Source organism: Mercenaria mercenaria, chromosome 17 (assembly GCF_021730395.1).
Source record: "Mercenaria mercenaria strain notata chromosome 17, MADL_Memer_1, whole genome shotgun sequence".
Taxonomy (NCBI): Eukaryota; Metazoa; Mollusca; class Bivalvia; order Venerida; family Veneridae; genus Mercenaria; species Mercenaria mercenaria.
This window is the reverse complement of record NC_069377.1, coordinates 26819290-26957887: the sequence shown is the minus strand read 5'-3', so window position 1 is coordinate 26957887 and position 138598 is coordinate 26819290. Positions and strand designations below refer to the sequence as shown.

General features: G+C 35.6%; 3 protein-coding genes across 3 annotated transcripts; all 3 read right to left on the bottom strand.

The window, feature by feature from the left end:
• Positions 1-3463: 3463 nt before the first annotated feature.
• LOC123535886 (uncharacterized) lies at positions 3464-5185 on the bottom strand. Its single transcript, XM_045318643.1, has one exon. It carries the CDS (start codon positions 5183-5185, stop codon positions 3464-3466), a length of 1722 nt encoding a protein of 573 aa, XP_045174578.1.
• Positions 5186-20994: 15809 nt separating this feature from the next.
• Positions 20995-22578, bottom strand: LOC123535887 (E3 ubiquitin-protein ligase TRIM71-like). Its single transcript, XM_045318645.2, has 2 exons — positions 21690-22578; positions 20995-21482 (listed from the first exon to the last, which is right to left on the bottom strand). Exons 1-2 carry the CDS (start codon positions 22576-22578, stop codon positions 20995-20997), a joined length of 1377 nt encoding a protein of 458 aa, XP_045174580.2.
• A 2970-nt stretch (positions 22579-25548) lies between these two features.
• LOC123535889 (doublecortin domain-containing protein 1-like) lies at positions 25549-127722 on the bottom strand. The gene is made up of 40 exons (XM_053527725.1): positions 127626-127722; positions 88576-89277; positions 87693-87729; positions 86717-86817; positions 86256-86338; positions 84992-85942; positions 84360-84555; positions 82239-82421; positions 80842-80897; positions 72468-72561; positions 70628-70794; positions 69682-69777; positions 68652-68834; positions 66164-66259; positions 64152-64320; positions 61190-61307; positions 57613-57754; positions 56962-57069; positions 56461-56646; positions 55981-56129; positions 53027-53150; positions 52124-52211; positions 51587-51672; positions 50930-51097; positions 50028-50274; positions 49338-49488; positions 46971-47156; positions 46301-46492; positions 43473-43767; positions 42709-42862; positions 41577-41836; positions 39618-39786; positions 39112-39204; positions 38659-38802; positions 38272-38373; positions 37856-37992; positions 37525-37617; positions 36804-36953; positions 35956-36141; positions 25549-28423 (listed from the first exon to the last, which is right to left on the bottom strand). The coding sequence occupies exons 1-40, from the start codon at positions 127720-127722 to the stop codon at positions 28325-28327; spliced, it is 7038 nt and encodes a 2345-aa protein (XP_053383700.1). The 3' UTR covers positions 25549-28324.
• Between the last annotated feature and the right edge of the window lie 10876 nt (positions 127723-138598).

The window sequence follows — 138598 nt, the reverse complement described above, 5'->3', positions numbered from 1 at the left end:
AATATTTGTCGAAAATAGAAAAATATCGAGCATATTGAGAAAAGTTAAGTCGAAAAGTGAAAAACATTGAGCATATCGAGAAAAGTGAAGTCGAAAAGAGAAAAACATCGAGCATATCGCGAAAGGTTAAGTTGCATTACCTCTATACTTTTAATCTTTGTCAATAAATTTTATTGACATGTGTAAAACATCTTATCTAGGCGAGTAAAGACAAGTCGACTTAGCACAAAACATGTCACCAACTGTAGGCCCTAATAAGCTTCCGTAAATATCTTATCAGTACTGCGCAAAGAGTTTTTCCGCGATATAATTATGTAAAACTTCTCGACAATAATAAGACGAAAAATAAAAAAGTTTCTTTCTTTGTACGAAGATTTATGTCAAGTTGCTTAAAAAATCCAAGCAAAAGCTAGAATTTCAACGCGACAAAACCATATTTTTTTAGGAATCTCGCCTTCATTTTCTACACATGAGGAAACATTTTCTCACAACTAAAGACCCTTCTACGCTTCCGTATGAAATACATTGTATCTAGAAAATATGATTTGCTCAGAAATGTTTTCAGAGAAAGAAACACAAGTTTTTCGGAAAGTTTACAGTATTTTCGTGATAGCTACCTAGCTATCTCGTGGCAGAAGTATGTCACCATACATGTTTGATGAAAGAAAAATATTTTCAGTCAAACATGCAAACTACAAAATCAGCTAAAAATGAGACCCAAAATTGTAGTGGTGGTGTATGATCTAAGTTTCCATGACATATTCTGTCATGTTATTATTTCATTATGAAAATGCTACCTACATGTCAAGCATAAATCTGTCTAGTGATTTTAGCAAAAAGAAAAGGAAAAAAAGTAAGGAAAGTAGCTCTACAGAGCAAACAATCTGTGGACTATTTGAATCCGCCATTGTGCGACTACCATTTTTTTTTCGCGCCATTTTTCTATTTAGTGTCTGTATGCCTCTAAGGGCCGTTATAAGGATTACGAGAGAACAAGAACATGACATCCTTGACATGACAGTAAAATGTCAGTCCTGAAAAATATCTCTAAATATTTTTAATAAATTATTTTCATTGGTCTGCTCTCGTCATCCAAGAAATTGACTAGAAAAATGTAACATTTTCCAAGATTTCTCTATTTAATACTACAAATTGTCATGTCCTCCTCAAACTTTACAAAAATGTTAAGAAATCTATTTACAACATATTGAAGATGTAAAATCTGTATTTAAGAGCATGTATTTGTTTTTTACAACAATTTTGTTCCGGGTTGGGAAAAATATGAAATATGTTTTTGCATATCGCTTTATCAATACCTTCCCGATTCACTTGAAACTTACACTAAAGTTGCGTAATAAGATACTCTCTAATCTACTCTGTACTCTAAGCGACTTTCTTTTAAACAATGCAAAACAGTGAATTCATAAAAATCACTAAAAGCAAACCATTTCTTTGCCAAAACTCAGGAACAGAACACTGTTAATTTAAAAGATAAAAACGGGACATACATAATGCAGGGGTCGTTAGGGTCTTCCTCCATAAACAACAGTAGGAAAGTCAGAGTATGACAAATAATTGAGCCGCGCCATGAGAAAACCAACATAGTGGGTTTGCGACCAGCATGGATCCAGACCAGCCTGTGCATCCGCGCAGTCTGGTCAGGCTCCATGCTGTTCGCTTTTAAAGCCTATTGGATTTGGAGAAACTGTTAGCGAATAGCACGGATCCTGACCAGACTGTGCGGATGCACAGGCTGGTCTGGATCCATGCTGGTCGCAAACCCACTATGTTGGTTTTCTCATGGCACGGCTCAATTGTGTCGGTGTGACGTTTAACCCAATTAGACCTTACATACTCAGGAGTTTAAATTTGCTGATAGCTTATGTTATGACCATTTTACATATATCAAGGTAATCAGAAAGATAAAAAGATAAAATGAAAAGATGTTATAATCATAATATGTTTTAATTACATAAATGTATAATACATCTTTACATATAACTCTCAAGAGACAGAAATTAATATATAGGGAATATTTGACATTGTTTGTTTCGATTTAAGATTGATTTGTTTTCACAGAATGAACATTAGATGCAATATTTTCGCTTGTGGTACAGCCATGCGTGAACATTTGAACTTGCATTCACTATTGAAAGACAATTTACTGTTTCAAATGGTGGGAGTTTCATTTTCACTAAAACATGAACTATAGACCTTAATTGTTCAGAATGTTTGAAATGTTTGCGCTCATTTGACAAGCTGTAGCTATCATTAAAGTAATTATGATTTCTGTTCAAATGTTGCTTCTTGTTATATCTATAAACACAGTGGACCCGTAATGACAATCAGTATATTCCGTTCGAATATGTTTTCTCCAGTGAAATATCGGCAGTCGCTATTTGTTATGAAAAAAAACACAACACTTTCTGTAATGACAGAAGGGTGCCAAAATAGCACACGATGATATGTGAGCAAACAGAAACTGTCGATTGTCGTTACGGATCCACATTCTTACTAAATGCGCTCAACTTAATTATACTCGTCGTTTCTATAGGTAGCAAACGAAACTGACAAAACAATGCAGTTTAAGTATATCAAATTTCACACAGAAATTACATCATCTGGTGGTACATATTGATCACTGTCATCACAAATACCACATGATGATTAAATAAAAATCTCATGGCTGTAACAAAGAAGCATTTTATCACTTACTTCACATAATTATTATATCTAGTAGATTTTTCCAGGTCTATACTTTATGCCATCTGCTCAGTAAATGGGCCAAATGTGTTAGCACAAAGTCAAAAAACAAGGTTAAAGATTTTTAATCAGTTCAGCTTTTTTCTCATAAAATTGTTTCTGTAGCTATAGTTTTTAAGGTGTGAAAATTTAAAACAATATTGAAACATTTCATCACTACAAGAGCTTCAAGAACTTTGCCTCAAAAATATATATAAAATGAGTTTTTATTTTACCTGTCCAGGTGATGGATGGAAAACAATTTAGCCATACTCAGTATGATACTGTACTTTTTAATATCAGACCTTTTTGGATAACAAACTTGTGAAAATGAAGTTACCCCGGGCGCCCTAAAACACAAAGTACTTTAACCAAAATCCTGTATCCGCCCCTGAAAAACGATTATTTCTTAAATAGATACAACATAAATGGTGGATGTAATAAAAAAACCCTAGAAATGCAGATCATAATCTAATAATATTATTAATAATTCAGTTAGAGTTAAACGTACTGCTTCAAGTTTCATCTATCAGTCTTCTTGTTTATTGTGTAAGCAGATGAACAGAATTTTTTTTCTAATTATTTGGGATTAAATGTCTAGATTTATTACATCCATTTCTTTAACATGGTTTCAACATATAAAGAATGCATATGAAACAATAGCACAATATTGTACTTTTGCATCATCCACATATACATGTATGCTGAGTCATGAAACTCATTATTTTGCACTCAACACATTCATCCGATTAGAACAACATCCGACATAGACCTCATGTTGATCACGATTATAGCACATAGACTGCGGGGACGACAAATTATCTATCATTGTGTGGCATTGCTTCAGATCACTCGAGATACGACGTATGCTGTGATTTCCCAAACCGGGACACACAAACAAGGATCCATCGTCTAGCATCATCATTCCCCGTGGCTTTTTAAAATCTTTCTTTTTGTATTCCGCAGATATATCACCTTGCAATGTTATACTGACGATACTGTTGCTACCCTCGTCACTGATGAAGATATGTCTCAGATCCTTACTTAGCAGTAAGTAGTGTGGGTTATCAAATCTCTTATTATCTAGTAAAATTGTGTTCTGGACGTTACCTTGTATATCTATAATAAATACACACTTCGAATCACTGCAAACTATATAGAGATGACCTTTATGATAAGCTATACCTCTACATTCTCCTTTAACTGGAAATTTGCGGACACTTGACAGTTTACCAGCTGTTGTCAGTATAAGGATCTCTTTCTTGTCTGGCAATGTCACAGCAATATGGTCTTGCGGTACTACTGCAATGTCCCATGGTTTTGAAGAAAGTGTTGTCTCTTCTATTACAGCTTTATTTTTCATGTCAACAACTTTCAGTTTCTCATTAAGAAAGTCAGCAGCCACAACTTTGTTAGAGGACAGAATAACACATCCTGCGATCAAGCAGCCAAATATCGGATCTGATTTTGTATTCATATTGATGTTTTCTTTGTGGGTTAATTTGTTAATTGGTTTCATCCTCTTTGAAGCTACCACGGAAGAAGAGTGAGTGAGCTGTCCAAATGCATTTTGTCTTGAAAGCATGTTTCTCAGGTCTTGGTTTTGCTCAAATATGTATTGCATGTTTGTCTTTTCTAAACATATGTCTGCCTCCTTTAATTCGTCTGTCTTACATTTGGATTTAGCTTGTTTCATTGTAATGTAAAGTTGTCCATTCTGCTGTGAGGCTTTGTAATCTTGTAGTCTTGACTGTAATTGTTTGATATCCGAAGAAGTAGTTGAACACGTTTCAAGCACCTTCTTTACCGTTATTTTATCTATGGAGATCTTTTTGTCAGCTGTTGTCTTGATTTGCTTTTGTAGCTGATCTAGGCGATCATTTATCTCTTTGCGAAACATTGTAATTTCTTTGAGCAGATTATCATGGCAGTAATCTAATTCTTTTTCTCTAAGTGAGGCCTGCTTTATAATATTATCAGCCTCATTCACTTTCTGATCAAGTTCCCTTAGTAACTCTCCGTACTCTGCACTGTCCCCAATACCTGCACATTTATCAGGTATATAGTCAATGTTACATGCTCTGTGATTCAGGACAATACAATCGTTGCAGCCGAGAGCTTCGTGTTTTGGGCAGAAAAATTTAATCACTTCCTTTTTGTGCACCTGACACTTCTCATTGCATTCGTCTGACTCATTCTTGATAATAGCATGTTTATCCATATTATCTGTGTTTACCAACTGATGATGTTTTGAGGCCTTCGTTCTTCGATGATAAGCAAAGCAGTTCTTACACAGGTATTCTTGACAGTCCACACAAAATCCATGAGCTTCTATTTGCTGACCAATCGCCAAACATGGTTCACATCTATGGTCAAAGTCCTCTGCTGAACCTTTGGATATGGAACCTTGAAAATCAGCAACCTTAATATCCGATACTGCCATATTTAGAGGATATTTTAAGGTCAAACTTTGAACTAGTGTTGAATTTCAGATTGATAAAATGTCTCTGTTAATTTTGCTCAAATAATTGTTACTAAGTAGTCCACAACACGACAAATAACTTCCCGTTGAAAGAAACACCGAAGATAAATGTGTGTAAAATGAAAAGACATTTAGAACAAGAAGGTCATGATGACCCTGGATCGCCCACCTGAGTCATATGAGCTCCATGTTTCAAATGTCAAACTGATGCTAAAAAAGTCAGTAGGTCACATTTATGGTCAATGAAATTCAGTTTTACGATCTGTGTGCAAACCTGTGTATGTCATTTAAATTTAAAAAACAAGAAAGTAGGTTAGCAGGTCAAGATCACAGTCAATCGACATCATATTACTTGGGATCATGAGGTAATTATAATTAATCAGACTTGGAAATAGGATCTGATAATTACTTAAGTATTTTTTCCTATATAACTAATATAATAACTAAATGACCCCGGGGCGGGGCCTCTTTTATCCCCAGGGGCATAATTTGAACAATTTTGGTAGAGTACTACTAGGCCATGCATTATACCAAATATCAAAAGCCTAGCTCGTGTGGTTTTAGACAAGAAGATTTTTAAAGTTTTTTTTTTCCTATATAAGTCTATATAATACTTGGGACCCTAAGGCAGGGCCTGTTTTCACCCAAGGGATACATTTTGAACACTTTTGGTTGAGAACCATAAGACAATGCTACAAACCAAGTATCAAAGGCTTAAGTCTTTTGGTTTCAGACAAGAAGATTTTTAACACTTGTTCCCAATATAAGTCTATGTAAAACTTGGGACCCCCGGGGCGGGGCCATATTTGATCCTAGGGGGATAATTTGAACAATCTTGGTAGAGGACCACAAGAAGATGCTACACACCAAATATCAAAGCCCTAGGCCATGTGGTTTTGTTCAAGAAGATTTGCAATGTTTCCCCTGTATATAAGTCTATATATAAACCATATGACCCACAGGCGGGGCCATATATGACCCTAGGGGGATAATTTGAACAATCTTGGTAGAGGACCACTAGATGATGCTACAACCAGATATGAAAGCCCTATACCCTGTGGTTTGGACAAAAAGATTTTTTAAAGTTTTTCCTTTCGGTAGCCATGGCAACCAGAGTTCTGCATGGAATTCAATTCTTTGAACAATTTTGAAAGGGGGGTACCCAAGGATCATTCCTGTGAAGTTTGTTGTAATTCTGCCCAGTGGTTTTCAAGAAGAAGATTTTTTTAGAAAATGTTGACGGACACACGACGGACGACGGACATTGAGCGGTCACAAAAGCTCACCATGAGCCTTTGGCTCAGATGAGCTAGAAATAAACAATATGTGTAGTTACGGTGAATCTTAAACTAATTTTACTTCCTTTTCAAGAACGAGTCTATAAATATCATGTCCCAAATAACTTTATTGATACAGTAGTCAAGAGCAAATATAACACATGTCTACCGAAAATAAACTTTAATAAGGTATCTCCCCTCTGCATTTTGTTGCATTCATCAGTCGGAAAAAACATCAAATTTCATTTTATTACTCTGAAAGTTTTAAATCCAGCATCATAGCGGCCCGACAGACTAGAGTATTTATTGTGACTTTGCAACACAACCTGTGAGAGTAGACTTACTACACAGAAATTAAAAAGAAAACAACAGCTATTGTCCAATTTGTGGTTAATTTATGCTCAATGAAATATATGAAACAAAATTTTTAAATATATCGGAAGGGCCTGGCGTCATGTTGGACTCGTGTATTTATCGTAAAGCAATGATTTAGAAAATGCGAATTGTTTAGAAAAAACTGAACTGTGATAACAAACGTTTTATCTCAGTAAAGCACAAAAAAATGAATGGTAATTGATAACTTAACTTGAGGATACAAAATGTAATTTGATCGCCATTTAGAGCAAAAAAAAGTTCATCATCCGGCCAAACAAAGCAAGATAAGAGACATATGTACAAATGCAATAAATACTAATTAATAGGTTATTATGTTTCAAGGTAGTGAACCTGCAACTACATCCAAATGATATTTCGGCATTTTCCGTTTTTTTACGGAAAATGCACTTGGAGTATTGTTTAGGTAGAATGTCCGCAGAATGTCAAACTACTTAAGAGAAAACATAATCACACGGGAATTGAGGGGCCACTACCTTAAACATGTAAGTCACATCCAACTGGAAAATAAAAAGAGCGTAAATATAAAAATATGAAATGCTTAAGAAAGATGTGTATTCAGTATCTAGATCTAGCAACCAATTTGGTTACATTGATAAATCGTGCAATCTTAGCTACTAATGACCTTTTTCAAAACAAAATATATATCAGAAACATACATGCAATATACATAATTTATTTCATTATGCTAAATGCCAAATTCAAAACTCAAAAGACCCTCTATGTCAGATATGAATGAAATATCAAAACGCGCTTATCATATTTTATGTAAATGGATTATTATAGCCACTCAGTCTGGGTGACAAGCCAGCCAGAAAATTTAACCGGGTAACCAGCTAGATCCTGGAAAAGAAGTAAGCCAACCAGAAGAAAATCTAGCGCATTTTCTACAGAAAATGCAATTTTTACTAAAGAAAAATTAAGATATTACGCGCGGCATTACACTTTTACTTTTTGCCAATGGTTTTACCGCACAGCACAAGAGACAACATGACCAACGAGTGACATCCTCCATTACTCTACGGATGACCGTAATAAAAATAAAAGACTTGCAACGAGCCATGAATCAAGGCAAAGCACTGTCGAGGTAGAGAGGCAATAACAAGTGGCATTACACTTTTACTATCTCGCAAACGGCACAGTACACAACAGACTATCATTAGATACAAGTGGTATCCTCCATTCATCTGCGGGTGACCGGAACAATAATGAACAATTTATTTATTTATCACACACACAATAATGAACAATATAAAACGAGTTACAGACCAATGCAACTGTAGCGAGGCAGTGGCAAGAATCAGCAAGGCTATATGCAACATCAGCAAAGCTATGTATAACTGACGCAAAGCTATTTGTAACTGACGCAAAGCTATGTATAACTGACGCAAAACTGTGTTTAACTGACGCAAAGCAATGTTTAACTGACGCGAAGCTATGTATAACTGACACAAAGCAATGATTAATTGACGCAAAGCGATGTGAAACTGACGCAAAGCAATGATAAATTGATGCAAAGCAATGATTAATTAACGCAAAGCTATGTGTAACTGGTGCAAATCTATGAGTAACTGATCCAAAGTTATTTGTAACTGACACAAAGCAATGTTTAACTGACGCAAAGCTATGTGTAACTGATGCAAAGCTATGTGTAACTCTTTGGTATGTGGATTTTTATTCTCGTATAGCGACCGTTTAGTCCTCTCATACTTTGACTCGGTGTTGTCATTTAATATCAACCCATTCAATGTTCTGTGATTACAGAGTTCTGTTTGAACCTGCGTTGGTGTGTGTGGGTGTGGGGGGGGGGGGGGGGGGGGTGTTTGTGGGTGGTTGAGGTGAGGGTGCGAAAGGTGTTGCTCTTTCATTACCTCTGCAAGTAATGAACATAAGGAATTAACAAAAGGGCAAAGATCCAGTAAGAATCTCCAAGAACGTAGCTTTCTCGGAACGAAACCCAACACAGCAAGTATATGGATGTATAAATGAGTGAAACTTATACGAATGTACATAATGTACAACAATTTGACAATGTAACATGGTGATCACCGTGTTTGAACAGTCAGTGACGTCAGTGACAAACAACATTTGCAGTTTGAACTAGTTTATAGTGCGCACCAAACCTTATTCTTTAACTTGACCACTTTCCAAAGTCGTAGAACTTGATGATTTATCCCCATCAGGTGATTCCCTTACAAACAAAAACGCAAATACGTCCGTGTTTAAGTACTCATTGGCGTAGGAGCAATCTCAGTTGGCCAGTGGCGGACTGGTCCGCCTAACCCACCTCTATTTTGGACAATAAAAAGTTCTTCCTCTTATTTGCAATAGACAAGTATCAAAAACTTATCGGTACATCTAAATGCTCTTTTAAATTGGCATCTTTTTCCTTTACCTACTATTATTTCTGAGAGTTTTCTTATCAAAACTTCGGGGCCAAAGCATAATTATGCAGTCCCCTTCCCACACTCTTAAAATTGCGGGAACCCAGCCCCATATTCCCCTGCTCCTAGGTCTGTGATAATCATCAAGAATCATACATGCATATACTCAGTGCGATTTCACCGTTAAAATTCCATTATGAAAACAACAAGATTTAATTCATTTAAGTTTTATTCTAGTCATATTTTATTTTCTACATTTCATAACAAAAACATCTATCACAAGTGACCTTAGACAGTCTATCACAACCCATTCTAACACAAGCATGAAACATGTGACAACCGGAAAAAATAAAGTTTCAAAAAATGTTTCCTAACTTCTAAAATGATGTGCTCAAAACAACAAAACCAAACTATTAGAATAAAAGCTAAAGCTAAACCTTAGAACTTGAGTTTTTCCAGGATACATACCAAACAAGAGCTCGTCGAACACGAAATGCCCTCCTTGATGCATTCAGTAATTGCACAAGGAACAGACATTATTTGCTCAATGTAAACAAAATTTCTACTGTTCTGGTTCAATGTGACATTGACCTTTGACCTATTGACCTCAAAATCAACAGGGGTCATCTGCTGGTCATGATCAACCTTCCTATTAAGTTTAGTGAGCCTAGGCCCAAGCGTTCTCAAGGTATCGTCCAGAAAGGGTTTAACTGTTCCGGGTCAATGTGACCTTGACCTGTAGCCTACAGACCTCAAAATCTATTGGGGTCATCTACAGGTCATGACCAACCTCCCTATCATGTTTCATGATCCTGTCTGGATGTCTGGAAACGGTTTAAATGTTCCGGGTCACTGTAACCTTGACCTTTGACCTACTGACCTTAAAATCAATAGGGGTCATCTGCTGGTCATGATGAACCTCTCTATCATCTTTCATGACCTTTGGCCCAACCGTTCTCAAGTTATCATCCAGAAACCGTTTAACTGTTCCTGACCAATCTGACCTTGAACTTTGACCAAATGACCTCAAAATCAATAGAGGTCATCTGCTGGTCATGATCAATCTCCCTATCAATTTTCCTGATCCTAGGCCCAAGCGTTCTTGAGTTATCGCCGGGAAACCGTTTTACTGTTCCTGATCACTGTGACCTTGACCTTTGACCTACTGACCTCAAAATCAATAGGGTCATCTGCTGGTCATGACCAACCTCCCTATCAACTTTCACGATCCTAGGCCCAAGCAATCTTGAGTTATCATCCGGAAACCATTTAACTGTTCCGGGTCACTGTGACCTTGAACTTTGACATACTGAACTCAAAATCAATAGGAGTCATCTGCTGGTCATGATCAACCTCCCTATCAACTTTCATGATCCTAGGCCCAAACGTTCTTGAATTATCATCCGGAAACCGTTTAACTGTTCAGGGTCACTGTGACCTTGATCTTTGACATACAGATCTCAAAATCAATAGGGGTGATCTGCAGGTGATGACCAACCTTCCTACCAACATTGATGATCCTAGGCCCAAGTGTTCTTGAGTTATCATCCGGAAACGGATTAGTCTACATGCAGACCGACCGACAGACAGACCGACAGACATCTGCAAAACAATATACCCCTCCTTCGAAGGGGAACATAATAAATGTCAAGACTTTTATTTATTTAATATTAGATCTATATAAAGTCCAAGAAATCCTGCCGGAAGGAATGGTACACTGAATCACAAAGTGCACTTTCAATGGGCAACATTTGTCACGATGAGTCATACTAAGGGCTGAGCATGGAACTATATTGTAATTGTACACATAAATAAAGACCAAGATATAAGCTCAGCCCTCGAAAATTTGTGAACATAGTTATATTAAACTGTTTGCATTTGCACAGATAAGCTTACTATTTGACAACTGGAAAAAAAAATAGAAATGTTTCCTTAATTTTAAACGACATAATTATAGGTCAAACAGGGACTTTCAAACTTCTGAAGGTAGAGGAAAAGTTGCTCCTTTGTGCATTATTTCAGTCATAGGCATGGAAAATAGACAAATATAGAATAAACTGCACAAAAGCATATTTAAGCAACAAAGATAGAATAAATATATTTCTCAAATAAATGTACATGGTGGACGGAATGTTACAATTTCATAATGACACATGTAAATGTATGAGACAGATTTGTTTAAGTGTACAAAGAAATAGTTCAAAATGTATAATGTGAGCGGAGGGCCAAAAAAACCTGTAAATATAGCATAAATTCATGGAATGTAAAGAAATTCCCGGTAAATGAGATTTATAAAGATGAATTTGACTAACATTTAGACTAATGCAAAATAATTAAAAAATGCTTCTGTAAATGATGTAGTTTCACACCACATGTTGGCCTATCATAAATATATATAAATAAACTGCTCAAAATGTAAAAACAATACACAAACTTAAATACTATCACATATAATAATAAGTAATTCATAAAAGTTCATAAGACAGAATATTCAAAAACAGATAGTAGACACCTGTTTATGACTTACATATACATGTACTTTAAAAAGATGAAAATGCACTGACAGCTTTTTTCACAACAAAGCCCTTTTAGCCCTTTGTGTGTATTCAGATCATCAGTGAAACATACGACTGTCACTTTTTTTGCTGTCGTTTCGTTTATAAAAAGGTAAAGGTAAAGGTCTGGTTTATTACAGTGTCACCCCTATTGAAAGAGCCAGCCAATTTGGCTTATGAGACACCTTTATTGTGCATACCAATTACCTCCCAACTCCTACCATTATGCCAGGCGCCAGGCGGATAAAAGTCGGTAACAATTCATATACCTAGCTCGCGGCTTACGAACCGGCCATTTCGGAACGAGTCTCATGACAAACATCCCCAGGACGAACGCTCCCCATGGGGCTCGAACCTTCGACCTCCCGATCCCGAGGCGGACGCCTTTTAACCACAAGGCCACGGTGACCGGTTATATTTATAACCGTTTCACGTGTTTGCAGGGTAGTAATTCAAATACACATACTGATAAAAAGAAAGGCAACAAAAATCAGTAATGACGCAAAGGAATAAATTTAAGTCCTTGACAAAATAAAAACTGAGTCGCACATTTATCATAAAGTTTCCCCGTTTCCCCTTTATTCATGCATGCAATTTTATGACTTGCAAATGAAACTATCTGTCGAACTGCGATTTGTTGCTATTCTTACATGCAATTAGTATCATTAATTATGTTCGTTTAATTTTGAAGATAGGATGACCTTGTACTAGAGATTTTCAGCTTACTTCGACGCGTACTGCGGACCACGGACTACGGACTTACTATAGGGGTTTTCTCAAACTGTGTAAGAGGAAGTTATGCATAACTGAACAGTTGCATATTTAGCATCCGGTTCTAATGCCGTAATAATGTTTTCATTTAAAATATCTGAGAAAAGACAGCTATAAGATTTATCAATATCCGTTTTATTGTATATGAATTACCAATATATTTTCTTAACAGTGTGGGGGCATTTTTAAAATTGTTCACGCTTTTACCTTTTATATCGCTTTTTGATTAATGTATATATTCAAATCTTTCGACTACCGTATTTATGAACAAGATCTGTATCGCAAACTTCTTTTTTATTTGAAGTGCTACAACTTATTTATATGCTTGCTGTCAATTTCGTGAGGTTTTAGCTAGTATTCGCTAGCAGTGAAAACGGCTGTTGATTCAACGATCAACATACCCTATAAACCAGAATTTGAACCAATGACCTGGTGAGGAGAAAGACACTCTTCCCCTGCGCCGCAAGAGGTTCACAGACCCTTACGGTAGGGGATCACAACAACATTTTTGGTATCAAAAATGTATATAGTGTATATGGAGCATGAGCTTTCGTATTATAGCACGCGCGACGCTGAAATGCTATTGTACGACGCACAATTTTAAATATGCACAGTACGATGCGTGACATTGTAATGCATCGCGGTAAAAATATGCCGCGCGTGGTATTATATATTCTCAACTATTTCAAACCCTACAAATTCAAATTAATACGATACTGAATTCATTCAGTATTCCCGGTCACCCTACCATGATATTCATGATGGCTACATCATGAATTTTTAAACCAATATAGACCTTGAGTTTTCGTGAGTTTAAATCTTTGTTCAAGTTCCCTGGAGACAAGTATCTACACATACCCCTTTTTTGCATGTGTTCGACTAAAAAGGCTTTGTAAATAATGATAAAAGGCTAGTCTCGACTTCAAAGCTTGTTGTATCAAATGACCACACAGAATTGCTCAAATGGCGTCATAGGAGTTGACGAATTCAAAAATATAATCTCGTTGACAATTCTATGCATTTACTGGCCATAAAACATTTTTGGAATATGATCGGAATTTTGACCTTTGACGCTTCACAGGCCCTTTCTTCACAAAACAATTTTCGGTCTCAGCTGGGTTTTAGATTGAAATGATGACAGCTAGTTTTGATGGTACTTAAAGATTAAATTCCAGTCGAGACAGACAATCCATACTGAATAGTCACTTGAAAATAGTCATGAATTTAAATCTTAAATTTTAACATGCAATATTGATATCAAAGACAATGTTTCATTATCAAACTCAACTGAGACCCAAAATGTTTTGAAAACAGAAGCCCAGGAATTCAGTCTTGGCGTGATCTCAGTAATCAAGATCGAGCCTGTCTTGATCATTTTTCAAAATCTGATATCAGATTATATTAATATGAAGTGGATATTCTTATTTTTTAATTTTCAAACATGTTGATACATAACTAATTCAGGATGTTGCCGCTAAATTATGGTAATATATCGGATCTCGTTTCGACAGGGATGAAAGATGAATGTATGAGAACTTCCCGTATGTTTTGACAAAGTGTTGAACTAAATCATTTAAGATATTTCATTAAACTTCTCATGATTTTATGTAACATTCTACAGTTATCAAAATTAATGACAAACAATGACTTTTTCAGTACAGAAGTCTACGAGAACACGGTATTTATACTATGCAACAAAAATTAAACGGACGTTTGTTTTATTCAAAATGTATCAATTTTTTTCACAATAATATTTTTACTGACTTTCCTATGTTGTTGCTAGGAAATACAAGTCTAGGAACCGTATGGACGGACACAAATTAAACCCAAACTGTTGTTTTTTTATAGGAATCGCCGTTATCTTCAAATTCATGTTTCAAGTTGACTTTTTTAATTCATGAACATATTAAGGTGAAGTATTATCGTTGCACTGGGGATTCGAAGTCGTTAGCGTCGCGCAGAAGAAATGTCTCAATATCAAAACAAAATGTTAAAGCATACGGATATTTGAAGAACATACTAAAGGCAAGTAAAATGCGACAGAGTATTAAGCTGAATCTAGAGGCATCCTAGATGTAGACATTTATGTAGCCGACTCGTTTAAATGTGACATGAACTAAAAATAATAGAGTATGACATCTGAAAATTGCGATTACATGTGTTAAATGTAGCCTGTTCACTATTCATATATTTTCAAACGTATGTATTGTATTAGCAGATAATTATACCACAATACACTAATTCCTACAATGAAGGCAAAAGTAACTACACATATAGGTAAAAGAAACATATATACTATAAGTATCTTTTTTCTTGCGAACCTTTAAATATCTTAGAAAATCCCTATTGTAAGTACGCAGTCCGCTGTCCGCAGTCCGCGTCGAAGTAAGTTGAAAATCTCTACTTGCGGGACCCTACTTATCTACTTGACTGATGACCTAGATACACACAAAGGGCCTTGATATATATAGATAAGATGTAATGCGCTCCAGATTAGATGTCGTGCGTACGAGATAAGATGTCGAACGATCGAAATAAGATGTCGAGCGCTCGAGATAAGATGTCGTGCGCACGAGAGCAGATGTCAAGCGCTCGAGATAAGATATCATGCGCACGAGATAAGATGTCGAACGATCGAAATAAGATGTCGTGCGCACGAGATAAGATGGCGTGCGTTCAAGATAAGATGTCGTGCGTAAGAATTTAATCTTAGAAAAAATAAATGCATGTCCTAAACATACCACCGTACATTTATTAGTCAAGGTGTGTAAATCTGCCAAAATGTCGGCGTACTTGGCTATAATGATAATGTATTATTTCAATCATTCCTCACCGCTATGTTGGTTTGAAACCTCGCTTGGAGTGTATAATTCTTTCATGTGAGGAAGCCATCCAGTTGGCTTCTACCTTGAAGGCCACCATGAGTAAATTAATGCACGGAGGGGCACCCGTAAAAAAGTTGAAAAGCTGCAAAATGACATATGATTTTTATGTGTGATATTAGACCGAACAGTCTAGCGGCGGTTATTGTGTCGTTCACTTAACATTTGGGTCATGGGTTTGAGCGCAACTGGCTTCATGAACACAGCTCAACTGCGGTGCAGGCACACGTAAAATGTAAAATCCGGCATTCACAAATGAAAGATATTTCAGTGCTACTAATGATAAGAGTTTTATTAACAGTGAATAACATGATATTAAGACATTTATTATACAGGATGTTTGAGATGTTGAGCTCATTTTACAAGTAGCTATGAAATAAACGAATTATGATTTTTGTTCAAATGTTGTTTCTTGTCATAACTATTAACACAGTGGGCCGGTATTGTCCGCTCAAATACCTGTTCTCCTGATGCAATTTGGGCATTTCTCTGTGATGTCCGAAGGATGCCGAAATAGCATACATGTACTATGATATGTAAACAAATGGAAACTGCCGATTGTCATTACAGGTCCACTGTCTTAAATAGCTCAATTAGGCATTATATTAATACGTTATAATACACCAATATACTCAAAGAATGTGAAGGTAGTAACGGAAATTAATAAAAATGATGCAATTTCTGTATATCAAATCCCATGCAGAGATTTCCACCCCCTCTCACTCCCCCTAGCGGTACATATTAATCACTTTCATCATGATGAAAAACACATGGCTGTTACAAAGAAATTCAAATATTTCCTAGTTGATATAATTTATTATATCCAATTATATCCAATACTTTTTTTCCATGCCAATACATTATGCTATCTGCTCAGTTAATTAGCCAAATGTGTTAGAATCAAAGTTGAAAAATAAAGTTCAAAATTGCTAACCTGTTCAAATTTTTTCTCATTAAGTTGTTTCTGACGTTGTTATTGTTTTAAAGATGTGAAAATTATACCTTCAAGAAATTTGCAAAAAAAAGAAATATGATTAAAATTTTCGATTTACCTATCCAAGTGATGGAAGTAAATATGTCTATACGTTATCTTTGAACTTACAATTAATATTATTAGACCTATTTTGATAACGAACTTTTTGAAATGAATACACAATGACATAAGTTAATATTAAATGTTGGAAGAAAATGCATGCCTGCTTTCATTTGTATAACTCATTTATAAATCACTTACACAAGTCTTATGTACGTACGTGACAGACCGACGGACGTGTGCAAAGCAAGATGCCCCAGCTTTTTCAAAGGGGTGAGGGAGTACACGGGCCATCTACACTCTAAGCCTAATCATCTTATCAACTTCGAAGGGTTTGGGACAATTAAGTCTCTAGTTATTGAGCGGCAACAGTTTTCAACTTTCAGGCCCCGAGACTTTTACCTTTAACCTACTGATCCCAAAAACAGTCAGTGCCATCTACTTCAAAAGACTAATCATGCTCTACTGGATCAAGCTGTTATAAAGTTATTAAGCGGACAGGCCCCTGTGACTCTGGCCTTTGACGTACTGACCCAAAACACAATAGGTGTCAATTAAGTTTGAAGGTTCTCGATCATGTGGTTCTCAAGTTATTAAGTTATCAACTTTCAGGCCCATGTGGCCTTGACCTTTGACCTATGAACCGCCATTAAAATAGAGGTCATCTACTTTTCATAAGCCCAGTTTGAATGTTATAAGTTAATTGATTTCCAAGTTACGGCGCGGAAACCGTTCGCGCTGCCTGCAGTTAGCTATATCGGCCGTGTAATGAAGTATTTCGACCCCCATAGAATAATTACCCCCCGGTCATTATTCTATAGAAAAAGTGACCCCCCCGGTCATAGTATTATGACCTCCAGATCATAGTACTATGACTCCCCCACGTGAAGTAAACTGAACCTCACGAAGAATATTGACTCCCATGAAAAAACGACCCCCGGTCATTTGGTCAAATTTAGTGATAACTCATGTATCTAAGGCCTAATTGCTGCATTTTATGCCCCCACTCGGGGGAGGGGGCATATAGATTTGCCCTTGTTCGTCCGTCCGTCCGTCCTTCCGTTTGACCATTAGCCCCAGATACCATCACTTGACACAGAAATCAGAGCATTCCGCAACGGGAAAAGGGATTCTATTTCTAGACGCTGTATCTTGGTGTATACATTTTTTTCAGGAAAATAACAATTCACAATACGTTCACAAAACACACCAGTGTCAAAAATCCCTGCAAACTTCGGCATGAAGTTATTCTTCAGAAGAAAACTGCACAAGAAACTGCTAGCATAGAACTTAGTATTAATAGAAGTTGCAATACTTAGCAGTGGCAGTAAAGTACGGTAGCGGCAACAATAGAAAGTAGTAGTAGTCGTAGTAGTAGTAGTAGTAGTAGTGGCAGTGGCAGTGGTAGTGGCAGTAGCAGCAGAGGAATAAGTGACAGCAACAACAGCAGCTGGAGAAGAAGAGGTAGATGTACAAGACGTATTAGTGGAAGCAGGTATAGTAGTATCAGTAGTAGCAGTTGTAGTAGTAGTAGTAGAAGTAGTAGTAGTAGTAGAAGAAGAAGAATAAGTACATTTAGTAATAGCAATAGAAGTAGCGGCACCAGTAGTAGTAGTACAATCAAAATGTTAACTATTGGCGATGGAGGGTATTAGAGTTGTAGATCTAGTAAAATTGTCCGCTAGGTTTGGTGGGGATCACTTTTTAATAGATATTACCGTCGAAAGTCTTTTTAGGAGCCGGTGTTTTACACGGAAAGAGTAACTTTTTTAAATAGAATAATGTCGAAGGGAGTCATCTTTAGGGAGTCATTATTTTACTTGGAGGGGTCAGTTTTTTCTATAGAATAATGACTGGGGGTCGTTATTCTATAGAGTTTTCAAAGGGAGTCAGTTTTTTTTATAAGGGGAGTCAATATTTTACAGGAAAGGAGTCAAATTTTCTATAGAATAATGACCGGACGGTCGTTATTCTATGGGGGTCGAAATACTTCATTACACCCGGCCGAGTTGACCGACATATGCAAAGCAATACGGCCCGCTCCTTTAAAAGACTGGAGGTGAGGGGATAGTAAATAACTTAATTTATTGATGTATATGTTTCGCATAACTGATAGCATTGAGAGGGGATTACTGTACGAGGGGACGGACGTAAAATATAATATATATATTTGTTTTTTCAAGCTATATATAATGAGACAAGTTCTTCAGCCAGTTTCAAATGGATCTGTCTCCTTTTACTTTGTAACAACTATGTAATATAATGTCAGTTGCATTAGGGATTTAATGTATACTTTTATAAGGGGACATACTTAATTCTAATTTTGTGCAATCTTGCAAAATTAGTTATTAACTACTATAATACTGTAATATTGATAAGAAGTCAAAGGTATAGACGATGAAAACGGATAGTAAATTCATACAAAAGTTAGTATCTCGTATAAACATATTTACAATATATGCAATTATGCGAAATTCCGAAGATAATTCTTATTTTGAAAGGGATGATAATGACCGTTCAGTTCAAGCAAAATCGAAACAAAAGCAAGGCATAAATAGGGTAATTTACGGTGTTCCGTTTGGACAATCGTGACTTTTTATTTAATACTAAATCGCGATGCACGGTGGTACGATGACGAAAACGCGATGGCACGATGATGAAACAACGATGGTACGATGATGAAATCGCGATGGTGCGATGGTACGATGGTGAAATGTTGATGTAATATAGCGTTTTCATCATCGTACCATCGCGTTTTCACTATCGTATCATTGTACCATCGCGTTTTCACCATCGTACCATTGCGTTTTCACCTTCATGCCATCGCGCTTTCATCATCGTACCAACAATTTTCACCATCGTACCATCGCGTTATCACCATCGTACCATCGCATTTTCACCATCGTACCATCGTCTTCCGATGGTCATGCGCAGTGGTACAGTATATGTGTCAGTAAAATACAGGCTTGATATAATCTCATTTTCACATTGCACTATGTACCTTCTACATCCTAACAAGAATAAGCTGAGTTTGAATAATATCATGTGACTATTACACCCAGCTTTTTATTTACTTTCATGCATACATAAAATACAAAGGACGTGGCCTTGAAGATTTTAGAGTTTTAATGAAATTTTGCAAAACAGTAGAATTTAAATGGTAAATTTCTTCTCACAAAATACATTCTGATACATTCATCTATTGTTGACAAAAATACAAGTGCACAGGACCACGCATTTCTAACCGGAAGGCGATGGTACGATGGTGAAAACGCGATGGTACGATGGTGAAAACGCGATGGTACGATGGTGAAACCACGATGGTACGATGATGATAACGCGATGGCACAATGGTGAAAACGCGATAGTACGATCGGACGATGATGAAAACGCGATGGCACGATGGTGCGATGGTGAAAACGCGATGGTACGATGATGAGAACGCGATCTAATGTTAAATATGATATCTAAACAACTGAAACATAAAATAATTAAAGAATTGTCTTAAAATCAACTTGAAATACATACTCAGTATATCTCTTTAATTATGCGCAAATATCTAAAAGAAAAAGCACACGAACCTATACCTTCTATTTCAATATACTAAAGGCCATGTGTTCATTTTTGACCGCGCGAAATTTCATTAACATCGGCATTGTATTCATAAATAATAGAAAGTGCTTGATCCGCAAAAATGATTCAATGTAAAAAGCTTGGCTTTGTGAAAAGGGAATTCAAACAAAGGGTGGTCCCGGGGCGCAGCTTGCGTTCGTCTCTAAACTTCCGGCGAGATACACTTTCGATAGCCTAATATTGAGACATCAGTGTCATTCAAACTGATTTTTCCACAAATGTTAGATATGACATTGTGTAAAATATTCATGCTAAAACTATGTCATATCTACATCAGACTGACTGCACTATTTGAGGTGTATATTACAAAACATTTCTGAGGCGTACATCCTCGGGACCCCTAAAAATTCCAGTTCCCCACACTCTGATCCAAAACTGTGGAACCACCCCTGAAAAGGTTTCTTTTTAACATATGCACAACAAGAATGGTGGATATAATACAACAGGTTAGAAATGCAGATCAGAATCTGATAATATTACTATGTATCAATATCTCAGTCAGGGTTAAACTGCTTAAATATCGTTTATCATTTTTTTTTGTATCACTAGCGTATATGCATATAAAAAGAACTTTTGTAATTTATACGGCTGATATTAAATGATTAGATCTATTACATCCATTTCTGTAACATCGTTTCGGCATATAAAGAATGCATATGAAAAATGACACAATATTGTACTTTTGCATGGACAAAATGTTTGCAGTGTCATAAAACTTATTATTTTGCACTCAACACAATCATCTTATCACCCGAACATCCGACATAGACTTCATGTTCTTCGCGATTATAGCAAATTGACCCTGGGGATGACAGAGCATCTATCATTGTGTGACCTTGCTTCTAATCAGCCGAGATACGATGTATGCCGCCAACGCAACACACCAGCAAGGATCCATGGTCTAGCATCATCATTCCCAATGGACAGTCAAAGTTTTTGTTTTTGTACTCAGCAGATATATCACCTTGCAATGTTATACTGAAGACACTGTGGCCATACCAGTTATTGATGCAGATATGTCTCAGATCCTTACTCAGCAGTAAGTAGCTTGGATGGTCAAATCTCTTATTATCCAGTAAAATTGTGTTCTGGACTTTACCTTGTGTATCGGTAATAAATACACACTTCGGATTTATGCAAACTGTATAGAGATGACCTCGATGATAGGCTATACCTCTACAGTCTCCTGCAACTGGAAACTTGCGAACAGTTGAGAGTTTACCTGCTGTTGTCATTATAAGGATCTCTTTCTTGTCTGACATTGTCACAGCAATTTTGTCCTGAGGCATTACTGCTATGTCCCATGGTTTTAAAGAAAGTGTTGTCTCTTCTATTACAGTTTTACTTTTTATATCAAAAACTTTCAGTTTCTTATTGTAAAAGTCAGCCGCCACAAGTTTGTTGGAGGACAGGACAACACATGCTGTGATCCAGCATTCTAGCCGATCTAATTTCGTCTTTATATTTATGTTTTCTTTGTGGGTTAATTTGTCGAGAGGCTTCCTGACCTTTGAAGTTACAAGAGAGGACGAAAGACTGAGCTTTCCAAATGCATCTTGTCTTGAAAGAATGTTTTCCAGGTCTTGGTTTTGCTCAAATGTGTATTGCATGTTTGTCATTTCTAAACTTCTGTCTGCCTCTTTAATTTCCTCTGACTTTAGTTTGGATTTAGCTTGTTTCATTGTAATGTAAAGTTGTCCATTCTGCTGTGAGGTTTTGTAATCTTGTAGTCTTGACTGTAGTTGTTTGATATCTGAAGAAATGTTTGTACATTGTTCAAGCACCTTGTTTACTGTTTGTTTATCTGTGGACTTCTTTTTGTCAGCATCTATCTGGATTTGCTTTTGTAGTTGATCTAAGCGATCATTTATCTCTTTCCGAAACATTGTAATTTCTTTGAGTAGCTTATCGCAGCAATAATCTAATTCTTTTTCTCTATTTGAAGCCTGCTTTATAATATTATCAGCTCCATTTATCTTTTGATCAAGTTCCCTTAGTAACTCTCTGAATTCTGCACTGTCCCCAATACCTGCACATTTTTCAGGTATATAGTCAATGTCACATGCTCTGTGATTCAGGACGATACAATCGTTGCAGCCGAGAGCTTCATGTTTTGGACAGAAAAATTTAATCACTTCCTTTTTGTGCACTTGACACTTCTCAGTGCATTCGTCTGACTCCTTGCTAACAGCATGTTTATCCATATTATCTTTGTTTACCAGGTGGTGATGTTTGTTCGCCTTTAACCTTTGATGATAAGCAAAACAGCTCTTACACAAGTGTTCTTGACAATCCACACAAAATCCATGAGATTCTATTTGCTGACCAATCGCCAGACATGGTTCACATCTATGATCAAAGTCCTCTGCTGAGCCTTTGGATATGGAACTTTGAAAATCGGCACCCTTTCTACCCGATACTGCCATATTTAGAGGACATTTAAAGGCCAAACTTTGAACTAGTTTCAAATTTTAGATTGATAAAATGTCTCTGTTTATTTTGCTCAAATAATTGTAACTAAGTAGTCCACAACACGACAAATAATTTCCCGTTGAAAGAAACGCCGAAAATAAATGTGTAAAATGAAAAGAAATTAAGATAAAAACTTGCTGTAGTTACGGTAAATATTAAACTGATTTTACTTCCTTTCCAAGAACGAGTCCATAAATATCATGTCCCAAATAAATTGAACTTTACTGTTACAGTAGTCAAGGGCAAATAAAACACATGTCTGCCCAAAATAAACTTTAATAAGTTATCTCCCCTCTGTATCTGGTTGCAATCACCAGTCGAAAAAAGCACCTTTCTTTGTATTACTCTGAAAGTTTTAAATCTGCCCGACAGACTAGTGTATTTATAGTGACTTTGCAACACAACTTGTAACAGTAGACTTACTATACAGAAATTTAAAAAAAAGTTATTGTCCAATTTGTGGTTAATTCATACTCAATGAAATACATGAAACGAATTTTGCAATTATTCTAGAAGGGCCTGGTGACCCGGTGAACTCGTGTTTTTATCGTAACGTAATTATTTAGATAATACGAATTGTTTAGAAAAAAACTGAACTGTGAAAACAAACGTTTTATCTCAGTAAAGCACAAAAATGAATGTTAATTGATATCTTCACTTGTGGATACAAAATGTAATTTGATCGCCATTTAGAGTAAAATATTCATCATCTGACCAGTCAAAGCAAGATAAGAGACATATGAACAAATGCAAAAAATATTAATAAGTTATTATGCTTCAAGGTAGTGAACCCGCAAATACATCCGAATGATATTTCGGTATTCCCCGTTCTTTTTACGGAAAATGCACGTGGGGTAATATTTAGGCGTATGTCCGGAGAATGTCACACTTCTTAAGAGAAAACATAATCACACAGGAACGAGGGCCCACTACATTAAACATGTAAGTCACATCCGACTGGAAAATAAAAAGAGCGTAAATATAAAAATATGAAATGCTTGATGAAGACGTGTCTTCAGTATCTAGCAACCTATTTTGTTACACTGGTTAATCGTGCAATCTTAGCTTGACGGTTTTTCAAAACAAAATATATATCAGAAACACACAAAAAATATGAAAACGCGCTTATCATATTTTATGTAAATGGTATATTACAGCCGCTAAGTCTGGGTGAAAAGCCAGCCTAAAAATCTGACCGGGTAACCAGCTAGATCCTGGCAAAGAAGTAAGCCAACCAGAAGACAATCAAGCGTATTTTCTACACAAACTACAATTTTTATTAAAGAATAATCAAGATATTACGCGCGGCATTACACTTTTACTTTCTTGCCAATGGTTTTACCGCACAGCACAAGAGACAACATGACCAACGAGTGACATCCTCCATTACTCTACGGGTGACGGTAATAATAATAAAAGACGTGCAACAGGCCATGAACCAAGGCAAAGCACTGTAGTGGTAGAGGGACAGTAACAAGTGGCATTTCTCGCCAACGGTACAGTACACAACAGACTATCATGAGATACAATTAAGTGGTTTCCTCCATTCATCTACGGGCGACCGTAATAATAATGAACAATATAAAAGGAGTCGCGGACCAATGCAGCCGTATCGAGGCAGTGGCAAGAATCAGCAAGGCTATATGCAACATCAGAAAGTCTATGTATAACTGACGCAAAACTACTTATAACTGACGCAAAGCTATGTATAACTGACGCAAAGCTATGTTTAACTGATGCAAAGCTATATATATAACTAACGCAATTAAAGCAAAGATTAACTAACGTAAAGCTGTGTAACTGACGCAAAGCAATGATTAACTGACGTAAAGCTATGTGTAACTGACGCAAAGCAATGATTAACTGACGTAAACCTATGTGTAACTGAAACAAAGCTATGTTTAACCGATGCAAAGCAATGTATAACTAACACAAAGTTATGTATAACTGACGCAAAGCTATGTGTAACTCTTTGGTATGTATATTTTTATTCTCGTATAGTAACCGTTTAGTCTTCTCATACTTTGACTCGGTGTTGTCATTTGATATCAACACATTCAATGTTCTGTGATTACTGAGTTATGTTTGAACTTGCGTTGGGGGTGTGGGGTGTGTGTTTGTGGGTGGTTGGGGAAGGTGTTGCTCATCATTACCTCTGCAAGTAATGAACATAAGGAATTACCAAAAGGGCAAAGATCCAGTAAGAATTTCCAAGAACGCAGTTTTCTCGGAACGAAACCCAACACAGCATATATATATATATATATATATATATATATATATATATGGATGTATAAATGACTGAAACTTATACGAAAGTTTATGGACAATGTACAACAATTTGACAATGTAACATGGTAATCACCACGTTTAAACTGTCAGTAACGTCCGTGACAAACAACATTTGGAGTTTGAACTCGTTTATAGTGCGCACCAAATCTTATTCTTAAACTTGGCCACTTCCCAAAGTCGTAGAACTTGATGATTTATCTCTATCAGCGGATTCCCCCAACACACAAAAATGTCCGTGTTTAAATACCCATTGGCGTAAGAGCAATCTCATAGTTGGCGGGTTGGGGGACTGGTCAGCCTAACCTACCCCCATTTTGGACAATAAAAATTAAGTTCTTCCTCTTATTTGCAATAGACATCTTATGAAAATGCTTATCAGTACATCTAAAGGCTCTTTCAAATTGGCACCTTTTTCCTTTACCTACTATTATTTCTGAGAGTCTTCTTATCAAAACTTCGGGGCCAAAGCATAATTATGCTGTCCCCTTCCCCAACTCTCAAAATTGCGGGAACCCAACCCCATATTCCCCTGCTCCTAGGCCTGTGATACTTTAAAGTCAATCCTCAAGAATCATACATGCATATACTCAGTGCGATTTCACCGTTAAAATTCCATTATGAAAACAACAAGATTTAATTCATTTAAGTTTTATTCTAGTCATATTTTAATTTCTACATTTCATAACAAAAACATCTATCACAAGTGACCATAGACAGTCTATCACAACCCATTCTAACACAAGCATGAAACATTTGACAACCGGAAATATAAAGTTTCAAAAAAGGTTTCCTAACTTCTAAAATGATGTGCCCAAAACAACAAAACCTTTCGAAACCATTAGAATAAAAGCTAAACCTAAACCTTAGAACTTGAGTTTTTCCAGGATACATAACAAATAAATGTCAAGACTTTTATTTATTTGATATTAGATCTATATAAAGTCCAAGAAATGCTGCCAGAAGGAACGGTACGCTGAATCACAATGTACTTTCTATGGGTAACATTTATCATCAGTCATACTAATAGCTGAGCATGGAACTCTATTGTAACTGAATACATGTATAATGAACAAGATAAAATAGTTTCGTGCTCAGCCCTCGAAAATTTGTGAACATAGTTATATTAAACTGTTTGCATTAGCACAGATAAGCTTACTATTTGACAACTGGAAGAAAAAAGATTAAAAATGTTTCCTTAATTTTAAACGACATAATTATAGGTCAAACAGGGACTTTAAAACTTCTGAAGGTAGAGGAATATCTACAGTTGCCCCTTCGTGCATTATTGCAGTCATAGGCATGGAAAATAGACAAATATAGGATAAACTGCACAAAAAACATATTTAAGCAACATAGATAAAATAAATATTTTACTCCAATAAATGTACATGGTGGACGGAATGTTACAATTTCATAATGACACATTTAAATGTCTGAGACAGATTTGTTTATGTGTACAAAAAATAGTTCAGAATGTATAATGTGAGTGGAGGGTCAAAAAAAACTTTGTAAATATAGTCCAAACTTCATGGAATGTAAAGAAATTCTCGGTAAATGAGATTTATAAAAGATCCAAACTTCATGGAATGTAAAGAAATTCTCGGTAAATGAGATTTATGAAAGATTCAAACTTCATGGAATTTAAAGAAATTCTCGGTAAATGAGATTTATAAAAGATTCAAACTTCATGGAATGTAAAGAAATTCTCGGTAAATGAGATTTATAAAAGATCCAAACTTCATGGAATGTAAAGAAATTCCCGGTAAATGAGATTTATAAAGATGAATTTGACTAACATTTAGACTAATGCAATATAATTAAAAAATGCTTCTGGCTTTTCATTTATACTAAATGATGTAGTTTCACACTACATGTTGGCCTATCATAAATATATATAAATAAACTGCTCAAAATGTAAAAACAATACACAAACTTAAATACTATCACATATAATAATAAATAAATCATAAAAGTTCATAAGACAGAATATTCAAAAACATAGTTGACACCTGTTTATGATTTACATAAACTTCAAAAACATAAAAATATATTGACAGTTTTGTACACAACTGAGCCGTTTTGTCATGTCAGAATGGTAAAATCATGTGATTAGCTAACAAGTGCTCTAAATACAAGTCTCTGAAATTAACATTAATACCTAGACCCTTGAATTTTTTCCATGATACTTATATTTTATTTCATGTACCTTAAAAATACAGACATTCTACACTTCTTATGTTGATAATTTCAAGGACTGTATTTATATCAAAATCAAACAATATCTCTCGAATTTCATCATTTTGAGGAAAGTTATCAAAACTATGAAGATATGACTTTGTGTTAGACACTTCAATTGAAAAATCACAAAACATTGTAAAATTATAACAACTTGGAATTGTTGTGCACATGTAGCATGAAATTACAGTTATCGAATTCACATATAAAGACTATAGTATAAAAGTATGGAATTACTATTAATATCTATGGCAAAAAAATTAGATAAAACAGTTTGACAAAGGCATTAAAAATACAACGTTAGAAAGTGTTTTCAAATAAAGCATAAAACATTTCAAAACACATTATATAATAAAATTATGCTCTCTAAGAAATATATCACAGAATATAAGATTGTGAATTTCGATTCAATTTGAACACTAGTATCTAGCACAATTTCAACATATACAACACACTGTATTTACAACGGGCTAAAAATAGACAACTAAACTAGTTGTATTAAGTAGCTTTTATATATCAATTTGCACAATAAATAACAATGGTAGAAATTCAACTGTCATTCAAACATAGAGTATTTGTAAAATAGAAAAAAATGAATTCGATCATCATAAACAACCATTAGTTCAATACTGAAAATGTATTTGTATAAGCCACTAAATTCATTGTATTCTCAAAAATAAATTATCAGTAACTCCTTTAAAATCAAGCCTTCTGATGATAAGTTATTGTCAGCTGGTGATATGTTAACATCTGCTGATGATAAGTCAATCTGCTCAACATCAGCTGATGATAAGTCAGGATCTGACTGTGACATGTCAGTTGATGATATGTCAATATTGGCTGATAATAAGTTAATGTCTGCTGATGATGTCAACGTCTGCTAAATGTAAGTCAATATCTGCTGATGATATGTCAGCATCTGCTTGTGACATGTCTGCTGATGATATGTCAACATTTTTTTAACAATGTTCTCATACAAACGTCCTACAGCCATCTAGATTGGCACTCATGCATTACTTGTCTGTATTTATCTACATAAAGTATATTCACATTCTACTTTCTACCCTGATAAGTCAGAAGTCTGTTTCCCATTAACATTTCACTTAGCGTCAGAAGCTATGTCAGTACTTTTCCTTACTTTGCCTCAGAGGCTAGTATGTCAGTACTTTTCCATTACTTTGCCTTGGCAGTCTGGGGCCTTGTTGTACTTTGGGTTCCTTGATCACCACTGGTCAAGGGTAGTGCCAGTGCCGGGGGTCCAAATGGATCAACCTGTATGACAAAACATGAATCTATAGTAACGTTATTATTTAAAGAATTTTTTGAATGAATAAGCACTACATAACCTTATATATTTATATGCAGACACAACAGTGTCAAAATTACCCTCAGATTTCTTTACTGCGTAATATTCATAAACTGAAACATGTCTGATATTATAACTGAACAATAAAATTTGTCAAGCTGAATCTTCACTTTACCTATGATCTATTCTCAACTGCAAAAAGACCCTGCTTTCTAAGTAATCATACAACATCACATTTTACAATATACTGTATGAACAATATTTCAGCCAGACCTCAACTTGAGCTGCAAGGAAGTAGCAGGTTGGGAGTTGCAATAAAAAAGAGCTGTCACAGGAGACAGCATGCTCGACTATTTCGATGCTGGATAGTGAAACTGGGCACATCTGAGGAAACTAGAGCTGTCACTGGAGTGTTTAATGACTCCAATTGTGGATGAAGATATTGCAGAATAGCCTGAGTCTATGTCAAAATTATCAACTTAAAGTAATAAGAGAGGTAAAGATAAAATGTATCAAAACACTATAAAAGTATATCCTAAGCAAAAAGGGGCATAATTCATTAAATACTGGTGCCAGAGTTATGCACCTTGTGTCATATGGTGTGGGTGATGATGCTGAACAACTATTTTAAGTTTGAATCAAATCCATTTAGTAATAACAGAGACAGAGTGAAAGTGCATCAAAACTTTAACCTAAAATTCTAAGTAAAAAGGGGGAATAATTAATGAAAATTTGGTGCCAGAGTTATGCACCTTGTGTCATATGGTGTGGGTGATGATGTTGAACAACTATTTTAAGTTTGAATCAAATCCATTCAGTTATAACAGAGACAGAGTTAAAGTGCATCAAAACTTTAACCTAAAATTCTAAGTAAAAAGGGGAAATAAGTCATGAAAAATTGGTCCCAGAGTTATGCACCTTGTGTCATATGATAAGGGTAATGATGTTGAACAATTGTTTAAGTCAGAATCAGATCCATTCAGTAATAACAGAGATAGAGTGAAAGTGCATAAAACTTTAACCTGAAATTCTAAGTGACAAGAGGGGATAATTCATGAAATATTGGTGACAGAGTTATGACCCTTATGTCAGATGATGTGGATGATGATAAGGAATAAGTATTTTAAGTTTGAATCAAATCCATCAAGTAATTACAGAGATAAGTTGAAAAAAGAGAAAATGTAAAAAAAACTTCAACTCATTCTGCCCGCGCGACGCATTAATGCGTCGACCAATTGTTATCTGAATACCGCATGCCGCTTCTAGGCGGTTTTATTATCTACATCTGGAAACCGCACGCCGCGTACATTCGTCTTTACAGTAATAGCTCTGAATTCCGCATGACGCATTCAGTTGTCACATTTCATTGGTCTTAAATATTTTTTTTTAGTTCCTTCTAACAAGTTGGACCAATCAATTGTTTTGTTTCGTGACATTTTTAAAACATAAATAAAACCGGATGTTGTGAAAAAAAAAATGCTTTTTTAACAAGAGGACCATGATGGTCCTGAATCGCTCACCTCTTCCCACATGACCCAGTTTTGAGTATGACGTCCTTTTTTCTATTATTTGACATAGTGACCTAGTTTTTGAGCTCATGTGACCCAGTTTTGAACTTGACCTAGATATTATCAAGATAAAAATTCTGACCAATTTTCATGAAGATCCATTGAAAAATATGGTCTCTAGAGAGGTCACAAGGTTTTTCTATTATTTGACCTATTGACCTAGTTTTCGAAGGTACGTGACCCTGTTTTGAACTTTATATAGATATCATCAAGGTGAACATTCTCACTAATTTTCATGAAGATCTCATGAAAAATATGGCCTCTAGAGAGGTCACAAGGTTTTTCTATTTTTATACCTACTGGCCTAGTTTTTGACCGCACGTGACCCAGTTTTGAAACTGACCTAGATATCATCAAGGTGAATATTCAGATCAATTTTCATGAAGATCCATTAAAAAATATGGCCTCTAGAGAGGTCAAAAGATTTTAATAATTTTAGACTTACTGACCTAGTTTTTGATAGCAGTTGACCCAGTTTCAAATTTGACCTACATATCACAAAGATGAACATTCAGACCAACTTTCATACAGATCCCATGAAAAGTATGGCCTCTAGAGAGGTCACAAGGTTTTTCTATTATTTGACCTACTGACCTAGTTTTTTACGGCACATGACCCAGTTTCAAACTTGACCTAGATATCATCAAGATGAACATTCTGACCAATTTTTAGGGAGATCCATTCACAAGTATGGCCTCTAGAGAGGTCACAAGGTTTTTCTATTTTTAGACCTACTGACCTAGTTTTTGACCGCACATGACCCTGTTTCGAACTTGACCTAGATATCATCAAGATGAACATTCAGACCAATTTTCATATAGATCCCATGAAAAATATGGCCTTTAGAGAGGTCATAAGGTCTTTCTATTATTTGACCTACTGACCTAGTTTTTGATGGCATGTGACCCACTTTCGAACTTGACCTAGATATCATCAAGGTGAACATTCTGACCAACTTTCATACAGATCCCATGAAAAATATGGCCTCTAGAGAGGTCACAAGGTTTTTCTATTATTTGACCTACTGACCTAGTTTTTGATGGCACGTGACCCAGTTTCGAACTTGACCTAGATATCATCAAGATGAACATTCTGACCAATTTTCATGAAGATCTCATGAAATATATGGCCTCTAGAGTGGTCACAAGGTTTTTCTATTTTTAGCCCTACTGACCTAGTTTTTGACCGCAGGTGACCCAGTTTCGAACTTGACCTAGATATCATCAAGATGAACATTCTGAGCAACTTTCATACAGATCCCATGAAAAATATGGCCTTTAGAGAGTTCATAAGGTTTTTCTATTATTTGACCTACTGACCTAGTTTTTATCGGCACGTGACCCAGTTTCGAACTTGACCTAGATATCATCAAGGTGAACATTCTGACCAATTTTCATGAAGATCTTGTGAAATATTTGGCTTCTAGAGAGGTCACAAGGTTTTTCTATTTTTAGACCTACTGACCTAGTTTTTGAAGGAACGTGACCCAGTTTCGAACTTGACCTAGATATCATCAAGATGAACATTCTGACCAATTTTCATGAAGATCTTGTGAAATATATGGCCTCTAGAGAGGTCACAAGGTTTTTCTATTATTTGACCTACTGACCTAGTTTTTGACGGCACGTGACCCACTTTCGAACTTGACCTTGATACCATCAAGATGAACATTCTGACCAATTTTCATGAAGATCTCATGAAATATATGGCCTCTAGAGAGGTCACAAGGTTTTTCTATTTTTAGACCTACTGACCTAGTTTTTGATCGCACATGACCCAGTTTCGAACTTGACCTAGATATCATCAAGATGAACATTCAGACCAACTTTCATACAGATCCAATGAAAAATATGGCCTTTAGAGAGGTCACAAGGTTTTTCTAATATTTGACCTACTGACCTAGTTTATGACGGCACATGACCCAGTTTCAAACTTGACCTAGATATCATCAAGGTGAACATTCTGACCAATTTTCATGAAGATCTTGTGAAATATATGGCCTCTAGAGAGGTCACAAGGTTTTTCTATTTTTAGACCTACTGACCTAGTTTTGGACGGAACGTGACCCAGTTTTGAACTTGACCTAGATATCATCAAGGTGAACATTCTGACCAATTTTCATGAAGATCTTGTGAAATATATGGCCTCTAGAGAGGTCACAATGATTTTCTATTTTTAGACCTACTGACCTAGTTTTTGATGGCACGTGACCCAGTTTCGAACTTGACCTGGATATCATCAAGATGAACATTCTGACCAACTTTCATAAAGATCCCATGAAAAATGTGACCTCTAGAGTGGTCACAAGCAAAAGTTTACGGACGGACGGACGGACGACGGACGATGGACACCGCACGATCACAAAAGCTCACCTTGTCACTTTGTGACAGGTGAGCTAAAAAAAAAAAAAACGGTAAAAGCAAGCGTCGTTCGAGTTATAATTTGTGATTCCTCGAAGCCTGAAAATTACGGATGATTCTTTATATGATCGAACATAAAAAAAATGAATAAAGAAATAAATAAATACCCACAAATATTCATTGAGAAATGACAGTTGAAATAATGCAACCTAAAAGTATATACTTTTTCGCTCGTCGCTTTGCGGAAAATAATGCCATCTGCGGGATCAAACAATTTTACGGCTAATTGAGTTTATTCTCATTATTATCATTCTTATGTTTTATTACCATAAAATTATCATTAAACATTGTGCCAGAATTTCATTTAAATCTGTCAAAATTTAACAAAGATAAATATAAAAACATAGCTATGGAGCTATAAAGGGCGTTGAGTATATTCTTTATAAGTATGGTTCTAAACATTTGAGTGCGGAAACAAATTGCATTATAAATGATCGGGAACTGTTATAAAAAATACACTTCAGTAAAGACAGACGTACATAATTACTGCACAAAAATAACATGTAAGTATCATACCGAAATGAAAAACAAAAATTTCATAGAATTATTTTACACTTTCATACCGTGTGAACATTGTCACATCTTTGCGTCGTGACCGTGAACGCACACAACACTGCCTGAACAAAACTGGTAGAATTGTGGATTATATTATTGAAAAGAAACTAAAATATTTTCTTTTACATGTAAGATTAAACTCATGCACACCAGATCTTTGATTCTTACGTATGCGATATAACAATGCTCATGTGTGTATAAAAAAGTAAAATCATCTTAGTTGGTATCTATTTATTTATTTATTTATTTATTAATTTATTCATCTATTTATTTTGTTGTTAAACTTCGAGACTGTCTCTTGATCTATGGAATAAAGTGTTAATAATAACTCAATTATTTCGACAGCTAGTTTGTGATACTTTAGAAACTCCACAAAATTGTTTCAAAATCCAAATTTTCTTAATGTACATGTACATGTTTTCTGAAAATTAGCCCAAAATAATCTCGCTTTCAGCACAATAGTTTCTGTCTAAAATAGCTAAAATATTCATTTTTTTTACATCTTTATACTGAACACATATGCTATTTATGAGAAATAACTTTATTTTGATGCGTTTTGATTGCCTGGATGCGTATAAATGAGTAAAACCATTGTTAGAAAATGACAATAATATGTATTTATAAAATTATTTTTAAGAATTGTTCATATTTGTTGTTTAAATATGTGCATGATAAAATTTAGCATTTTATAAATGTTGTTTAGCCAAAACAATATCTGATGAGAGAATATGGTCATTTGTTTTGTTTTTAATTCAACAGTCTGTTGAAATGACTGTTCTACAAAGCTGCATGAAATTAACTTTGTTGCGTAGCTTCTTCAATTTACTTACAAAGAGTGCAAATTCCATACATATTAGCACATATTTGATATCATATGTCACTAATTAACAACAATATCCGAAGCAAAAAACTACGAAATCAATGTTATCTCTCAAAACATCTCTCGGTATTCAGGGTAGATTGACTTATCAGCCTCCTAAGTGGCTGAAAGATAAATATCAGCAGAGTAGAAGTGGAGAAAAAATGCTTTAGGGCAGAATGAGTTAACCAAGGTGGGGACGCGGAAAGACGCCGACTCCGGGTCGAGTAGGATAGCTCTCCCTATACTTCGTATAGTCAAGCTAAAAATCTTATTCATCTTTTGTACAATTTTACAGATGGGTAATGGCAATTTTACTGCTATCTATGCAAAACAATGGATGCATTTTAAGTGGCTGGTTGCATATCAGCCTAAATCCCCACCTCTTCCCATCCCAACCTCCTATTGCCAAGGGAGCAAACTCTTGTTAACTGACTTTGCTGTCTGAGTAAAATATATTCAAAACAAAAAGTGGAATCAATTAACAATTTTCATGAAGCCATATATAGGCATCATATCATTTTTTTTTTGTTTTGTTGAATTTTAAGTCACTCTGACATAATTTTAGATAATACAATGACTTTCCTGCTTTAATGGAGACTGTTACCTCACAAATGCTTCTCTCAACACTGTTTCTGGCATGGGCAGCCACCTGGGTAGAATGGTAACCTTTGATACCCAGATGGATGGCATCCTCACAGGATGACCTGATCTCGGCAAGGTGAAAGGCAAGTAATTCAACGTCAGGAATCCAAATCACTCGGGACACTGAGCCCCTCCCCCCCACCACCTTCTCCCCCATTTTCCCCTACCCATAATATTACACATGATGACCTTAGTGCAAGGTGAAGGGCAAGTAATTCAATGTCAGCAACCCGAACCATTCAGGACATCTAGCCCTGCAGCCCCTCCCCTATTTTCCCCTACTCATAACATTTTTGTATCATTTTGGTCTTATTTTCTATATCAAAACACATACAGCACAAGTTAATGTGGAATAAAACCCTTAACTGGTTAAATTTCACTGAGCAAAATTTGTTCTAATCTAGACTACTATACAATATAACGGAGAACAACACGTGATCACCACACAATGGCTTGGTACCTCAAACATACTCCCAGACAGAGATTTCATTATCTATTATCAAAGAAATAACATATTTAAGATGCATAGACTAACAGGTAACTTTCTGCAAGTTTACCTAAAAGATATGGATGTTTACTTCATGTTTCTCATAGAACCTCAGTTATGTAATGGCGGTCAGTTAACATAAATGTTTCGGCATCAATTCTGCCTTTTTTATTTACAATCTTACGACTTTTAGCCATAATAAATCGAAGAACATAGCATTATATGATGAAAAAAATCCCTACTGCCTGTGACGTTTTATTATGAAAAATCCCTACTGCATGTGGCATTTTATTATGAAAAATCCCTACTGCCTGTGGCATTTTATTATGACAAATCCCTACTGAATGTGGCATTTTATTATGAAAAATCCCTACTGTATGTGGTTTTTTATTATGAAAAATCCCTACTGCCTGTGGCATTTTATTATGAAAAATCCCTACTGCATGTGGCATTTTATTATAAAAAATCTGTACTGCCTGTGATTTTGAACCCAGATCACTCGGTTGTTAACCCAAACTGAATGCTCTAACCACTGAGCCAAACATCGACTCTCTGTCAGAGATTAACAGGCGCTTTATATATAAATGACTGTAGCACTTCCCCTGTTCAAATCCATTATTTATGATGACGTACAAGCAATTTTGGCTTAAGATATAGTCGGTATCCTGGACGAGACAAAACCTACAGAAAAATTACTCAATCTACAGGAACCGACATTTCCCGTACATAACTCAGTGGTAAAGAATGAATGATTACAGATATAATATCTTTGTCAATTCATTGCAAGAACAACTGGTATGCTAGAGGATATAACTCAATAATGTTTTGCAAGCTTTACTATCAAAACTGAGCTAAATTTACTTGTAGAGAAAAAAACTTCAACTTCAAACTTCAAAAAGAACAGATTTGATATGACTAAATTCCCAATCAATACACCTTGTCAATCAATTCTGTCAATACTTACATTAACTTTCGGGTTAGCTGGTGCTTCAACATGGACATCTGTAGATGTAGGACCATACTGTTTGTGTGCACGTGACCAGTTTGCCTTGATCTCTATATCCAGTCTACTAGATTGTCCCTGTTTGAATGGTTTACCAGTTGATACACAAACCAACTCATCCTTCTGTATTTTTGAGAATTTCGTTATCTAGGTAACAGAATGTGTTTCATGAGTAACATTAGCCCAGTCAGGTAGTTAAATGAATTTATTTTAAACAAAAATGTCTCTAAAAACACTGAATAAAAGAAAGTAAAAGAAATCAGAGGTATAATTATTTTGAATGTTATATTTTACATAAAAACAAATTAAAATCTTATGATAAATATAATTCTAACACAGCCAGATTTATTTTCCTACTTAACAAAAAAGACTGAAAGTGTGTATTAATATGCAATAAAATCACTGTTTGTATATCACAATTATTACGTCATAGTGTCAAAGATTAGGTGGTTGTTGTCAAATATGTAGACAATAATGCATGATATTGTGCAAGAGTCAAAATAATACATATCTTAACCACTGAGTGATTTTCTCTTGTAGAAAATCTGTTTTTGTTTTGCTCAGATGTGCATTATTATGACACTCTGCTCTGGCTACTCTTTCATGATATAATTCCTTCGCATCTGAACTTTTAACAATGATTTTAATCAATTCTGTGGGGGACTACTTTTCGTGGAATTTGCAATTGCATCAATCTGCAAATATCTGAGGTATATTCTTTCTTCAGAAAGTTCGTTTCACTGATTCTACTCACATACACTCAGAAAATGAAATATACTTTCATGTTAATGGTGAAAAATTTACCATACCTCTTTCCCCTCCATTGTGAAGAACCTTTTGGCAGGTTGCCAAAGATTGAGCCTCATTGTAGCACTATCAAGGAGTTGTTGGAAACTTTCACCCCAGATGTATGTAGCACGTTCAACAGATTCCCCATTAGGATAAGCAAGTATACGTTTCTGAAATAAAATTAAGGAAAAAATGGTAAGTTTGTAACCTAGTTAACTCCCAGTAATTCACAAACCCACTAGTCACCACCCCCACCCCCACAAAAAAAACAAAAAAACAGCTGGGTACAGTTTTGAATACTTGGGTTACTTCATTATTCAATATGTGGTTTTCAAACTGGCAGGTCTCGAGACTATCTGACCTTTGTACAACCTGATTTATAAAGTCAAATAGTTTTTTTGGGTTTCATGTTACACTAACACAGTTAAGGTCATATGGTGACTTTTTCAGCTTTTGATGAAGACCATTGAATGCTGAAATAAGCACTGATCCCGACAAGGGCGGGTACCTGGGTAGAACCAGTGACCTTTTGTAAACCAGCTGGATGGCTTCCTTACATGGAGCTTTCTACATGTAATGTTTGTAACCCATTTTAATGAGGGGCGATTGATTCAATGGCAGGTACCATAAATCTTAACAAAAATGTACATATCCACTGCATGCCTGAAACTAATATCTGTGTCATTTATGACAGCCGACCCATATATTCTGACATTAAGAAACTCGCAATTATCATCTTACAGTATCTCGTTGTTTGTAAAGGCTTTTACTCATGTCTAACACCAACGGAGTTGTTTTCTCTCTTTGGTATTTCTTCACTTCAGCAAGATGCTCCTAGAAATGACAAAAATATTTAAATATAATATATGTATAATGTAACATAAATGTATGCTTTATTTAAAGTGATGTATGATTAACAGACAACATGCATTACAAAGCTATTGCAGCACTAACAAGGAATCCAGAAACTGACCTGGGTTTAATTTACTTCCTAGTACAACCCTTTAAATAATGATTGCCAATAAAGGGACCTACCAACATCAGTTTTTATATATGATTACATTAAGCTTACCTGTAGTTTATGTACAGTGTCATGTTTTTGTTGTTCCTCAGCAGTTGGTTCCTCCCAATGACCTTCAACTATCACAGGTTTATTACTGTTCTTTGTACCCTTGTACTCTCCCGGGCTCAATTCATCCAGTCTTCTTCCTAAAGAAAAAAGATACATCCAGATAATATCATGTTGCAACATTCCTTTTGTATGAGCTGGTTCGATTCAAAGAATATTTGTTTTTGTAAAATCAAGTAATAACCAATCAGATTCTGGAGTTTATGAGTTATCTCCCTTTTAAGCTTCATGACCTTGAACTCTGGTATCTGCTGAAATTCTCAATATATCTTAATGGTTTTCTTGTTTTGTCTGTCTAATTTATTTGTGTTTAATATACAAGTTTCAACAAGCAAGTTTACATTCTTACAAACGAATACCTTTCATTTGCCGGAGTACATGTTTCTCAATGTCCAACTCGACTGACACGGCTGACCTGAATGCCCTCTTCTTCTTTCTGTTCTCCATCTTGGACTCAACAACTACAAAAATTATAACACTTGTTTAAAATATCCTTACCCACATTTCAAAAATTAAGTTGAACAACCTAATTTTTGCAATTTTACAGAATCAGTGTGGAATTGTATTATAATATTATAAACTATTTTTAACTGATTGATCCAACTAATTTATTACAGTTTTTTTTCAATATATAAACTATTCATCAATCTAAATGTCAAGGAGGGTTGTAGTCTGTCACTGTATAATATGGTTACTATGGTTACAATGATTATGACAAGGTGATAAAAATCAACGTTTATACGAACCTTCTGGTGGAACAAATGGTTTGCCGCTGGATACCCATATTTCTATCGGATAGCGAAGGATAGTTTCCTCTGATGGTAGACGTACTTGACTAAGCAAATATTCTCTTTGTCGAGATGTCTTATCTGCCTCCTTATCGTCTGTTTCTATTTATAAAACATAACATCATCTGTTTCTAATAGAACACAACTCAATTGCTCAAAAACAAATAAAAGCTTTTCTCAAATTTTAGTATTCATTTCTGATTATCAGCAAATTTAACTTTCAAAACACGTTTTTAGTCAATGATCATGTAAAAGATTCACAATGTAAATGTCAAAGGTCAGTCCATTTCTGCTGAAATATGACTACTGGGAGAAATGATGAATGCATATCTGCATAGATCTTGATTCTATAAGCATTGTTATGTTCTTCAGACCTGTACTAGTATAATGTCATGCTAAGACCATAATTACCTCCTTTGTCTGGCCCCTCTCCCACATCATCTTGCCCCTCCCCTTCCTTTTCCTGTCCTTCCCCTTCACCTCGCTGCAGGTTTTCATCCTCATCTGAAAAAATAATGTATTTGATAATCAAAATGTCCAAACAAGATGCTTAGCAAGTGCATTGGTTTTTCATGCGCTTCACAGAAAAACTGGATTTACTGATGTTAAGAAAAAAATTTCAATTTATAAAATTTACTTTCTTAACATGTTTATCTTGAAAATTGTTATCACTGGGAAAAATTTCTAATCTCCTCAACAAAATAGCTGATAAATAAACTATAACCCCATTTCACTACATATACTTAATAATTAAGCAATGTTTTGAATAGATTTTTTTTCTTTTTACCCTCCTGGTTCTTCGCTACCTGGAGATTTTAAGTGATATTTTGTGTCCACCCTCCAAGGTCTCTGTAATTTGTCAAATTCTTCGAAGATTCCAATCCAACTTAAACTTAATTGAAATTAGCAGCTCTTACCTTGTTTACCCTGGTATAGTTTTTCCAGATGATCCGCCATCAAGGTTTTGTAGTTCTGTATCGCCCAATCAATGAGGTCCTCTATCTCAACAACCATTGTACCGTCCTCCGTGTACATACGTACTGCCGCCTGGTTTAGTCCTAGTCGCAGAGTACACTGGTTCAGTATCTGTGAAATAAATACACAGAAATGTTTTATCTTACCAACTGCTTAACCAAATTACCTATCATATTTATCCTTCTATAAGATAATCTTTCTATATCACGGGTTCCTTTAATAACTTCAAAATCAGCAAAATTTTGCAAACTCATTATGTCTAGCTTTTATTCTTATAGGTGAGTAATATGGTACATGTATATCAAAATATTTAGGTTGAGCAGCCTATCATTCCTATGATACAGACAGTTTAAATATAAAATTTTTGCAAAGGCCGGCATTATGAAGACAAGAGCTGTCTGATGACAGCACGCTCGACTATTCAAAAAATTGATTGAAGAATGGGGTCAAAATATTTCCACGGATATTCAGACAAAAGAAATAAATAGATTAGACAAACAATGTTCCTGTATTACTTTGATTTCGATAAGTCTTGCACTAAATGGCAATATATGAGCCAATTTCAAAGTCCAAAAAGGGCCATAATTCAGTCAAAATAGTTATGTACTCTTGCCTACAGATGGAAATCATAATAATAAACAAGTGTTCAAAGTTTAAAAGCCATATGTCAAATAGTTTTGACAAAACATGGACTTGTATGAAAACAGAACCAATTTCAAAGTCCAAAAAGGGCCATAATTCAGCCAAAATAGATGATAGAGTTATGTTCTCTTTCCTACAGATAGAGACTATTATACTAAACAAGTGATAAAAGTTTCAAAGCCATATGTCAAACACTTTACAAAAAATATGAACTGGTACGAAAAACTTAACCAAGATTTCTAAGTCAAAAGGGGCCATAATTCAGCAAAAATCCTTGATGGAGTTATGTACTCTTGCCTATAACTGGACATGGTGATGGTAAACAGGTGTTGAAAGTTTCAAAGCTTTATCTCAAAAGACTTTGTCAAAATATGAACTGGTACTTAATATTAACCCAGATTTCTAAGTCAAAAAGGGCCATAATTCAGCCAAAATCCTTGATGGAGTTATGTGCTCTTGCCTATAACTGGACATAGTGATGGTAAACAAGTGTTGAAAGTTTCAAAGCTTTATCTCAAAAGACTTTGTCTAAATATGAACTGGTACGAAAAACTTAACCAAGATTTCCAAGTCGAAAGGGGCCATAATTCAGCCAAAATCCCTGATGGAGTTATGTGCTCTTGCCTATAACTGGCCATGGTGATGGTAAACAAGTGTTGAAAGTTTCAAAGCTTTATCTTAAAAGACTTTGTCAAAATATGAACTGGTACGAAAAACTTAACCATGATTTCTAAGTCAAAAGGGGCCATAATTCAGCCAAAATCCTTGATGGAGTTATGTGCTCTTGTCTATAACTGGCCATGATGATGGTAAACAAGTGTTGAAAGTTTCAAAGCTTTATCTCAAAAGACTGGACTGGTACGAAAAACTTAACCAAGGTGTGACACCGACGCCGACGCCGTGGTGAGTAGGATAGCTCTACTTATTCTACGAATAGTCGAGCTAAAAAGTGTAGGAAACAGAATGTGACTATCATATGTATATTACTACAGTCTAGTCCTGAGAAGAATTTGCTCCCATAGGTCAGTTTCTACTTAGTCCTGAGAAGAATTTGCTACCATACGTCAGTTTCTACTAAGGCCAAAAAAAAATCACTTAAGATTAAATTATAGATTATCTCCCCTCAATTATTTACTCCATCATACTCAAGTCATATATTATCTCCCCTTAATTACACAAAACCTCGTATTAATTCCCTATGCCCCTAAATTACAAAAATTATAGTAAAAGCACTGATATATAAGCTTTTAAATACTTACACCAATTATGCTGGAACCACAAATTATCTCCCCTGGTCTCATCCTACCCTCTCCATTCTTGTATGCTAGCACTTTTACAGTCTGCACTGTCTTTGCTACATTAATTTCCTTCGTTATCACCCTTGCACTGGTCTCCTCAGACAGTTTAGCCAATTTTTCCTCCCATTCTTGCAATGTAAGTTCATACTCGTGTGCAGACAGATCCACTTTACCATTAACAACATTGAAACTACCAATCTGCTGTAGTCCTAACTTCTTTGCTGAAATGTTACGAGAATTAAAGAATGAGACATCAGTTTAAAACACTGTTTTGACATTTAGCACCGTAAGTTAAAGACCGTTTTCACCTGTCTATCGTTTTGAATACCAGAGGTCTGTCACGGTTCCCTGGTTGAAACTCTGGTACATTTTAATAGGTATTTTTAGATTCAATAATTTTTTCTGCCAATCTGAGTTTTTTCTTTAATAAATCTTTGCAAAACTCCTTCACCAGTCAAAGCATCTGTGAAAAGCATGGCCATGAATGCATCAATCTAAAATTTGACACCGATTTACAGAGAATATTTTCGTTTCTTGAAGTAAATTTCGGAACATGTGAACCTTAAATCAAAGTAGAGACTGGTTCTGACTAAGATCTTAACAATTTTTCTATTTAACGTAGTGGATCCATAACAACAATCAGAAACTTCTATGCAAATTATGTATTCTTGTTCGCTTTTTTCGGCAGTTCTTGGCTATTAACGTAGCTCAACAATCACATGGCTTTGCAAGTTTCGAAATAATAATGGAATTGTATGCGGAAATATGTAATAGAGCAAAACCAGCTCATCGCCTTTACAGGTCCAATACCTTAAAACTGAGGAGATAGAGCAGATCTACTCTGAATAAAACACAATCATTATATAGATTATAATAAAGTTTAAACTGTAAGTTAACAGTTTCAGACAACCACATTACTGTTACATACCTAGACAGAGATTATATCATGTTTAAAATCCATTTCAAGTCTTATCGTATTTACTTAAAACATATCTAAATCTGAAATGGTTTACCCTATCTTACATAATGAAAATGGAAGCCATAGAAATAACAATATTACAATTCTGGATCTGTACAAGGAACAATGACTCACCATTGCCCATTGCACAAGAAAACTGTGTATTTTCTGGTAGTTTTGAAATCTTATATCTGCCTCTCATAGCACGTGCACAAGACATGCAAACCTTGATGCGTTTCAATGTAGCCCTGTCAGTTGATGTTTGCATTGGGACATCAGCTGTATAGCCCTACAAGACAAATGATATCATGGTGAATGATTTAGTGATTATACGTCACACCAACATAATTCAACTCATTTGATGACTTTTCTGCTGGTAATAGCACAGGAAGACCCAGAATGTCTCTTTGGGCATTATTTTGGGCAAAGCAGGCACCAGTGTAGAACCCCATACTCTTGCCTACTTAACTAGGTATTACAAGATCATCTTATCTTTTCTCTTCTCTAATGTACCGACAAGCTACATATGCACATTGTGATGTTATATTATGACATCATATGCTGTATGTGTGATTTATATGTTTGAAAATTATGCAATGAGATAAATAATAGGCAAGAAAAATGATCTTTCTTGTCTAAGTAGGAAAGGTGTTTTCCTAACCCTTGGATTAACACACATAAAAACCCTTGCTATCACTTGATTTTCCATTCTTCAATGTCTGTTGAGGTGGAAAAAGCCTATGTTACACATATAGGCATGTAAGATCCACAGAGTCATTATCTTTTGTCAAAACTATTTCAAGTGGAGTTTAGAACCACAGAGGTCAGGGGCAAGCAATTCAACAAATAATGTCTGGTAGTGCATTCATCAAATTTTAAAGTACACAATTTATACATACTGGCTGGTCAATCTTTGAAGTGTTTGCAATAGCGTATGTACAGACATCGGCCTTGTTGGCAGCGGTTATCTCCTTGTCCGGAAGATCTGCGTAAAATGCATGAATAAATCCAGTTTCAGCATCGTATCTCCATCTTTGGTGAGCTTTACCAAACTCGTTAGTTCTACGACTCTGCAACGTAACCTTGCACCCAAAGAAGGTCAAAGGTCGACCTTCCTCATCTTCCGCAAAAGGTTCATTATTTGGCATGGAAACTGTGAGCACTGCTTGTTGACTATGTCTAGGACGAATTTCTCTGTAACAGAATGACCTTTATTTTTTCATTCTGTTCACTTGCAAATTCTAACATACAAATAATATATAGGTATTGTTATACACATACATTTCCGTATATACAATTCCTTTGTAACTGCAGTGGTTAAACATTTATTAATGTCACATGCTACATGATGGCACAATTCTTAAAACAGCCCCACAACCTTAAAAATAGCACATAATTCTAAAAAAAAAAAATCTTACATTACAAATATGTTAAAGACATATACATGTATACAATATCATGAATATCCAACTGATATACTTGCAACATTATTCAAAACTAGAGATGCTTTTGAGAAAAGCGCATGTCTCCCACAACTGCCCCTATGAACAAGAGCACCGCCTTGCGGGTGCTGACGCTCATCTGATTTTTTTTGTATAATAGAAATATTGTCCTACCCATGATTTTATAAGTCTAAAAAGGGCCATCATTCTTGCAAAAAGCAGGATAGAGTTATGTTTCTTGATGTACAGTGTCCACTTATGATGGTGAAAAACTGTTGCAAGTTTTAAAGCAATAGCTTTGATAGTTTATGAGAAAATGTGACTTAAACATAATATTCAACCAAGAAAATGATTTTTCTAAGTCCAAAAGGGGCAATAATTATTGCAAAAAGCAGGATGGAGTTATGTTGCTTGCTGTACAGGGTCAGCTTATGATGGTGAACAAGTGTTGCAAGTTTCAAAGCAATAGCTTTGATAGTTTAAGAGAAAAAGTTTACCTAAACATAAAACTTAACCAAGAAATCTGATATTTTCTAAGTCCAAAAGGGGCCATAAATCTTGCAAAAAGCAGGATGGAGTTATGTTTCTTGCTGTACAGGGTCAGCCTATGATGGTGAACAAGTGTTGCAAGTTTTAAAGCAATAGCTTTTATAGTTTAGGATAAAAGCTGACCTAAACATAAAACTTAACCAAGAAAACTGATTTTCTAAGTCCAAAAGGGGCAATAATTCTTGCAAAAAGCAAGATGGAGTTATGTTTCTTGATGTACAGGGTCAGCTTATGATGGTGAACAAGTATTCCAAGTTTCAAAGCAATAGCTTTGATAGTTTACGAGAAAAGTTGACCTAAACATAAAACTTAACCAAGAAATCTGATATTTTCTAAGTAAAAAAGGGGCCATAAATCTTGCAAAAAGCAAGATGGAGTTATGTTTCTTGCTATACAGGGTCAGCTTATGATGGTGAACAAGTATTCCAAGTTTCAAAGCAATAGCTTTGATAGTTTTGGAGAAAAGCTGACCTAAACATAAAACTTAACCAGGCAACGCCGACGCCGACGCCGACGCCGACGCCGACAACCGCTCAAGTGATGACAATAACTCATCATTTTTTTTCAAAAAATCAGATGAGCTAAAAATGTTAGTTTCTCTAGATGTTTTAGACGAGTCGATCCAATTAGATGGTCTGGATGAGTGAATCCAATAAGTAATTCAAGGGCCATAAATCAAAAGTGCCTAGGCAGATTTGGCTAGTTATCGAACTTGGGTAAGGTCTTATGGCCAAACACATTTTGTTCACGTTTGGTGAAGATCGGATGAGAAATGTTCGACTTAGAAAGCGGACAAGAGTAAACAGACGGATTTGTTCGGTAATTCAAGGGCCGTAACTCTAAAATGCCTATACCGATGTGGCTAGTTATCGAACTTGGCCGAGGTCTCATGGTCAAACACATTTTGTTCAAGTATGGTGAAGATCGGATGAGAAATGTTCGACTTAGAGTGCGGACAAGTGTAAAAAGGCCGATTTTTCGATAATTCAAGGGCTGTAACTCCAAAATGCCTAGACCGATTTGGCTAGTTATCAAACTTGGCCGAGGTCTCATGGTCAAACACATTTTGTTCAAGTTTGGTGAAGATCGGATGTGAAATGTTTGACTAAGAGTGCGGACATGAGTAAAAAGGCCAATTTTTCGATAATTCAAGGGCCGTAACTCCAAAATGCCTGGACCGATTTGGCTAGTTATTGAACTTGGCCAAGGTCTCATGGTCAAACACATTTTGTTTTAGTTTGGTGAAGATTGGATGAAAAATATTCGAATTAAGAGTGCGACAAGAGTAAAAAGACCGATTTTTGGTAATTCAAGGGCCATAACTCCAAGACACCTGGCCCGATTTGGCTAGTTATCGAACTTGGCCGAGGTCTTATGGTCAAACACATTTTGTTTAAGTTTGGTGAAAATCGGATGAGAAATGTTCGACTTAGAGTGCGGACAAGCTTTGTGACAGACACACACACAGACTGGAGTAAATCAATATGTCTCCCACACCACTGTGTGGTGGGAGACATAAATATATATTATGGTCTCCAAATAATCATGTTTTTGTAATCAGATTTGTAATGTTATAAGCATTATCGCACATTTTCTCATTTATATTTTCAGTACAGTACAGTTTCAGTACAGTAAAATATCACATGTACCTCAAGATGTCAATATCATCCCCAAATGCATGTGACATGTACATACTGTATAACTCACAAAGACCATTAAGTGTGACAAACATTTACCCATTTTCTCTCATAAGCCACTGCTGGTATATATCGTCTGGTCTTCTCTTTACTAGATGAACTTCGACAATACGTCCCTCAGGCTCTGACACACCTAGCACCAGCTGGCGGTTATTTGCCAGCGCAATATAACCATCTTCATACACAAACCTCTGTAGCGTATCTCGTGAAATCTTTGTTACTGCTTTAGGTCTAAAAGGATGTAAAAATATTAACTTATATAATCTCAAATATATTCCTGGTAATGTTTTTGTTCCTAAAACACTTTGACTGCCCAAGAAGTACATTGCCTGGAGACCGTTAATTTAAGAATAAACTGTACCAGTAAATGTTCAAATTTTTAGCAAGCATTTAACAACTGCAAAATACAAAAAAAAGAGATCCATTTGCATATTCAGTCATAATCTCTACATAATTTTCTGTTTAGTGCCATTTTTTCAAGTTTTTCAGGTATATAAGGGCTGATGTTTCTTATTCTCCACATGTAACTGCCAATTTCTTCATATTCAGAGGCGGAGGTCGATCAATTTCCAACAAATTGTCTTCAATCAACTCACTCGCTTGTGGATCAAACTCATGACCCATGATCCTGAAATCTGTGCTCTCCCTACTGAGCTAAACTGGTGGGCTCATACCCAACAATTTAGCTTTTCACTTAATGAAGACTTACTTGTATTTCTCATACATCTCCCTGTCAGTAAACTTATTTGCCTCAGGATCATTGTCAAAACTGTTATTAACGTTAACAAGTCGTTCCCACGGCCACTTCAGATTGTTCAAACGCTGTTCAGATTTATCATGCGATTTCAGGTGGAACTTGAACCTTTTTTCAGTGTCGTCCATCTCCTCCACATTCCTGGTAATACAAATAAATACAATGAAGACAAACACCAGAAATTAAGTATTATTTCATATAAATCATTCCTTGATAAAAATCATTCCTCACTAAAACTCAGATTCTAAGTACTTTAATTGGGAAAAATATGTGCCTTGAGCAGAGTTAATCCCTTTAAGCTATTTTACTACTTTTAAAATTTTGCAAAAATTTTGTTCTTTATATACATATGAATAGATCTGATTTTCAATAAATGGTGCTGAACTCTTTGGCAACATTAGCTCAATATAATTTCCCCCAAATTCGTACTTTATACACCATTTAAATCTTTTAACGACATGGTAACATTATAACCATGTGATGAGTAGAAGATGTTCATGAAGCTGTTTTAACTGCTTATTCTAAGATACTTTTCATAAACAAGAGGACCATGATGGTCCTGAATCCCTCACCTCTTTCCACATTACCCAGTTTTGAGTATGACGTCGTTTTTTCTATTATTTGACATAGTGACCTAGTTTTTGAGCTCATGTGACCCAGTTTTGAACTTGACCTAGATATTATCAAGATAAAAATTCTGACCAATTTTCATGAAGATCCATTGAAAAATATGGTCTCTAGAGATGTCAAAAGATTTTAATAATTTTAGACCTACTGACCTAGTTTTTGACCGCAGTTGACCCAGTTTCAAACTTGACCTAGATATCATCAAGATGAACATTCAGACCAATTTTCATACAGATCCCATGAAAAGTATGGCCTCTAGAGAGGTCACAAGGTTTTTTTATTATTTGACCTACTGACCTAGTTTTTTATGGCATGTGACCCAGTTTCAAACTTGACCTAGATATCATCAAGGTGAACGTTCTGACCAATTTTCATGAAGATCTTGTGAAATATATGGCCTCTAGAGAGGTCACAAGGTTTTTCTATTTTTAGACCTACTGACCTAGTTTTTGATGGCACGTGACCCAGTTTCGAACTTGACCTAGATATCATCAAGATGAACATTCTGACCAATTTTTATGGAGATCCATTCATAAGTATGGTCTCTAGAGAGGTCACAAGGTTTTTCTATTTTTAGACCTAATGACCTAGTTTTTGACCGCACATGACCCTGTTTCGAACTTGACCTAGATATCATCAAGATGAACATTCAGACCAATTTTCATACAGATCCCATGAAAAATATGGCCTTTAGAGAGGTCACAAGGTTTTTCTATTATTTGACCTACTGACCTAGTTTTTGATGGCATGTGACCCACTTTCAAATCTGACCTAGATATCATCAAGATGAACATTCAGACCAATTTTCATACAGATCCCATGAAAAATATGGCCTCTAGAGAGGTCACAAGGTTTTTCTATTATTTGACCTACTGACCTAGTTTTTGACCGCACGTGACCCACTTTCGAACTTGACCTAGATATCATCAAGGTGAACATTCTGACCAATTTTCATGAAGATCTCATGAAATATATGGCCTCTAGAGAGGTCACAAGGTTTTTCTATTTTTAGACCTACTGACCTAATTTTTGATCGCACATGACCCAGTTTCGAATTTGACCTAGATATCATCAAGATACAAATTCAGACCAACTTTCATACAGATCCCATAAAAAATATGGCCTCTAGAGAGGTCACAAGGTTTTTCTATTATTTGACCTACTGACCTAGTTTTTGACGGCACGTGACCCAGTTTCGAACTTGACCTAGATATTATCAAGGTGAACATTCTGACCAATTTTCATGAAGATCTTGTGAAATATATGGCCTCTAGAGAGGTCACAAGGTTTTTCTATTTTTAGACCTACTGACCTAGTTTTTGAAGGCATGTGACCCAGTTTCGAACTTGACCTAGATATCATCAAGGTGAACATTCTGACCAAGTTTCATGAAGATCTTGTGAAATATATGGCCTCTAGAGAGGTCACAAGGTTTTTCTATTTTTAAACCTACTGACCTAGTTTTTGACGGCACGTGACCCAGTTTCGAACTTGACCTAGATATCATCAAGATGAACATCCTGACCAACTTTCATAAAGATCCCATGAAAAATGTGACCTCTAGAGTGGTCACAAGCAAAAGTTTACGGACGGACGCACGCACGGACGACGGACACCGCGCGAGCACAAAAGCTCACCTAGTCACTTTGTGACAGGTGAGCTAAAAATGTATAAAATGACTACAGAAAATCTTACTGTAATTGAGGGTTGGAATCGACACTTGGTGGTTTTCCTGAGGCCATACTCTGTCTTTCTATTTCTACGTCATCATCATCCTTGGACCACTGTCGGTTCACGATGACAGGTACACCCGGAGCCATACTCGGATCCACTTGCAGAACATATTCTACATTATAAAAATCAAATACAAATTATGATTTCTTCACCTGTGATACCTAGGCCCTACATTCAACAACATTCCAAACTATTCACTGGGAAATGAAGCACAAAAGTTGTATAAAGGTTTTTTCAAAGGGATCAAATATGGACTGTTAAAGTTAATTTGCAAATAAATCTCAACTTATAAGTGAATGTTAAAGTCCAAATTGATTTCTTTTGAAGAATTTATATATAGCCGTCACACATCATATCCACATAAAGTCTACTGATCCGCATCATCATTTGTGATTTGCATATTCTTTAAGATGTTACCCAAGCATACTTTGGAACATGACGCTAAATCATTTACTATTCTAACAGTCTATGTTAAAAGCATTTGATCATTTCAGAGATCTATAACTTGAGATGTTTGCAGCATTTGATTAGTTATAATGTTTAACAATGTAAAAAAGAAAAACTATAGATGCCTCTGACCTCCAAACACTTTAATCATGTCCATGTTTTTCATACCTATATGGTGACCACTCATCCTAAGTATATACTTACTTTCGGGGTTTCTCAGCGCAGCATACTGTCTCATCTTGGCAACATCCTGAGATATCTGAGACAACAGGTATCGTCGTTGCTGTTCCATTTTGGTGAGATGAGGGTCGGTCCAGATCTCTCCACATGATACATACACCAGCTGGTCACGTTTCAATGTTTTCAATGAGAAATGTTCGTTACCGTTCTCATCAAACAGTCGCCGCCCAGCAAATGGAAGACTGAGTAGTGATGTGCAATGGTCGAGGAACTGATGAAAGATTAAATACATTGAACACATAAAATGTTTAGTGTATAAATAACTCATTTGTTTATACTGTTTTGTTAACATGCTTTCTAAGCATCATGTAACAGATATCATGAATCAATTTACAGAGAATCTATTTTTCTGAGGTGACCTTCAAATCATACAAGGCCTTAAAGTCAGCACAAGAAAAATTATTTTTTTTTACAAATTTGTCAGAGGTTTATACAAAAGCCCAGATTACTTCTATATTTTTAAAATGCTGTGTTTGGTAAGAAATGAAAGTAAGCCTTTCTCACGTTTAAGATAGGTAACTGAAATTAATTTATTGTAAAACAGAATTAACTTTTAGCCTTCAACTAACAATCCCTGTATAAGCATGTCAGTTAGGTTTAGGTGTAAAATTTCTTGAAAAATCAAAGTGTAACAAATTTAGAATAATTCACTGGCTGTGGGACAGTATCATAAAATCCACCTCAAGGATAACCTCATAGGTGGTAACAAAGCTAAATGAAATCTTTTACAACACGTGACTCATCTTATACCCTCTTAGGAGTAAAATGAGATTTTTAAAGGAATTGCATAAACACCAGAAATTCCGGTTTGGTATATAAGAAATGAATTCAAATTTGCATGAATAACTCGTAAGATAAAATCGTACCATGCTGAATTCGAGTTCCCTGACAGAGAGATCTCGACAGTGAAGATTAACATCAAGTTCTATGTTATCTGTTGTGTTATCTTGTTGCGACATCATTGCTTCTTCCTGTTGACGCCGACGGTTCTTCTTGTCTGGTTTTGGTGGCTTTTTAGATAGATCTTTCATGAACTAAAAAATAAATACAACTACATTTATACACAACTGTGATATACAAATCTTTTGGCACTTATTCCCATTTTTCTGAAATTATTTTAAAATGTTTTCCCATAGTCTTCTCTTGTAAAAAAAAGTATCAATATTTGAAAACGTAACACCAAAAAAATCAAACTGTGAAAATGGCTTATTATTTTATCATTTTCAAATTCTGTAAAGTTAGACAGGAACCTTAAATGTGATACTGGACATGAGACATCATTTTCAACATCATCTTAATATGTGCTGTTGCATTAACAAGTTTATTCACATCAATAATTTCAATTTTACTCAAGAGCAGAGCTAACAAAAGTGTACATGCATATGGAACAAAAGATTATTAACTTTGCATCGAGAAATAGGCTCTCCGTTTTTTCACAGAACGATATGGTACTTCTTAAGTCACAAGTTATTTCTGCATGCAGAAATCAAGTCTATACAAATCTGTTGATTTATAACTCTTACATTAGTGAGATTTGGACCAACCACTGGGACAGCCATCTGCAGGTTCCTCTCTCCGTTCCGCACCACCAGTAATCTAAGGGGAGTCACTGTAACAGATATATTTCAGTTAATAATTTATCAAAATAAACTCAATAAGAATTGACAACTTGTAAATTCTTTTTTCAACGCATTTTACTAGCCTGACTTAGACTGCTGTTGGCTCTTTTAGTCCTTTGGGGTCGCGAATCCATTCAGTTTATTTTACAAAGGAGTTCCGCTCAAACTGGTGCTAGGGGGTTTTAGCAGTGGTTTTGCATCATTCAATACCTCTTATGAACTGACTTAACTAAACCATGTCTGCTTTTTAACTTGCTTGGCAGAATTCTATGCTCCTAAAGGATTAACTTGCAGATTTAATCAATACAGAAATGGAAGTCAACACAATTTTGGTATCTGTATTCAATTAATCAATGTTTTCAAACATATCTTGTATTATTTCGTTTACAAATTGCAAGAAAAGGGTTACTCTAAGTTACTCTGAATAATTATAAAACATACTTCCAAATAGGCCGTCTTCTGCTTGTTCCTTCTTATGTAATTTTGGAGCAAACGGCAGAATGTACCCCTCCATAGGCCAGTCGTATTCCTGATAAAAATGTTTACAACAGACAATGTATCAAAAGACCACACAAGTGACTGTCCAAAAGTGTTCTCTTAATAAACCGATTCAAGAGAGACAAGTAGAATGTTGAACTGTTGATAAACCATTGTATAAATTAACTTTTAAAATGTGATAAAAAAAAATTTCTAGATCTGGCAAACATTTCTCAAAGTCAAATGACTGTGACGATAGTATGTTTGCTTAACTGCTAGAAAGGTCACTTTGTATACATTTGCCATTGGATAGTAACTGTTTCTGGAAGTTTTATACAATCGTTTAAAAGGTACAATTCATAGTAACACCAGTTTGCCTGATGAGGCCAATTTTATTACTGCTAGTCTTGTACAGAAAAACTCTTAATGGAATATACTGTGAAATCATTATTATTCGTGGGGGATTAATTTTCGTGGATTTCGTGGTTGAGTCACTCCACGAAATTTAATCCCAACGAAGAAGTGGAATTCTCATTCATTTTATGTTCAAAAGTTGAAATCCATGAATTTATATCCCCACGAATTTGCCATTCTGACCTATACCACGAAATTTCATGCCCACAAAATTAAATGATTTTACAGTATATTATAGTAAAATGATCAGGCAGGCTCTAAAGTGTTTAATTTATATATAAAGTTGCTAAAACAGGTGGCAACAAGTATGATGTTGACTGCATCTAATGTTGATAATGGAAAATAATGACCATCAATAATGACCATCAATTTATTCTATCTAAATTTTAACCAAAATACAAAGGAGCCACTGATGTTTAAGCAAACAGAGTTTCACAATGTTCTAAAGTTTACCATATTGAGCGAGCCATCTGCTTTCACGGGCCATGACAATGCTTGTTTGTTCCATTCTGGGTTTGTAGCATCATTAAACTTCCATTGTCCAAGGTTTCCAATTTTCTCTTGTTTCAGCGCAAACCTTAAATGTTAAATATCATTTACATAATATATGTTTAAGGTATAGCAAACTAAAAACATAATGGTGAAGCTTGGTTTAAATCACATTATGTGAAAATGTGCTTAAATATTATAGTACATTACAGGGCCTGCTCTGGGTCAGATTTTCTTTGAGCCAATTGTATGTCGCGGATGTGGGGCGGGGCGCGGGGCTGTTTGCGGGATGAAAACTTTTGTGAATTTCAAGTGTGAATGGTGCTATGATAGCTATTTTGACTGAAGTGCAACATACATACATGTAGTTATGGCTAACACATTTACTTTGTTAAAAAAAACAACATAACTTTAAATTTGGTCTTTTAAACAAGAGACTTTCAACTTGAGCAATTGTAATTACATGTACAAAACTCTTAATAAACTAATCACAATACCTTTGCTTGTAGCACAGGAGCCTGAAATTCTATTTATAATGCTCCAAAATGGGTAAATATAAAAATGACCCCTCCTATATATATAAAAAATATAGGAGGGGTCATTTTTATATTTACCCATTTTGGAGCATTATAGATAGAATTTCAGGCTCCTGTGCTTGTAGCATGCTTGGTAACAGCATCTTTCTTCATGACTGGGCACCCAGAAGTGAATGTATTTGATTTACTGTGCTTCTTACAAAGGTTGAAGTACATGCATTTAGTTTCAGAATCAAACGTTAACCAAGCATTGCCAGATTTCCAACTATCCAAAAAAGATCTTTCTGTTTTTGATTTTTTAGCAGGGGGATAAATGCCAGAGTCAATTTTACGTTTTGATGCCATGTTTTTCAATTTCAAGCAGAAATGAAATAAGTAAGGAACATCAGTATATATAACTTCAATAATTTACTCGACAATGCTCACCAATAAATTACCGATTATCATTATGACAAATAAAGTCAATTACCGAAATTATTTAGAGACAACCACCAACGGTTCCTTTGATTTTGTTTACCGACCCTGTACAAATCAAACTACTCGATAATCACTTGAAAGGCGCCGCCTGTGATCTTCGTTACATTCGACTGCTGTTTGTTTAACGATTATCCGCAATCATAGTCAATTGACGAAGGTGTCATCCTTTTAATTGCCACACAGCTGACAAACTGCGACCATGACCCGCTTCTAAAAATACACAATCAAGTAGACTGTGCCCAACAATTATCTCTCGCTGGAGCGCCTTCGGCAATGTATTGGAAAATCAGTCACGCGATATTTCAAAGCGAGGTCCAAAACTACCAATTTGGTCTATTTTTAGTACGTAGGTTTTCCCCAAAAGTCAAAAGTCATACTTTTTGACGATTTTCGCCAATCGGAATTTTCTTGAGCCAATTTTCGTTTTCTTGAGCCAATGGCTCAATTGGCGAATGCCAGCGCGAGCCCTGCATTAGAAAATTTCTCTGTGCATATTCAACTTAAGCATATGCAGTGAACTCATTTGTGTGGGCAGGAAATTTTGTGGTTTGGGCAAATACTGCTATTTTATGGAGGTACAAATTCGCTGATTTTCAAATTTTGATAAGAATGGATTGCAACTTGATATGTTAGTTGAAATTTAATTTCGAGGATTGATGTAACCATGAATTCCATAAAAATCAGTTTGCCCTGAAAATTAATTATTGCACAATAAAATATACTTCTTTAAATCATCAGCTTTATATACAAACATAAAATTTTATGGTGTTGATTCATGATTTTTTTTACACCTTAAACACATTTGATAACAAGAGCTGTCAGTGGACAGCGCGCTCGACTATTCTCAGTGCTTGATAGTATAATATAAGCAATGAGTAAAACTTTAACATTACAATAAGCATATTCTAAGTCGAAAAGGGGCCATAATTTCATTCAAAATGCTTGACAGAGTTGCCTCCTCCTTTTTACAGACTGGGGTCATGATGGTAAACAAGTAAGCAAAATATGAAAGCAATATCTCAATGGACTTTGAAAATATTTGGGGTGGTACGCAAACTTTAACATTTATTCTAAGTTGAAAAGGAGCCATAATTCAGTCAAAATGCTTGATAGAGTTGCCTCCTCCTTTTAACAGACTGGGGTCATAATGTTAAACAAGTATGCAAAATATGAAAGAAATATCTCAATGAACTTTGAAAATATTTGGGGTGGTACGCAAATTTTAACATTTATTCTAAGTCAAAAAGGGGCCATAATTCAGTCAAAATGCTTGATAGAGTTACCTCCTCCTTTTTACAGACTGGGGTCATGATGGTAAACAAGTATGCAAAATATGAAAGCAATATCTCAATGGACTTTGAAAATATTTGGGGTGGTACTCAAACTTTAACATTTATTCTAAGTCGAAACGGGGCCATAATTCAGTCAAAATGCTTGATAGAGTTGCCTCCTCCTTTTAACAGACTGAGGTCATTACCAAGTCGAAAAGGGGCCATAATTCAGTCAAAATGCTTGATAGAGTTGCCTCCTCCTTTTAACAGACTGGGGTCATGATGGTAAACAAGTATGCAAAATATGAAAGCAATATCTCAATGGACTTTGAAAATATTTGGGGTGGTACGCAAACTTTAACATTTGTGTGACGCTCACGCTAGGGCGGGGAGGATAGCTCCCCTATTCTTCGAATAATCGAGCTAAAAATGCATGCTGCACAAACATTTCTAAGACTCTTATTTGAATACAGAACAAGCAACTATAGCAAGTAGAATTTGAAGATATAAAACTGAAATATTATTGGAGACCCAGTCTTTGAATGCAACCTTGCTATTAGTCAATTTTCAGAAGTGTTTTCAGAAAGAACCAATCAGAAACTTGTATTTTCAGACTGGTCTTCAGGAGTTTTACCTTTGGAGTGTTTTGTCTTTCTTGGTAAGGGGCTCAGTCACCACCATATACACCCGGCTGCCTGGCTTCAGTCCCTCTGGTTGAGCACTGTCCTCTGATTCCTCACCAAATTTCTTACCAAGATATGTCAGTAACATATCTGAATAGGCCTGTAACAGAAATCATTATATAATCCTATTTTGATTAAAAAAGTTTAAATTACATATTTGAAATTACTTGGCATAATTACACTGAAAATACACAAGGTCAGGAATAAGATGAGATAAACCTAGGTAACAAAATAATTTCTGAGTGACAAATTTGTTTTCTTTCCCCTGTCTCAATAGATCTATCACAGTGGATACAATTTTATACTTTTCTGGATTAATGGGCATTTTACTTTTCAACTGAAATTTAATATAACTGTGTATTGACAAAACTTTCAAACTAAATTCCTCACAACCTCACCATGCCCAATGAGTATCAATCAATCCATCTTACCTTTGATGATATCGTGGCATCAGGATTGAACGTCCAGAGTTGGTGCGGATTGCCAATCATCTTCTTCTGTAGTGAGACAACATAGCCGGATACCTTGGTATCCTTGCCAGTCAAGTTTGTCTCAATCTTCACCTCGGTCACAGCAAGACACAGTTGGGGGAATGGTTTTATGAAGATAAAGCCAGACTGAAAGGTAAAGATAAACTATGCTCATCTAATGTACACACAACTCTTGTTAAAGAGATACCATTATCTTCTCATGTACACACAACTCTTTTTAAAGATATATCATGTTTACTTTCCACTAAAATTATTTTACCATTAGTAATTAATAATCTTCATCAAATGTATTTAACTCGGAAAAATGTATCATTTCACGGATATGCAGAGCTGCATTCACAATTAGACATTAAGAAGTAACTGTCCTTTGCAACTAACAGTTTTTTTTTTAGTAGTAGTACATATTCATACTGTGTTCTTAGAAGCCTGTTAGAAGCCTACCTTTGATACAACCCAAATCTGTGATTCAGTCGGCCAGAGTTCTTTATGTCCTATAGGTAACTTGTGGTTCATTATGATTTCTGGGTATAATACCTTCTTGGGGTCTGGCTGCAAAACAAACAGAGAACAAGTCTAAAGTAGTTTATATATCAATAAATACAATCAAATTTTTAGTCCAATTAACAGAATCATATAAAAGCAATACAACGGATAAACTGTCATACTTCTATTTCAATTTTTCTTCCAAAAAAAGCAGTTAAGAATAACTAGGAAGGATTTATCGTAAAATCAGAAATATCTGAAATTAATCCATTTTGGCAATTCGTATGTTTTTTTATTGTGCAGTGAAAATCATTCATAACAAAAAATCAGATTCCAATATTTTTAACTGAAAAATTTACTGCTCACAAGTAGATTATACCTAACATTGTGTTTTTAGACTATTTTTAAACAGTTGGATTTATTATTTATATTTTCTAAAAAATGTAAAAAGAAAGATTTTGAGCCTTAATACAGTTACTTTACCACCTCCACCCTTTGGCAAAATGCAATGCACCCCTGGGCCAGGGGGAATTTATACGGGAATATACAGTAAACAGGTAATTTCGACCCAATGAACTGAGTTCTTATTAGGAGCACATTGAATTTTACCATGAACTGTAGAAAGTGTCCCCGAGGATCCAACTCTGCCATGCTTGCCATTTGATCAACTTGAGCCCTTTCACCTTCATATTTACACTCTTCGTACTCGTATACAGCCGGGAAACCTATACTTGCTTTGTAATTCTCATGACTGAAACATACCATAACAATTCTTTTGTAAACATTACATACATAATAATTTTTGTCTTAAATTGCATGTACATGCATACTCAGCGAAAGCTTTGTCCTGTTTTTACTTTTAATCCTTCTGAAATTCTCGAATGTTACTGTTGCCTTATTAAAACTGTAAGTTATTGTATTTGTTTGTTCCTGTTTTTTAGCCATTTTCTGACAGTATTTCAGTTAAGTAACGGCAGGTAGTTAACCAAACCAGCGTTCCTTGATTCAGTACCAATACTCCACAAGTAAGAGCCAACTTTTTCACATGAATCAGATGTGGAGGAGGCATGATTTCAGACAATGTCTTTTAGGGAAAACATAAACCTCGACCTTAAACTGAACTCATGACCTAGCTGCTATCGATGGAGGCTCTCCCTAATGAACTAAGCAGGTGGGCTATGAATTTAGGCTGCATACTGCAATTAAACTGATTAAGAACAGAATACTACTCAATTACTGAGTTGTTTGTTATGACAGTACTCTGCTACATCTATAATTACTTTTACATGATTTTGTTTCCAAACAGTATCACCCTTGGCTACACCTCAGGGAAAATTCAGATTTTTTCCCAAAAGATGTAAACTTTTTTTTTCTCACAGGCCCTTCAGCACAACATTAGGGACCAGACTTTTGAACAGTCTGTTTATAAATAGTGACTTCAAACATAATGTAGGGATAATACACTTTTTTTGTGTATTAACATCTGCAGAAGCCCGTGGGATTGTTTGTGACCAAGACCGAAGGTTCTTATCACTTCACAATTTGGTGGACTTGAGCACAATTTCAAGAATTATAATAATAACTTCACAATTGAGTTATACTGAATACAGACACAGTTGGAGTACGGATGAGTACGAACGTAGTGTCAAGCTTCCAAGCTGTTTATATAAATTCTTCGAGAAATTAGTTAAAAACATCATACCGACTGATTCTTACCAAAATCATAAATATGATTCCTAAAAACAAGGAATCGCACATGTCACAGGCGATTCTTTAACATTCATGGTTGTCTACAAAATCTGAATTGACGTCGAGTTCTAAAAGGGTAGTAAACAAGGTAAGAAACGCGTACGAACATTGTTGGGGGCAGCGCAAATTTTGGCGTTAGTTACTGATACAGCAAAACATTCTATGGTTTATATTGCATCTTTTATGCTTAAAAAAATGTTTTTTATGAAAGAAACAAGACGCAGATACCTGATCTCAATCTGTGCAGGAATACGTCACAGTAAACACCTGACGTCGTACTGACGTTGGATTTTGGTCGCGACGTCGGCGACCTGAATCGAACGTCTAACCAACGTCATATCCACGACGTCTAATAGACGTCAGACTTAGACGTCTTGAAGACGTTGGAATTAGGTTGGATAGAAAGTCTGATAAATGTTTTTAGTTATAAAACTCAGTGGTATAATATTGCTAGTAAAGTTTAAAGATATTTACTTGTTTTCATAAAGGCCTGGACATTCGCTTATAAATAATAGTTCATTCGCACATTAAACTGTGAGTAACAGATTTTTTAAAAATATAGATCTACTTATTTTAATACTTATACCTATTAATGTTCCATATATTTTCAAAGATTGATGCATTTTTGTTTGTTACTTTAAAAAAGCAATTGCGTTTAACACCAAACTTCATTACATTTTACGAAGTTATAGGAGATGTTTTCATAGAATTTAAAATACTACATATTTGTTTGGCACGTAGTAATTATGCTCTTAGTAATAGCACTAGTATATTTGTGTAAGTCTTCGATTTGATGAAACTGTCAAATTTTATACATTTCAGATGGAAATGTAAGCAGAGTTGAAGAATTATACAAAAACTAGAGCTATCACTAAAGGTGATGAATGTACCCCCCGCATGCACTGACACAGTACATTGCAATTTGACGCACACAAGATTGCATAATTATGTGGACTGTATGTATATAGACTGTATGTATACAGTATAGTAACAAAAAACAAAGTCCCATAACTATGCAGAATATTTATCTAAAACAATGTAACATGCACCATGCACAACTAGGGTTGGTACTGATCACTTGTGTGAAGTTTCATTAAATTGTGTGCAAGGGTTTGGTAGATTAGGCACGCACAAGATTGCATATGTAGACTGTATGTACATAGTATGTTAACAAGAAACAAAGTCCCATAACTCTGCAATTTTTGTCGCTGAAAGAACCTAACATGCCCCATGCACAACTACTGTTGTTACTGATCACTTGTGTGAAGTTTCATTAAATTGTGTCAAGGGGATGAGGAGAGATGGTGCGCACAAGATTGTGTCTATGTATATAGTATACATGTAGTAACAAAAAAACAAAGTCCCATAACTCTGCAAATTTTTTTTCTAAAAGAACCTAACATGCCCCATGCACAACTACTGTTGGTACTGATCACTTGTGTGAAGTTTCATTAAATTGTGTCAAGGGGATGAGGAGAGATGGTGCGCACAATATTGTGTCTATGTATATAGTATAGTAACAAAAAAACAAAGTCCCATAACTCTGCAAATTGTTTTTCTAAAAGAACCTAACATGCCCCATGCACAACTACTGTTGGTACTGATCACTTGTGTGAAGTTTCATTAAATTCTGTCAAGGGGATGAGGAGAGATGGTGCGCACAAGATTGTGTCTATGTATATAGTATAGTAACAAAAAAACAAAGTCCCATAACTCTGCAAATTGTTTTTCTAAAAGAACCTAACATGCCTCATGCACAACTACTGTTGGTACTGATCACTTGTGTGAAGTTTCATTAAATTGTGTCAAGGGGATAAGGAGAGATGGTGTGCACAAGATTGCGTCTACGGACAGACGGACAGACAGACAGACAGACAACCTGAAACCAGTATACCCCCCCTTACAACTTTGTTGTCGGGGGGTACAATGACAAAACTTGAAAGTTTCAATGACTGGATTACTTTTTGGACTTATTGTATTAGATTTACGTCGCCATATTATGTGAAATAAAGATGATAAAATACATGTGTTATTAGTACTTGTTTCATTGCAAATTACGTTGAAAATTTGGTCAGATTTTGGTTGAAAAATGGTTAGATTTAGGTTGAAAAATGGTCGGATTGCGATGTATAGCCAACATCGGGATCCAACGTATAAACGGTTTGCAAATCCAACCAAAATCCAACGTTGGGGTCCGACGTCTATACGACGTCTAACCGATGTCAAATGTCTACTGGGATAAACGTCCTTGGGAAAGCATTTCAAAAATGAAAATCGGGTATAATAACAGCACGTGAATTGCCTTGTTTGCACACAATTTTTCTCCCATTAATACATGGGCAGATCAAGTGAAAAAAGTGGTTTTTATGCAAGAATGAGTTTACAGCACCTCCCCCACATCCCAACCCCTCCCCACTAAAAAAATAACAGCACTTACTCTGCCATGCCTTCTTTAGAACTGTCTTCTGGCATCAGTTGTTCTCTAAGGATCACTTGCTTTTCTCCAAACACATCCTTCCCTTTCGCCATATCAAATATTACTTGTAACGCATATGCTGAAATAGTACAAATATCAAATACATGTATCTCTGATAATGCATATTATGCTGAAACTTAACACATATCAAATATTACTTGTAATACATGAGCTCAAATACAGTTCTTTGAAAAGTAATATCACAGCATCCATTGCAAATTTATTCATAGTAACTGTTAAAATATTATAGAAGTATGCTAATTCAATTATGATAACACATGAAAATACTATTTTCTAAGTTCATTTCGTTTTAAATACATAGGACTTCAAAGTAAACCCATGATGACAATTTGCTACAAGCAAAAGTAGTGTTTCTTCCATTTACAGAAAAAACAACCAAATAGAGAAAACAATCTTCCATTGACATCGAAATAACACTAAGTCTTATAATCATAATCAAATGAAACTAGAAATTGCTTTTGTAAAAAAGCACATGTCTCCCCCAATGCAAAGTCCTATAGGCAAGAAGTCAATAGGGGCCAGGAGCGAAAGTCAAAGAGATACTGATGGTTGGCTGCAATAGGGATCATCTACTTGGCATGTCTAGTCATCCCGCTAAATTTCAACACTATTGGCCTAGTGGTTCTCAAGTCACTGTTCAGGCTCCTGTGACCTTGACCTTTGATCAAGTGACCTCAAAATAAATAGGGGTCATCTACTCTGCATGTCCAATCATCCTATTAAGTTTCAACATTCTAGGTCAAGTGGTTCTCAAGTTATTCTCCAGAAATGATTTTACATGACCAGGCCCCTGTGACCTTGACCTTTAATAGACTGACCCCAAAATCAATAGGGATCATCTACTCTGCATGTTCAATCATCCTATGAAGTTTCAACATTCTGGGTCAAGTGGTTCTCAAGTTATTGATCAGAAATTGTTTTCCATGTTCAGGCTCCTGTGACCTTGACCTCTGATCAAGTGACCTCAAAATAAATAGGGGTCATCTACTCTGCATGTCCAATCATCCTATTAAGTTTCAACATTCTAGGTCAAGTGGTTCTCAGGTTATTCTCCAGAAATGATTTTACATGACCAGGTCCCTGTGACCTTGACCTTTAATAGACTGACCCCAAAATCAATAGGGATCATCTACTCTGCATGTTCAATCATCCTATGAAGTTTCAACATTCTGGATCAAGAGGTTCTGAAGTTATTGATCGGAAATGGTTATCAATGTTCAGGCCCCTGTGACCTTGACCTTTAACGGAGTGACCCCAAAAACAATAGGGGTCATTTATTCTGCATGAACAATCATCCTATGAAGTTTCAACATTCTGAGTCAAGTGGTTCTCAAGTTACTGACCGGAAATGGTTTTCAATGTTCAGGCCCCTGTGACCTTGACCTTTAACGGAGAGACTCCAAAATCAATAGGGGTCATCTACTTTGCATGTACAATCATCCTATGAAGTTTCAACATTCTGGGTCAAGTGGTACTCAAGTTATTGATCGGAAATGGTTTTCAATGTTCAGGTCCCTGTGACCTTGACCTTTGACGGAGTGACCCCAAAAACAATAGAGGTCATCTACTCTACATGATCAATCATCCTATGAAGTTTCAACATTCTGGGTCGAGTGGTTCTCAAGTTATTGATCGGAAATGGTTTTCAATGTTCAGGCCCCTGTGACCTTGACCTTTGACGGAGTGACCCCAAAAACAATAGGGGTCATCTACTCTATATGACCAATCATCCTATGAAGTTTCAACATTCTGGGTCAAGTGGTTCTCTAGTTATTGATCAGAAATGGTTTTCAATGTTCAGGCCCCTGTGACCTTGACCTTTGATGGAGTGACCCCAAAAACAATAGGGGTCGTCTACTCCAGCAGCCCTACAACCCTATGAAGTTTGAAGGTTCTAGGTCAAATGGTTCTCCAGTTATTGCTCGGAAATGAAGTGTGACGTACGGACGGACGGATGGACGGACGGACAGGGCAAAAACAATATGTCTCCCCCAGAGGGGGGGAGACATAATTAAGATGATGTGAAGCTATATCTTTCAGCAGTCAACAATGAAAACTATATTGGCATCCTCACATGTTAAAGTTTGCTTTAAGGAAGTCAAACATCTAGGTGTATTTCTTTTAATTTTTTTAATAGTGTATTTATGAAAAAGAGTCTATCTATCAATGGTTTAAGGCTTATATTGGAATATTTGGGTTTGAGGTAACTGTTTTTGAAAATAACTCAGCAGTACCTAGGACTGGGACGATTAGTCTGTTAATTGGATCCGATTCAATTACTATGTAAAACCGGTTTCAATTTTGCAAAACTGCCAATCGCTTTCAAACAATAAACATCACGAATTGTACTTTATCTTTACATTTCTTTGACCATCACATGCTATATGATAGACCTGCAGTATATTTCCGCTAAAACACATCAACCTGAACATAATTTAAAATGGTCTCAGATTTGCCTGTCGTGATATATCTGAAACAATGAACTAAAATATGACTTGTTAATTCTCACACTGCTTGCAAACGATACATCTGTAAGTTTCTCAAGAAGTCAGTTGCTGAAAGTACCTTGATACGGTCGTCAGGAAAGAAAACGGCATTTAAAATATGGCGGCCGATTAACCGGTTCGATTCGATTACATACAAATGATTAACCGATTTCAAAATTTAGAAATCGTCCCAGTCCTAGCAGTACCTAGTTAACACATAAAACAGTTACCCACCTAGCAGATATTCCAATCCAGATATCACCTATCAGATACTCCAACCCAGTTACCTCTATTCTATTCCCATTGCTCCTTATCAAATATTCCAATCTCATTACCAACAACCTAATATTAAAATCCACAACTACAGCAAGTAAAACTTTGTTGAATACATGTCAAAATAACCAAAGCAAACTTACTGAATGGGGAGATGTAAGATTCTCCGAAGGAGACCCAGACCTCATCCTCGGTCTGTAGACTGAACACGTCTGTAACTTCTCGTCCAAACTGATTGAAGATTTTCTTGGCTATGGGTGCCAATTTGGGGTTTTGTGGATTTACAAACATACCCGATAACTCATCCAGCAACTGTCAAAGACAATTTAAAGGTAACTAGAAGATGTTTTTGTGGAAAAGCGCATGTCTCCCTCATTGCATAGTCGTAATAGGCAAGAAGTCAATAGGGGACAGGAGCAAATGTCAAAGAGACACTGACGACTGGCTGCAATATGGATCATCTACTTGGCATGTCCAATCATCCTATTAAGTTTCAACATTCTGGGTCAAGTGGTTTTCAAGTTATTGATTGGAAACCATTTTGCAAGTTCAGGCCCCTGTGACATTGACCATTTATCGAGTGACCTCAAAATCAATAGGGGTCATCTACTCTGCATGTCCACTCATCCTATGAAGTTTCAAAATTCTGGGTCAAGTGGTTCTCAAGTTATTGATCAGAAAGGGTTTTCCATGTTCAGGCCCCAGTGACTTTAACCTAAGCTCATGTGACCGCAAAAAAAGATAAGGGTAATCTACTCTGTAAGTCCTATCACCCTATGAAGTTTCGAAGGTTGTGGGTCAAATAGTTCTCAAGTTACTGACAGGAAACTGTTTTCTATGTTCTGGTCCCTGTGACCTTGACCTTTGATCAAGTGACTCAAAAATTATTATGGGTCATCTACCCTACATGTCCAATCATTCTATGAAGTTTGAAGGTTTTAGGTCAAATTGTTCTCCAGTTATTGATCAAAAATGAAATATGACAGATGGATGGCACCTGTGACCTTAACCTTTGATGGAGTGACCCAAAAACCAATAGGGATCATCTACACTGTACGTCCTAACACCCTATGAAGTTTGAAGGGTCTAGGTCAAATGGTTCTCAAGTTACAGACTGGAAATAGATTTCCATGTTCTGGCACCTGTGACCTTGACCTTTAATGGAGTGACCCCAAAATCAATAGGGGTCATCTACTCTGTATGTCCTGTGAAATTTCAACATTCTGGGTCAAGTGGTTCTCAAGTTATTGATCGGAATTGGTTTTCCATGATCAGGCCCCTGTGACATTGACCTTTAACAGAGTGACTCCAAAATCATTAGGGGTCATCTGCTCTGCATGTCCAATCATCCTTTGAAGTTTCAACATTCTGGGTCAAGTGGTTCTCAAGTTATTGATCGGAAATGGTTTTCCATGTTCAGGCTCCTGTGACCTTTACCTTTAACAGAGTGACTCCAGACAGACAGGGCCAAAAACAATACCACTGGGTGGTGGGTGGGAGACATAAATACTTTAATCATTTAGTAATGTATTTCTTCTTTGTTTTTGTTGTGCTAAACATCACAATGACTCAAATATAGGCCATATGGGCAGTTTTCCAGCTTTTTATGGTGCAGAAAGATACCCCTCTGTGCATTATTCAAGGAATAGGGAGACACCAGGGCAGAGACACAAACCTTCCATAATGGAGCCAGACGACATGTCACATGATACAATTCTTAATCTAAAGCAGTTTTTGGACCCAAAGCAGTGAAGGGCAGATGATTTAAAGCCAAGGACTTTAATCATTTGACCCACTGAGGCCCGTAGCCATGTGAAAAATTATTATGCATCAATATTTGAAACCGGTGTTCCAACAGTACATAATAAACATGTTGATCAACAATGAAGATAATGTATGTTAAATGAGGGGAAATTTCATACAGACCAGAAGTAAAATCCATACTGCTGAAATACTGCTCAAATATTTATATTTTAGGTAAGCTTCTGTGCCAGGTGTCATGTGTGCAAATTCTCTTCAAACTGTAAAATGACAAATGCAGACTGGCTAACACACATTAGAAACATGTCCTTGACATTTTGTAAGGCAATAAAGTCCTGCTATAAAGTTGAGTCAATTGATCAAGAAAATAAACAGGAAAAAATCTTCGACTTACTCTTTTTAACAAGAGCTCCTTCGTACTACCTTGGGTAGCTTTGCGTAAGTTGAAATAGAAATCTCTAGGAGCATTCACTGTTCCATTCTCATGCACCTGAAAGATAATTCAAAGGTACAGATTTGAAAAAAGAACTAAAGGGGTGGGGATAGTAAAGGGAGATAACTGAAAAAGTAAGGGATAGTAAAGGGAGGTAACTGAAACTAGAATGTGTCTGTAGGACACAGGGTGTGCCCCCCCCCCCCCCCCCCCCCCACTGGTATATTTGTCACAAATAAGGGACAATAATTCAAATGTTTGCAGTGTTAATGGGGTTTAGCCTAAACAAACATTTTATGAAAAGGATTCATTATTCTAGGCCATATATTTTTGACCTACAAGCATCACAAACAAAAAATCCACTATTTTGGCTATTTCAAGGGCAATAATTCTGTAATAAGCACAAAGATTCTCAAGAAGAATGCCAAGGGTGCAAGGTCACATCATGATAAAGACTCAAGTAAGGTTTCATGAATTTACATTAAACAGTTTTTGAGCTAGGCACATAATTAGGTGAAAATATGCATTTTTTTACTATTTCAGGGGCCATAACTTTAAAAATAGGGGGGTGGAGCCAGCCAAAAATAAGAGGTGTGCAAGTTTATATCATGATAAAGACTTATGCAAGTTTTCAACCATCTATATTAAATACTTATTAAGTCAGAAGGCGCAAGTGCGCATTTTTTACTATTTCAGTGGCCATAACTCTGATTATAGGGGGCGAAGCCAGACAAAAAATAGGAGGTGCAAATGATCATACCATGATAAAAACTCACACAAGGTCTAATCTATTTATATGAAATTTTTTTGAGCTAGGCGCGTCACAAGGTGAAAATGTGCATATTTGACTATTTCAGGGGCCTTAACTCTCAAAATAGGGGGCGGAGCCAGAGAAAAAAAAGAAAGTGTGCAGGTTCGTATCATGATTAAGACTCATGCAAGGTTTAATCAATTTATATGAAATTCTTTTTGAGCTAGGTGTGTCACAAGGTGAAAATGTGCATTTTTGACTATCTAAGGGGCCATAACTCTGAAAAAAGGGGGTATACCAAGATGAAAAATAGGAGATGCGCAAGTTCATATCATGATAAAGACTCATGCAAGGTTTCATGAATCTATATCAAATACTTTTTGAGCTAGGCGCGTCACAAGGTGAAAATGTGCATTTTTGACTATTTCAGGGGCCATAACTCTTAAAAATGGGGGGGGGGGGGGCGGAGCCAGACGAAAAATAGGAGGTGCACAAGTTCACATCATGATAACGACTCATGCAAGGTTTCATGAATCTATATCAAATACTTTTTGAGCTAGGCTTGTCTCAATGTAAAAATGTGCATTTTTGACTATTTCAGGGGACATAACTCTAAAAATAGGGGGCGGAGCCTGACTTAAAATAGAAGGTGCGCAAGTTCATATCATGATAAAGACTCATGCAAGGTTTCATGAATCTATATCAAATACTTTTTGAGCTAGGCATGTCACAAGGTGAAAATGTGCATTTTTGACTATTTCTAGGGCCATAACTCTAAAAATAGGGGGCGGAGCCAGACGAAAAATAGAAGGTGCGCAAGTTCATGCAAGGTTTCATCACCTTGGGGGGGGGGGGGGGGGGGGGGGGGGGGGGGGGGGGGGCACAAAAAGTAAAGTGGACAGAGCAATGGTTTTTACAGTCATGCTGGTGACCATTTTTTAAAGTTCATCCACGAATGACAAAGTTACATACCAGACACAAAATTTGGGTGGATTCATAAAGGGAGATAATTCAAACAATTAAGAGGATTAGATTTATTGTTCTTGCATAAGTTCCATGTCTTTCTGAACACTTGTGCAAAGTTAATTTTACAGTCCATCCATCAATGATAAAGATACACACAGGACAAGAAATTCTGACTGATGGAAGCTGTAATTACTACATGCCACCCCCAAACATTAAAATGGCTTCCTCCTTAGAAAGCTATTTTCAAACTGTCTTTTTCGACAGTGTTTCGATTTCGAAAATTATTTCTAAAGTTTGGTTAAATTCTGACCAATTGTTTTAGAGGAGAAAAATGTTTAGAGTAGAAATGTAGACACAGGACATTAGCCTACCGCCCGCTTAGCTCAGAAGGGAGAACGCCGATCTACAGATAGCAGGGTCGCGTGTTCGATCCTCAGGCGTCAAGTGTTCTCCATGAGGATTTGATAAAAGATATTGTGTCTGAAATCATTCATCCTCCACCTTTGATTTTTCATGTGGGGAAGTTGGCTGTTACTTGCGGAGAACAGGTTTGTACTGGTACAGAATCCAGGAACACTCGTTAGGTTAACTGTCTGAAATACTATTGAAAAACGGCGTTAAACCCAAAACAAACAAACAAACACTAGACCATCCATATATGCCAACAGCTCACCCTGAACAAAGATCAGCTGAGTTCATTAAGTACAACCGTTACAGTAAAAGTGGCAATACCTTGAGCTTAAGTCCTGGTACTCCCACCATCTTGTATGACTTATCTTTCGACAGTGTTTTGATATGTCTCATCTTGTAATTAGTCCCCTCTTCCTCCTCCTTATCCAACATCTCCTGTAGGTTCAACAACTTCTCCTCTATCCTCTGTAGAGTCTCACTCAACTGATCAATGTCCTTGTCAGTCTGGAAGGGAATATATATTAGTAATGAATGGATGTGGAAGACTTAATAGTAATGGATGAATGGGGACAACATAATTATAGTTACTGTAATGGATGGATGGAGAAGACATAATAGTAATGGATGGATGTGGAAGACTTAATAGTAATGGATGAATGGGGACAACATAATTATAGTTACTGTAATGGATGGATGGAGAAGACATAATAGTAATGGATGGATGTGGAAGACTTAATAGTAATGGATGAATGGGGACAACATAATTATAGTTACTGTAATGGATGGATGGAGAAGACATAATAGTAATGCATGGTTGGAGAAACCTTAAAAGCAATGCATGGCTGGGGAAGATTTAATAGTAATGCATAGTTGAGAAAGACACAGTAATAATGGTTGGATGGGGAAGACATAGCAGTAATAGGTGGATGGGGAAGATATAACTATGGATGGATGGATTTTACTACTATTTTATTTCAAACTGGTGATTTGCCTTCAGGATGCATAGTTCTTAGTGATGATGATTAAAATGATGATGATGATGCTCACACCATCATCATCAATGATGACACCAACCATGATTTGGATGATGGTGATGATCCACAGCAACATCTGTTGCCATAGCAATAAAATTAAAGAATGTGCATATTCCCCATATTGCCATCTATCCACTTAAGTTTCACAAAAAATATTATTCAAGTTATTGCAGTATCTGATGGACTAAGGGATGGATGAACATGTGCAGGGGGATGGGAGTAGGGAATAAGTCCCTTCTGGTTCCAACAGGGGACTAACAAATGCACACATGTTTCAATGTTACAGGTTTCAAAATCTATTACATTTATATACTTACATAAGTGAGAGCCTCCTCTACCTCTTCTTTAGACATAGACAGAATTTTGATAGCGACCTTGACCTTGTCTTCCTCTCCATCTTGCATGAAGGAAAGCTGAAATGTATGAATATCCTGCATAAAACCTTATGTCAGTAAGTTTGTATCACTAGTCATTTTCAGAGTACTCACTTTTATGGACTTTTGAGAGAAATTATTTTTCACCTAAAATTTGTAGGACAGCCCCTTTAAATTATAATACATCTGAACCTGCAGTAGATTTCCTCTATATTAACCTTTAGCCTCTGGCGGCAAGTGATTCAGCCTTTGCGACCAGTGCAGACCAAGATCAGCCTGCACATCCGTGCAGTCTGATCATGGTCTGCACTGTTCGCTATTTAGTTAGTAAATTTTCAGTAAACACCCTAGTAATTATAAATGGTATTGCCCAAATTGAATGATGGACCAGTCTATTATAGAAATTTAGCAGGCTAAGGGTTAAGCGACTTCTTGCCTCAAGCAACCAGTCAGCAGCTAACTTTCCAAACTGACATTTACTTCTAATTTCTTTTTGTCATCAGCAGATTCCTGCCTGACACAGCTAGAATGAGTCGCTGCTTAATACAGATTTGACCATACCTGATACTCATTTCAGCATCTTGTGTATATCTTTTTGGGACTCAAGTCCTTATTTTAGTCTAAAGTCTTATGTAAAATCAAGGTAGTTGATGTAATAACAACTGGTTAGGTTTGCGGTTTTGGCATTCGCGTTTTCTCTGTATGTGATTTCAGAATTTATTCTCTAGTTGTTATAGAAACAAAAGCTCATAAAAATTTACCTCCTTATTCATATGGCCTACATTGGCATCACAAGAGTTCCGAAATAACATAAAGAGAATACAAAATTACACAGAAATTGCCAACAATCATTACTGCTCCACTACCTTTAGCATAACCATCGACATACCTCTTTTCTGAAGACTTTTGCCTCCTTTATGCGATTCTTAATGACCTCCCTGATGGTGATTAGGAAATCCCTAGTGCCTGACGGACTGAAGCCTTCGCCAGTGGACACCCACACAGGTCCCAATACATAGGTACCCCCTGACTGCAGACAATCATCTAAAATTGGTGCTGAAATAATATTTATAGATTAATAGATTTTTATATGCAGTAATATGCTGGAGTTTTAAAATGGAAATATTGCAAAACACTGCAAAAGAATGACCATGTATTTCTCAATGCAAAGCCAGCAGTTTTTTTTTATTGCAAACACATAAACATTTAAATTTTATAAATGATCCACATCTGTTTTTTGGGCTTAGTAACATTAAAACTTATCAATAGTCATGTACTTTTTAATGCCATGACACCCATTAAGATGATTTCACATGCCCGAAATGAAATTTACACATAAACAAGGAATTTCTTTTACTTTACGTGTTTATTTCCACTACATGTAGCAATTGTTCATAGATTATACAGGCCTATATAATTATCTCGCAAAAAATGTTTCTAAAAATATTTCATCCTTTATGTTATCTTTTTTGCAAATACATATAAGCATCTTCAAGATCAAATGAACTGAAAAACAAGAGCACCGCCTTGCGGGTGCTGACGCTCATCTGATTTTTTTTGTGTAATAGAAATATTGTCCTACCCATGATTTTCTAAGTCTAAAAAGGGCCATCATTCTTGCAAAAAGCAGGATAGAGTTATGTTTCTTAATGTTCAGTGTCCACGTATGATGGTGAAAAACTGTTGCAAGTTTTAAAGCAATAGCTTTGATAGTTTATGAGAAAAGTTGACTTAAACATAATACTCAACCAAGAAAATGATTTTCTAAGTCCAAAAGGGGCAATAATTATTGCAAAAAGCCGGATGGAGTTATGTTGCTTGCTGTACAGGGTCAGCTTCTGATGGTCAACAAGTGTTGCAAGTTTCAAAGCAATAGCTTTGATAGTTTAAGAGAAAAAGTTGACCTAAACATAAAACTTAACCAAGAAATCTGATATTTTCTAAGTCCAAAAGGGGCCATAAATCTTGCAAAAAGCAGGATGGAGTTATGTTTCTTGCTGTACAGGGTCAACTTATGATGGTGAACAAGTGTTGCAAGTTTTAAAGCAATAGCTTTGATAGTTTAGGATAAAAGCTGACCTAAACATAAAACTTAACCATAAAAAAAAAGTTTCTAAGTCCAAAAGGGCAATAAATCTTGCAAAAAGCAAGATGGAGTTATGTTTCTTGATGTACAGGGTCTGCTTATGATGGTGAACAAGTATTCCAAGTTTCAAAGCAATAGCTTTGATAGTTTAGGAGAAAAGTTGACCTAAACATAAAACTTAACCAAGAAATCTGATATTTTCTAAGTACAAAAGGGGCCATAAATCTTGCAAAAAGCAAGATGGAGTTATGTTTCTTGATGTACAGGGTCTGCTTATGATGGTGAACAAGTATTCCAAGTTTCAAAGCAATAGCTTTGATAGTTTAGGAGAAAAGTTGACCTAAACATAAAACTTAACCAAGAAATCTGATATTTTCTAAGTACAAAAGGGGCCATAAATCTTGCAAAAAGCAAGATGGAGTTATGTTTCTTGCTATACAGGGTCAGCTTATGATGGTGAACAAGTATTCCAAGTTTCAAAGCAGTAGCTTTGATAGTTTAGGAGAAAAGCTGACCTAAACATAAAACTTAACCAGGCAACGCCGACGCAGACGCCGACGCCGACGCCGACAACCGCTCAAGTGATGACAATAACTCATCATTTTTTTTCAAAAAATCAGATGAGCTAAAAACGAATATTTACTCTCTGCAAGTGATGTGATTTCATTCCCTTCCCAGTCATACAAAATCCTTGCATGACTTCGTAGATCTAGTTTAGCTGTACAGGCTACCAAAAACTGAAAAACAGAAACACCAAAAAGTTGTGAAAAAAGAAGCTCCAAAAACTGCCGACAAAAGCACTAAAAAGTTGCAAAAACACTCCAAATAATAAAAGAAGTATCTGAAATAAAATTTTACTAAACTGCTCCGACAAAATTTAGGGCTCAAGATTTTGAAAATGAGTTTGGGAACCAGTCTCAAATCTCTGGCATTTGATTGGCTGATTCAATTCTAAAACTTTAACCAATGGCATGCCAGCATTCTGCAGTGACTGGTCTCAAAATTCAGTTTTATAACCTTGGACATGGCTTTCAGATTTAAATCTAACTTATACCTTTCATTATTTAAGAGGTGCATCAGATTAGAATTCATAGATTTCATCTTTTAAAGAAATTTTGTTTCAACAGAATTTTTCATTGACGGGTGGTGGTTCCACAGAAAAATCATACTTCAACGGTTCCAATATAAGTGATGAAAATTTATGGAATGCACTTTTTATCATAAGTAAGCAAAAACAACCCGATTATTTTGAACAAAATATAATCATTTATTGTCCACATGGTGTTAATGTAGACATCTTTTTTATGATAAGCAGAACTAAAAAGCAATCATTTGGAACAAAATACGGTCATTTATTGTCGACATCGTGTTAATGTTAACATCAAAATTTATTATCACTAAATTGAAAACTGCCATATATTTAACAAATAATCAAGGCCTTCGCGTTGTTTATCGTCTAATTTACCACGGTTCAGAGTTTAGATGCGTAGGAATTGAACCACGAGGGCGTGAGCCCGAGTGGTTAAATACTGAAGCATCTGAACGATGAACCGTGGTAAATTAGACGATAAATCACAAGAAGGCCTTGATTGTTTTCATTCTGACATGCACGTTGATATATTTCAATAAATATTATACTGGAATTCATTTACGCGAGGTTTAATGTATCGGACGTCAGGCGGCTACATGACGTCAAAATTGACGTCATAATGCTCTCTTACCGGTCCGTGCGTCAACCGTTGTTTATCGCAGGATATATTGCGTTTGATTTTCTTCTTTGTTTAACTGGAAATCAATTCGAGCCATGTTAGAATTGAGAATCCCCCTTTCCATATGTTAATATGTCTAATGTATTAAATTCTATTTTGTCATCTTTTTATATTGAAGTTTGTCAATTATTGTTATCTTTTTATTTTCAGTAGCTTTTTTTCAGAATTGATTTATCATAAGTTCCATTTCATATTTTCTCCCAAAATTAATTTTCATGAGGCAAATTAATGTTGTAGGTTCATTCTCTGACTTGGATTAGAGGTCAACTGCTGAATTCATCATTTTTCTCCCTGTGACATATGTACATGCAATTCTAACCTTTATCTTCACAATTCTTTATCATACCGAATTATTTTGATATTCAAATACATTTCTTCCGCTATACAAGTCGACTTTTATTTCGTAAATGTATCACTTATAAATACACATGCAAGAAGTATATATTTTTTAGTTTTCATAATTTCTTTAAAATTATTACTGTTGTACGTGTTTTTATTTTATCATAATATTACTTAAAAATTATTTCTGTTTTATTAAGTGTTCTACTGACTGGATCAAGAGAATTAACAAATAATAATGATAACAATAATAAGTAAATGTAGTAACTGTTATCAGCCTATAGAATAAGACATTAATCCATTTTGTTACTCTCTTAACCAGATCTTATTGACAGTATGGCATGAATTCCCAGGAGTATCATTATTTTAAAGAGAACTTTTCACCTCAAGAAACCTTGGAGAATCTGAGAAAATTTTAGGGGTAAATAAGTTCAGCCCATGTCCTTGAGCCCATCCCAGCCCATCCCATGAGCCCATCCCAGGTTTTCCAGGATCCCAACTAAATAATAACTATCATTTTTTTCTCTGATCAAATCATTTAAAGTCAACTATAACGCTTAGTTTTAAAACTAATGGCTAATTTCATTAATAAGTTTACCTGCTGCAATATAGCTGAATATTTGCATGCAGTGAATGCATCTCTTAGCAGACGTCTTAACTGTTCAATTGAATTTTTAATGCGTGTTTGGTTTAATCAAGCTAATGTTCAATTTATAGAAGAGTAATAAAAATAATATTCATTGTGGAGCCTCTTACAAGTAGTGGGGGTGTTGCCACAAGAGCTATTACAGAGCTGAAACCACACCGCCAACCAATAGCTATTCAGAGAAGAACTTACCTGTTATAGCAAATTATGAAAGAGAAGTAGATTTTGATATGTTAAGCAACTTAATCTTTATTCTTGATTAGTATATGCATGTACATGATTTTTTTTTTTTTTTGATTTTACGTCGCACCGACACATGATAGGTCATATGGCGACTTTCCAGCTTTAATGGTGGAGGAAGACCCAAGGTGCCCCTCCGTGCATTATTTCATCACGAGCGGGCACCTGGGTAGAACCACTGACCTTCGGTAAGCCAGCTGGATGGCTTCCTCACATGAAGAATTCAACGTCCCGAGTGAGGCTCGAACCAACATCGATGAGGGGCAAGTGATTTTAAGTCAGCGACCTTAACCACTCGGGCACGGAGGCCGGTATGTAACATATTGTTATGTTAAATATTACAAAGATATTTATCATTGTGTTTATGTTTCTAATTGATATATTTAACGCTAAAAGATGCTCTTGAGCCTGTTTCACAGAACTTTGTAGGACTTTTTTCACATTCTTAGAACAATATAAAAGAAGCAGTCTTACAAAAATATTCAGTACGTGTATAACCTGAACTACAAAATTTATTTATCTATTCCCCGCATCATACTATCCGAGATTCCAGAACGGAGATTCACTTAGAAATTGAAAGTTGTTGTCCGTAAGTATATTGACAGGTGGCACTCATTAATATTCGCCAATATTTTCGGGCGCTTTCTTTATTTTACACCATATTTGTAAGCTGAAAATATCTAAATTGACCAAAATAACATGCATAGTTTACCAATTTATAACTTGTATGTAGAAGATTGTCAAATACTTGTGTATTTCTTTCAATAAATGAACAATAAATCACGATAAGTGTGACAATTTTCCTGCATTCTAAGTTTAAAGATGAAATACGAATAGAATGATCCTGAAAAAGGTCAAAAAGGTGTCTCGAACTCACAGTCCCGAGATTGGTAGATGAACGTTTTGTCACCACAACTATATCTGCATGTACGACCTGGCGGTAAAGAAATATGTATATCTTATTTGGTTTTCAATATTTATATTTTCATTTAACTTCGGACACCGAAAATTTATTTACGGAAGCATACAGAACATTCTTGAGTGCTAGCTTAATAGTTTCGGACAATACTAAATAATCCCCAATAGACACAATAATAATTAGTTAGGATATTCAATTGGGGGAAAACCAACCCACTAGTCAAGAGCCAATTGAGGCGGAAATCCCCTGATAATAGTCATAACAATTAATCAGACATCACCTTTAAATTAGACCTAATAGTTATGTTACAAGCTTATTCCCAGGTGTATAATTTTGCTGAGTAGGAATTTTAGATGTATTTATATAATGTCTGAAATATCCAAACTTATCCCTCAATTAATAAGTTCAAAAAGTCAGATTTTAAAGATGCTATAGAAATCACTTTCACCTTTTACAAAATTGAAGCCTGGCTTGGCCCGATCAAAAATTGAACACGTCGGGCCAGGCTAGGCCAGATTTTAGAACATGCCAAACCCTCGTACCATCTTAATCTTTTTTCTTTGTTTGCAAAACACACGCTAAGCCTCGTTCTGAAACCCGCGCGCCAGCATCCTCACGAAGCCGAACGGAAATCTACGACGGCAAATATTTTTCACATTTTCAAACAATGAATGCAAAAGATTTCTTGTAACCAAAACATTTCGACAAATTATTTATCTTCTAATGAAAGCCCCATAGTTTGACAATAAAGTAAAAACTAGATGCCCACGGGCAACATGTCGAGCCCGCCAGCTGTCAAAAGGACTAAGAATTGCACATGACACCCTGTCTCATTGAGGCAAACATTTATGCCAATTGGAAAATGATTGCAAACAGTTACAATATAAGTCATTTATAGTAACAACAAAGGGAAGTAAATGTTTAAAAAAAATCTTAGTCCACACAAAAATCCTTACAAGTAGAAATATGTCAAAATACGCCTCAAAATATAGGATGTAACATGCATACTGTACTACAGAAAAGTGGTCTTGATTTTTACCTACGACCAATAATAAAAAAAGTTACAATATAAGCTATTTATAGTAACAACAAAGGGAAGCAATTCTAGGTTCTTGCAGATGATGAAAAATTGTGCCAAGTTACATCAAAATCCCTCCATGCATAAAAAAGAAATGCTCCGGACAAACTCATTCTTGTATCTGACCTTCGACCTCTAAGTGTGACCTTGACCTTAGACCTAGAGTCCTGGTTCTTGCGCATGACACTCCGTCACATGGTTGTGATCAAGTGTGCCAAGTTACATCAAAATCACTCCATGCATGAAGATGAAATGCTCCGGACAAAGTCATTATTGAATTTAGCCTTTGAGCACCAAATGTGACCTTGACCTTTGAGATAGGAACCTGCGGTTTACACAAGACACTCCGTCTCACTGAGGGTGACATTCATGCCAAATATAAACGAGATTGCTCCATGCATGTCAAAGTTATGGTCCGGACAAACAAATCCGGACGTGCGCACGCACGCACATACACCGATCAGCCATTTGGTCAACTATGTCTTCGCTTCTGCAAGCGGGCTCGACAAGAAATCACGATATGTAGAGACTGTTTTACAGACAAAAGACACAGGTAAAGACTCAGCCAATCAGTGCTCGCTGGAAATTTCTAGCAAGGGCCAGTGACGCATTTGGTCCGGGTGGCCCGGGTACGTTTTTTTTTAAAAAAAAGTAGATGTACTTTACAGGCATATATATTCAACTGGTTATTTATGATGTTTATAGAACTAAGGATTCATGCGTACGAGTAATATTATTGTGTAAAATAAATATGACTTTGTGTTTGAATCGATTTTCCTAGCTCCCCGTATCGGGCCTAAAATATTACACGAGGTTACGGAAGTCAGGCGAAAGGAAACGGCCATCCAGCCATCCAGATTCAGTTCAAATTTGCGGAAAAGTAAACAGTCAAAAGGCACTTTTCTTTTACCATTATTGTCGTAATGGCTGGTAATATGCTTTAATAAAAATACATGTGTTGTAGGTGAGTCATTTGCAGATGATACAGTACAGGCCGCGTAAGGTGTGCATTTTGGGCCATTTTTGCCTCAAAATTTAGTGTCCTGACACTGGCGTTTTACTCATTTTTACCACAGAAGCAACAGAATCGGCAGGCTGAAAATGTCACACAATGAAGCGCTAAGTATATGCAATACATCCGCTCAACACTTGCCTTGAATTTATCAAAATTGGATCAGCGCAGATATGTGGAATTTTCAAATCTAGTATCCCTTGTCCCCATAACGGCAGAATAGGAAAGGGATAAGTATTTATACATTTTTCCTATTTTCCAAAAAATGCTATCTTTTCACATAACAAAAATCTTATTCAGTTTTGAGCTATTTCCTTTATGTAAGCATTCTATTAACTGCCTTATATTTCTTTTATTTACAATATATTTTTTTCATTGTCACATTTTCATAACTTCTCTTTACCGGCGACAAAAAACTTTAAGATTAAGGTAGTTTACCTATATCCAGATGTTCTGAACGATAAAAAATCGCAAAATCAACTAATTTTTAGTTCTCAACTCTTTAACAATATCTGCAAGTAACTACATTTTAAAACATTCAGAAAAATAGCAATAATTGTCTGGTATCTATTTTGCCCCCTTTTTTGTTGTCGTACGATACGAAAGTCAGTTTTACAAAAACATTATTCTAAATACGGATGACTAAATTTCCATAAATCATATCCAAAGAATTCACAAGTCTTGTTGGCGTCAGGGTATGATGCATGTATGTTTAAAAGACTTATCATGATTCTTCCGAAACCAGATCTACATATATTTTTGGTACACTGTTCGGAATTGATTGAACACACCTACAGAGGGAAACGTGATTAAATAACACGTTTGAAAATCCGGCTGCAATATGCGTAAATATCGGGCTTTCTTGATAGATACAGAAGCAGACGTTTATTTTTTGAATATTGGCGGGAAAACTGCACGTGCCTTCCATGATGCTCCTTCGGTAATGACCGCGTGCTGATAAAAATTACGTATCTGCGTTATAATTTCGCTCACCAGAAACGTTACTGTATTGAAACTTTCATGTAATTGTACAATCAAATGAAAATGCATGCTTAAGACTTTAAGAACTTAAATTTATATTATAGCTGTTCGTTCTTCACAGGCTCTTATAATATTATTTCATTCGAGTTCTTAATATTATATGTTCAAAGTTCAAACACTAACATGCATGTAATGACGACTGTTTTACTTGTTCTGGCGAGTCACTCCTTGAAGTGCTGGGTCGGAGAAGCGGTAAAAGAACATGTTTATTGGTGAGCTAATAATAAATCAGGTGGACGGGGAAAATTAAAAATCATGGGTAGTGGAACTGGACTGAGGGGAAAAAATGGGCTTTTTTTTTTTTTTTTTTTTGCTTTTTTTTAACTGGACTGAGAGAAAAAATGGGCTTTTTGTTTTTTTTTGTCAAAAAGTAATGTCGAAGTATATTTCGACGAATAAAGAATTTTTTCACCCACTCATTATAACAATGCTAAAAGACGAACAGAAGTTTTAAAGCGGGCGGGCAACTCCTACACCTGGGTAGACCGACAGGAAAGACATGTTTTAATGTTTTGTTAAAATTAAAACATTCGTCAACTGTCTTGTCGGGTATCATAATCACAAAAATCACCTGATCATGTTTAACATGTAGACCAATAGTAAACAAATGACTGAAAAAATATCAAGTTAAATATAATTTAAACCGTTTAAGGTCTTAACACATCCATATGCAAAATACATTGATTTGTTCCTGGAACAAAGTTCAAAATGTTTCTTTATCCTTCAACTACACTAAGTGAATTCATGCAAGTCAATAGTCTATACTATTTGCTCTTCAATCTCGCAATCAGGTCTCGCATATTGGCCGACAAATATCATTTAGTCGACAAATGATTTAATATCTACAAAAAGTTATGTTTACAAAAAAACGCTCGAACATGGCATTATAATTAAAGTTTTCATATGTTTTCAAGTTTTGACTATAGCCAAGTAAAATGTAGTGCATAGACTGGTCAGTAGAACAAACTATGGACCGACGATTTATATAAGGACTCCAGTAATAATCATTTTGTTTGGCGATCTCTGTTGCTGTTTTAAACGCTCATTTCGTATGTTCAAAAAATGTCAAAAGATGTTCTGTCATAAAGTTAAGATGTTTTGTTGCATAAGTAGATAACTTTAGGCAGACATGTATGAATGAAACTCGAAAGCCTTGTAAAGTAAACAACGTTTAGACTAGTACTGTGCAGAAACTATGGACAGTCTGTTTGTGAAATATTCATATTTATGCATTCAAAATGGAAAAATAATACTAATAAGGGAAAGAAAAGTGAGCATGGGTCAAAAATTTTAAACTGTAAATTTCAACGCATTGAGATTTATACAGCATCAAGAAGCAAATGTGTTCGCGAAAATAATGTCATCTATATTACTTCAATTGTTTCAATCCATGTTGTCCTGACTTGTAATAAATGAAAAGAAAAATTTTACAAACAGAATATTTTAAAAAAAATGTGAAAAAAAAAATCTACAGGTCCTACATTTTTTACTCTAAAATGTAGTGTAAACATTGAACTGTTATACTAAGTAACGTGAATAGAAAGCTATACCAGTCCATTTGACACAACTCCTACTACATGTATTACAATGTTTTAGTTGTAATGCATTTTTTCATGAGTCTTGGGAAATAGTTTAGCGTAAACACTCTATTGCATAATTCACATTTCTTTGTAGCGGCCACATGAAAAACCGCATCGGGAAGTGTTATGCGCACCTGTTGATGACGTACTATACCACCCCTGGTTATAACATTTCAAGTTTGAAACAAATCCACCAAGTACATGTAATTACAGAGAGAAAGAGAAAGTGCATCAAAACGTTAACCGAAGTGCGGACGCGGAAGGACGCCGACGCCAAGTCGAGTAGGACAGCTCTCCATACTTCGTATAGTCAAGCTAAAAATCATCAAACTTTCTTTGGACAATTAAAACTGAAAAATGTGTCTTATCAACATTGATATATTAATGAAGTACCTGAAACTTTTCAGTTTGTTTTCCTGACTGCAGCTCTGTACTTGAATCTGGTGAATCTGTAAAGTTAAACAACAAAATAAGTATCCTAATTAACCTTTTCGAAATCACTTGGACCTGTTAGCAAGAGGACCCACTGGTCCTTAATCGCCCGCCTGTACCCAATATGGTTTAAGAGAAGAAGATTAAACTCTATGAGGTTATTACTTTCTAAGTCTATGGTATATATGTGACCCCAGTGCAAGGCCATATTGGCCCAGTGATCAACACTTGGACGAACTTGGTAGAGGTCTACTAGATTGTGCATGCAAGATATCAAGTGCTGTACTTCATGGTTTCAGAGAAGCTTTTTGAACATTTTACTATAGATAAGTCTATATAATATTATGTGTCATCAGTGAGTGGGTCATGATTTTAACAAACTTGGCAGAGATCCACTAGAGAAGTGTACATGCAAGGTATCTAAGCTCAAAGTTTTAGGAGAAGGTTAGTCAAAGTAAAACTATCTGACCCCATAGTGGGGTCATGCTGAGGGTCATGATTTGAACAAACTTGGAAGAGGTAGATAAGTGTCCATGAAAAATATCAAAGATGTGTGCCCTATGGATTCAGAGACAATTTATGAAGCTTTTACTATACAAGTCTACTTGTATGTAAATTTATGTAACCCTGGGGTCATGAGTTGAACAAAATTAGCAGAGGTCCATTACATAATTGTCCATTCAAAATCTCAAAGCTCTGTGCCTTATGGATTTTCCCCATATAATATTATGTAACTGATAAGCCCTTGGATGGCCATTTTGACCCTAGAGGCATAATTTGAACAAAACATTTAAAGGTCCCCATAGTGATGCTAAATACCAGAGCTCAATGATCTGGGTCTTGTGGTTTGAAAATTTGACACACACAAGGCTGGGAGTACAAAACACTAGTATCTATACATTTCAAATTTAAGTGAACTTAAACACTAGTGTCTACATTTCAAATCTAGACCCAATTTCACACAAGACGGTTTCTCTCATGCATCCAAGATAGGTTAGAGATTGTGTAGTTTTGTGAGATTTTTAGTGCTTCTCTCAATTCTGTAAAAGCACATATATTGGATGGCTCAAAATTTTGCCAATCTGAAATTTTGAGCATGTTCGCAAGGTATTAATATTCTGGAAACTGTTAATATGGTAACCTACTTTAACCTAAATTATACTAATGGTAAATATTTACGAGAGGATTAGTTTTCTCAAAATGCAGGTCCTTGTATAGCGAAAATTAAACCCTCGCGAAAATGTCTGCTTTTACAGTATACCAATCCCTGCATTTTAATACTATGATACAAACTAAAGACTCAAGATGCCAATTGCATTTTTATGAATTATTTACTTTATTGCATCACACCGTAATACCTAATATTGTTTCCTCTCCCATTCCTTGTGATCTTGGAGACTCTTCTGGTTTCACAACTGGAGACTGAGACAGTGTTTGAGTACAGACTGGCTGCTGCCCCTGACCTCTTTGTGCCACACCTGCTGGTTGACCTGGACCTAACGGTTGTTGTTGCTGAAAACCGGTCTGCCATTGAACTTGACCTACAATAAGAAAAATCCTTTACAAGCTCCGAGTGGGCATATAGATTTGGTCATGAGTGGTGGTGGGTGGAGGGGGGGGGGGATAGGGGGGATATAGATTTGGTCTTGACAAGTTCATATCATGATAAAGATTCCTGCAAGGTTTAATCAATTTGTATGGAATACATTTTGAGTTAGGCGTCACAGGGTGAAAATGTGCATTGTTTTATACTATTTCAGGGGCAATATCTCTACAAATAGGGGGCGGACAATATTTGGTCTTGTCCAAGCGTTCGTCCGAAGTTAGTGACATGCCAAGCTCAAAAAGTATTTGATGTAAACTCATGAAACCTTGCTTGAGTCTTTATCATGATCTGACCTTGCATACTTGGCATTCTTTTGGGGAATCTTAGCGCCTATTACAGTTATGACCCTTGAATAGCCAAAATAGTGGATTTTTTGTTTGTGATGCTCATAGCTCAAACAGTATATGGCCTAGAATAATGAATCATTTCCATAAAATGTTTGTTGAAGTTATACCCACTTAAGACTGAAAGATTTGAATTATTGCCCCTTATTTGTGACAAACTTACCAGTGGGGAGACACCCAGTGTCCTACAGACACATTCTAGTTTTTCTTCAGTACTGTGTGTGTTTTTGTAAATTAAATGTTTGTATTATATAAGTATATTATTTGAAATAAACTGTTTAAGGACTGTGCATTTTTGAAATAATGGATTAGGTGGGTGGAGTACATAATATGATTTCTGAGGAATTTCGAAGTTACTGTAAAACAAACTTTATTCCAATGTGACAATACATCAAAACCATGAAGTGCTGAACTCTTACTTTAATTAAAAAAGTAAAGTGGGAAAAGTTATCAGTATGTTCGTGTCACAATTTTCGGTGACAGTATTGTATGTCATTAAGCATAACTGGGAAAAACTATAACATGCATAATAAAGCTGAACTAACCATGTAAATGAGATGAGAGCTATTTTTTCTATTTCAGTTTATTACTTTTCTAAAAAACACATTACAATTTACCAGGTGTTGGCCAAATTTGTCATTTGTCTGCACATGCCTTTACACATTAAAGAAGTCCTAACTATAGGTATGGTGTGCGAGAAGGGCCTGAGCGCTTACGTAGTGCTCATTTTTATATCTGAACAGTACAAAGGTGCATTTTCAAGTACCTGAAATTTTTCACACTGGTTAAAAAAGCATTTTTGTACAACAGATAATGACCGACTACAGAAGGTAATAAAAATAACCTTGATCTAGAGAATGAAGAAGTTTGAAATTATATTGTACATTTCAGACAGTGAGAAAGCAAACATATCGTATGTATTATTTAGCATGGATGATTTGCACTGTGACTACATACTTTTTACACTTAACATTTAATTCCACCGTACATACATATATACATGAGCCACGCCATGAGAAAACCAACATAGTGGATTTGCGACCAGCCTGGATCCAGACCAACCTGATGCTTTATTTAGATTAGAAAGTGAATTGTACTATGTAATAAGGAAATGTAAGGTAAAATACTCCTTTTATTTCGTTCATTGAATGAAACATGGCGGACATATTTTTGTAAAAAAGCGGTGCACGTGTGATTTGTGTAACACAGTTTAACAACAATTTCTTAGAAAACTGACCCTCAGCTCATTTACACTGACATATCCTTGATTGATGAACATATATACTGTATAGATATGAGAGACTTACGGTACCAAATACTGTCAACGAAAATTTCTATGCATTTTCTTCTAGTGCACTGTTGGGACATGCTTTTGAGAGTCATTGATACTTTATAATTTACTTGGAGATGCATTTTTTTTATTATTATTAGTTTCTTTTTTATCCCCGTGCATTTCTTACGCTGTTACGATAATCTCAGTTTTACATCGGAATTTCGCATTGTCGAAACAGCATAGTCCTTAAACTAACCTTGACCTGACGGTTGTTGTTGGAAACCAGTCTGTGGCTGACTCTTACCATGCTGTGTAGGGAAGCCCGTCTGTTGAACTTGGCTCCCATGGAAACTCGGAGCCCCCTGCACCTGGGACTGACTCTTTGAGCCCTGAGGGCAGTTCTGCTGGTAGTTGACAAACTGTAACCCTCCTTGCTGTTGTTGTTCCCCAACCTGTATAGGCAATAGCTCCTATTATATTCTCATTATATTTTTGTGAACGAACAGTTCTTAGAACTTACATTAATCATTTTCAAGACTCTTTACAAATGGAAGCACCATAAACGAAATAGAGGTAATGCGGACTTCAGCAGTTTTGTCTAAATACAGCACTGGTAGGGTTTGAACTCATGACATTCCTTCCATATAATATATTTATGAAAGCGTAAAAAATCCATATACGAAGACAGTTTGTATGTTACCTTAATGTTTATTGAGCACATCCACTGCTTAAATATTTTGTCAAATCGTAAAATAAAACATTAAATCATGTGTAAGACATTACTCTGAATGAAAATTCCTAACTGTTTTCAAATAATGCATGATGAAACATCTTAATACTTTCACAGCTTTAAGAAAGGAGGCTAGTATTTATTTTGCAGCACATTACCTGATATTGCTCCAGTTGTTGCTGACTAGCTTGTGGTTGGCTGAAGAACACTGGTTGATGGTACTGGTGGTTATTGCCAGTATGTTGCTGATATGCTGCAGGCTGTTGGGAGCCAGTCGGTTGTTGTTTAGAAACATGCTTAGCTGGCTGTTGTTGCTGGTTGCAAGTCTGTCCAGGCTGTTGTGGTTGACTTCCATTTGGTTCCTGCTGCTGACTTCCTGTGGGTTGCTGTTGATTGTACATTTGACCAGATTGCTGCTGATGTGAGCCATTTGGTTGTTTATTATAAACTTGATCTTGTTGTTGATGATGGAGGTTGTTTACAACTTGTTGCTGCTGGTTGTAGAGTTGTTGCTGGCTCAAACTTGGTTGTTGAGGTAGGTTATAGACAGGTTGCTGTCGAATGTACATTTGACCAGGCTGTTGTTGCTGACTTTGTTCTTGTTGTTGTGAGTAAGCCTGTTGTTGGTTATAAACTTGCCCAGGCTGTTGTTGCATACCACTTGGTTGCTGTTGTTGGCTGGAAGCCAGTCTTGACTGGGGTTGCTGTTGCATACCATTTGGTTGCTGCTGTTGTTGAGTAGGTTGTTGTTGGCTTCCAACTGACGACTTTTGGCTGTAACCCTGCCCAGATTGTTGGTGTTTTTGACCATTAGACTGATGCTGGGAAAAAATCTCACCTAACTTTTGTTGTTGTGGTTGTTGGTCTTTGGACTGATGTGGAGCATATTGTTGGGGTCCACCAGACTGGTGGGGATGGAACTTCCAATCTTGTTGCTGTTGTGAAGGACCAGTAGACATTTGGTTGTATAGCTGGCTTTGTTGTTGTTGTCCAGTTTGAAATTGTTCCAGCTGTTGTGGCTGTCCTTGTTGAACAAATTGCTGTTGTTGTTGTTGCTGCTGAGACTGGCTGAAAGACTGTTTTGCTGGCTGTGATTTTTGACCTAGATTCTGAATAATCAGAAACAAGATGAACTAGTGCTTCTTTTTAGAAAATTGTATGTCTCCAACAACTGCCTAATGATGTTTTTACTTTTCACTGTATTGTTTCTGTATCGTGAAACAGGTCTATGATATTATCTTATATGGCCAGACTAAGGTATCGTGATACAGTAAATTGTGATACATCTATATTGTTACACCCTTAAAACTGTTTATATAAAAATCTAATCCAGTTAAGACAGTTGACAAATTTGATAGAAGGCGGACATTGTTTTCATAGTCTCTCATGGCAGTAAATGTGAATATTATACATTGAACTTACATCTGCAGATAGTCTGTTACTAACATTCTTCTGATCTTCTGCTGACAAGACATGATCTCGATTTAGAGGTGATTTGGAATAATCTGTAATATATACAGAGAGACACATAGTGAATAAAATAATTGTTATAGATACCCTTTAGACAGAAGTATGTTCCTCTTCAATGGTTAATATTGAAATCAAACAATAATGATATCAGAGTCATACAATTTCCAAAGGTACTGGTTATCTTCTGTCAATAAGCCTGTCAGTATAAGAGACAATAGAGGTACTACCAAAACTAAAAAAAATACAGGCTACTGAAGTAAAGTTTGTCATGTGAACAATATTGCAAGACTGTAATGCCTAGAAAACACCATCTAATGTTCGAAAATTTCAGAGATGGGGTGGCACCAATACCCATTAAAAACAAGTCAATATGAATGGTTGTCTGCTCAGGAAATAACCTAAAAGCCTACTACCTGATGCATCGCTATTCCTTGCACCAGCTGTTGTTTGGGCAGATATTTCACTAAGGACCTCGAAGATGTTTCTGGCTGGGCAAACATTTTTTGAATCATTTCTGAAATAATTTAATCAATGAAATATCATTCAAAAGAAGAACAAAATGGCCATGATGGCCCTGTATTGCTCACCTGATTATCATAGCACTTAAGAACAAGAAAGACCAAAACTTAAACATGAAAGCAGGTCAATAGGTAAAGGTCAGTCATGATCAAGGATGAAATCTGCATGCAAAATCATGCACATCCGCCAAATCCTTACGAAAATTTAAAATTAGCTGCTGTTTATTTTCGGGATTTCAGGGTATTTTGCTAGGTACACATTTTAAATACTAAATTCAATTTTCATGCAATCATTATACTGAATTAAAATAATCCAAACTGTGACAGATGCATAAATTACATGAATTACTACACATGATTTTGTAAATTAAAAAAAGCACTGCTGTTTTTGAAATATTACAGGTAATACTGTTTATTTCACTTATTAATAGAGAGAAATAAGATGTTTTTTTTTTCTGCCAGCAACCAAAGAGCTATAAAATAAATAGATTGGCAACTTGAAAGGCATATAGAGCAAATCTCGCCAACCTCCCGTGACAAAAAAACGAGATCTCGTTACCGGAAGTGGCGCTTTCTCCACGCGTCATTTTGTATGCGAAAGCAATTATTCATCGGTAAAATAATTATCACCGTATGACCATGCACGCTTCTTTCGATGGCAAAAAAAACCCCTGTACTTCGTGTCTTAAGACCATTTCTCATTAAACTAATTTTGTTTTAGAAGCCAACATGTATTTTAAATGTAGTTTTAAAGGTACAAATTGTAACTGCATGCTCGCCGATGTTTGTTTTTAGTAAGATAACGCCGAATCACGCTCTGACACGAGCTCACGCGAGATTACAGCCAGTTGCCATTCTGTGTATTTTATACTTGTTTGCAGCAACTAAGGGTGACTCCCACAAGTACACTGCAAAGACAAGATTTCAGTTTTGAAACAATCTATTTTTATTTTGTCATTTCAATCAAATCTGATATAGCACGCACCTTTGACTGGAAACATGTTAGGTTCAGCTTTGATAGCCAGCTTTTGGTAACAACAAATAGTATTTTACCTATCCGCTAAGAACTTCAGTGGAAACTTGTTTTCTACATTCGAGGAAATATTGTTGCACCACAGCCACACTGGGTCTCAAGCTGGTATCAAACTTGGCAGTTCTAAAGTATATGTCCACCAGGCTTGCCCAATCAGAGACTCTTCTTTCTTCGTATTTTGGGTGGAAGCGCGGCAGATTTCCAGATTTCAAGATGTGTGTCATGATTACTTTTGCTGTTACGCCAGATTTTAGAGCAGTCTTTACTTCTTCTTCGTATGGATATCTAAATGTAACAGTTGTAAGAGCATTTTGTTTAACACAAACATGAAAATATTTTTATCGGTAAGTGCGGCTGCATGCAGTAATTTTTATTTCAATAAATGTTTAAGCGGTCCATATTGTGTCTCTTAAAGAGATTTGCAAAGATCGATACAATAAAAATGTATACAGTTTGCATGTTTTGTGTAAATTGTAAAAATTCTTATAGGTCATAGTCAAATGAAATGTTAAGTTTTGCTTATTGGAATTAAATGAAGTCTGCTATTTATCTATACCAATTTATTATATATTAATTTTATTACACATACCTTGTGTTTGGATTTAAGAGCGAGTAAAATAACATAGCCATTGACCAAACATCAATGCACTTTAATTCATCAAGAGTATTTGTCTTTGTATTGTCTAGGTGAATTTCTGGTGCTATATATACACCGGTGTACCTCTATTGACATTATCTGTCCTGGTGTGGATCAATGAATTTGTTTGCACCAGAAGTGACCGACTCTCTCCGAAATCGCTTAATTTTGCAATTACAGGCTTTTCCATCCAAAATTTATCTAAGCCTTGCTTTCCCAGGCAATGCTGATTTGACACAAGGACATTGTCAGGTTTAAGATCGCGATGTACTATATCATTTTTATGAAGAAAATTCAATCTTTTGCAGATATCTTCTGCAATAATAAGCTGAAAGTGTTCAAACCCCACATAATCACTAGCATCTAAATGTTTTTGCAGTTGATTCAAATTAGATATCTTTTGTGGATGTCCAAAAGGTGAAAAATCAAAATGTACATATTCCATAAGGAAGGCAGTTTTTTCTTCAGATTTTACAATCCCTTCAAAGTGCACAATATTGGGATGTTTTATTGAGCTGACAAGTTTCGCTTCCTTTACAAACAAGCGCTCATGATCTTCACTGTCACCAAGCATCTCTTTCATTATAACATAGCTTTCTCCATTTTGGTACAGAGACACTTTACCAAAATTTCCACTGCCAATCGCCCTTGTCAATTTTAATTCATCTATGTTGGTTGAAGGTAAGTCAAAACATTCTGACTGTAACTTTGATGGTCGCTTTAAAGGCTGTGCCAGCCGTGGAATTGCTGGTACTTTGAAGCTCATCGCTGTAGCTAGAAGTATAGCTGAAAAAAAGCAAGCCAAAATTAAGTAAATTCACTGCAAATTAATGTCTATCTGTCATAAATTCATTAAGGTGTATATAACCACAGGCATCTGAGTTTTAGGCCCGGAACAGAAAACGACGTACATTTGATACATTTCTCTTGTCCATTAGCCCAGCGACCATATTCTATCTATGAAAATATAGAAAAACCAAGAGCTGTCACTATTGGTGACAAATGCCACCGAAACATGCCCAAGAATTATACAGCTGTATGCATAAAAAAAATCACACATCATTTCGTGACCTTGACCTTGACCTTGACCTAAGAGACAGACATTCTCAATATGGTTAATATTTATTTCAATTATTTTCAAATCCCCTGATAAATTGCAGAGTTATGAACCAGACTAAAAAAAAAATTGACTTCTCAGAGTGACCTTGACCTTGGAGCTAGGGGTCTGGGTCTTATGCATGACACGTCATCTCATTAAAGAGAACATTTATGCCAGGTAATTTCAAAATCCCTTCATCAATGGCAGAGTTGTGGACTGTATAAGCAAGAGACCCTGTTAACCTTTAACCTCTAAGTGTGACCTTGACCTTAGAGCTATGGGTCTGGATCTTGCACATGACACATTGTCACATTATGAGGAAATTTATGCCAAGTAATTTCAAAATCCCTTGATGAATGGCAGAGTTATGGACCGGACACGAAACAGACCCTGTTAACCGTAGACTTCTAAGTGTGACCTTGACCTTGTATGTTGGGGTCTGAATCTTGCGCATGACACGTCGTCTCATTATGGTTAAAATTTATGTCAAGTCATTTGAAAATCCCTTCGTGGATGACAGAGTTATGGATCGGACATAAAACAGACCATAACAACCTTTGACCTCTAGGTGTGACCTTGACCTTGGAGCTACAGGTCTGGGTCTTGCGCAAGACAAGTCGTCTCAATATGGTGGACATTTATGTTAAGTAATTTCAAAATCCCTTTATGGATGAAAGAGTTACAGGCCGGACAAGAATTAACCGGACATACGGACGCACGGACGGACAGACAATGCAATTTTAATATGCCCACCTTCAGGGGGCATAATAAAAACAAAAAGTCCAAGAAAAGTCAAAGTAAACTTATATTCCTCCCTCCCAGAAGACTGGCCCCCGTCCCTATGTTTGTTCTTATTTACTTATATAAGTTTTCTTCATGAAGAGGGAAGTTATTCCAGTCGGTTGTTTCTATATTGTTTATGTTTGTTTGTTTTGGGTTTAACGCTGTTTTCATCAGTATTTCAGTCATGTTACAGCGGGCAGTTAACCTAACCAGTGTTCCCGGATTGACAGTTTTTGTAAGGCCCGGTGAAATTTGGCTTCAATTGCTTCACAAATTTGTCTTCAATGGATAATCAGCTTCTATTACTGTCACTTTTTAGCTCTACTATTCGGAGAATGGGGGGAGTTATACTACTCGCCCCAGCGTCGGCGTCAGCATTACCCTTCTTGGTTAAAGTTTTTCTGCAACCTTTGTTTTTCTGTTATGTCTTTTTAACTATTGCTTATATCTTACTGTAACTTAACATAAACATTGTCCAATATACAAACAATGTACGTGTATGGGTTGAGCCCATTATACCCAAGGTCAAGGTCACCAAGCTGTTATACTTAGGTTATTTTTAAGGTTAAAGTTTTTCGGCAACCTTTGTTTTTCTGTCATATCTTTGTAACTATTGCTTATATCTTACTGTTACTTCACATAAACAGTGTCCAGTATACATACAATGTATGTGTATGGGCTGAGCCCATTATACCCAAGGTCAAGGTCACCAAGCTGTTATACTTAGGTTATTTTTAAGGTTAAAGTTTTTCGGCAACCTTTGTTTTTCTGTAATATCTTTGTAACTATCGCTTATATCTTATTGTAACTTCAAATAAACATTATATATCCAGTATACAACAAAAGTATGTGTAGGGGCTGAGCCCATTATACCCAAGGTCAAGGTCACCAATGTGTTATACTAAGGTTAAAGTTTTTCGGCAACCTTTGCTTTTCTATCATATCTTTGTTACTATTGCTTATATCTTACTGTAACTTTAAACAAACATTGTCCAGCATACAAACAAAGTGTGTTTAGGGACTGGGCCTATTATACCCAAGGTCACCAAGGTCTTATACTAAAGGTTATTTTTAAGGTTAAAGTTTTTCGGCAAACTTTGTTTTTCTGTCATATATCTTTGTTACTTTTGCTTTTATCTTTATTACTATTATTTTTATGTAAGTTCACATAAACATTGTCCAGCATACAAACAAAGTATGTGTAGGGGCTGGGCCCATTATACTCAAGGTCAAGGTCACCAAGGAGTAATACTTTGAATTATTTTCATTTAAATTTTTTTCGAAAGCTTCGTTTATGACATATCTTTGGTACTTTAAAAGATAATGACTTGAAATTAAAAGTGTTTGTTTATAATCATCTGCATGTGTGGCTATACATTACCATAACCATAACTCCAATTATGTTTTTGACAGAATTATGCCCCTTTTGTACTTAAACTGTTTTTGCAATTTTCGGTTTCTTTTTTTTTTTTTTTTTGATTTATCGTCGCACCGACATATGATAGGTTATATGGCGACTTTCCAGCTTTAATGGTGGAGGAAGACCCCAGGTGCCCATCCGTATTTTCGGCTTCTGGATACTACTTTAATGCAATATAAGATAAAGACGTGAAACTTAAAATGTATCTTTATCATCATCATCTGCAGGAGTGGTAACAATCCCCATAACTCTGATTTGTATTTTTGACTGAATTATGCCCCTTATATACTTATTTTTTTTACAAACTTCGTTTTCTGGCCCTGTGTTCACAAAACATTTTCAGTCTCAGCTGAGTTTGATAACGAAACTTTATTTGTCATTTATATATAAATGGCATGATTAAAACTAAATTTCAAGTTCATAACCATTTTCAAGCAACTATTCAGTAAGGGTGGTCAGTCTCAGTTGGAATTAAACCTTGAAGGTTTAGTAAAATTGATATTAAAATTTCAAACTCAAACTCAGCTGAGACCGAAAAAAATGTTTTGTGAACACGGGGCCTGGAGTAACTTATATAGACAATTTGTCATTAGGCACAATAGTTAATTGCCTTACAATTGGTAGGGTTCTCAGTAATTAACAGTTACTATTTTTGCAAACTTTCACAAGGCTGTATGGTTTAGCAATCAGATACAATGTGCTATTTTAGAGACAAAAAATTTACATATGAAAGGTTTTCTGCATTTAAAAAGAATAACTATGCAGCCAGGAAGCCAGGCTACCATCAAACTTGAGATGAGATTCTAGTGACGATTTTCCACCTATAAATACATAACCAGGATACTACTTTTCTTAATGGATTTATTATTACATGTATTTATGATACTTATTCAGTCAACTTTATTCAGTCTTCTATATATTTTATTCAATGTCCTTGAATATTAAGTCAACATTGGTAGCCTAAAAATAATTCCAAAAATATATGTTCTAACATCAGACCTAACATGCTACTCTTCTACTCATATATTTTTGTTTCTTTGAGCTCCCTCTCTCTCAAATCGAGACACACCCCTTATTCCTCTCTTACAATCAACATTCACTTCATGCTCTAACTCCCTAATTACATCAATTAACAACTATCATTCATTGTGTTATAATGTTATCAGTTTTACGAATGAAGTGCATTTATTTCATTTTGTTTTTTTTTAAAAAGGAAGAGAGAAAGAAACAATGATATTTTGTTAACCCACAGCTCTTATTCTTCTCACAACAATTAACTCTGGAATTTCATTGATAAAAGATATCAACAGAGAATGTAATTGACTCTAGTTTATTTGACATTTCATTTAATTACATTACAGATTTATTGTAGGCACATAGACTGGTGTATAATCAAACAAATATTAGGATACGTGCAGAACACACAGAATGTAAACTTATCAATATTAACTGGTGATATTTTCAGTATTAAAGTATTATGTTCTGATATTTTAAAGTGACACTTTGACAGAATTTGTCTAGCACCAATATTATGTTGTTTATTCTAATTTCACATTGCTATGCAAGTTTTAATTCAAGTGAAGAGGAGATGTACTGTAGTAGAGTTTATCTGTTAATCTAAAGCCAGACTCTTTAAGCTCCGCCTACATATTATATTTCATTGTAGTATGAGTAAGATCTTTATCAGAGTTTGATCAACATACAGTCATAGCTGATCATTACAATATATATTGTTATAGACAGTCTTTATTCATTTAATCTTCCCATACAATTATAACTCGGACACTTTACAGTCACTTTACCTAACAAACTCACAATTGTCAGTCACATACATAGAGATCTCATTTACCCCTATTAGTTTCCCACATTGATAAGTCTTTGATTACTAATTTGGCATCACTATACAAGCTAGGGGTCCATCTTAAGCTCTTTTGATATCTAACTGAAACTAATATAATTATACATCAATGTATCAATGTACTTAAATAATACTTATTCATTAACACATGGTGAGTAGACCTGAGCATAATAATAATCGCAGACTTTATATGATTATGAAATATTTCTATATGACATGAAATATAAATAATTATGAAATGTAATTGCATAATTTACTCTCTGTTATAAAAGCATACATAGAAAACAACAGGAACAACCAAAAAAAAAAAAAAAAAAAAGAAAATAAACATCAAAAAATTTTATTGTAACATGGCCTGTTTATTATGACTGAATTATTATATCCCGATCCATATTCAAAATCTCATCTTTTTTAAAAATGCACATGATATGTTTAAGCATTAAACATTATTTTCATGTATCATCAGTATGAAACCCGTTTTCTGATATTCCTGCCCTTAAAATAGCATGCCTCCAGATCGTTCGACAACAAAGAACATAATTTTTTTAGATATCTTGAAATAAATGCTATATATCTTAAGAAGGCTTTAAAACTTAATTACTGACAAACTTTCTGCTATGGAAACACTTGAGAATTTGCTGTTTTTACAACTTTTTACGATGGAAATTGAAAAGTGTTTGTCATGCTTTTACTCCAGGTAAACTGTCTCAATTTTTGACATTATTATTCACTACTTCAGCTATAGCGCTATTGGTTACGATGTCGGGAAAATGTCTTTATTGCCGCGGCAGTCCAATGTTCGATTCCCAACTCGGACATCATTTTTTCGTGATTTGGAACTGTTTAATAAATGTATATGTAAGAAACAAAAATTCATATTCTAATGTTCATGATATGATCAAACTTCAATTTGAAATAAAAGTATTTTTTAGCTAAATCTTGAGGCATGCTGCTTTAAACTGTATCTTATTATTTTTTTTCTAAAAACTTAACATTTATTTTCCTGGAAAAAAAAGAGGTAAAATGCCCAATAATATGAAAATCAACATAAATAACAAGTTTATCTTCTATGATCACTGTGTGTGCATCATTTTTGGACACTGAGGTTTTTTATCTTACTTTTTTTCTCTTTCCCAAATTTCGGGCAGGAGGGTTAGTAGACTGGCATCAGTCATTAGAGTCATAAATGTAAAGCACTTGGCCATAAAATCAATCCACTTTGATAGCACTTTCTGAAAAGAATTACAATATCTCTAACCTCTGACTCTATGGTTTTCTTGGAAATTATCAGTGTCAGTATGAAGAAAGAATAAACTTTATTACAGATGATCTCAACAGACTTTGTAAGTCTAGAGGGTTAGTAAAACTAAAGATAAAAAATGCTGGCCTTACTGACCTTGGAAACATATGCATGTGTGAAGTTTCAATCTAATATCCCTAATTTTTTTTTAGATTTATTAAGTTTCATGAAAAACTTGTGAATACAAATTTTATTATTAAGTACAAAACGAAACATATATTAAGATGCAAGTCAAGAGTTATGGGACCTGGCCAGACTAGTTGGCCTTACTCAATGACCATAGAGACAGTGTGATGTTTCATTCCAATACAAACTTGCACTCAAAATTATAATATAAATTTTCAAAGTAAGTGTTCTAACAAAAAGCAATATCTTTGATGGTATCCAATATACAAACTTTTACCAGGTTGATTACAATAGCACTATATTGCTATTTAATTCAAAATATACACAAGTAATTTGTACTTCATGGCCCATTTTAAAGAGAAATATTTAGAATGAATACATGTTTTTACCAGAATTCATTAAAGTGACCTGATTATGGTTTGTCTATGTATTTGTCAATGTGTAATATAACCTACTTGCTCTGAGGCAAAAGAATGGATGGACAGTCAGCCTGTCAGCTAGACAGTCAACCATGCACAGATGGACAGACAGATACACAGACAGGCAGGCAGACTTTAAACAGCGAATAAGAAACTTTGAAACATCATGAGATGTCACAGCATAACCTGTCAAACTAGAAGTAGTATTTTTATTTATTTAGGTATCAATATATATTCAGCAGATAAATTACTAAGCAAGACAATAAATAAATAAAATCTTACTTTGTGCTTTGTTTTCTGGTTCAATCCAAAAATCACAAATATTAAAATAGAAATTATTATTATGATAAACATAAAACCATGATGTGCACTTGGTTATTTTTCTACTTTTCCAGAGAATCTAGCTCACTCAAGGTTTAACAGTTATTACTGGACAATAATGCTATTATCAAATACTTGCTAAGGGGTCAGCCTCACACAGCATGAGAGCAATAGATTTCCCATTAGGGTTTCATCCAAGATGCTTATCAGTCAACATGTGTGCTGTATGTTTATATTATTCTAAAAGAAATATTCAATGTCCATTCTGCAAATTTCATAGATCAATACTAGTTGAACAAAATGGAAAAAATGAACTAGATTTCAATGTAAAAAAGTATGGTAATTTTATTTAATTTAAATGTTTTAAGGTTGCAAGTGCTTTTTTCCTCAAAGTGTTTTAGTCAATATTCTTGTTTATACCTTTTAGGTGGTGTATGCATATCTGGAAAATGTAACTGAAAAATTAAAAAATGTATAAAAACTTCAACCTTAGCTGTAATAATTTGAAGGACCAAAAAAAATATTGCTAAATATTTTTAGAAATTCCAATATTTATTTGTACAAATTGACTAATTTTTATCATTTAAATACATTTTAATACATATTCTCCATCTAACAACTGATATTTAAGATATAAATTTTCAAGGCATTTTCACTTAGACATTTAATCATGAGTGTTTTTATGTTTAAAATGTTTTTAGGGAAAAAAAATGTAGCTACAGTTATTTGGGAATAGAGCTATTTATTCTAAACACCCAGTTCAAACAAAAATTGCAAAAATATAATTTGCTTTATTATTTCACAGTAAAAAACTAAAGAAATTTAATTATCATACTTTAAAGAGCATTATTGAACTTTAAACATGGTGAGCATGATTAAATTTGACCTAAAAATCTATGTTCAAGCCATTTTTTGAAACCCACAAAGACATGCATGCATAGGAATAAATTCGATAGCATGCGCATGTAAAATGTTATAGAAATATAAAAAAAAAAGAAATGAAAATGGCCATACATAGAGAGTTCAGTTGTTCTACTGGTTTGTGTAATTTAAAATGTAAAATTAGCCAATTCTGAATCTGCAAAACATGTACTGTTATTATAGGACATGTACTTTTTTACATTTTATTTAAAGACTGGCCATTGAACATCATGTGTTGAAAAAATCATGCAATTCTATCAAATATTGAAATTGTTATCATATTTTTATCAACCCCCATAAAAGTGTGCTTCAAAAGCTTTTGAAGTGAGCTTTAAATTTTGTGGGTAGGGAAAAAATTGCATTTATGAGTGAACTGTGACAATCTGCAGTGTTTCTGACAGTTTGAAATTATGAAATAGTCATCTGTCTACACTAAATCAGATGCAGTGTTAAAAGATTTTGATAATTTTTGAGAATAATTTTGTAAAAATCGCAATTTTTTGGTAATGATCTAGATCTAAATTGCTCAATTTTAGTTTATTAAAACACATTGTTTTAAATGCAGCATTCATTCTCTAGCACCTCATATCTAGGTTTCTTCTCAGAACAGCAAAAAGATATGATGTATAAATGTAAACAACATGAATAATCACTGTTTTCTATATGAAAAACCACATTTAATTCGTACCCCACCCACTTATTATAATTACAAGATAGCATATCTTTGACATATTTTTAATCTTTGCCAAAATTTTTATGAAATTATTGCTCTAAACAATGATACATACACACACCTATAACATTTAAGTCTAACAAGAAATGGAATGTTCTATATAATCGAAAGGGTTGTACTTTTGGATAACTTTACTAAGTTAGGTGCGTTTTCAGTACTGTAATGTAGTTTCTATACAGTACAGTAAGTACTGTAAGCACAGTACTGTAATGTATTTTGTATACAGTACTGTAAGCAAAATGATTACAAAATTTCGCAATTTTACAGACGTATATCTCAAAAAGTATAAAGTTATATGAATGATCTTTACACTATTTTGTTGCTTAAGATGTGGGCTTTTAACCTAATTTAAATTCAGAAAAGGAATGGAAATAAGAATTCACCTGAACCCCCTACCATACACTATACAACCCTTACCAGAGGACCATAAGAGTCGTCTGTACAGATGGCGTAACTAAATAAAGGGAAGTAACTTTGTCTAAAACCATTTTTAGATAGGCTATCCTATGTATAAGAACCGTCCTTAGTATCTTGCATTTCAGACAGGTCATCCTGTGTATACAATATTGACAGGCGGTTCCAGGAATTTGTGTGTGTGTGCGCGCGCGTGTGTGTGTGTGTGTGTGTGTGCGTGTGTGTGTGTGTGTGTTTGTGGGGGGGGGGGGGGGGCGGGGGCGGTAAATGGATCCAGAATTGTTGGCTTGTGTGGGGGCGTAAATCTACTACTTACATTGTATTTATCATACATAGTATGCATTATACAGGTACGTTACGTGGTATTTGGCAATGTGGCGTTGTGAGACATTGATGGGGTGGGTGTGGGAGGGGACTCCCCTCTCAGGTTGTGAGAAATGGTTTGAAAAAGCACCATAAATTACGTGATTTCCTTACATTTATAGGCCTAGACCAAGTTAACAATTAGATCTACCTCATGACGTTATTTGTGTCGATTTTAACTAGTATTTTAACATTAGATCTAACTGGAAACCATTTCTCCAGACTCATCTATTGTTTGTAAAACAACAGCACTGTCTCGAAATGCAAGAATCTTGTAACATATCTAATAAGTTTTACTGTACAGTCGTCAACCATCGCCATATAAACTGAACCAAAGAAACTTTAATATGGTGCAAAAAAGTGAAGTGAAAGACGAATAATTTACTTGTAGTACAGCTGTCATCGGTGCTGAACGAAAGTGCAAAGAAGGAAGTTTGGTACAACTGCGCTCTTTACAAACTCTAGTGAAGACGATTGGTTTTGAAAAAAAAACACTTTCCTTAATGCATCTATCAATGGTTTGCCCCAGGGAGGGGCGAAGGGCTTACCTAAGGGAATTTGACATTTTACCTTTTTCGGAGTCTAAATCCCCACCCTAGAGCAATGGCAATTTGTCAAAATCCCCACAGTTGGAAATGTTTTTTATATCAAGTAACCCGGGGATGGACTTTAATGGACATCCATGAATTTATATAAGGTCATTGCCTTTTCACATACAGCCATTAAAAGATAATAAGTCAGCCAGTTTCAGTTCAATTTTATTACACTTGTATATTAAAAATTTCACATGACAAGATCATGAAATTGCCTCCGCCTCCTCAGCCTTTCAAAGCTTGATAAATGAAACAGGCCGGTCAAATCCTTTTTGGAAACTGAATTAAAATTGATAATACACAAAGACAATGAATGTTTAATATATAACATTGAAAGAAGAGCATTCCCTAACACTCGGCGGTGTTTGTTCATAAACGGATAGGTACTGGAGGGAGCCTCTGCCCATATAAGGGCGGGAGAGGTGGGGGGTGAGGTGGAGGTTGGGGGGGGGGCGAGGGGAAGAGGGTTTCTCCCATGGATTTTTTTAATACAGGTATGAACTAGTGGCATCTGATGCCCCTTGGCCCGGCCCTGGGACCTCTAGACTCCAGGTATAGAGGATCGGTTACCGGACCCCTAGCAACTCAAATTTAGTGGGTAGGGGATTCATTGAGGGATGAGAATCTAATAATCTATTTAGTTTTGTCTAACCCTGAAAGAACTCTAATTCGAAGGGAAAAAAACATCATTTGACATGTTCACTAGGTTAATATGTATGAAATACATGTATAAAATAGGTCCTGAACTCGTAATTTTTCCCTCAAAACCAGGAAGGTCTAATACGTATCAGTTGTTCCAGCTCAAAACATACTAGTAGTGAAAATACATGACAAAATATAAAACCATGACATAAATTGGCATCGGGCCTATAAGAATATAAAAGACCATCTTTGTATACCTTTGAATATTTTGCCCAGTTCTTGGCTTATCTTGGTAGCTCATTTCATCGTTTTGACAGCGGAAAATTGCGCAGAACATTAGGTTTGAAGGTATTCATTGCCTCCGCTACTATTTCCTGTTTAAAGATAACAATTTATTACATATTTTTATCAGCATTTCTAGCTTTTCACTTCCTGCGAGACGGTCCTTGTATTGACGGTCTGTCTTTAGGCAATCAAGAAATACCGAAATATTGACCATAAAGCAGTGTGAAACCGTGGTCACGTGACTGAGACACGTGATAGAAACGCTAATATTGTGTAGTAGACAGGAAATACTTACTTTCACTTTCATTATTCAAAACAGCTTCGACTCAACTTTTGAAGCATATACGTAGCTTAAAATCATCCGCAGACATTCATCTTTACAATCAAGCGTAAATAAAGCTCATATCTGGCATAAAAATGGCCTTTACTAGGCGGGAAAATTGCAATATATATTGGTATGTACTACATTCGAGTGATTCGCGGCGGCATATCCGGCGAATTACTACCTTCGTGTTTGCACGTGTCTGCCTGCAATTCTGCCATTTGTCTTGTTTCTTTAGGCCAGAGACCACCATTGACCAGTTCAAACAAGAGCACCGCCTTGCGGTTACAGAAGCTCATCTGATTGTCTGTGTTTAATAGAAATATTGACCTACCCATGATTTTCTAAGTCCAAAAGGGGTCTTAATTCTTGCAAAAAGCAATGCAGAATTACGGTACTATCTGTGCAGTGTCAGCTTTTAATGGCGAAGAACTGCTAAAAGTTTTAAAGCAATAGTTTTGACCATGAAGGAGAATGCTGACCTAAACAAAAAACTTAACCAAGAAATCTGATATTTTTTTAGTCAAAAAAAAGGCCACAATTCTTGCAAAAAAGCAGGATGGATTTGTGCTTTTGTTGTAGAGAGTCCACATTTGATGGTGAACAAATGTTGAAAGTTTGAAAGCAATAGTTTTGATAGTTTAGGAGAAAAGTTGACCTAAATATAAAGATTAACCAAGGAATCTGATATTTTCTAAGTCCAAAGTTAAGGGACCATAATTCTCGCAAAAAGCAGGACGGAGTTATGTTTCTTGCTTATAGTGTAAGCTAATGATGGTTAACAAACAAGTGCTGCAAGTTTTAAAACAATAGCTTTGATAGTTTAGGAGAAAAGCTGACATAAACATAAAACTTAACCAGGCAGCGCCGATGCAAACGCCAGTCAAGTGATGACAATAACTCATCACTTTTTTTCTCAAAAAATCAAATGAGCTAAAAAAGAAGACAAGGATTGAGGTAAGTGTATACCTGGGAATAAGGTAACGTGTGTACATTCTGATTGGTCAGTCATGTAAACAAACCCAAGAAGTTATTTTAAAAAAAATGAGACATTTTTTATCGCATTTACAGTAACAGTATTTTATTATATACATTTTGACAAAATTCGCTACATTTTATGTGTATTGAAAATAGTTTTCTAAAACGAACTTCTCCAGCCATGCCAACAATGTAAACAGGTGATCACCTCATTCACAGGAAAATTACTAAAATAAAGTATCACTATTCATGTTTTTCGTTCGATATTTTGATAGAACTAAGATAGTTCTTGAAAGTCATACACATATTTCGATCTATGGAAGGCCGTACACGCCATAATGGTATAATGTAAGTCAAAGGGAAAACAATTGGTGGTTTCTAACCTTTATTTAAAGGCTTTACAAATCGAATCGAATCGCTGTCGTCTTTCATACTATCGTACTTGTCTCCCCTATCATTTCAGCAGTGTCAAATCCCCCGCCCCTCTCCCCCGGAATTCGGCCAAAGTCTATTTCCCGGGAACAGCCTTCTGTCTTTCTGTCTAATGTCCCGTGTATGCCCGCCGCTCCCCTTGACATTGACAGGTGCATAATTGGCGAATGAAAAGATAATTCATTCATTAACTTATTGCCTTTTGACCTTTAGCATACCGCTTATTAATAATACACATGCCTCAGTGCCAATAATTATGTTCTAAGCCTCTGTTATATACGATAAAATGTATAGATATTCTAATATGGTAGATACACGTACAATATAACTACGAGACAGTGACCTACTAGATGGACCAAGTTTTCGCTTGAAATGTTGAATCACGTATTAAAAAAATACTTACCCGGTCGATTTTACGACGGCGGAGGGCGTACGCCGCTTCCACCCCCCTTCTTAAATCCGCCCTTTGGCTGGTCACACTGGGCATCGTGGGTATAGGTATCCATGCTGCAAATCGTCGGACGTTCCTCCGCATTCCATTCGAATGTACTCCCTATTAGATCTAATATATCCTGCCATTTTCCTCCCTGTGTTAAGGCCATTTAGAAAGAACTACTGCATCCACACTAGATCTAAATGTTTCTTTGAAACGACAGTGAAAGTTCTGTTTTTGCATGTCGCGCATTAACATATTCATGTTTACATACCATGTCTCTGTCACATGACCTTTGGGAATCACTCCATCAAAGGTCAATGTCACAGAAGCCTGAACATGGAAAACGGTTTCCGCTCAATAACTTGAGAACCACTTGATCCAGAATGTTTAAACTTCATAGGATGATTGGACATGCAGAGCAGATGACCACTATTTATTATGAAATCACTCTTTTAAAGGTCAAGGTCACAGGGGCCTGAACATGGAAATTCATTTCCGATCAATAATTTGTGAAAAACTTGACCCAAAATGTTGAAACTCCATAGGATGATTGGACATGCAGAATAGACGACCACTATTTATTTTGAAATCACGCATTTAAAGGTCAAGGTCACAGGGGCCTGAACATGGAAATTCATTTCCGCTCAATAACTTGAGAACCAGTTGATCCAGAATGTTTAAATTTCATAGGATGATTGGACATGCAGAGCAGATGACCACTATTTATTATGAAATCACTCTTAAAGGTCAAGGTCACAGGGGCCTGAACATGGAAAATCATTTCCGATCAATAATTTGTGAACAACTTGACCCAGAATGTTGAAACTTGATAGGATGACAGGACATGCAAAGTTGATTACCTCTATTGTTTTTGGGGTCATTCTATCAATGTCACAGAGGCCAGAATATGGAAATCCATTTCCTATCAGTAACTTGAGGACCATTTGACATAGAGCCTTCAAGCTTCATTGGGTATAGGGTTAGCAGAGTAAATGGCCCCTATTGTTTTTTTCGTCATTGGGGCCATCTCTCCGTCACACTTAATCTTTGATTAATAACTGAAGAACCACTTAACACAGAACCTTAAAACTTCATAGAGTGATATGACTTAAAGAGTAAATGACCAGCAATACTTTTGGGGTATCAAATCAAATGTCAAGGTCATAGGGGTCTGAAAATGGAAAACCGTTCCTGATCAATAGCTTGGGAATCACCTGACCTAGAATGTTAAAACTTCATAGGATGAAAATGGCAAACGGTTTCCAATCAATACCTTGAGAACCTTAAAACTTCTTAAAATGAAAGGACTTGCAGAGTAGATAACCCTTATCGTTTTTGTGATCATATGACCTAAGGTCAAGATGACAGGGATCTGAACATGGAAAACAGTTTCCGATCAATAACCGCAAAGTACCAATATCTGAGCATCTTCTCTGGTCCATAACTCTGCCATTTATAAAGGAATTTGAAAATAATTTGACACAAATGTTAACCATATTGAGGTGTGTCACGATTATGACCCAGGTCTATTAGGTCATGGTCAAGGTCACAAAATGATATGCCTACTTCGAGGGCATTTGTCCCCAACTGTGACAGCTCTTGTTTATCCACTGCATTACTTCATGAACATAGTACAAATTCTACGGTAATTCTACGGTAATCTTCACACATAAGTTCTAAGCTTGACAGTTATACAAACATACAGACATAAATTATTATCCGATATTCCTAAAATATTTCATGTACAGTGTAAATAAATTAAAATTCCTTCGTTTCGTCCCGTTTCGCAAAGTACCAATACCTGTGTGGGTATTGGTACTTTGCGAAAGGGAAAGAAACGAGAGAGGAAAGGCTAATTTTGTTATTTACACGTAATATGTAATTCAAGATGCTGTAGATAATCAGAGTCAAGACTTTTGAAGTCAAAATATATAAAAGAATTATTTTTTCTAAAAAAAGATTATCTAGTCGGAGCCAGACTATACGAAACGGGACGAAACGAGAGAGAAAAAGCTGATTTTGTTATATATGTATTATGTAATTCAAGATGCTGACAACTAAACATTAAACAGTGAAGAGAATCAAATTGCATTACACACAGTTACGTGCAAAGATGCATTGAAAAATACGAAAAGTATTCACCACGAACATACAATTTCTCCTGTGTAATCATCACACATAAAAGATAACTCCAAGCTCGACAGTTATACATGTGTACAAAAATACACACTGTACAAATAATTATCCGATATTCCTGAAATAGTTCATGTAAATTAATGAAAACTCTCTGGTTTCGTTCCGTTTCGCAAAGTACCAATACCTGTGTTGGTATTGGTACTTTGCGAAACGGAACGAAACCAGAGATAAAATGTTAATTGTTTAAACATAAATGTATAATGTAATTTAAGATGCTGACAACTACAAATTAAAAGAAAATAGGAGAATCAAATTTTATTACACGCAGAACTTACATGCAAGGAAATATGCAAAAAGTATTCCCTTCACAAACATTATTATCATTATTCCTTGAAGAAGGCATGTGGCTGAAACGTTGAAACTATAGTAAATTTTGAAATTGACAGCGTGTTTGGTCTTTATCTACTTCATTACTTCTCAAACATACAAATTCTCCTTTAATTTCTAAACATAACAAGAGCTGTCGGAGGACATCAACGATCGACTATTCAACAGCCTTACCAACTGAATGAATACAAAAGTCAAAAAAGGGGCATAATATTGTAAAAATGGGAAACACAGTTATGAAACCTGCACAGTGCTTATCATCTCATGACAGTAGAAATGTGTGAAGTTTCAATCCATTCCCATTAGTGGGTACTGAGATATACCGGCTCATTATAAGAATTTAAGCAAAAACTGCTAAGTCGAAAAAGGGGCATAATTTAAAAAGATGCAAAGTAGAGTTATGTGATCTGCACAGTGCATGTCAGATCATGACAGGTAGTGAATAAGTGTGTAAAGTTTCAATCCATTCCCATTAGTGGATACTGAGATACCAGCTTACATACAAAAATTTAATCAAAAACTGCTATGTGAAAAGGGGCATAATTTAAAAAAATGCAAAGTAGAGTTATGGGACCTGCTTATTGCATGTCAGATGATAACAGTGAACAAGTGTGTGAAGTTTCAATCCATTCCCATTAGTGGGTACTGAGATACCAGTTTACATACCAAACCTTAACCAAAAATTTCTAGTCGAAAAAGGGGCATAATTTTGTAAAAAAGCAAAATAGAGTTATGGAACCTGTGCAGTGTAAGTCATTTTATCACAGTGAATAAGTGTGTGAAGTTTAAATCCATTCCCACAAGTGGCTACTGAGATACCAGCTTACATACAAAGAAAAGAACTTAACCAAATCGGAACGGACGCCGACGCACGGGCGAGTCCAATAGCTCTACTATTCTTTGAATAGTCGAGCTAAAAAAGCGACGTGCAGATACAGGCTCGGCAATTATACATACATACAACCATAAATGATTAGCCGATATGTCCGACTCTATTGCATGTCGAAGTATCTTATAAAGGTACATGTATCTATGAAGGTACGTAGGTTTGTGCAGTTATAGTGTGGTTTGGGGTACCAGTAATATCAAGTACGGTGTTGTTAAAAGCTCGACCATTCTTGTACATGCAAGCATAAACGATTATAAAATATGAATTCCTGAAATATATCATGAAAATATATTAAAATTTCTCATTCCGTAATTATCATTTTTTCTCTCGTTTCGTTCCGTTAATTAAAATAATTAAATTTTATTACACGCAGTTACATGCAAGGAAATATGCAAAAAAATATTCCCAAATTCTCCTATAATCTCAAAACATGAAAAGGCGACTTGCTGATCAAGGCTCGTCAATTATACATACATAATACCATAAATGATTATTCGATATGTCCGGCTCTATTGTTTGTAGAGGTATCTTATACAGGTACATGTATCTATGAAGGTACGTAGGTTTGTGCATGGTGTTGTTAAGCTGTCACCAATTCCTGCAAAATAATGGCTTGCAGATCCAAGCTCGACCATTATTGTACATGCAAGCATAAACGATAATTAGATATGAATACCTGAAATATTTCATGAAAATATATTAAAATTTCCCTTTCGGTTAAAATTTAATTAATTTTTAATGATCTTTTTCTCTCTCGTTCCGTTCCGGAACGAAACGAAAGAGAAAATTATAATTAAAATTATTAAATATTATTACACGCAGTTACATGCAAGGAAATATGAAAAAAAAATTCCAAATTCTCCTATAATTGATAAATTATACGATGTTTGCTGAAGTATAAAATCAATTTCATGAAATCACACTCAAGCACATAGGTGTCAGATGTGAGAAGGCTAGGTAGTGATAAAGGCTCAGGCTTCAACGCATATTGCTGGATGTCACAAAATGTTTGTAGTCGAATTCTAGCATGTTGCTTATTTAATACGGGGTTTGGGATAGGTGGGTATGTGACACCTATGTGCTTAAGTGTGATTTCATGAAATTGAAATCATACTTCATCAAGCATCATATAATTTATCAATTTCATTTCTTCCCACTTAATCCCATAGCGCCACATGTGAGACTTTAAGAGGACATCCAGCTAAAAAATATATTAGTAATACAATAATGCTGTGACTAAACTACTTTTATTTCTAAATACAAAGTGTTGACTATGATTACTACATGAGTATATTTCATGAAGTATTATTATGACGGTAACTGCTTATAATATGAAACAGATCTTAAAATTCGCTTCGCTGTTCACAGACATAAAATAAATTGCTTGAACCTTTAAATATGACACATTAGCCCTTATGGCCTCATTTCATTTAATATTACGGACTTAATAATATAAGAAATTCTTTATTCAGTACAGCGTCTGTAAAAGACATATCATTTGTGATAGGCTTTTTATAATACTTAATTCCTAAATGTTATAATTATTCTGACCATCCTGCTGTTCTCGTTATAGTCCCTATGGGAACATTTATTCGTGAAGCATGAAATCTGCAGATCTCATGCAGTGAGATTTAAACAGATTAGTGTCAATTCATGCACTATCTAGTATCTGATCCATCTTGCGATCGTATCTTTTGACACAGCTTTAAACGGTTTACTATACTGACAAACAACGATATGAATTCCTGAAATATTTCATGTAAATAAATTAAAATTCTCTCGTTTCGTTCCGTTCCGCAAAGTACCAATACCTGTGTGGGTATTGGTACTTTGCGAAACGGAACGTAACGAGAGAGGAAAGGCCAATTTGGTTATATATATATGTATATGTGTTATTAAAGCTGCTGACAACTATATATATACATTATACAAATTAAAAATATAGTTAGAAGGAGAATCAAATTTTATAACACGCAGTTATATGCAAGGAAATATGCAAAAAGTATTCCCTTCACAAACATACAACTTCTCCTATCATCTCGAAACATAAAAAGGAGACTTGCAGATTCAGGCTCGGCAATTATACATACATACAACTATAAATGATTATTTGATATGTGCGGGTCTATTGCAGGTCGAGGTATCTTATGAGGATAGCCCTACATGTATCTATGAAGGTACATAGGTATGTACATAGTTATAGTGTGCTGTAAGTAATTTCCGGATATGGTTTTGTTAAGCTGTCGCCAATTACTTGAAAAACAATGACTTGCAGATCTAGACTCGGCCATTATTGTACATGCAAGCATAAACGATTATTAGATATGTATTCCTGAAATAGTTCATGTAAATATATTAAATAAAATTTTCTCGTTTCGTTCCGTTTCGCAAAGTACCAATACCTGTGTGGGTATTGGTACTTTGCGAAACGGAACGAAACGAGATAGAAAAAGCTTATTTGGTTATATATGCATCATTTAATTCAAGACTCTGACAAGTAAGAACTTAAGAATAAATAGAAGGAGCATCAAATTTTATTACATGCAAGGATGCAAGGAAATGTGCGAAAAGTATTCTACATACAAATCCTCCTGTAATCTTCACAAGGTGTAAAATGATAACTTGCAGATCCAAGCTCGATGGTTACACTATATACTTAATATACACATAAATGATTATCCGATATTCCTAAATATCTCATGTAAACAAATTAAAATTTTCTCGTTTCGTTCCGTTTCGCAAAGTACCAATACCCGTGTGGGTATTGGTACTTTGCGAAACGGAACGAAACGAGAGAAATTTATTTACGCGAAATATTTCAGGAATAGAAGGAGTTAGAAGGAGAATCAAATTTCATTACACGCAGTAGATGCAAGGAAATATGCGAAAAGTATTCCCTTCACCAACATACAAATTCTCCTGTAATCTTCACACATAAAAAGATGCTGACAACTAAGAACTAAAAAATAAAGGATGCAATGAAATATACGAAAAGTGTTCCCTTCACGAACATACAAGTCTGTAATTTCCACACATAAAAAGACAACTTGCAGATAACTTGCAGATCCAAGCTCGACAGTTATACAAACTTACACACGTAAATGATTATCCGATATTGCTGAAATATATCATGTAAATAAATAAAAAAATGTCTTGTTTCGTTCCGTTTCGCAAAGTACCAATACCTGTGTGGGTATTGGTACTTTGCGAAACGGAACGAAAAAGGATAGAAAAAGCTAATTTGGTTAGATACGATTATGTAATTCAAGATGATGACAACTAAGAATTAAACAATAAATAGTTAGAAGGAGAATCAAATTTCATTACACGCTGTTACATGCAAGGAAATATACGAAAAGTATTCATTTAAGGAACATGAAAATTCTCCTGTAATATTCACACATAAAAAAATAACTTGCAGATCCAAGTTAGACAGTTATACAAACATACAAATGTAAATAAATTATCCAATATTCCTGAAATATTTCGCGTAAATAAATTTCTCTCGTTTCGTTCCGTTTCGCAAAGTACCAATACCTGTGTGGCTATTGGTACTTTGCGAAACGGAACGAAACATGAGAGGAAAGGCTAATTTGGTTATATATATGTATTATGTAATTAAAGATGCTGACAACTACCAATTAAAAAAAAATAGTTAGAAGGAGAATCAGATTTTATAACACGCAGTTACATGTAAAACGTATTCCTTTCACAAACATACAAATTCTCCTATCATCTCTAAACATAAAAAGGCGACTTGCAGATCCAGGCTTGGCAATTATACATACAAACAACCATAAGTGAGTATTTGATATGTCCGGCTCTATTGCATGTCAAGGTATCTTTTAATGGTACATGTATCTATGAAGGTACGTAGGTATGTACATAGTTATAGTGCGTTGCATGGTACCAGTGATTGGCGGATATGGCTTTGTTAACCTGTCGCCAATTACTTGAAAAATAATGACTTGCAGATCCAGGCTCGACCATTATTGTACATGTAAACATAAACGATTACTAGTATTAGATATGAATTCCTGAGATATTTCATGTAAACAAATTAAACTTTTCTTGTTTCGTTCCGTTTCGCAAAGTACCAATACCTGTGTGGGTATTGGTACTTTGCGAAACGGAACGAAACGAGAGAGGAAAGGCTAATTTGGTTATATATAATTATGTATTATGTAATTAAAGATGCTGACAACTACAAATAAAAAAAAAAGTTTGAAGGAAAATCAGATTTTATAACACGCAGTTACGTGCAAGGAAATATGCAAAAAGTATTTCCTTTACAAACATACAAACTGTCCTATTTTCTCTAAACATAAAAAGGCGACTTGCAGATCCAGGCTCGGCAATTATACATGCATACAACCATAAGAGAGTATTTCATATGTCCGACTCTATTGCATGTCAATGTATCTTTTAATGGTACATGTATCTATGAAGGTACATAGGTTATGTACATAGTTATAGTTGGTTGCACGGTACCAGTGATCTGCGGATATGGCTTTGTTAAGCAGTCGCCAATTACTTGAAAATAATGACTTGCAGATCCAGGCTTGACCATTATTGTACACGCAAACATAAACGGTTATTAGACATGAATTCCTGAAATATTTCATGTAAATAAATTAAAATTTTCTCGTTTCGTTCCGTTTCACAAAGTACCAATACCTGTGTGGGTATTGGTACTTTGCGAAACGGAACGAAACAACACAAAATCTATTTCATTTCTTTATGTTTTGCGTATCATGAGTTTCATCGGACATTATACATCATTCGACAGTTTATGTTTACAAGACTTTATATATATCCGGTACATCATATAGGGTTGCTCTAGTTCAAATACTATTGCGCTTGTTAACAGATGTATGCATTTATAACCATTCAGTGTTATGCTTTTAACTACTATGAATGTATATCAAAGAAAAGATAGGGTTTTATTCCTTTTCACTGATATATCTAACCCCTTTTAATGTTTGTTTCGTTCCGTTTCGCAAAATACCAATACCTGTGTGGGTAATGGTACTTTGCGTAACGGAACGAAACAAGACAAAACATGTTTCATATTTAATGTTTTTCATATCATTAATTTCATCGGACATTATACATCATTCAACAACTGAGGTTTATACAGGGTTCATGTAATTTACGATTATATTTTGATTTTAAATTTACATTTGATTTTTATTTCCCCCCATATGGTGCCCCCCTGTTTCCGTTTCGTTTCGTTCGTTCCGTTTCGCAAGTCCCAATAGCCCGTTATAACCGACGTTTGTGCGGGTGACGTTAGGCGGGTCGACAGTTGGTTGGGCAACGTTCAGAGTGGCACACTTGGCGGGACGAGACGTTCGGAGAGGCGACATTTGACTGGGCGCCATAACGATGTTCTGCGGGGGACGTTTGGCATGGCGCCATAACGACGTTTGTCTTTATGTCGCTGCGACAAGATGCGAACACACACCATAACAAAAATATTGTATCAGAAAATATATCATGATATCAGTGATACAGTGATCCACTTCTATGTGCGATACGGAATGTTTGAGCATGGTTGAGCTATATAACTAACTTGCGAATGTCCGGTCGGTCGGCCTGTCATGTGACTATCCAAAAAAGAAAAAACCACAACAAAAACAAAACAAAACAGACTGTCGGTCGACCCATATGGGCTTTCAATTAAAACTACGACCACGTATCGGGCGTCACCATAAATAATAAGTGGTATTTCAGTGGACAGTAGAATCTGGAGATGATTTGCAATGCTGTTATCGCAATCCTTATCATGAATTGTTTGAGAACGAAATCTCGAGATACTAATCGAACTTTTGAGTATTAGATATTAGGAATCCAATTTTCGAGTTATTTTATTCGAAGATGTCGAAGTACATGTGTAAGACGAAGTTCGAGTAGGTACTCAAACTGTTAAAAGATCGGTTAGAAAGATACGTACTCGAATAAGATTACATAATTTAATTAAATAACACGTAGCTGCATAATACTCTTTCGTATATCAGCTTTTCAATACTCCTAAAGTCTAGGTTTGTCTATTTATTCTCAATTTATCCATGATTTTACTTTATGTTTGATTTTTTTTACATTTCTATTGGTTTGGAAACATGATACAAATTCTGAATCCAAAACGACTTCTTGTGATATATAACATTACCCAATGCTCGGAAATCTATACGTTACAGCTTCCTCGCTTCAACTCTAAACGATTAAAAAATAAATAGCGATGCCATCTCCGAATAATCTATTAACCCAGATTGGTATGAAATACATTAATAAAGTCGTGGCATTAATGCTACCTTACCCACTTTATAGCACTTGAAATATTTTAGATGTCCCGTTCCAACAGGTAAACCGGTAATCTGTACGCAACTCGTATAAGAGATATTCTATAAATAAATGAAAGTTGAATCTGTTTGATTTCACTGAATAACACCTGGCGTGTTGTAAATGTTGGTGGATGATAATGTTGCTTTTACGAAACCAATATATTATGATTCAAAATTTCATTCATTTCTATGTTTGCGAATAAGTACCATTATATTATTTAAATGTAAATTTAAAATCATTGTATCTTATCTTATTAAATTGTGTAATTCTTCTGGAGACTCGACTGTACTGTTAGCTACAACATCGTTGTTTGGAAATTCTGCAATTTTGTATATACCTTCTGAAGGATGTCCCGCGGTTTGAAAAAGTTAACTTTGGCAGTAGATATCCCGTTATCACCCCTGCGAACGACAAAGGAAGCGAACCGATTGTCAAAAAATCGGTGTTAATTACAAGTAGAGGTTGCCGGTTTATAAGTTTTGTGTAATTGATAATTACGTGTTTTTATTGAGAAAGGAGTAATAAATCAGCACGTGTTATAGTCTCAATTATCTGGAAATGTGACTTTCTGATGGCATTTTTGTTACGTTTTCTGATGTTTGTATAAAAGTGTTCCTAAGGATCCAACTGAAATTTACAAGGGCTATCGCCTTCCTAGGGTTCCTCATTACAGTACGATAGGGGGAAAGTCAAATAAGTGCATTTACAACTAAACATGCTGCTGTCGCACGTCGTTTATATTTTCATATACCATTAAATTGGTTTTGATATGGTGTTCTCAAAGGCCCTTTTGTATTTCGTAATACATCGGATTATAATATAATAAATTATATGTAGAATTATACATATAAACTATATAGTAATAATATATATATGTATATATCGGGGAAACTGGCATCGATGGCAAAGTGTGTTTTACTTGACATGTTTGCTAATCTTTATATGTAGATGAACTAGAGAAATAGTTTGTGGATCTGTCGTTCCAAGTTTAATTTGTTCCCCAAGGTAAAATTTCAAGGTCAAGACAGTCCACATTCATAACTGACATTTTAAAAAAGGACTTCTAAGTATTTAAACGGTAAACCCAACTTGTGCGTATATTGATAATATACTCAACAACTTTTCTAACGCTGTTTTCCTCTTGATCGCCAAATTTTGACAGATTTGAATGGATGTTTTACACAATAATAAACGGGTTATTTTATTATACTATATAGCAAAAAACGATCATAGCCTGATGTAACTTAATTAAACTGTAATGGTAACAATAAGGTAACCCTATAAATGAAAAGCCACATAGTTAGTAAATTCCAATCACAGTTACAACTGTATGGGACCTATTAATTCAATTAAATTCACTTAGTATATGCTGAAAGTTCACTCGTTAAGTTTAAATGTAACATCCTCAATATTTTCAATATGAACAATGTTAAATTTTTATCAGGTTTGTGATCCTCATTAATACACGCACAAAATTGTTTAATCCGCAGATATCATTACTCGCCGCAACAGTCCGCCCAAGTTGCATTCATTTCTGTACTTTTGGGGTGGGGTGGGGGGAGTTTACCCTAATATGAACGTCAGGGCAAAGCGAATGTATGACATTGATATCGCTATTTATTTAACTGGTTTCATTACACAATGTGTCCCAATTTTCATTCAAATCTGTCAAATTTTGGCAGAGATAAAAACAAAAGTCAGGTGTGTCGAGCGTTAGGAAAATTGTTGAGCAATAATTATAATTGACACGAGAATGCATTTCTCTTGCTTTTTTCAGGCAGCAATAACACTTGAATTTAAGCTTTGAACTGACCTATAAAAAAGATTTTACAATGTACAACCTTTTGGCAAATGTGTGCGAAAAAGAACATGTGATAGGTTTGGAGGAAGAAGACTACAGCGGTAAATGAATTACATATAAGTGTATAAAATTCTCACGTAAATAGTAAAAATCACTTTACTGTCAAGTATACAAACACGTATTTTTAGCTCAATTTATGGAGTGCAGATCTAAAGATCGCGAGGCCGTGAGTTCAATCTCCGAGAGAGGTTAAATGTTTCCCAGTGCTATTTGAAAAGCCATTGTCAGGAGTAAATTTCGTCCTCCACTTCTGATCATATGGGAGAAGTTGGCAGGTAATTGCGGAGGAAAGGCTAACTACTTGTTAGCGACTCCCTAACCCCACTGATTATGTTAATTGACTGCCGTTAAATGACTGAAGTACTGTAACAATTTACAGATCTGACACTTGGTTTCAGACAGAATGTCCTTGATAACACTGTGAAAAATAAAGCTTGTGTCTGACCACTGAAACATTAGTCAGTCAGATGTTTTTTCATTTCAATTGGAAATGTAAAAATAAAGGGTATAAAACCCGAAGTTGCTTACGAATTGTATAATACATAGTAACTTAACGGCCTCTTCAGGGAAATATTGACGTTATCCCTTCCGATATTGTTCATGAGTACTGACAGAAGATGGTTCAGCTATCAAAATGATAAATATGGTGGTTTAATAGTTTACAAGAGATACACAATGCGTAAAATAACCTTTTCCCCCCTGGGTCAGGATGAGAAGAGCCATGAAGAAGAGATTGAATTCAAAACGAGGATTCTATAAGCTCTATGGTGTTTTGGGGTTTATTCCTTTTTTCATATAGGGTAAGGATTTATTCCTATATTAAGGGGTAATGCATTTTAGCTTTTCGTGCCGGAATTTAATTGACAGATATATCTATTTTCCCCTTTAAAAGAGGCTGTCAATTCCTTTCATGGTAGCATTTTGTAGTTTGGCTCTAACTCGGCTCTATCACAACCAATCACTCGGAAATCTGAAGGTGTTTTAACAGGAAAACACCCATGTTTTTCCCTCATATTCCAAGTCATGCAGATCATGCTAATAACATCTAAATACTATCAATTCACTGACAGTATCAAGCCCTTTTGAAGTTATTGCACACACTTGAAGAGCAATATCAGTTCTTATAATAACCTAAGTTATGGGTAACGATTGTATATTTTTTAGCTGATTCGAAATGTCAAAAGTACAATTTTCATAACAGTGAAATGAAATAAACACACACCCCCCCCCCCCCCCCCCCCCACACACACGCACCCAAACAAACACATAAATTTGCGGTTAATTTACATTTTGATATCGCTGTGATTTTTATACATAGTATTATTCCTAACGCCCACACATTGCTACAGGCACATGCGTTCACCACTGAATAGAGTTTTGATTGACCAGCATAGACCAGTTTTGATAATGCGGTGAGAGACTTTGCACATTTCATATTATCCTCTCACAACCAGACTAATCAAATTGAGTTTGGTTCCTTTTTACGTCCCTTGAGTTCTATGCTTCGAGGATCTTATACCTGTCAACACTTAATAACCTTCACACTCACACTTCTTTATAGCTTGACGGGACAAGCAAAATGTGTAAGAGATATCAGTAGTAACAATCCAACGTGTATTTTACATTATACATACCTCATATAGACCTGACGCTGATTCGAGCCAAAGAAGTGATTGGTATAATCCGAATTTAGCAAAAGGAATGGAACTGTACTAGTCTTTATAAAATACGCGCATTTTCCTTTCTACCTGTACTGTTCATACGACCCATTATACAGTACCCAAACATCCTTTTTGGAATTTGTTTAGCCTGAAAACGGAAACTTTCAGAACATTAGACCTTAACTTCCATAACTAACAAAATATCAGCGGTACTAAAGTTTAAGCTCATTCTATAGAAATAGCTTTAGTTCTTTTTCGAAATTTTGCAAGTCTCACTGCAATAAATCTATCTGAAGTAATTTATTTACTTCCCAGATTCCCTGAATTATCACAGAAGAATTACAATTTGTATTAAAACGTAGCAAAAATGGCGAAATCTAAGATGTTTAACAGTTTACAAAATTGCCTTATTGACTTTGATCTTGTGCTGTGACCTTGCTATGACCCTTAGAGGCGGCATCCCCCTGTAAAAGTTTCTCAGTTTTTTAAAGTATACTGAACATGGCTGTCGGGCATTAAACAAAAAATGCATCAAAGGCAATTTTAAGCCTCTTTTTGATCTATTGATAAGACGATTAACGTTTTTTCAATATGCGACACTTTATTCAGTCATTAATTAAATTATTTCATTATTTGTCATTCAATGCTACAAACTGAATGTAATTCTAGCAAGCTGTAGAGTACACATGGTAATTCGTTTATAAATAAAGACGCCATACGATCATTTAAAGCATGTTAATTCTATATTCATTGAATTTAATTTTGAAAACAGAAGTTAAGAAATACATGCCTATCACGTACGTTACGTGAATTTCTGCCCATTGCGATATTAAACAGTCATGCACACGCCCACACTCACTCACAGACATTATTCCGAAATATGTACATAACAATTTGAAAAAATATGTAGAAACACTTTCTTCCAAATGTATGCTGTCCCATGAATAAAATACTATTTATATCTACACAAATTGAATAATTTTGTATCAGAGCAGAACATCAACGCTTATGTTAAGGAGGCGTTTTGTTAATATAGCTCCTCTGTTACGGGCTAAAATTTTTTTTTCTAATTGGGTAACCCAACCATATCCTTTCATACAATCTTTCTTCGTTTCGTTTGGTTCACGCACCATCTGCAACATGAACTAAGGCTAGAAACATGAAATACGCTTCCAAAATTACTTACTTCTGATATTCTTAAGAAGAAAAACAAAAAATCCATTCACGGATTCTCTCAGTATTAATGCTTCAATCATCTTTTGAGTGTGGATGAACTAATAATGATATGCTTCGACATTACTTCTGACATTCTTAGGATAAAAGCAAAAATTCAGTTCCGAATATTTAGGCAATTAAAATTCTTAGACAAAATATGTAGAAGTGCCGAAATTTAGAAGTTCGCCGTTTACATGTATTGGTTTTAATTGCCTTAAAGAAATTTTCGTTTTCTCCATGGCAACATCAAATGAAAGCCGTGCACTTTCTGAGAACCAATTAAAAAATAACTGAATTTCTTTAAAGATTCACTTGATATGAGAAATGCACTGCTACATGGTTTTCGCAATATTTATTACATGTGGTCACTTCTTTTATAACGTCATGTTTACATTTTATATGTAAAACATCTCTTTTTTCACACATGGCCTGTGTCGAGAAACGTAAGAGAGCTGTTTTTAGCCCACCATCATCAATGGTTGGCTACTCAAAATCACGCTGCGTCCGTTGTCCGTCGTCCTACGTCTGTCCTTCCTTCGTCCGTTGACAATTTTCTCGTTATCCGCTCTCCTCAGAAACTACTGGGGGATTTTGATTAAACTTTGTCAAAATATGTATGGTACCTAGTTTGTGCCCCTGAAAAATCAGACTGGTCAACTTTTTGAGTGGTTATGGCCCTTTTTTTTTTATAATTTACATAGATTTATTATAGGGAAAAACTTGAAAATCTTCTTTTCCAAAACCACAGGCCTAGGGCATTGGGTAGTTGGTATGTAGCTTCATCTATTGTCTCTACTAGATTGTTCATGATTTCCCTAGGGTCAAATATGGACCCGCCCCTGTGTGTCACATGGTTTACATCCCGCAAAGCATAGGGCTTTGTATTTTACGTAATAAGCATCATCCTATTGGTTCTCTCTACCAAGTTTTGTGTTCAAATTATTCCCCTAGGGTGGAAATAATCCCAGGGATCACATGGTTTATTAGAACTTATATAGGAAAAATGCTTTAAAAATCTCTTGTCCATTCAAATTCCAATTGTGTAAGCTACAGCCATAGGTTTGTGTACCGAATTAAACTTGACTGGACATTGACCTAGTGCCTGCTTTCACATTTTCTCAACGCTCCGCCTTCAAATTTTGGACCACAAGCAAGAAATTTTGTGTACCGAAATGAACGTTTGTCCTTGAGATTGACCTAGTGACCTACTTTTTATATTTCTCAGCTACGTCTTCAAATTTTTATTTTTGTGCTCTAAATTGAAATTTGACCTTGATTTTTACCAATTACCTACTTTCACATTTCTCCATCTACAGCCTTCAAATTTGAAGCACATGCTAGTTGTGTTTACCAAAAAGCACCTTGACCTTGAAATTGAAATCGAAGTGCTACTTTCACATTTCTCAGCTACAACTTCTAAACATGGACCGACCGGCACAATTTTGTGTACCGCAATAACGTTGACCTTGATTTTGAACCTGAGCTAGTTTTTAATTGTGAACATTCAAAAAATGCTCAATGGTTGGCGCCAAGATGACTCTGTGATCCGTGTTATTTAGAAGCTTTACAGTCTGTAGGTACTTATTTACGTAAGCTTGTAAGACCAGTGGCGCCTAAAGCAAACAACGTCTGTGGATCGGTGTATACGCTTTAAATCGTATTGGCCATATTATTTGTTTGTTGAAAAATCGGATTCATGCATTGAATACTGTTTGAAAAATTGCGCTATCCCACCACAAATTATCAATGTACTCAAGCTCGTTGATTTACATAATACGAACATCAAACGTATTACAATAGTTTTATATTAGTAAAGTTTTATGCTCCTGGCCAGAGGTCGTGAACGTCTTTGGGTAAGCTGACGTTTTAAGCGGGAGCTAAAGGTTAGTTGACTCAAATGACAATACATACAGGCGAACAGTGAAGTAGGTTCGTAGCACATTTTACCTATTTTATGTCAGTGCTCAAATTTAAAGAATAAAGTCATCCGTGCATCGTGTGAAGAACTCTTGGAGAGTATGTTATAAGTTATAACACACCGATCACGCGTGTTAAAAAAGTTGTTGAATCTCAGTTGTGTGTTTGCCAAGACACTGTGACACATCCATCTGAAATCAGAATTTAAGTTAAATGACACATAGAGATTGTAATTTTAGTAAGAAATTTTCAACAAGCTATATGGTAAATGATTACAAAAAAGTGAATTATACTTGTGGATTATCTCAAAGAAAAAACATCACAAGTTGTATACGTTTTTTTGGTTAATTGACATAACTGTACGCATAAATAACGTTGTTTGAGACAGCTAATTGTCAATCTGTATTAATAACTAGTCATAGTTCCATATCACACATATCTGGAAATATCGATTACCTTTTTAAAAACTGAGCAGAATTTCTATAATGGAAACTAAATTTATATCTAGGCTCCCTGTGCTTCTCAAGAACAAGCTGAAATAAAATATGTATGTGATAAAAAGCACATAGTGCTGAACGTATTCGTCTCCCCTCTGATCCATGCTGCAACAAAGGAATAAGTGTGCACTCACACTAAAAAGTGCATTTTTTTAGCAAATACCATTTCTGCATTACATTTAATATTGAGTTCTTTCGTATTGATTTTTTAAATACCCGAGTTGAATAAATGCGAGATCTGTTGATCTCTTTTCTCAGTTTTATTCGCAATTTTAAAATGCAGACTCGGACCGTCACAAGTTTAATATTTTTTTCAGTCACATCTTAGTTTTCTTCCCCTGCCGATTTTTTTCTTTCTTTGGTATTTAAAAACAAGATAATTTTTGGACCATTACGTGTCATCTTACTTTTTAAACCCACGTCGAAGTGCAAAAGTTTATGCATAAGTGTATTATCAATTTTCGTCCCCCCACCCTAGCCTCGAAAAGGCGGAGTGTATTGTTTTTGGCAGATGTCTACCGGTCGGTCGTCAATAGTCGGTACGTATGTCACAATCGGTTTCTGGAGAACTCTGTTAAGAACGCCTGAGCATAGAGCATGAAAGTTGATAGAAATATTGGTCATGACTCTGGCCCGCAGACTGACTCTTTTAGTAGATCAAAGATACATTCAACGTGGCTCGAAACGTTTAAACTTTTTTCTGCATGATAACAACTCAAGAAACGCTCGGCCACTTAGATATTGAAAGTTAAGAGGTAGGTTGGTCATGACCAAGAATGTCCCTATTTATTTGAGGTTAGTAGGTCAGTCAATTGTCACGGTTACCTAGACTGTTAAAAACGTTTTCCCTGGCGATAACTCGAGGACGCTTTGGGTCGCACGACCATGAAAGTTGATATGTATGCTTACATGACCATCAGATGAGACTAATAATTTTGAGAACACAGGTCAAACGGTCAAGGAAGGTCACAGTGGGACCCCGGACATTAAACATTTTCCGGATGATATCTTAACGCTTAGATATAGGGTCAGACATTTAATAGGAGGTTGACCATGGCCAGCAAATTACCCTATGATTTGTAGTTATATTAAACCGTTCCGACGATAACTGCGAACGCTTTGGGCCTAGATACCAAATTTAGATAGGTTGAACTCTAACCGGCACTGACACTGCGGATTTTACGGGTCTGTGGGTCACATGTCGAGGTCACATTCACCAAATAACAGTCATTGTATTTTGCAAAATTACTAGAGAATATTTGGTTTAAGATTAAGTTTTGTAATGGAGGGACTTATGACTAATAAATGAGCGTAGGTCAGTTTGTCCAAAATCCATTACACAGTGACCAAAAACAGTATTATATTTTGCGAAAAAACTAAGAGACTATTGGTTTTTAATATGAAAGTTTGTTATAGAGTGACTAATGACTAATAAATTAGCGTAGTTCAGTTTGTGTCCAAATCTCCATTACACAGTGACCAATAATTTCTATTCATCGTGCAGTTCATGGAATGCATCAAGCGGAAAGGCATTTTATGTTCTATAACTTTTGGTTATGTAATGGCTTTTTTATACTCTTTGCGAGCGGGTCAACATGTGATAAAGTATCATTATTACCAGCACAATGCTAAGTATCACAATATTACGTTGATGTCACGTCGAACGTGATATTTAGCACTCGTGCGGTTATACGCAGTTCAAACTTTTAATCGGGCTGCGAACCTTTGTAAATTATTACGCCCGGGTTATAAGCCCAATCGTGTGAAAAATAGTGTTCGAAGACTGTGCGCTATAATGATTTTTTTTATGTATTTGATTGGGGATTTTAAACATTGAACTTTAGTATCTTAATTGCGAATTTAATAGTAGGAAGATATCTATTTTTTGGTGACCGTTTGTGAAATTTATTAATTTTACTTATATCACACCGTTTTCCATAAATGATTATGAGTAGATTTAGTTGTTTTTTCTTATTGCAGTGTTCTAGTATGGTCATTCTTTACTTTATTACATATGTTTTAATTATTGAAATTTACTCATTAACTTCTGCGCGTGATAAATGACCTACCGTAAATAGTTATAGTAACATTACTGCGATTTTCCTTCCCTTTTTAGCTCCACTAGTCAGGAAAATCAGAACAAGGAGTGTCGTGTGTGCCACTCGCCCCCCGGCGTCGGCGTTAGCTTCTTGCTTAAAGTGTCTTCTCGACAACCTTTGTTTGTCTTTGTTCCTATTGCTTTTTCTTACTGTAACGTAATATTAACATTGCGTATATGCAACAAAGTATGTGCAGGGGCTGGGCCCACTATACCCGAGGTCAGGTCCCAGGTAATTATACAATGAATCTCACAATATATATGATCAATGACAAAAACTACTTCCAGTAGTGCCCATCATGTATTACACAATTAATGTAAAACTAACGCATTTTGAGCGTACATTAAGTTTAACAACCGTTTTTTTTTTTGCATTCGTACACCACATTTTTTTGGCGATGCGGCTTCATAATGCATCTATGAACTAATACATTAAGGTCCCACGCTTCTAGTTATAATACATTATGTAGAATATAATAGCTCAGATTACCGGACTAAAATAGATAAAATCGATGGTTGTTTGATAGTACATTTCCCTTGCGAGAAGCAAAAGTTTAAATATTTACACTCAATAACTTTTTATATACACAATAGTTATTCCCTCGTAGAACGTCTTTACAACAGCTGAAACATTTGTCCACTCGAAGCAACAGTTTAAATACCGCACAATGTCAAATGATATATTCCTACAAAAAGACTGACCTTGTATCTTGTTTACGTTCTTATAATCCGCCATTTTGGAGTCACTAACCTTTAGCTCTCGCTTAAAACTTCAACTTCCCCAATACGCTCGACCCCCTGCTAGCAATAAACATTTTAAACAGTGGCTTAAAATGTTTAAAATAGGCCCCTCTTAATCAGTTTACGGTGGTTTTGTACTGATAATGCTAGTTTTATTTTAAATTAAGTACAAACATTTTTATAGATCAAGTTTATAATGGCCTCATCTTTTGTGCGACCTGCTATGGATTGGATTTTTGCACATGGTAGGGCGACAATTAGGCCATTCAAAAAGTTTGAAAACGACCCAATTTTTAACAATGCAAGATTCTATCTACATACCAAAATGCTCGTAGGCCAGAATTTATCAGGCGCCGGTATAATGGTGGCGATCTGAAAATCCCAAGATGGCGTCAAGAATGACCGCCACAAAAGTACTATGACTACAATGTTTTTTACAAAACACAATAATCATGCCTCATATTTTCATATAAATTTTAATTATTTTCTGACTACGTATATGTCAGATTTTATTAGTATCGTTTTAACATAACTTGCCTAAAATTATCTCCGATTAAAGGTCGAAAGTAGAAAAACATACAACTTGAATAACAGTATATATTGCATATGCTTTTCAGGACCAATTTTCAGTATGGCAAAAAACATGTCCTTAAGGTCGATCCACACCTTAGACCGGAATGTAGAATGTGTTTTGAGACGGAAAAGAGATGGACACCTCCCATGGCTCAAATATGATCAAACTCTATAAGAGGGGTGATTGAAATATTTGCAAACTGCCTAATTTCTCGAATCAACGTGCATAGATGCCAAAAAACTTTGCGGTGTATTTGAAATTCACAACATTTATCTATTGATGTCTAAAATTTCACTCATGTATTGTACATGTTCCAGAACGAGCGAATTGAATCCCTAACTCGGTGACACTGTTAAAATGGCGGATTTAAGAAGTAGTAAATGGCCAGAATGCGGACCTACATTAAAAAGCAAGGAGTCATTTGGGTTAAGTGCAACGGGATCTTTTTGCTGAATTTGTGACATATATGGACACCATGAAGTGTCTTACAGCACTGTTACCATGTGGATATCCCATTTTAATTCAGGTCGGATCAGTTGCAAGATTACCACATTGGGCGGCTAAAGTCTGTACCACCGACAATACGCCTCAAAAAACATACAACAACTATTAGAGAAAGATGCAGATTACCAACTTTGCGATAACTAGCTCGTCTTACGGGAATATCATGGAACGAGTTCTTTCTTTTAAAAGAAGTTTATCCAAGATTTCTGCTCTGTTGGTCCCTCTTTACTGAGCTACGCAGAAACGCGAGCGCGTTAAAGGTGCCAAGTCCTACTGAAGTTGTACTCAAAATGTAAAGGTAACCGATTCTCTGAATTGGTTTTCGGGTGCCAAAACATTATTTTGACCTCGACGAAAGTGTTCAAATCGCGTGAAGGGCACAAAACATTCAAAGAGACCGTTATGTCCAAGAGAAATATCAACGGTGGCGCAAGGTTTTATATTGTCCGACTTTGAGGATTTCCTGGCAGAAGGAAGGTGTGATATGGGATATCCTACTATTCCCCCGGACCAGAACCCTGCGATTATTTTTTGTTTCCCGAGACTGAAACCTGTACTTGCTTGGTAGACGCTTACTACTCGAAACGGCCGAGGGGCAGCAATTTATCAGTGCCTTAAGGTATACCTAATGATGTACCAAACATGTTTCAACATTGGAATTAAACGCTTTGAAACTTTGTGTGAAGGGTCAAAGGAGATTACTTTGCAGGTACGAATGCTTAAATTTTTGTTGATTTGACTGCTAGGAAGAATAGAAGTGGGTAGCAAAACTTTCAATCAATCACCCCACGTATGTTCAGATGTGTGTAATCCTTTTTCGATTTTAACACTTCGTGGCTTGTGCATGAATGGGTAGAGCTAGCTATGAATTTTTTGTGAAAATCATTTTTTAATTATGTATTATTTTAGACATGTCACTTCAGTATATGAAAAAATATCCTAATATATTCTCAATGTAACTAGCAAAATTCAGAAATGCACCAAAGTTGTATCATCGCTTATGTTCTTTTTCGTGTGCATGAATGTTTTAATCTCAACTTAAAAAATTGTGCACACTGGTACTGTTTCCCACAGTTTTCTGTGCATGACTGTTGTAAGTATGTAAAGCCAAAAAAAATCAATAAAATAGTGGGCATGAGTTAGATAAAACAGTCATGACTACTTATGACATCATCGCTCAGTATGATTTTATGATTTCATAACGTGACCTTACCTCAGTCCAGATATATTTTAACTTATTCCTTCTAAGTCCAGACAAGACATTTTTTTATCAAGCAAGACAGAAACGAGTGGTAAGTTTTACTTTAAAGTCTTTTTTTAAAAATTTTTTATCAGTATAATTTATATTAATAATCCTGATTATTTTAATAAGTTTAAAAGTTGATCAACCGACTAAAAGAGGGTAGATACCTATACTTAGTGTTAGATCTAGATCTATAGTGTTAATTTTGAACAGATTTTTTTTAAATATGCCTTATATTCCTCAATCTTGAATATTAAATTATTTAGTACTTATAAATAACTTAAATATAGTTGGAAACCAATCCTAATTCAGATTTGGAAGGTTAAAGGAGTCGTTTCCTTCTTTTGATTTAATTGAGTATATTGTAATATAATTATATCATAAATATTCATTTTAACCAACTGGTCTTGCTCCAAGAAGAATTTAAAATGCTCCTGTGAGACGTCTATTCAACAGCTTATAAAACCAGGTATTCTGATTTAATTCAATCATCTACAATATATTTCCAATTTAATCATTACTTGTTTACTTTCACATGTATTTAATTTGTTAAAATTTTGTAACTTCTTCTAGATTTCTTAACCACTCTGTAACTGGAAAAGTACACTTTTATACTTTTTTGCAAAAGGCTACATTGTTCAAATCTAGAACTATCTAACCCACAAAGTACAAAAATATATACTGCATTTTTTTAACGCCTTTTATATTTCAATATACATCAAAATATAGTAGCCTACACGCAGAAAAACCAACAAAGTGCATTGCAGTTGTGCCCCTGCAGGCAGGGATCCAAACCACAGCCTGGCAGTCTGAATCAGGATCATCCTGTCACTTTCAAAATCTACAGAAGTTACGAGAAACGTAGCAAACATATAGATCCGATCAGACTGTGCATCTGGATTCCTGGTTGTCGCAATTTCACTATGTTGTTTTTTTCATGCCATGGCTCATGTTGCTTACTGCCCTCCGTATTAATGAAACAATTGATTCCATTGATCAATAATGTTGGCATCATACCACCTAGGGTCACCCACGTACACTAGAATAGGTAAACATGTATGGCGATGCAGTTCAGTGCCTTCTTTATCAAGGCAAATTGGCTTCCTCTAAATGAACTGATCAACAATGATGCAATTCTAGGATGGTGGTGACAAACTGTTTCCAAATATCAAAGATAATCCTCTGGACTTGATGATATACCTAAGAAATTGATGGTAATCCTCCAATTCGGGTTCTGAACCTGTCAAGGGACTTAACAACAAAAAGTGTCTGGGTCCTGTATTTCTGACACTAGAAGAATGGCTTAGTAGGTTTTATCCTGTGACAATGGCCCGCTGGATACATACCTTACCATGGGATCGTCAAGCCGTTATTAACTCGATGGCATTATAAAAGAAAAAGAAAGTATTACTTCTTTGAACCCACACCGTCGTTCTGACGTGGCAGGTACAATCCTGATAGTTTTGCAGTATGACAACACATAAAAAAAAAATCTAGCACACTTAGTTTTCTTCTACCTGAGACTTTTTATCTTCTTTCTTCACTAGACTGTAAAAATGCACAATTTGAGTTTGCAAATCTTTAAACTTAATGTAATTTAGATTACAAACTCTGGGTCAGAGTTTTTCTGGTGACTCTGAAGATGAAAAATTGCAAGGAGGGAATGCTCTTTGCAGCCGAATAGGCTTCAGAAAACACAGACATTTCATAGATTTCTGATGTAACTGTAGATGCTCCGAAAACTCAAGACCCCCTATCATTTGATTCTAATTATGTTGCTAAAGTACTGTAGACCATTGAATGAAATCTCACTGTTCTTAGCTTTTCAGTCTCTGGGGTGACGTCAATGAGTTTGATAATTGTCTGACATGAAAATGATGGGTGCTGATGAAGAGAGAATAATGCTGGTTGGATCATAAGAATGATGATGATGATGATAATGATGATAGATAGTCCTGTGGATGACAAAGAGCGATGATTACTTTACTGATTTGAAAATGTTCATTGACACTGATGAGTCGGGTAAGGTGACAATACTCCATATTGATTAAAATCTGATATATGCTATACCACCCCAACGGTAAACCAATTATGACACTGAGCTTAGATAATAACTACGCATTACGTGCTCTGCAGTTCAGTGCCTATCAAACTGTAATAAATAATAGAATCTCAAAATGTAAGTTTCTGTCAATCATTGTGAAAACAGTATTTAAATACTCATCAGCTACCTAGAACTGAAAATGAAATTATATGTACTATAGAACACGAGAACAATCTAGAACCTTGTCACAAGCTATCGTTGTCTGTCTTGTTCATATGAAGGTAATACAGGCCGCTTAATAACCAGTTCGTAAACGGAAGAGAGATTCAAGCAGTTGGAAACGAAATGGCACAGAAGGTGAAAAGAAAGAAGGTAAAAGTTATATTTATAAACGTAAAGTAAGGCCTTTGCTACAATTATGGGCAAGTGTGGTTTGAAATGCCGTAAAGATGCCATGAACAAAAACTCTCATTGAGATATACCAAACTCTTTTTCATGCTTTATTACCAGTTAACAGTATACAAAGTAAAAGGTATTTTCATACAACTAAACAAATCATAGAAAGAAAAGAAGATAAAAACAAAGAAGGTAAGTACGCCTAGGCACATATGAGCGGTTCTTGCCGAAATTGACGGGGGGCAAAAAAGGTTGTAAAAAAATTATGCTCGATACATTAAGGGTTTTCAGATGCGATTGTTAAAAAGCCTATAAAAAGCTGAACTTGCAGGTATTTCAAAAGACGTAGAGGTAAACATCAACAGGCCAAATAAGATCAGTGAATCACCAAACAGGCAGTATAGAATCACTTAACTCTTTAACTGTGGCAGTCCCATACTGTACAAAAACAGCAAGAAAAAGGTATCGGCCTTCTTACTAAGTGTTTCTAGAATGCATCAGGCTTTTGAAAAAAATGTTTCACAAATGCCTGTTACTTTTCACAGTTAAAAGCCTCTTACCCTATACAGATATATTTTGAATAGAGTTCATCTAAGCCTTCCACAAGCCTCTTATAGGACCAATGCGATCTCTGAAACACGTACAAAAATGCACCTGAGCCGTAAAGTCAAACGATAAGGCGGAAATGAGAGACCTTGATAATAAAGAGCTTTGCTAAAAATAAATGGAAATTGATAAGCACAGTAGCTGCAAATGGAGACAGCCTTGCGTTTGCTGTTTTTTTGACTTGCATAAATATTGCTCAGACCCAAAGCCTTGTGATGCCATTCAGTATCAACGAATACTCATACTTATAATTTTACAATGAATGATCAAGCCATAACAGAATGGCTATTGCTAGTTTGGCAGAATCTATCGCAAGCTGAGGTGGCTCGAAATACATCCTTGCGTTTTCCTTTTCTTGAAACTATTCCCCAAACGGAGGGCTTTTATTCTGTCATGATAACTGCCATCACAGATGAAATGAAAAACAGATCTTATGTTACCATGGCATGTTTGCAATTAACCACTTTAAAATTAATTCCATACGTCATAAATACCTATATAAAGGTACACACTTTCAAGAGGGAGAGTCCTAACATTCTCTATTGAAGGGCCCAGGCTGGCAGAAAGCCACTTACCTCCTCTCCAGAATGGCACCTCTATCATAATGGCTAGATTGAAGCAGCCTACATTGTCAACAAATGTCCTTAATAGTATTTTATGATTTAAAGACATGTCTGTACACATTAATTTTTTGAAGTTTAATTCTCAATAATGAAAAGGTGTACTGGAATTCAGTCAAGAAGTTAAAACTAGCGAGCATCACAGATCAGTTGAGTACCAGAAAGGCTATGCTGGAGTGTCGTATCAGGTTACCTTGCTCCGCAGTTTTCGGCTTAGAGAATAAACAACCCTCACTCTGCATCTTCAACCACTTCGATCTGAGGTACATCCAACTCCCTTGGGCAACTATGCGATCTGATAATTTTGTGTGAAAAAATACAATTCCTGCATGCATCCATCATTTTATCTGTTCCTACCTCACGAGCATCTCCAAAAAAGGTAATCATCTTGTTTTGTGAATACATGGTCCCGATGATCTGCATCCCAGATTTTACTGACTATAAGTTTTGTATTTATTAACAAAACAAATACTTTTAACTTAAGTTTTGTCAATTTGATGCAAGCTGAAAAAACGTTTTGAAATGTTAATAATAAATGTTTGCTAATTCAGTGCTAATGTTTAAATAACTTGACATAACATTTTCCTTTTTTCTATAATAGTGTTAAAATTGTGTTTTAAAAGTACTTTAAAGCTATTTTACTAAAGTTTGTTACTTAGATTAAACAAATTAATAGCTCTTCGGTTTTTGCAAAGATTTGTTGTTTTTTCATTGTTCCTTTTCAGGGCGTTTAGGCATTTGGTAGTTTTTACCTTACTATAATTCTTGAATAATCAGAGATAGACCCTTGTATAGGGTACAACACAACTTACTAATAGTTACGTGCTGTCTTGAGGAACCTTTAACTCAGTCCTTATGGCAATTCTCTTCATAAAAATGAAATTTTCCATTCGTTGCTAATTTTGTCAGCTATTGTATGAAATTTTGATGGTTTTAGGCGGTGTCTGATATTTTTTCGTATGGACCCTTCCAAAAAACTTTTTTATAGTTTTCTTGCCTTGGTTTCCTAATTTTGGGTAGTTTTTATTGGCTAAAAAAATCAATTGTATCAAAACTGTGCACAGAAGTCTTTTCTGAAAATAGTGTTCTTTTTTAAGGTTTTTCCTTGAAAATGAAAATACCTTTAAAAGAGCTGAACAGACTTTTTGTCAAAATACATATTTGAAGATCTTAATTGTGTCTTCTCAATGTCCTAATCTGTTTATTATTTCATTCCCTTGGAACTCCTGAAAATAAGTTGTTTTGTAAAGTCCACCAGAATAATGCACACTTGATATTGTCTTAGTTTTGTTAACAAACAACTTTGCGCGCAATATTTTTTCATTAGGATCAGCGCACCAATATTTTATCTAAGTTGTTATTTAAAGATATGGTGTAAATAGGCCTAAATTACCAAAACGTACATACCACGTGATAATGTAAAGCTTTATAATGTCAAACGATAGAAATAGAGGTGCATATTGAACCAAGTTAGATAGTGACCAGAAGTCCAAATTTTCCTTTGATATGACTGGGTCCTTTCCCTGATATTTTTGGTTTTTTCATGAGTTATCTCCCCTGAAAAAATAGATTTTTTTTTCTCCTTTTCCATAAGGGACTTTTAGGATTTCTTTTGAGATATTTGTATCATAATTATAATCATGCAGCTTTCTACTGTGGCACAGAGGTGACATGCACTACTCTTTTTTTCAAGGCCCTCTCTTTTTATGGTCTTTCCACGAGATACTACTCTCGAGGGAACGACTTAGTATGTCGTGGTAACGAGTTACAGACGCGGGCAACACATAAAAAAGAAGAGCAATATAAAAAAAGTATTGCCGTAAAAAAAGACAGTAGCGCAATCAAAGTCTAAATCAATAAAAAATAATAGTGCAATAAAAAAATATAATGCATGCTAGCTTATCGAGGAACGACTTATTACTAACTGTGGGACCGACATAGCTATCTCGTTCCCACGAGTTAGTCAGCCAATCAAATTGTTTGTATATTTATTATACGCGTGTTAGATCGCCTTGGTCTGTATGAGACCTGATGTTGATTGAGAGGTGGGTTCTTGCCCCAGAGGTGCTGTTGGTATTAGTCGTTCCGTGGGGTCGGGATACTTTATATGGCGACGGAAGAGGCCTGAATCGGTTCCCTATATGTATGGGTCGATCTCGGCTTATTAATTGTCACCGGGAGTTATATATAATTGCCAGGTCCATGTTCGCATCCTCCGCGCTATACCGGAGTATCCCCGGAGGGAACGAAACGATCCATTCGACTATAGATCCCATTCTCCACGCTCACCATGGTCGATTCCGGAGAGATTGACTCGCAAACGCGCCAGTAATTGCCCCACAGACCGTGTCTGTGTCACGTTCTGTCGCTCCGCAATCGGCAATCACAAATTTCCGATGGAATGACTAACCCAGCCGACGATGGTCCAGAGCCCCCTCCACCCGCAGATTGAACTGAAGGTGACCAAAAACCCCGGACACGAGTCAACATATATTGTCAGGGGCCTTTTCGGACCTCTGCTGTCGTATAGAGAGCATTCCCGAGGAAAGGTCATAGCCACCCGATTGGGGGTTTGACCCACATCTCAACCCTAGGTCGAGTTAAGGTTGACTGACTAAAGGTGACATATCTTGGGACCAACATTTATCATAAATATAACACACAATTTGAGTGCTGCTTACTAGTGGAACGTGATAGCTATGGTCGTGGTAACGAGTTAGCTATGTTCCGTGGGAACGACTTACTATGTCGTGGGAACGAGTAGTAAGTGGTTCCCACGTACAAGCTAACTCGTTCTACGAGTTAGTCAGTCGTTTCCGACATAGTTAGCTGCATTAGCTCCTTTATTAATTTGCACTTCTCTTTTATGCAGTCCCAAGACTTTAGTAACTCGTTACCTACGACATACTCAGTCGTTGCCTCGAGTTAGTGACAAAAGAGTAGTTCATGTCCCCCTGTGCCACCGTATCTTTCCTCGATTTTCTCGAAAACTCAAGTTCCTCTTCTAATAAAAAAAAGCAGACCTCTCGGTGAAAAGTTTTTATTGATGTCCCTAAAGTGATCAATTTCATTCAAATATTAACCATGACTATAACCCATGTTTTCCTTAAAGATATCAGTTTTGTGGAAAGAAATCTGTGTGTTCCCCGGTTTTTCTGTTTAATAAGCATTAATGAGAAACAAATAACTGAATAAAAAAAAGCTTAGTTTTAAATTGATATTTTGCAAATAAAAATGTTTTTCTCTCTCCTGTAAATTTCAAATTATAATTGACTTACAACTTCATGCACCAGCCCACCACTTGGGTTCACGTTAAAAGCGCCAGCTGGTGTCATCCCTATTTTTCACGTAAATTGCTCTTTTTTTCGTCATAAACAGTACTCGGACCGTGACTGTCTACACCAGTAAGCAGTACTCACAGTACCATGAAAACTACTCATGAGGCAGTACTCACAATACCGTAAACGACTACTCAGTGAGCATTACTCACGGTGCGTGAACACTACACACAGTGAAGCAGTACTCACATTGCCGTGAACACTACTCCGTGAGCAGTAAAATTCTGCGACATATTACATAATGTTACATGTGATATCATTGAATAAAAGAAAACATTCAATGCCCCCAGAGACACCGGTTTATTCAAACTAAAATGAATTGTTGAACAAAAATACAAAACTACATAGTGCAACGTTTCTTGACGTCACGGTCCATTAACGCGTTAGTTAACCATTTTAAAGCATTCTAGACTTCTTAGATTTTCACATTGACAAGACAAAAGAAAGTTCTCATACTATTTGGTTGGAACTAGTGTTCAGTAGCATGCGTAACATTTTTACTACAGTCGCGCCCCTCCTCAGACACATAATTTGTACATTCGTAAATTTTAACTGTGGAAAGACGCCTCTTCTCAGACCACATACCACGTACATCCACGAAACATCCGTTGTATCAGCCTCGTTCATCTCATAAAACATTACTAAGGACGTTTTTCGGCGATTAAAAATATGAGGGTGTAACAGTGTACATGTTGGCTGCAAAATGACGGATCTTCTCAGACACACGTAACTAACGTACATCTATGTAACAACCTTGTAACTCCTTCTTACATTATATAACATTATGAAGGACTATTTCGGCCGCAATTTAAAATATGAGGTGTAACACTGTAACCTTTTCAGCCAATAAAAATGTCCTCTTCTTAAACAACGCGGTACAAATAACAATCCATTAACCATCCGTTTAACATCCTCGTTCCATCTATATCACATTACCAGACGTTTTCGCCGAATTCAAAAAATCTGAGGTGTAAACATGTGTAACATTTTGGCTTGCAAAATGACGGATCTTCTCAGACAACACGAACATAGTAAATCGATGTAACATCCTGTAACATCCTTTGTTACAACTATATAACACTACTTAAGACGTATTTCATCAAAATTTAGAAATGAGGTGTACAACACATGTGTAACATTTTGGCTTCAAAATACGGATCTTCTCAGACAAACGTACATAATTAACAAATCCAGTAACATCTTGTAAACATCCTTTTTACATCTTATAACAACACTAATAAAGACGTATTTTCGGCGAATTTAAGACATGAGGTGTAACCTGTGTAAACATTTTAGCTACAAAAGACGCCTCTTCCAGACAAGCGTAACATAAGTAACATCCATGTAATATACTTTTACATCCTTGTTACATATATATAACACTCTAAAGGACGTATTTCGGCCGAATTTAAAATGAGGTTCATATGTGTAACATTTAAAACTACAAAATGACGCTTCTTCTCAGACAAAGCGTACAGAGTAACATCCAGGAACATCCTTGTAACATCCTTGTACACAATCATATAACACACTTAAGACGTAGTTCGGCCGAATTTAAGAAAAGAGATGTAACAGTGTGTAACATTTTGGTCTACAAGAAGTTCCGTGAATACTACTCGGTGAGCAGTACTCACGGTAATGTGAGCAGTACTCACAGTGCTCCAGTTAGCAGTACTCACGTCTCCGTGAACACTACTCAGTGAGCAGTCTCCCAGTACCGTGAATACTACTCAGGCGTGCCGTATCCAGGTTGCCATGACACTCCTCAGGAGCATACGCCGGTGGCCTTGAATACTATCAGTGATTTATTCACATACTGTGAGTCTTGCTTACTGAAACCCGTGAATATTACTCACGGTAATTGAATGTACTCAGTGAGAAGTACAACAGGTGTCGTGAACCACAACTTAGTCACAGTACTCACGGTCACGTGGACACTACTCACCGTACCGTGAATACTACTCAGTGAGCAGTAACTCATACAGTGAATACTACCACTAGTAGACTCCGTGACGGGAACATCTTCTAGTTATCATTGTGTTCTGTGACAAGTACTCAGAGCTGTGATCACTCCTCACTGATATGGTAGCAGTGATCACTGATAAGTGTAACTCAGCATCAACTTTAAGTCCTGCCTCCCCATGAACATTTCTCATCACCTAGAACGGGACCGATCGTTGTAAAAAAATGTGACCGCGGTGTAACCTACCGCATAACCAGACAATGACACGCATCCACATGATCGATGCCCATTCTAACGAAAAAGGGCGTCATTTTTTTTTTGTCAACGCTACTTTTTGTTTTCCTAAATTTATTTACTATGTCCCATTTATAATTTAACAATTTAAAATGACAGAGCGTAAAGCGGCTTTGAAACCTGCTCTCAAAAAAAAAAAGAATGAAAGATATCAAATGGAATCAATTGAGGTTAGATCTTTGAATTTGAATAATCTTATAATTAGAAGAACGAAAAATAAATCCGGATGTATATATAACAGGAATACACTAAAAGTCTGTAATCTTGAATATCACTATGAGACCTCCGAATGAGTTAAATATAAACATCATTTATATACACATTGCCTTGAGGGCTTAACAAAGACAAACGAAATCTATATTAAGTGAGATGCGGTTTGTTGTATTACAAGGAAAATTATTGAGTTGTCTGATTTCTAGTACAAAACGGTGTGAAATAAAACGGGGAAAACATCACTAGAAACGTTTTAATATTTCCTAGAACTAACTCCAATAGTTAGAAATATTAATAGTTTTACATATAACACATACCACAACGAATAGTAAATAACTATACTTATGAACATATGATATGATGGGCGAAATGGATAATGGTCCCTAACTGTGTTACACTACAGATGCAACATGGTGAAATGAAAAAATGGTCCACTGGTTTACTATAAAATGATATTGTTATCGTTGTATAATTACAAAATATCAAGGAGATTTTGGTATGTGCGAAAATAGTAACATCAGAAAGAAAAAAGATGTATAGACAGTTTATACAGATCACAGGTTTTTTCTCTATACTTATTTGGCTTGGTATCTCATTCCAGATGATGCTCCTTCTTCTCAAAAGGAGTGTTCACTGCTTAGGAGATCTGTAAACATCATCCTGACATATAGAGGAAATGACCACCAGCAAGATTTTTTTTCTACAATAACTATAACCTAAATTTTCCAATGTAAAAGTCTTCGTACGCACATTTCATTAAAGTGATGCCATTTTCATGCACGGTACAAAACCCATGTTGCGCCCATAATTCAAAAATTGATAACATGTACTCTTTTTTTCATCAATACTAATTCTATTACGAGAAGGTTTTAGGAATAATAATAACTTGAATACTATCAAAATGTTTTCTTTTCAGTTTCACTATTCACGCATTGACCAGAGACATATCTAGATTATTACTAGACATGATGACCTTTTAAATTCATTTCCTTTTGGTCAGATCACAAAATCTAGATATTTTTCAGAGAAATTTTATCTCTTTTTTTTTTTTTTTTGGTTGGTTATCTAGTACATCTAATAAATATAACTGTTTGTTCAATTGTATAAAAACGGATTCAATGAAAGATGACTTACTGTTTCATCAATGCCATGCAGAAGTAGCAACTTTTTAGTGTGGGGCGCGAAATTCTTTACAGTAAAGAAAATCGTCACATATAACGACATCATGGGCGAGTCATAAACAAATGTTTCTATGATTTGGATCTTAGCTCGGCTGAATATATTTGTAAAAACAGTTTAAAAATCAGCCTTGTGGAAATTCTTTTTGGGCATCTTAACTTATGATCTGTGATCAGTAGAAAGTTATAAAATACTTTGCTTGTTTGAGTTTTAAACAGCATTCTGGCCTACTTATTAGTCAATAAACGAACAAACATCTAAACAAATAAGACACTGTGCAGAACTCCAAAGTCAGCCATGTCGGCTCAAGGTAAAGGTCACTACCAAGGTCAAAGGTAGCATTCAATTTGTATCCGCTCTTATCTCCTAACCCGCTGAAACTTGTGTCATATGATCACCTCATCAAGACACGTGCAGACTTAAAAGAGTCAGCCTGTTGGCTCAAGGTCAAGGTCCAACAACTCACTTCAAAGGTTTGAGCCCACTCTGTATCTTCTAAACCTCTTGAAGAATTTCAAATTCACGATGCCTTCATACCATTGACTAATAAATACACTTAACCTCAATGCTTTCCCCCAAATACCATCAACCCTTGTACTATCCTACAGTGTGTGGTGGATATAGCTGTCTTTCATCCTGCCTTGTTCATTTGATTATTCATACCATTTTCATACCATAAAAGAAATGATAATATTAATCATATACCTCGTTTAGTCTAATGTAGGATATCCGACAAAATGTCTATTCAACTCTAACACTCACATCAACTGAACTATAATGTGCTTGGGATGTGTAATGCATAATTTAAAGTGTCCAGATGTGCATTTTCACACACTTTAACAACCGCCGTACCTTTTTCTAGTGATGGACAGAGACAGTATTGTTCATTAGCAGAGTTTTACTTGGGACATAGTATGGGATTACCACCTCGGTTGGATTACCACCTCGGTAGCCTATCGGTAGAGCACCCGCTTTGAGTGCTTGCGGTCGTGGGTTCGTTCCCAGACCGCGTCATATCAAAGACGTGAAACAAATGGTACTAGTAGCTCCCTCGCTTGCTTGCTTGGCGCTCAAGATGAAGAGGATAGTACTAGGACTAGTTCGCCCGGATGTCAGTTTAATGTGACCGGGTGGGGTATCATGTAACGTGTCTACGTCGTGATATTCCAGTGAGGTTGAACTGTAAAATTGGGCATAGCGATTATTTTGCAATTTTGGTTTAATCTTAAGTATATAATGCATGGTTATTTGGCAACGAACTGGTTTTTTTTTTGTATTCGAACACGAAATGACCAGGGTTCTGATTTTGAATATAGTAAAACAAGAAGCTTGGATGAGCGGTGCACAATTACATATCCACTTCAGCAAAACAATTATACAATATATTTTATAGCTATTAAATGTAAGTAAGAATAATTAATCCGACTCAAAGCTGTCTTCAAATTCTTTGTGCCGATTCATAATTTTACGTGCACATAATAATTTTTCTATATATCCTACAATATACTTTAGCATTTACAAAAATATACAGTATTCACATCCAGTTACAAATGTCTTCGCACAGATAATATGATATTCTACTATGGACAAGATTATCCTAATATAAAGTTTACAGAATGTACAAGTGAGTAGATCAAAACCACGCTTAGGAATGGCGGTCACACGAAGAAATTGTTTCGGAAGAACCTTGGTAACAGATTTCTCAGCACAAAGTGTCACGGGTTTTATGACGATTTCTGTCTGGTGATGAATGACCAGTCCAGTCCGTATGAAGATATGGGGGTGTAGAAAGCGTCACCACAATACGAATAATAAACCACCAAAATAGCACTCAAACAACTTTTAGAATGCAAGCGATAACGTATCTAAGAGCCGCGTCCACACCGTATCAGTCCACGTCATTCCATATTGCATTCTGTCAAAGATTTTATGAATATAGTACCTACTTAAATACAGAAAGAGGATGAGCGGATATTGTGCGGAATCAAAAATGTTAATGATGTCGTAACTTTTTTTGCATCAACACTAACAGATATATCAGGGCAATGATTTAGCTTATGAAAGGGATAGAGTAGAACTTTAAGTTATTTTAACTGCATTTATGCGAAATGATCAGACTGACAAAATTGACGCAATAACTCCCTCTGAATATATTGAAGTATTGCATGGGTCGAAGAGCATTCCAGATGCTACAAATTTAAGGGCATTCTGGACTGAACAGTCAGCGATAACTAGAAAAATGACTATGACAAGTTTTATCCATTGGTTAACGGGTCCGAAATAGTGTGAACAGTCAAGAATCTCGCAGAGAGCCACAGTGGTGAGATAACAATTTTACTAACTTTGACATGATCTATACTATTATAAACCAAGCAAAACAACAGCAGAGTCGGTTTGATTGAGTCTGCTCTGAATGGAACCGCTAGACTTATAAGTCTGAGGTCAAATAATCTGTAAAAAAATGTTAATTTCTTTCTTCATATTGACACTGATATTTTCTCAGACTGAAACCATTTTCTCTCTAGGCTCATCTCAACAGAGATAAGAGATATTGTAAATTGTTCAAGACAGTGCTATTAAAGAGGATTTTATAGTTGTTTTGAAGGACTCTAACGACTGGTACCAGTCTATGGCCTAGAATTGGAAACAATGGATACAGATGACCAGATCTCGAAGTAATAACAATGAGTCAAGTACAAGCCGGGTAAGATAATAATAATAATAATAATAATAATAATAATAATAATAATAATAATAATAGTAATAATAATAATAATTATAATAATAATAATAACTTTATTTTCTTAAGGTTACATACTAAGTGTACAAATACAGATATTATACAACTTTTTTCCAGTATGGCCTTCAGCTGATATACATTCACACATACACACAATCATACAGTCAGTTTATAATTAAACATTTATACAAAAATACACATATCAGAATTACTTAAATTTTCTCGACAAACACACCTCAAATTAAAGAAGTCTTAAATAAACGTAATGTAACAATAACTCTGTTTTAAAAGAATTACCATGCGTCAGAAAGACTATACATGACAATTAAGATGTACAAAAAAGAAAGTATGTCCCATAAAATAATAAATAGTTCCAGATTTGAATAATAAGAAAATATGAATATTATTATTATTGGAAGCGAATACAGTAACATTTATTCAACAAAATTCTTGTAATTACAAGTAATTAATTGCTAAAAACTATTATAACAAGAGAAAATTCTTTATATCATGCTTGAAAGCAGTTATATTGTTATTATGAAGTTTAATGTAAGAAGGAAGTGAATTCCATATGTGTGCAGCTTTGTAGTCAGGTAGTTCGTTTTAGGTTGAACAATAGAAAGATCCATGTTTTCGGTTGAGCGCCGACTGTAATGATCATTTTGAACAAAATGTAGTAAATCTGAAATGTATATAGGACAATCTCATGTTTTACTTTTGTACACTAATAATGAAATATGGTATTTTCACCTGTTCTCAAAAGATAGAAGTTTAGAATTTCTTAATACTTCATTAAAATTGCTACACTTTGATTTTGTAATTAGTTTTATAGCGCGTCTCTGCAAAGATGTAATTTTAGCAGTGTCCGATTTGTGACAAAGTCCCCAGACATTGCAACAATATTCCATGGTTGACATAATATATGCATTGTAATACAATAGTTCAATCTCATCTGTTAAGGAAAATGCAATTCTTCTAAGTAGAGCAATTTCTGAGTTTAGTTTAACGTGGAATTGCCAAGACAGAGTTTCATCGATATATACACCTAGAACTTTCTGACACTTCACGTTTTCAATGACCGAACCGTCTAAAATGAACTCAAGTTTTTTAGTATGTTTTATTTTGACTCTAGTGCTCAATACCATACATTTAGTTTTTGAAGGATGAAGTGACATGTTATTTATTTTACACCAATTATGGA

Excerpts from the sequence above, each read along its gene's own strand:
- LOC123535886 (XM_045318643.1), bottom strand. The coding sequence starts at position 5,185 with ATGGCAGTATCGGATATTAAGGTTGCTGATTTTCAAGGTTCCATATCC.
- LOC123535887 (XM_045318645.2), bottom strand. The coding sequence starts at position 22,578 with ATGGCAGTATCGGGTAGAAAGGGTGCCGATTTTCAAAGTTCCATATCC. Across the intron at positions 21,483-21,689 it reads AGATGCATTTGGAAAGCTCA|AAGAGACAACACTTTCTTTA; the intron begins GTCTTTCGTCCT and ends AAACTGTAATAG.
- LOC123535889 (XM_053527725.1), bottom strand. The coding sequence starts at position 127,722 with ATGTCTTTAAATCATAAAATACTATTAAGGACATTTGTTGACAATGTA. Across the intron at positions 82,422-84,359 it reads ACAACAACCGTCAGGTCAAG|GTCAAGTTCAATGGCAGACC; the intron begins GTTAGTTTAAGG and ends TTCTTATTGTAG. Across the intron at positions 36,142-36,803 it reads TCACAATGGAGGGGAAAGAG|ATAACGAAATTCTCAAAAAT; the intron begins GTATGGTAAATT and ends TCTGTTACCTAG.